The following is a 144179-nucleotide window of genomic DNA, read 5'->3' as shown; positions in this document are numbered from 1 at the left end:
AAGTGAAATGGATGGGTAAGAGTATTTCTCAGTGACCATTTTAAAGAAATGTAATCATACTCATCTTTTTTGTTATGTCATTCTAAACAAGGTGAAGAGCAACACTAAAGGAATACATTAATCCTGTGACATAGAAAAGAAACTGTGAGCCATTCTTTAAATTTTTTTTCAAAGTTATTTGAATTAAACCGATAGATACAACAGGTGAAACTGAGGAAATAAATGAATTTTAGACTGATTTCTTAATCCTAATAATAAAGATATTAGTTTCTGTAAAAAGTCCTCCTTAAAGAAAAATATGTCAAACAAATTTAAAAATGGATTTTATGTGTTTTAAGAAAAGCAGTATATTTCAAACTTGGGGTGGTAGTTTTTAAACCCCTACTATGAAGACAGGGATTATTTCTTTTCCCTGCTCTCTGTTACAGAATTAGAAAGCTACAACCAAATCTGGCCTGTTGTCTGTTTTTGTCAATAAAGTTTTATTGTAATTTGCCCAATGACAATGCTCATTTGCTTCCTGTATTGTTTATTCTTGCTTTTGAGTGACAGCAGTGAAAATGAGCAGTCTTGATGGGGACAATATGGCCCTGTTTTTGTAAGTCAAGTTTTAATATAATAGCCACACCCTTTCATTAGTGTGCGATCCATTTCTGCTTTTGAGCCACAGCGGTGAAATTAAATAGTCTCAACAAAGACCATATGGCCCATGAGGCCTAAAATTTTTACTATCCGGCCCTTTTCAGGAAGTTTGTTGACCCCTATTGTATTGTTACTTTTTATATCAATTTTTATATTATTTATAATCTGTTTCGTAACCATAATTCCTGAATTTTTTTGGTACTGTATTTAAATGGATACAATGTTCACCACTAGCCCTCTTTTACCATGACTTTGGCAATTCTGAATCCTTTATTTTGATTCTTTTCTGAATTTCATCAAGTAGTTTCTTTAGTAAAGGTTTTTTAATATTTAATTTAATATTAAGAAATGTACACCTGTTATAAATTACTTTAAAACATCTTATGGCTACTATATTCTTTTCTTAAACATTGTGTAGATCAGTGTTACCTAATAGACATGTAATGTGAACCACATATATAATTTAAAATTATCTAGTATTTTGATTAAAAATTATGTGTAGAACAGGTTAATTTAGTTTTAATAATATGTTTTATTTAACCTAATCTGTCAAAATATCTTTGAAACTTTGTCAAAACTAATTGATCATATTTGTGTAGGTCTAATTTTGGATCCTCTATCCAAATCTGTCTTTTAATATGTCTAAACTTTCACTAGTACCACATTGTCTTGATTCCTGTAACTTTTCTGGAAATCCTAAAATAAAGTAATGTTATTCCTCCAACTTTATTTTTTTTCAAAATTGTTTTGAGTATTATAGTTTCTTTGCTAGTCCATGTAAATTTTAAAATTAGTTTGCATATATTTACAAGAAATCTTGCTGGAATTTTGATTAATATTTCATTGGATTTATTGATCAATTAGGGAGACTTTACATCTTCACAGTGTTGTCTTCTGATCCATGGACATAGTATGTCTTTCCATTTACTTAGGTCTTCTTTGGTTATTTTCATCTGTGTTTTGTAGTCTTCAGCAAATAGATCCTGTACATGTTTTGTTAGATTTATACCTATTTATATTTTTGGAGCTATTGTAAATGGTGGCATGATTTTAATGCTGGTTTTCAACTGTTTATTGCTAGAAGATGGAAATACAATTGCCTTTGCATGGTGATCCTGTATCATGTGACCATGATAAACCTACTTATTACTAGGAGTTTTATTGTTGTTGTAATTGTTGTTTTTGTCGACACCTTGGGAATTTCTATGTAGACACTCATATCATCTGCAAATAAGGGCAGTTTTATTTGTTTCCAATCTGTAAGCCTTTTGTTTATTGCCTTATTGTAAAGGTTACATTTCTAGTATAATGCTGAATAAAAATAGTGGATTGAATATCCTTGGCTTGTTTCTTACCTTAAGGGAAAAGCACTCAGTTTTTCACCATCAAATATGATATTATCTGAAGGTTTTTTTGCAGATGCCCTTTATCAAGTTTAGGAAGTTTGATTCTATTCCTAGTTTGCAGAGAGGTTTTTGTTTTAAATCAGGATTTAAAACAAGAATTCATTGCATTTGTTTTAAATCAAGAATTCATTGAATTTTGTCAAATGCTTTTCTGATCAGTTGATATGATCATGTGGTTTTTCTTCTGTAGGCTCTCAATATGCTGGACTCCATTGATTGATCCAAATTTGCATTTTCAGGATAAACCCCACTTAGTCCTATAATGTAAATCTTTTTATATATGGCTGGATTTTATTTGATAATATTTTGTTATTTATTTGGTTTGCTTGCATATTTTCATTTAATTCTTATAGTAATCCTGTGAATTAAGCAGTATCTACAGTTTATAGAGAAACATAACGAGGCTTGTGAGGGTTAGCAATTTGCCCAAAGTCACACAGCTAATAAGTGCAGAGCCAGGAATTTGATATATGGCTTTCTGAATCCAAAGTTGTTCTCTTTCCACTCTATCACCAAGCTTGGGATTTAGAAAGAGAGAGTAAGAGAGCCACAAATACTTTTAAATGTGGTTATTCCTCCAGTGTAGATAAATTGCCCTTCAGAGTGTAAAGGATTTCTGGATGTGTTGTTAGAGACATTAGAGAATTGGAGAAACGAAAGAAGCCTAGCAATGTGCAAATGTTTAAAAAAATAGATTTGAGATGTTTAGAACCTTTTATTAAAAGATGATTGATGAAATCTTGGAACTGATATATGTTGACTAAAATAGGTAAAAATAAACTTCGTTTTCTTTTATGATAGATATGCTATTTTATGATCACCATAAAATAGTAGAAAAAGTATATGCTTATTGGCTCTGGGATCCCCAGTTATCAGCATTGGACCAAAATCCACATAGGAATAGACAAAGTAAGAAACAGCTTCAAGTCAAAACTAACTTTGATAACCAATAAGGACAACACTGTCTAGAAGAATTATCAGACCTCATCCAAGTCCATCCAAGTTCATTTTCCCATGACCCAGGCAGCTGTCCTCCATGTCTATAAGCATTGCATCTACCACATCTTATAAGATCTATATTGTGTGCTCCTTTCATACATCCCGAATTATTTCACAATATTCCTAAGGGTGTGAAAAAGCATATTTCCTAGAAACATGGACATTTTCTAAAGAGAGAAAAATTTCTGCATTCTCGATCATTTACACTTGATTTGATGTTGTGCCCCACTCTTTGAGCCCTGTGGTTTCTTTATGGACGCTTTCTACTGGTGTTTTTGTGATTGGTTCCTCCTTTGGCTTTCTTATCAATTAGCTATCTGTACAGTTCTTTTTCTTCTTCTCGTAGAAGTAATTACAAACAGCACAAATAAACACTTGTCAATCTTTATTATTGTATTGCATTGGGTTAAGCTTGTCTAGATAAACTTATGAACTAGATGGAGACATGTGGGATGGCTAATGCTACAAACAGATGATTCTTCAGGAAGTTGGACCATCATATGGAAGGAAATAAATCAAGGGAGTTCAACCTGGCAGGGAATTTCTCCAGACATGCCACAGTCCTTTGTTCTTGGACTTTTCCTGTAAAAAATTTTATCAGTGGCTTGGGCATAAACATAAAAGCCGTGTTTATAAAATTTACAAATCTCTAATTTGTGAAGCTGGGGGTAAAATATGAGAGGTTCGAAATGATCTCACCAGGCTGGACAACAGGCTATAAAATGACATGAAATGTGTTAGTCCCTATTGCCAGCTTCAAAAGGTTAATTTTACAATGATCCACAGAAACATTTTTGACAGAAGTTTTTGAGAAAGCAAAAAATAAAACATAGACAAATCAGTCAACTGTGAATTTTCTGTGAGACCAAAATACCACACGACTTCCAAAAACTTAACACAAGCTTATAGTGCAGATATTGCCCAGATGATCTAAACGCCATGTTTTATACTGCTTTATATTCCCACTGTCTTGCACATAATAAGTTCTTAGTTATTGTTTGTTGAATAACAACTATAATGGCCAAGACGTATCTGGAATATTGCATTAAACTTTGACTGTCACATTTTAAAGATCAGTTGCTAAGCTGGTGTGCACACAAATAATGATGGCCCAACTGGGAGGGTCTGAAAACGATGTACTAGCAGGTAGAATGGAAGAATTAGGAATGTGCAGAAGAGAAGATTAATGGGAGACAGGCTCATTATTTTGGTCCAGACTTGTTTTATCTTGTCTCAAGGAGAGAATTTGTTGATATTATAGGGAGGCAGCTTTAAACTCAATATTAAGAAGAACTTTCTATAATTAATGGAGGCAAAGATGTGGACTATTGAATGACCACTTGTGAAGGATGTTGCAGAGGGAACTGATAGATAGTGTGTGGTGATTTAGCCCAAATGGCCTTTCCAACTCAAAGAATTGACATTAAGTAATAAGATTTAGCCTAATTCTTTGAAAAATGGTCATAAATGTGCAGGATATGTGCATTTTTCTATTAACAACAATACTTCACTAAAAGACCTTTTGTTTTCACTGATTTAGGCAAGCAACAGGATCTTTACTTCTTTCTTATTAGACTACAGTTTCATTTTTTCAATTAAGGATCATTAGATATTTATGTTACTAATATCCATTTCTTGTCAAAACGTAACCATCTCTCTGCTGGTTTTTTGAGCCCTTAAATATTTTTTCTGAATTTAAAAAGTGATTTTACAGCAGTTTTTCATATTCAGATCATTGTGATTATTTGCAAGGCCAGTAATATGTTTCTGTTTCTATGTACTTTACATTTTTTTGCATATATAAGTGAATATTGACAATTAAATTTTTTAAAATGCTTGTTTTTATTACTTAATGACCCAAGCAGTTCAATGATAAAAAGTGGAGTCCAACCAATTGCCTGCCATCACAATAATTTAATGTAACACATTTCAATTTGCTAACAACACAAATCAGCAATTTGCTATTTAGTATATTTACCACCATATCTTTAACATTGTTTTACCCTTGATCCCTGGGATACTGTTTTCTGGCTTCTTCCCCAGCTATCCCTCCCTCATTCTTATCTTAATTGTGGCCCTACTTGGTCAGACCTTGTCATTCTCTTGTCTCTTCATAATTTTCTCCTTCGAGGTCTTATCTACTTCCACTCCTTATGTGGAGGAGCCCCATTATAATTTTTTTTAATTGAAATATAGTTTATTTACATATATATATGTAAAGAATATATATATATTCTTTTTTCTGGTTCTTTTCCATTATAGGTTATTGAAAGATATTGAATATTGTTCCCTGTACTATACAGTAAATCTTTGTTATTTATCTTTTTTTTAAAATATAGTGGTATGTATCTGTTAATCTCAATCTCCTAATTTGTCTCTCCCCCCTTTTCTCCTTTGATACCCATAAGTTTGTTTTCTGTGTCTGTGAGTCTGTTTCTGTTTTGTACATAGATTCATTTGTATTATTTTCTAAATTCTACACATAAGTCACATCATACAATATTTGTCTCTCTCTGTCTGGCTCACTTCACTCAGTATGATAATCTCTAGGTCCAACCATGCTGCTGCAGATGGCAATACTTTATTATTTTTTATGGTTGAGTAATATTCCATTGTGTACATATATCACATCTTCTTTATCCATTCATCTGTGAATGGACACTTAGGTTGCTTCTGTGTCTTGACTACTGTAAATAGTGCTGCTATGAATATTGGGGTGCATGTATCTTTTTGAATTAGAGTTTTCATTTTCAGATATCTGCCCAGGAGTGGAATCATATGGTAGCTCTATTTTTTATATTTTTAAGGATTCTCTCTACTGTTTTCCTTAGTGACTGCACTAAATTGCATTCCCACCAACAGTGTGGGAAGTTTCCTTTTTCTCCACATGGAGGAGCCCCATTTTCCCCCTCCCAGTTCTTTGCTTGGGAGCCCTATTGAAGTTAACAGATCTAACATCCAACTCATTTGCTTTTTCTTCAAAACTAAACTTTGGATCTTCTCTGTTTCTGCCATGATACAACCCCTCTCTCAGCAATCAAAGCTCAGAATTGATCCCAGTCTCTTTTCTCCCTGCTTGGGGAGGTAGCATCCTGCAATGGTTAGGAGAACAACTTCTGACCCTGGCTCTCTAGGTTCAAACCCCAGCCCTTCCCTTTCCAGTTGCACAGCTTGAACAAGTTGTTTAGCCTTCTAATGCTTCATTTTTCACAACTGTAAAATGGGGTTGATAGTAACCTAATCAGATCAAGTGTTAAGGACTTATAGCCTCAAATTCCAGGCAGACCGTGTCATAATTTCAGTTATTCAGACATGGTTCTGGTGAACTGTGCATTTTCGCAAAACATAAAGTGTGAGAGAAAGATTATGTTTAGTTTTTAAGTGACTCTCCAGTGGTGAGTTTTTTCTTTATGGATGTCCACATTGGGGTATGAAGGTCAACTGTGGAAGACTTGATATACTGTACCAGTTTGCGAGGGCTGCCCTAACAAAGTGCAAAGACTACGCAGCTTAAACCACAGACACTTATTTCCTCACAGTTATAGAGACTAGAAGGCTGAGATTAAGGTGTTGGCTGTATGCGTGTCTCCTAAGGCCCTTCTCCTTGGCTTGTAGACGGCCGTCTTCTTCCTGTGTCTCCACATGGTCTTTCCTCTGTGTGGTCTGCATCCTAATCGCCTCTTCTTATAAGGACATCAGTATTGAATGAGGACCTACCCTATCAATCTCATTTTACCCTAATCACCTCTTTACAGGCATTTTCTCCAAGAACAGCCACATTCTGAGGGACTAGGGGTTAGGGCTCCCGCATGAGGATTTGGGGGAGAACAAAACTCAACTCACAGCATATACCCTATCTGAGGTCTTAACTAATGTAGGACTAGTTTGGAGGTTATTTCTTAGCGCCCAGGCAATTAAGATATTTTTGATTGTCTTTTTATTATTTACTTATAATTTTATTAATTAGGATCAAATATATAATGTAGCCTATAAAAATCTATACTTCAGTGTTTGTTAAAGTTTTTTTTTTTCTGAAGCAGGACACATATATTTTGCTATTTACCATGAGGTAATCTAAAATAACCTGGGGAGTCTAGGTGGTTTTTAAGCAGTTACTTTTCTGGTTTTCATCACGACTTCTTGAATGCACGGAAATGAAACTCAAACTTGCCAGTTTGTCTTTCTGATGCCAGCTTTGCTTGCTCTTCTTGGGGAGGGTGATTTTGAAACTAGGAAAGGTTTCTGGATTATGTGGGAGCCATGCTGACTCTGGGACCCCCATCATGCCTTGTGATCAAGAGTTGGCTATAAAGTTACTACTCTGGACAAAGACTGAATTTCCATTCTAACGTCCATCCTAACACCAGTATTGCTCTGATATGTGGTGCATTATTGTGTGAAGCTTAAAATCAGTCCATTTAATATTTTCCCTTTTGTAGATGGGTTTTAGTTCTTTTAAGAAACAGGTTCATGGCGTAGGGTGGCAACCTGAGGTGAGGGGACCGGGGGAGTAGAAAGAGTCACAGGGAATTTGCTTCTAAAATGACTGTGCTCTCAAGTACCCTCCTGTGTCTGCTTTGGCTTGCTTTGCAGAGGAAAAGCCCAAGTTACATGGTGTCACAATGCCTATCTAGTTTCTCATTCTCTCTTAATTTTCACGTAGGTTTTGGTTCCTATTAAATAGCCTGGTGATAGAATCACTTTCAGAAGGATTCAGATGCTTCAGTGATTCTTTGAAACCCTTTAACTCACACCATTGTTTGAGTTCTGTCACAGCTCACTAAGCCCCGACAGCTATTCTGAGGTTATGGTTATTGTGTGGTTTATGCAAAGAGAAACTCTGGTCACGGTCAGTCCAAGGGAGCAAAATCATGCACCATGAGAGGCCATCAGAAGTGACTAAATGGACCCAACAGAATACCAGAGGAGCATTTCCTCCTGTGAACTTCATCATTTGGTGACATCTAAACGCGTGCAAGTGATAAAGGAAGGAACATCTCCCACTGGATCCTGAAACTGATTGTAGAAGGAAGTCAGGTTGCTCTTCTGAGAGCTGAAGATGTCTTTTTAGGATTGCATGTGTTACGTTTTTGCTGAATGGGTATTTAGAATCTGATTTGGGAGGAAATGAAAGAATGGCAACTGGCAAGGATGAGGGAAGTCTACAGAAATTTGCGCTTTCGTGTGTTTCTAAGATCTTTATGTCAATCCAGTGTTTTTTAAAACAGCACTCTTGTCTCCCTACAAACATTTCAAATGAGTCCTTTGCTCTGTTTCTCATATGAAAACCTAACTTAACAGCACCCACCACAGCCAAGTCCTTTGTTTTCATTATTTGTCAGTAACTGTTTTTGTAAAGCACTTCCCTCATCTTCCTTCCTCTTCTGGCCCCTTTCCACTCCGCCCACCTGCCTTCCCTATCCCCAGTCCCAAATGGACAGTGATGGATTTTACTTACACTTTACGGAATTCTCATTAGGGAAGCTCCTCACCCCTGGCAATGTAATTGACTTCCAGAATTCTTTTTTTTTTTTTTTTGGTATTTATAAATGTATTTTTATTGAAGTATAGTCAGTTTACAATGTTATGTCAATTTCTAGTGTACAGAACACTACTTCAGTCTCACATGAACATACATATATTCATTTTCATATTCTTCTTCACCGTAAGTTACTGCAAGATACTGAATATAGTTCCCTGTGCTATACAGTATGAACTTGTTTATTTTATAAATATTAATTAGTATCTGTAAATCTTGAACTTCCGGTTTATCCCTTCCCACCCCTATTCCTCCCTGGTAACCATAAGTTTATTTTCTATGTCTGTGATATCACTTATACGTAGAATCTTAAAAAAAAAAAAAAAGACAAACGGACTTGCAGAATTCTTAAATATGAAGTTTAAATAGTTTGGAGATCACACGGTTTGATTTCCCCCCCCCCCCATGCAGATAATATCTGTACAACAGAGTCTTATACCCTTCTTCTTTTAGGAAATTTAGGTCATTATCTTGGGCTGATCACTTGTCAATGGCAACAAGGTTCATAGCCTTTCCTGTTGTAGTCACACCTTCCATCTGCTGACCTGGATGGGACACAAGGGGTTCCTGCAAAGCCCTTGTATTTGTGGTAGCACAGGCCAGTGTGGGGACTAAAGGGCTCTCACCAGAAGATGGGAAGTTTGGCCGTCAGGCCTGCCTCTGTCATGCTCTCACTGGCTGTGGCCTTGGGTGGGTCATTTCTCCTCTTCCATAAAAGTAGGAGACTGGCCTGATGGAGGGAACTGGCTCTAATGTCCTGGCCAGCTCTAGCTGCTCCATGATAGGACATCCTGGAAAATCCTTGTTTTCCTTGTGATGAGCTTTGCCTTCCATGAGTTTCTTCTGCTCATCTTTTCCCAGACTTTTAAGTCCCAGAGGGTGAGTCACCCCCTTCCTGTTGATATAGCCAAAAAGTGAATTGTCTTTGCTATTAATCATCTGGAGAATAACTCACTCTGGAAACAGTAGACACCATCTCTGGTTGCACCACAGCTCATGGCTGGCTGTTCTCACAAGGCCTGGCCCTCCTTCCCACCCTTCACTGAGCTGGGCCTGCCAAGGATTGGGGCGTAGCCCCTGCAGTCTGCTGGAGGTCTGCTTCCCAGCCCTGTCTGTCCTTCCTGGATTAGGCAGCAGCATTCTAGGAACAAATCCCCTCTGCCTAGTCCTGCTTTTCTTCCATCCAACTCATTTTCTGAGCTTCACAGTTCTCCCCTCCTTGCTGATCCTGGCAAGACAGAGTTTGTCAGGTCCTGTAAGTTCCTGTGGCCTGTCCAGGTGGTTAGGACTTTGGTTGCTCTTGGCTTCTTCTCTAGGTATCTTTAAGTGCTTTTAAATGATTTGAAAAACATGCTCACATTGAGTTTTAAAGTATCTGCAGTTGCACCCAAGGCGACTGGCTTAGCACTAGAGTTGTCAAATGGCCCACAAACAAACAAATTCAAAGGAAGGGGTGGGGCCATAAAGGCAGTTGCAGAACTGGGAGCCCAAAGAAGCAGTTTCTGTTTAGGGCTCTCTCATAGCCTTGCCTGTGTTCATTCTCTGGACTTCAGGAATGGAGGACAAATTAACTGGCTGTGGAGTCCAAGAAATGGGTCCTAGTGGGGCAACTATAAACATATGATGTGTCCCTTCCTTCAAGTCTGATCTATTTCATGACCACTCCCAGAATTGTGGAATAGTTAATTATGACTTGCCAGGATAACTATGGCTTATGTCATAGCAACCCAGCTCTTCTAGGATGGTACAATTATTCTTTCATCCCTGGTATTTCTGACTGCAGATGACATAGGGCTTGAACCAATCCTATCTAATCTCCTTTGGTTTATCTTTAGAATGAAATCCGAGCCCCTTAAGGGATGGGATGCCTGCCCTTCCAGGTGGGATGCTGATCTCAGTGAAGTTGTGTTACTGCTTTGTGGTATCAGATATATTAGTCAGTTTTGCTGCAGTAACACACAGTCCTCAAATCCCAGGGGCTCATACTAACACATTTTCATTTCCGTTTGCATTACATGGTGGTGTTTGTGCATCAGTTGCTACAAATCTGTTCCAAGGATCTCCTTTTTCCAGGAACCAGCAAAAGAGCAGTGCTTCATTGGGACATGCTATTTTTGTGGCAGAAAGAAAAACAGAATTGGCTGAAAAATGTGATTCTTCAGAGTGTTTGCTTGGAACCAGCACACTGTCACCTCTGCTTACATGTCATTGGAATACAGGAAAAATGAATGTGTGACTAAAGGAGGGCCATGTCCCAGGTCTCAGTTGAGTCCCTGAGATGTGCCCCACCAAGTGTGGGTCCTTGGCTTCATGCAGGAAAGAATTCAAGAACGAGTCACATTTGAGTAAAGATCAATTTGTTTAGAGAGATACTTGCTACATACAGTGTCAGCTGTTTCAGAAGGCAAGAAAAAGTCCACAAGGTGTGGAGGTCGGATGCTTAGGTTAAAGTTGAAGTAGGTACACACTCCACAGACAGAGTGAGGGCCGTCTCTGAAGAGGAGGGAATGAGAGGCAGCAAAGTGCAGGGTTGTTAGTTTTTATGGGCTCAGTAGCTTCATATGCTGACAAGTGGGAGGATTATGCCAGCTACTTTTTGAGGAAAGGGCTGGGATTCCCAGGAATCGGGCCACCGCCCACTCTTCGACTCTTTGTGATTAGCCTCGGGACTGTCATGGCGCCTGTGGGCACGTTATTATCATGCTAGTACATTACAGTGCATATATAATGAAGCTCAAGTTCCACTAGAAATCAAATCTTCTGCCATCTTGTGCCTCAAGGCCTACCGGGGGTTGAATCTTCCACTGTTTTGGTGTTAACTGCTGTGTCTTTCCTTGAATGGCTGTGCCCTGCCCTCTTCCTTCCTGTCTCAGTTGGCTCAGACATGTCACATGGCCAAACCTGGTAACATGACAGAGAAGTTATACTCCTTCTGTAGAGAGGCACTCTGAGTCACCTGGAAATGGGCTGGGATGTGTAATCACCTTACAGGGAGGAGAGCCAAGATGGGGAACAATACCATAATTCACCACAACAGGCTGACATGTAAGTTCATGAGAAAGGCGAGGCTCTGTACAGAAGCCTCTGATCCGTAAAGTTATCTTTCCTATCCTCGAGGGCTGTCATAGAAAGGAGAGAGAAGGAGATCTCTTTGGTTTTCAAATTTGGGAAGGCCAACACCAGCATTCCTTTTAGGAGATGAAGTCTGACTCTAGCTCCCTTGCGGTTCCCTGATTCCTGCCTTAGATCGTGTCTTCTGGACTGTAGGCTGCTTCCATTTGTTGGACTTCATTTTTTGATTTCATTTGGTGACTTTGGTGTTGATAAAAGTCCACTTTGCCCTTCTTTTGGCTGACTCTGGAATAGTGCTGTCGCAGCTGCAAAATCACTGTGGTTTGGAGCCAGGCCAGAAGATGGAGGAATCAGCATAAACAGAGACCCGGGCACCAAGACAAGTTGAAGAAGTAGAAGATGGAAGAAAAGTGAGATGTAAGACTAAATGCATCTATTTGTATAATTTCAATTAATTATTTGATTGGTTGAATGATTAATTTAGTAAGAACACTTAGTGGGTCTATTTCCTTGATTTCAGAGGGATTATAGAAAGTAACATTTTCACTCACTTTCCAGAGGTGGATTTTTTTTTTTTGCTGTTTTATCAAGGCATCTCTTTTACGGAACATATAGTTTAGATGGTGAAACTATTTTTCTTGACTTTTAGACTTTCTTGAAAGTCTAGAGGAGGATGGGTATTGTTACCTGTGGCCATAAAGAATTCTTATTGAAAAACTTTAAATAGGAGAAAAATCTGATTTCAGTGTAGAATAAGCAGAGAATGTCCCTCTCTTGCAAAAATTAAAATGATTTCCAGTATACGCAAACTATCTTTGCTGATCAAGGAAAATAAACCCTCCTGTAATTGTTTCTTCTTACTGTAACATATAATGTCAGTAAAATATTTTACCGTATCTGCATGCAAATTGGCATCCAAACTAGTGGTCTTTTATTCAGAAACGGAATTGCATGGGGACATCTCCTTAAACCCTTCCCTTTCATCATCCAGGATTACATGTGTCAGTTTCTTAGTCTGATCCCCTCTTGGATCTTGGGGCTTGAAAGAGATTGCTTGGACCCCCAGCCATTGTCTATTCGCCTCCCCTCCCCGGCTCCACGTTTCGTGCAATGCCTGGCATTTGCGTTGAATGGAATGCGTAATTAAACACGTGGTTGAACAAAGCACACGATCTAGTTCCAGAAAGGAATAGAACATCTAATGCAGACCAGTTAGTAGAGGGGAATGACTGCCCAGGTCTCCCGGCTTCTTTCCTTGGTGTCTCTGCCTTTGGTGCTCAAATACCTCCTGGAGCTGCAGCTACCGTGCTAGGACTCCCTGCATTTTCCACTCTCAGATCCAAGCAATGACACCCTCACCTTTTCTTACTCCACGTTGGCACTTTTGGGTAGAACCCAATCTCTTCAAAAAGAATGTGATTAAAATACCAAGGGAAAAATATGAAAAGAAAGGAAAAACAATATTCATACCCATCCATACAAAAGATGAAAAACCGTAGCTGCCACTTAATAGATGTTTTCTTGTGTGCCGGATTCTGTGCAAAGGCTTCTCCAGACATGAAGAGAGGGACTGTTCTCTCTGCTCTGGAGATGCGGAACTCAGGGCCAGAGAGAGTTATTACTTGCCCAGCACCCCACCATTGGCCAGTGGTGAAACTCAGATGAGAACAATGATTATTTGATTCCACAGCTCATGCTTTGAAAAGAAGATACTGTTAAGAAAAAAAAAAATGACTCTAGCTTATGCACCAAAGAGATTGATTTAGCATAAAAATGCTCTTTCTTAAGATTCAGCCACTGGTTGGGTTGGCATTTTTACAGTCTAGCTGCCTGGGTTTTCTGCCCACACCTCTAGCAGCAGCCCTTGTACCACTTACACACTGATTTGTGGCAAAATGAGCACATCTCTTCTTCTTCATAGTTTTTTTTTCTGGGGCGCCCCCGCCTATATACCTCACACCCCTCCTCAACCTAGGCTTTCCCATAAAGTATGTCGGCAGGTAGAGAGTTTCAACCTCTTAACTGTAAAGCAGTGGTTATTGATACCGTAGAAATCCAAAGCTTGATTGGTCTGTCTCATTTTAATTTCCAATATTTTCCACTTTCTTAGTTTCTCTATGTATCATTAGGTCCCTTAGTGCCTTTATTTCACCAATGAAAGGAGTAGCTTCTCAGAATTTGGCTTGTATAATATAAATATATTTGACAATTACGTACTTACAATGAGGACGTTTTCCTCTAAAAAGAATTATGCTAACACACTTGATATAATTATGATGTTTGTTCTTCACTGTTTATACCCCCTTCTAAAAATATGCACTGTGCATTAGGGGATAGTACAATCTATCCAACAGCAAGAAAAACTTATTCTGAGTGCTGCAATTATGTCAGTTATGTCATGAAACCCTGAATTGTGGCTCTCTGTCAAAATGGGCTATAACTCCTTAGACACGCAGGAGATGATGAATTTCCAAGATAACTCACTGAAGTGTCTTTGTTGAGCTGACATATTTGAGATACCTTACACGGTAGACAGGTTCTCAGTATGCAACGCATCCCTGAGCAGGAGGCACTGGGGGTTTTGCTCAACTGCTTCACATTCAGATGAGTTGCTGATTATTTCGTTGGCCAGATCAAATTAATCCTTTCCCCTTGAGTGGCAGCATTCATTTAAAAATATTTGTTGAATGCTTTCTATGTACCAAGGCACATTTCCAAGTATGGGGCACTCCCAGTGAATGAAACTGACATCTACACTTCCACCCGTGGGAAGCGCAAACCCTACCATTAGGCATCAAAACAACACATCCTGAAAAATACACTTGGTAATTTTTAAGGCTAAAATAGTTCAAAAGTATCAGGATGTAGATTTATATTTTAAGCATCTTTCAAAAGGTCTTAGGCACTTGTCTGAACCAGCTTCTATTATTCATCTGCTGTATCTCTTGATGAATCATTTCTTGCTGTTTCTCTTTCAGTCCCCTTTCTACACTCTATTTGCAAAGTCAGAAAATATAGGTTAAACTTAAAAACAATATGTTAGATGCATTTTCAAATAATAGGCTCAAGAAGCTTTCAAATGAGGTAGATTTGCCCTAGATTTAAAGCAAAAGGCCTAATTGTAAAAATAGGGGAAAAAACCTCTAATATAAAACACTACTTACTGTCTGTCTAAAAATTCTGGAAGCACATGGAATATGGTATAATTACTATACTTTTTAAGGGTTCTGAAGGTTGAAGGAATACAGACTAAGCTGTTTGACATTGTAATTGACACATTGTGGAAAATTAGTTTTCTATCCTGTTTCCTGACTTTGTGGGACACCCTATATTTTACTTCTGTATCCACTGCAATGAGGAAGTAGCCATGTCTTGACAGTTCAGATATTTCTCTTGTTTTATCTCTCCTTTATTCTCCCTACATTGTGAAACAGAGGACGAGGTTGGATGCTATAAACCAAAAGGCGGAGTGGAATGCAAATTTTCTTCTAGGACACCTTCTATTGACTTAACCTTGATTTAGGCAATGGAGGTCTGGTTTAATGGAAAGAAACAGGAAGTCTTTTTTGGGTTTTACATTAGTCGCAAGGGCTTTTCTGACACAGGCCAAACTGATTCCCTCAGTGTTCTCCTCTGTGAAATGCGATTTTGGGGGTAGATATTTTCTAAGTCCCTTCTTGCCCTGACAGTATGTGCTTCCATTACACATGTGTCCTTCTGAACTTGAGAAGGTGGAAGGGGTCACATTTCTTCCTACGTTTTTGATATCTCTGCCCATATTTACCATCTCTGTAAGGGTTGGAATTCATCATTAAAGGAAATAATTCTTTCATGCTTTATTAGTAAAAAGTTAGAAAGTCAAGTGACTCCTCTCTCAATCAATTAGCAATTGTATGAAAGAGCAAGAAATTCACAAATTGTAGGGGAGGAAAAAGCCATTACTTGGTATCTAGGATTTTGTGGCTTGTAGTTATTCTTGAATATTTTAAGGACTCAAAAAATTGTAAATACTTTCAACAAGGATAGTTTCCAGAACTCACAGCCCCATGTTGAGTTCTTCTGTATTTCATGGTTAAAAAATATAAATCAATTTTGTTAATGGAGCACCACAGATTAGAAGGAGGAGGCCTAGGCTATTTCAAGTATTTTAACCCATTGTTTCTCAGGAACTTCCACATGGATGTTTTGTAAATTGAAAGAAGCTAAACGAGGAGGCACCCGCAGAAATCTGTGGCCAGTCTGCACGCAAACCAAAGCATTTGGCAAAGGGCTCTGTGCTGATGTGCACGCAATCCAGCAGAAGAGCTGAAAATGTTATTTTCATAGTTGAATGATTAAAATAGAAATGGTTTGTTTACTCTCTCCAACTGTGGTTAGGAAATACACTAGATTAAAACTCAGGCAAGTGAGTTTCTGTTTCTGATCTGCCAACTACTGGGGTAAGTTGGTCTCTCCATGTGCTCATCTTGGCAGGCATCTCCTCAGGCTCTTTACCAGAGAGACAGGAAACAATGATGACAGAGCCCGGCAAGCCCAGACCCAACATGAGCCTCCTCTGTAATTTTGGATGGTTCTGAAAACTGGACCATCAACCCTAATTACCCATGTCGGGAATCCTGTGCGCACTCAGCCACATTTCTCAACAGCTTGCCCGGGCCATGCCCCTGAAAACGGCTCAGACCTGCTCCACGGGGGCATTAATCCTGGCAGCTGCAGAGGGTGAACTCATTTTAGGCATATGTTTCTGTAAACAACCAAAATATCCACTGTTGGAAGCATGGACCTGACCCAACACTGTAGCTGCCAATGGTCTCACACTTGCAACTCACACTGTGTAACTTACAAACTTTCACCAGATAGCAGATCTTGGGCAGATAAATTTTGGTGACCTTCTAGCTCTCTGCCCACTCTCTGCAAACTGAACCACAGAAACCACAACCACCGGCACCACCTCCATTACAACAAAACTCATTGCAGTGGTTTGATGCCATTCCTCAGCTGTTTCTCAGAGCCACCAAGCTAACTGTCACAAAAGAATTGAGCTTCCTGTGCCATCAGCAAAAATATCTGAGTTAAGTGCGGATTGTATGTATTTTTTCCGCTCTCCACACACCAAAGTGTGAGAGCCATGATAAAATGATGGCCATTTTATAGTTAAGAAAGCCAACGTTAAAAATCAATTGCCCAAAGCTATTGCTTACAGTGACAGAGCTGGACTGTAAATTCTATCCTCTAATTCTAAGCAGTGTCAGTCAAATGTTAAAAAACAAGCATAGACATTTATTTCTCCAAATGTTTTCTTTTCAACCTAGAATTTTGAGCTTTTTTGTCGATATTCAGTCAAATTTTATGATAAGAATACTACTCCTATTAAAGGTCACATTATGTAACAATATTTGAGTGACTGTATGCCGTGAAGATAGAATGATGTGACTTGCAAATGATTTTGAGAAATGTTTTATGAGTATGCCTAAAATTTTAATGCTTCTCTCTAATTCAAATTGTGTATTCATGAGAAGTAGTTTAAGAAAGAGAAAATATAACCCACATTTTTATTTGATGCTTTTTAAAAATTATGAAGAGAAAACAGATGAGAATATTGTACAGCAAATTATGCATTTCAGCAAATATTTATTTAGAACTAACAGTGTGTAGGTTACTTTGTTGATTAGAATGCTAGGTTACAAGAGAAATAATTATCTTATAGATTTATCATAAGGCATTATCTTGAATAATCTAAAATGTTTAAATGATTTTGAGGGGAAAGATGTTGAGAGGAAATACAGAGCCAGGCTATAGAGCAATCTTCAGTTGAACTTGGATTTGTTAGAATAAGTATTTATGGGATGATGTCCAACAGGAATCACGGGATATGATGGCCATCTAGGGCCTGCTGATTTTAGAAATGAACCTACTGAGGCCAAGTGAAGTTGTGTCTTGCTCAAAGCTTCTAGCAGTGAGCAGGGTCTAAAATCTAAGTTTTCTGATTTCAAGCCATTTGCTGGTTCAGCAAACCCTAGATTCTTTTCTAAAGGAAAAAAAAATTCTTCACCTGAAAGCTTTGCAAAATTTTTGCAGGGCTGTTAACTTGAGGTTGACCATGCTCAAGGCTGCGCTTCTGCAGAAAAAAAACGACTTGACTACACTTCTGAGGAATATTTTTCCCATCAAGAACTAACACTGGACACCTCACCAGAGAAAGTATGTAGGTGGTAAATAAGCATTAGAAAAGATGTTCCACATTATATGTCATCAGGGAAATGAAAATAAAACAATAATGAGATACTACCATATACCTTTGAGAATGCCCAAATTCTGGAACACTGGTCTCACCAAATGTGCATAAGAATATGGAGCAAAAGGAACTTCCATTCATTGCTGGTGAGAATTCGAAATGGTAGAGCCACTTTGGAAGACGGTTGGTGATTTATTACATAACTAAACATACTCTTACCATACAATCCAACAAGTTCACTCCTTGGTATTTACCCAAAGGAACTGAAAACTTACATTCACACAAAAACCTACAAATGTTGAAAAGCAGCTTTATTCATAATTGTCAAAATTGGGAGCAACCAAGATGTCCTTCAGTAAATGAATGGATAAATAAACTGTGGTACCTCCAGACAATGGAATATTATTCAGTGTTAAAAAAGAAAATCTATCAAGCCAGGAAAACACATGAAGGAAGCTTAAATGTGTACTATCAATTGAAAGAAGCCAGCCTCAAAAGGTTATATACCATATGATTCTAACTGTATGACGTTCTGGAAAAGGCAAAACCATGGAGACCACAAAAAGATCAGTGGTTGGTGGGGGATAAGGGGAGGGAGGAATGAATAGGTGGAGCACAGGGGATTTTTAGGACAGACTACTCTGTATGATACTAAAATGGTAAATACATGCTATTATACATTTGTTCAAACCCATAGAATGTACAACACCAGGAGTGAACCCTAAAGTAACTATGGACTTTCCATGATAATGTGTTAACATAGGTTCATCAATTGCAACAAATGAATATTCCTGGTGGGGTGGTGGGGGTGGCATTGATAATGGAGAAGGCTAGAAGTTTATGCATGACTGGGGGCAGTGGGTAAAATACCTGCACCTTCTCAATTTTGCTGTGAACCTAAAACTCTAGTAATAACATTTACTAAAATAATTATTTAAAATCAGAAATTATAGTCATATTCACATTTTACATTTAAAATTCATATTTTCATTGATCAAACAAGGTGGAAAAATGGAAAACATTTTTTCATCTTTCCTAAGAGTGTCCACATGAAGCTTTCCCAAACCTCAAAATCCTTATGATAAAGAAGGTAAGGAAATGCAGGCAGTGAATTTTGTTTTGACCTCTGTTCAGAATGTGGGTTTTACCATTCCCCAGTGAGGCATATGTCCCAATTCCTTGTAACTCTACACTTCTTGAGTTAATAAAAATAAGAATTATCCAATGCTATTTCGTGCAGCACCCGATTAGCCATTTCCCCTTTACTCTGTAGTGATTCTCACTCACGTAAAGGAAATAGTCAGCAAAAAGTAGAACACATATTACTGAATGATTTTTTTTTCTCAGTAGAATTTGGTCACATGAACTTCTCATTTGGGTAGCCAGTTATTTTTATGTAACTTATCTTTCTTATATTTATAGACATTAAACTCCCTATTAAACATTTTCTATTTTCTGTTTATTCACCACTAGATAGAGTCACATTGAATCTTTATTCACAAGAAGAAGGGCTTATTTCCCCATTTTCATCATAGTTCCCAAAGTGCTTTTTTTGGATGATTTCTTTCATTCTTATTCCAAGAAGATTGTCTAACCTTCCCTTAAAAAATTATATCTTACAGCAAGTGTTCTGATGTTTCATTTAGTCACAAATGAGAAAACGAATTTTAACATGGCTGTCGTTCTTTGAGGAAAGCTATGTGGGTGGGAGTCAGCATCACTTAAGAAAAAGACAAACATTCCTTTGTCCTCCTGTTCCCGATTCCAGAAATCTGGGGTTCTGTCCAAACTCTTGAAATCATATAATTATATTCCATCTCTCCTCTCCTGATAAGAAAGCCATGGGCAGAGATTTTTTAGAACTTAACTACTTATTCAACTTGAGCTAGGACTAAACTTTCTATTCATTTTCATGTTTAAAGTCAATTTTCCAGCTTTAAAATTTTTCCTATAAACTGATTCATTGTCCAATGAAGAATAAAACTAAGAAATCAGAACTTGCTTTAAAAAAGTACTAGCAATGCTTTTTAAAAAATAAACATTTAAACATTTGAACACTTACAACATTTTAAAATGTGCAGTGCTGACTGGTAGCAATATCTACTTTTTGTATTTTTATGTAATGAGATTAAAGATGCTTTAATATCAATGTATTTGGCATTCTCAAATATTTTTGACTTTGAACATTCAAAATTCATCCATAAAATCTTTAAATGTTGTCTTTATGATTGGGGTTCTACATAAGAATTCATTTGAAAGTGATTTCCACTTCTTTAAAAGTTTATAACCATCACTTTAGAATATTTCCTTTTTCCATTGTAAAAGCACCATATTCTCATTAAAAATATTTAGGAAATACAAAGAGTTAAAACATGCCAATAGTCCTACCAATACATCTATACACAGCCACTAATAATGTCTGGTATTTACTTTTTTAAAAATTTTCTCCCCTGTATATATTTTAAAAAATATTTTTATAATCATATTGTGTAAGAAATTTTGCCATGACAATATTATATCATTTGTATTTTCACAGTATTATTATATCTCTTATAAAGAATATTAAAAATAGTTTTTACTAGGAATAGACTTACTGTATGACCCAGGAATCCCACTCCTGGGCTTGTATCCAGAAGGAACCCTACTTCAGGATGACACCTGCACCCCAATGTTCATAGCAGCAGTATTTACAATAGCCAAAACATGGAAACAGCCTAAATGTCCATCAACAGGTGACTGGATAAAGAAGATGTGGTATATTTATACAGTGGAATACTACTCAGCCACAAAAACTGACAACATAATGCCATTTGCAACAACATGGTGCTCCTGGAGAATGTCATTCTAAGTGAAGTAAGCCAGAAAGAGAAAGAAAAATACCATATGAGATCGTTCATATGTGGAATCTAAACAAACAAAAACAAAAACAAACAAACAAAAATAAAGCATAAATACAGGACAGAAATAGACTCATAGAGAATACAGACTTGTGGTTGCCAGGGGGGCAGAGGGTGGGAAGGGATAGACTGGGATTTCAAAATTGTAGAATAGATAAACAAGATTATACTGTATAGCACAGGGAAATATACACAAAATGTTATGGTAGCTCACAGAGAAAAAAATGTGACAATGAGTGTGTATATGTCCATGTATGACTGAAAAATTGTGCTGAACACTGGAATTTGACACAACATTGTAAAATGATTATAAATCAATAAAAAATGTTAAAAAAATAGTTTTTACCAAAGTAACATTTTAAGGTTTGTTTTGTTATTATAAAAGTAATATATAAAGTCTCCTATTCTCTGCTCCTCCTAGCAATCCCGACCGCCCTGCCGTCACTCCTTAGGAGAACCACTTTTAAGAGTTTCAGATATCCTTCCAGAAATTTCCAGGTGTATAAAAGTGTATTCTTATTACATTTTCTATGTTATATGTTATTACATGTGCACACTTACATTGAAAGAATCATTCATACTTTATTTAGGGCAATAAAATGTCTTAGTGGCTTCTTTTTCAGAACACAGTCCATTTAGTTTCATTTATTTTTAAAGGCCAACAGTATTCTATTGTATCATGTATATGTATTCAGTGATGAACATTTAAATTATTTCTGTGTTCTTGCAATTGTGAATGTAGACACTGAGATCACTGCCAACTCTGTGATCTTTGCATGGATTAGAAAATGACACTCTGCTATGAAGGACATTTTCCATGGGCCTCTCCTGTTCCACTCTCTGCCACTCTCCACCTTGCTTGCTCCCTGGGAGGCTGACAGGCAAATGCATCCAACCAATGTATGGGGTCAGCCAATGGGAGCAGCTGCAGCAGATTGAAAAGAGGAAGCAGGAAGAGGTTGGGGTATTTATTCCCCAGACTCTCTTCCTGTCTGCTTGCAGGAGACTGGCTTCCTCTCTCAAGCTTTCTCCCTCTCTCTCTCCCAAGCTCCTGCCTTCCTTCTTTGATATCTGCTCCCTTTCCTGCCCTTCAAGTCCTAGGACACTGCACTAGCTTTTCTACTTTCTCTGCACTGTGTGCTACCTTTGTAAATAGCCTATTTATTAAACTCTACTCAGATTACCCAGTTTGAGTGCATCATCAGTTTCTTGTTAGGACTTGAAATGAAAACACTTTTCTCTTGACAGATACAGCTTAATTCACATTCTCTCTGCACTTTTGCCAGTTGTAGGTTGTAAGAGTTTAAAATATTTGCAATTTTTATAGGTAAAAATGGTGTCTCATTTTTCTCTTTGACATTACGTTTCTTTAATTATGAGTTCAGCTGGGCGTCTTCATATACATCTTGGATGTTTACATATACTTATCAATTTTTTCTATTGGGTTATTTTTTCCCTACTTATTTAAAAGTACTATTTTAATTAATTAATTAACTAATTAATTTTTATTGAACTATAGTTGATTTACAACATTGTGTTAATTTCTGGTGTACATAAAAGTACTACTTTCATATTAAAGAAATAGGCTCTTTGTCATATTTATAGCAAATATTCTTTTCCAACTTTTCTTTCCATGTAGATGTTTAAATGTTTTCATATAATGAAATAATATCAAAATTTTTTTCATGGCTTCTGGGTTTTGGGTCAGGTTAAGAAATGCTTTCTTCACCCCAAAATAATAAATTATTAAAAATTTTGTATCTAATATTCTTTTTATATGTACAATTTTGATCTATCAGGAATTAATTTTTATATGGAAGAGGTAAGTGTCCAGATTTCATTTTCTAGATGGCTAGCTACTTATTCGGAGATAATGCTTTGGAGATGATTTGATTTGGCAATGACATGATAATCAGTAGCACTTTTGCACTTTTCATAATTAATATGGAATGCCATATTTATTATACACTAAATTCTCAAAGGAATTTGAGTCTGTTTTTATACTCTTCATCTTCTTTCATAGATTTGTTTCTACAGTTGTGGTGGGAAGATTTGTAATTTGGCCCCCACTGGTCCTGGTGTTTATACCCTTGTGTAATTCCTTTCCCTTCAGTGTGGGTGGGACTTGCTTTTGAGAAATGGAATACTTTTCTAAGGAAAGTGATGGGATGTCACTTCAGCAATTAGATTACAAAAACTATGACTTCCATCCTAGTAGTTATCTCTCTGTCTTTGTCTGTCTGTTCTTTGTCTCTGTCTCTGTCTCTTGCTTGCTTGCTTTGGTGAAGCCAGCTGCCATGTTGTGAGCTGCCCTGTGGAGAGGGCACGTGGTAGGGAAATGAGGAAGATCTTTAGCTAACAGCCTATGAGGAACTGAATCTTTCCAACAATCAAATGAGTGAGATTGGAAGCAGGTCCTTCTCTAGTTGAGCCTTGAGATGACCATAGCTGTAGCCAATACTTTAACTGTAGCCTTGTGAGACACCCAGAGTTAGAAACCCAGCTAAATCAGGCCCAGATTCCTAACTCACAAAAACGACGAGATAAACAGCTCATGTTGTATAAGCTGATATGTTCTGGGGATATTTGTTATGCAACAATAGATCACTAATACACTCGTTCTGCCACAGGATGTTTTAGTTTTTATATGTTTTATTATTTAATAAAATCAGTTCTTTCTCATTTTATTTTCTCCAAAATTTTTTCCTTGGCTATTCTAGTGTGTTTAATCTTCCAGATGAATTTAATATAGTTTAACTAAGTACCTCCCAAAGTCTTCTTCCTTTTTGATTGATTTTTTTTGAAGGTTGAATTGATAATAATAATTTAGGAACATTTACTCAACTCTCTTTTTATATTTCCTCACCATAGTTGTAATATTTTCTCATATTTGTTCTGCATATTCATTGTTATGATGATTCCTAATTATTTGTGTTTGTTTTGTTATTTTGAGACATTGTTTTTGTTTTCTCTCATTATCATTTGTATGTAGGTAGACTATTCATTTTTATCAATGACATTTTTAACCAGCCACTTTATTTAATCCTTTTATGCGATCACATAATCTCTAATAATGACAATCATGTATCTTCCTTTTCAATATGTAGACTCATTACTTATGTTTCTTATTTGATTACACTGAATTTTACTTCCAGAACAATGAATTATGGCAGTGGTGATAGCACCTTTATTTTGTTTGTGAAATTTGAATGGAGAATTGAGTCTTACCATTAAATTTGATGCTGGCTTTTGATGTGATTAAATAGAAGAATTGACCTACTTTGCTTTATATAAGGCATGGATGTTGGATGTTATGTCATTTATTTTCTGAGTTTATTGAGACATTGACCTGATTTTTCTCATGTGAAATATTAACACTACAAATTACACTAAGAGATTCTCTAACATTCAACAGTGCAGTTCATGACCCCATAGGATCCCATCTGGTGAAAGCATCACTGCTTCCACTTCTCTGCAAACCAGTTTTTGCTTTTTTAAACTCCTCTTTAACCAACATCCTTACATATAACTTTGTTCTCTGTTACTGACAAAAATGGCTAACACATCTAGACACTTCTATCTCTCAGGCACTCTAACATCTTCATATTTATTAACCCATTTCTTAACAATTACAACAACCTTACGAACCAAGTATTATTATTATTGTGCCCATTTTACAGGTGAAGTACCTGAGGCACAGAAAGGTTAAATAACCTACCTAAGTAAGAGACAGAAGTAAGGTTTACACCAGGTAGACTGGGGCTAGTCACAAATTAGATGGGTGGCCACCAGCACAGTCAAGATCTAGAACATGTCCATCACACCAAGCGTGTCTTCCAGCCTCTATGCAATTAATCCCACATCCGACGTGAGCCCAGTCAACTACTGATATTCTCTTATCACTATAGATTCATCTTCCTGTCCCAGAATTTCATATAAATAGAATCACACAGTACGTATTTTTTTATGTCCAGCTTTTCTTTCTCAACATCATGTTGTTAGATTCAGTCATGTTGTCACATATATCACTAGTTTTGTTCCTTTTCATTGTTGAGTATATCCCATTGAATGGATTTCCCACAATTTATTTATCCATTTATCTCAAATGGTGAATTATTAAGTGATTTATTAATTTCTAAAGTCATCAAAACAGTATTCTATTAAATTTCTCTGGTAAAAAAAGATATAGTGTATTATTGAAAATTTTTAAGTAACTCCTTCAGACTCCATCAGGTCAGTGTTTCCATCTATTGATTGCCATTTTTATTCAGCTGGAGATCTTTTTGGTTCTTGGTATGACCAGTAATTTTTGATGAACACTTAAAACACTTTTGTCATTATAAAGTTCACAGCTGCCTGTAGTCATTGTCCGCTGCTCATCCTGGCCCGAAGCAACCACTGGTCTGCTTTCTGTCTCCAAATACTGCCTTCACCGGAAATTTCACATAAACTGAATCATATAATATGAGTCATTGGTGTCTAACTTCTACTTAGTATAATATTTTTGAGGTTCCTTTATGTTTGTTCATGCATCGGTCGTTTATCTCTTTTATTGATGAGCAGTAGTTCATCATATGAATGTACCAAATTTTGTTTATCCATTTACCACTTGGACAACATTTAGGTTATTTCCAGGTTTTGGCTCTTAGGAGCAATTCTGCTATGAACATTCACATAGAAGTATTCTTTTCTTTTGGGTAAATACTTTGAGTGGAATTGCTGGCCTATGGTAAGTGTTTGTTTAACTTTTTGAGAAATTGCAAGGCTGTTTTTCCAAAGTGGCTAAACCATTTCACATTCCCAGCAGCATGTGTGAGGGTTCCACTTTCCCCACATCCTTCAGAAGCCTTTTAAGTCAAGGATGATGTGTCCTACAAACAATGACTCCTCTACCTACTCATCTCTCCCACCCTTGACTCCATCCCACTGTGTACACAGGGTGTTATTTCAGCCATCTGCTCGATCCCTCATGGGGGTTTTGATGTTTATGGGAAATTCATTGCATGTGGGTCAGAGTTCTTCACACATACTTGGCTGAAGAATCTCTTTGACTCTGCTTTCTCACATTCCTGATTCCCTCCTTGGTTGTGGCATGGCGTTTTCTCATACCACCACCGTACCTGAATATCTTATAATCTCATTGGCAACGTTTGCCTCTCTGAAAGGACGTCTCACTATTTGCTTTGTAAGTAACATAGAATTATGAAAACTGGCATGATTTTTGATACAGGGATTCGCTACCTTTTTCTAATATGTGTGAACTCCTTTAAGTAAATTCCAAAGATTCAGTTTTCTTTCAACATATATAGCATGCTACTGTGAGTTGGCGTTCATGTTTGTAATTGGCTGGATCTTGAATTAGCAGTTGTGGCTTATTTAAGTGGTTGACTTCTCCTCACCTGTGGTGGACAACAAAGAGGGGTTTGCTGCCCAGAAGTGCATCTGCTCACAGTGTCTGTGGACTGTTTCCAAAGCAGGAGCTGATATGATTCACAGTCATTATCTCTCTAGGAAAAGGAATGCAGCAGATTGGAGTGACCAGCTGTAGGCGAAGGCAGACAATCACCTACTTTCCCTGTCTATTCTAGTTGTACAGGACTGTTGAAAATGTTTCTTTAAAAAAAAAAACAACAACAAGGTGTTATTTCAGGAAATAGCCATTGCTTTTGGAGTAGCACCTGCCTGGGGTCATACGCTAAAATATGAAGCTTGCATAAGTTCATTTTATGATCTTGAGGGAGACGTTTATTTTCCTAAACTTTGAGAAATGGGCTAAATCATGCTGCTGCTTTATGGGATATTTGGCAGAGCTGTGTACCAACAAGAATTATAAAGAGATTTATAAATGGAAATTCTTATTAGGTAGAAATTTCTTCTATTTTAACTTTGCAAAAAATACCCAATATTCTTACTTAGTCAGTGTTTTAGAGGAAACTGACTCCAAAGCAAAGAGGCAAGCATGTGGTGACAGGTCATATTTAAATGATAGATTTCCTAGTTTTGGTTTTCATGTAAGCGTATAGACTCTGGGTTCTTCTTGCATATGGTAAGTTGTTGTAAGTGGTTTCTTGAGGATTCTCAATGTGATATGGCATAAACATAAAACTTTTGTTTCAATAAAGTCTTCCTCTCCAACTGCACTGTATCACCATCTTCTTTCCTGCTGGATATGTTTTCTCTTACCAACATCTTGGCCAGAGTCTTTAACTTCCTGTTACTCTAGGCATGAGGTCAGACCCATTTAGGTATTGTGAAAATTCTCTGAGGCTCTCCTACCGTTGAGAGGTGTGGTTTCTGTTCCCGCTCCTTGAATCTGGGCAATCTTGGCACTGCTTTGACCATCAGAGAATTGCAGAATTAACTGCCGTGTGATTTCTGAGGTGAGGTCATAAAATACCAGGTGATATTTTTTCTTGGAGTCCTGGACTACATAATAAGTTTTACTAGCTGGAAGCTACCGTGCTGTGAGGAAGCTCAAGTAACAGGAAGAAGCCATGTTTAACTCTGGTCAAAAGTTGGGCTGTTAAATTAGCCCAGGCTAGGGATCAGTCATGTTAGTGAAAATGACCAGTTGAGACCTTCCAGCTGAGGACCCAGACACTGTGGAGCAGAGAAGAATCCCCACTCTGCTTTTCTGAATTTGATCCATGGACGCAAGCATAATAAAACAGTTGTGATTTTTTCCCACTACATTTTAGCATGATCTGTTATCCAGCAGGAGATAGTCAGAATCAAATCTAAAAGTCAGTCTTAGTCATTTTAAAATGTCAACTTTGGGGCCAAGCTTATCTCATCTCTTCTCCCTGGCCATGGATGAACCTGTTTCTCTATGGCTTAAAGGAAAGAAGGGCCACACACTCTTCTCTCCACGTATTTCTTTATTCCTGCTACCTTATTCTTCTCTTGGTATGAATAAGCAAGAAGAGAGACTGGAGGCTGGTCTCCTTCCACGGGATGCGAGCAGGCTGCAGACCTCTTTTTGGTTGATTGCCACAGCACCTCTGGCTAACTGACCAATGAGCAGTGCCCGCTGTGTAACAGGTATCCACACGCTACTTTCCCCATGATGAACCAAAGCTAACAGGAGGTCAGGGCAGAGTCTTCACGCCTCTCCCTATTGCCAGCACCATTTGCCACCACTAGTGTTCAAGCCCAGAGAGCCTGAAGTTTTCAGGACATTAGACTCATGTCGGGGAGGTGTTCAAGCTTTCAGTGCTCACGTCTCACCTAAGACCAATTAAGTCAAAATTTCTTGGGTGGGGGGTGCACAAAGTCATTGGCATTTTTTTTAAACCATTGAGCCAGGCTGCCACTCTTTAAACGTGGCTGGCCATATGAATCACAGTTTAAAAAATAATGATTTTCAATGCATGCCTATACTTTCTGAGCACCTATAATATGCTGGGACTACTTCCCTAGGCTCTTCACTTCTATTATTTGCTCTTCACAACAAACACACAAAGAAAGTCTGTCACTTGTGTCTTTCCGAGCTGCACACTGATGGTCTGGGGGGTTGACTAACTGGCCCCAAACTAACTAATTCATAAGTTGCAAAATCAGGCTCACAGGATTTCTGTCTGGCCATGGAACCCACTGTCATTTTTCCACACCACTTCCTCTGTTCAAGAATACCAGTATTCTTGCATATGGGTTATAGTTTTTAAAAATGCTTTAATGAATTCTTAATGAAAGGTTTAAAAATACCTTTTTACTTAAATTGCTACCTGAACAAAATACAAAGTTCTTGGGCTTTTTCAAAGGAAGTGATCTTCATCAAATATTTCCTATCTTGCCATTTTTCTTGGGGTCAGTTTCTTTAAAATTTTTCTTTAATCCTAACAATGCCCTTACAAAGTACAAAGGGAGAAAACATCATTCTTTTTATTTTTTCTCCTGAGGACTTTAGACTAAAGGACTTTAGAAAGTGATGCAGTGGGAAAAATAAAGCACAGACTTTGGAATCAGACTGAGGCTCCAGGCCTGACTTTGGTAATTAAAGATCTGAGTACTTTGGGGAAAGATTCCAAACAGTACCCTTAACTGTAAAATGGAGATTATTTCACCTCCTTCACGGGACATGATAGTTAAAACAGTAAGATACCATATGAAGAGCACCTCTCTCGGAGCCTAGTGCATAGGAGATAGTCCGTAAATGTTAGTCCTCCCATTGCCCTTCCTTTTGTAGCCATGTTTATTTCACCAACATGGAGGCATTCAAATGACACTGAGTTTGGACCACATAGGAAAGATGCTAAGGGCTAGTCCTGTGTTGAGGTAACCTGACTGTATGTACATACAGTGATGTTGTGTGGTGATATTGATTTGGGACACCCCAAATCAATATGATTTAGTAAGCATTTAAAATGCAATTCCACAAGTTTGGGAGGGAAGAAGCATGAAGAGACATGGGTGGTAGAGGATGGGGCAAATCTAGGACTCGTGGCTGCTTACACGAATCCCGTTTTTTGCTGGAATGAACCAAGGGAAGGTGAAAGAAACTTTATGTAATAGGAGGAGCTGGAATTTGGGTGCAGCCTTCTGGCACGTGTTCATCCCACACTTCAGTCTCTGGAGGCTAAGTCTACGTGATTCTGCCTGCTGCATACCTTGAATCAATCATCTCTCTTTTTTCAATTGTAGCAAATTGTGCAATCCTGTCCTGTTTGTTTTTGGTAGGATTTCCTTTACTTCATCACCGGCAGGAAAAACTTATCCCGTGAGATTTCCTCTGGGACACGATTATTTGCAGTAACTACCGTTTAATGAATTCTTGATAGTTTCTTCCTAATTTATCCTCTATTTTTAAATTCTTAAACATAATCCCTGTGTTCTTGGCTGTTTTTCTTCTGGATGCCTTCGAGTAATTAAAACACATCTGGGGGGGGTGTGTGTATGGTAAGTATTGTTCATCATACGTGTAGTATTTGTGCTTCATTGTTTTTGTGCATCCTGGCTTTACACCACAAGACAATACTCTGCCACTTCTTGCTACCTGCATCACTGTCAGCTCAGTTCAGGCCATTAAAACCTCTTGCTCCAGTGACCAGGTCAGCCTCCTGTCTAGTCTCCTTGGCCCTCACTTTCCAGTCTTTTAACACAGTTAAGCCAGAACAATCTTTTTCCTGGAAAGAGGATGGATCCTATCTGCTTAGTACCTTTCAAGGGCCTCCTCAGACTCAGCATGATCTGGCCTCTGCCTGTCTCTTTCATACACTCTATTTTTTTTTTAACTTTTTTTTAATTGAGTGATAGTCATTTGATAATGTTGTGTCAAATTCTAGTGTAAAGCAAAATTTTTCAGTTATACATGAACATAATATATATTCATTGTCACATTTTTATTTTTTTTAATTGAAGTGAAGTCAGTTTACAGTGTTGTGTCAATTTCTGGTGTACAGCATAATTTTCAGTCATACATATACCTCCTCTCATACACCCTTACCTCTATTCTGTCCTGGCCATACCACTGACTTGGAAGTTACCCAGAGACCTTTTTTTCTCTCCTCCTGCTCTGTGCACCTGTCATTCTCTCTGCCTTGGGAAGCTCATCTTCACCCTACAGCTTCTTTTTGCCTGCTTGCTTAAGACCCAGCTTAGCATCACTTCTTGCTGGGGTCCTTCTCTGAGGCCCACCAGACCGGGCTGTGTGCTTTTTCATCACTCTGTTGTCTGTACCTATCATGACACCATAATCTTTTAAAATTATTTGACTGCCCCATCAGGGTGAGGGTCCTGCCTTATGAAGTAGGCACTAAAGAAATACTTGTTAAAGGAGTGAGTGAAGGAATGGAGGCACTTCCTTGAGGTAGTGTGGTCCAGGTGGTGAAGAAGCTGGAGTCAGATGGCTGGAGTCTGGCCCCTGGTTCCACTCCTAACTAGGTGTGTGATCTCTGGCAAGTGACGTTGCCTCCGTTTCTTAATGGGTGAAATGGGGATAATAACACTAAACATCTGATCAGATTACTGCCACCATTAAGCGTTAACAGATGTAGACAGACCGGTAACTGCATGCCATTCAATTTCGTTTCATGCTAGCTTTATTTATTTCCTAACCTTGTTCTGGCAACTTAGTAGCCGAAGTAGAAGGCAGAGCATCTGGCATGGTCATTTAGGAATTGTAAACTTAGCTCTGGAAGAGAATTCACAAGAATTGATTTATAAATGTTGGATTTCTACAACAATGATGATCAAAATGATTTTCGCTATAACATATGATACAGATATTCTATGTTATAATTACGGAGAAAGTATATCATATCTTTGCTTAAGTTTTAATATGTATTGGTTAAATATGTTTTAAGGAATTGAGATCTATTATAAGCTAAACAGTCTTAATGGCAAAAAGAAGTATGTATTGGGATTTTTCACTAAAAACTCTATTTGAGATACTCATTAACACTTGGCTAGGGGAATGGACCTATTCTCTGAAGTTAAATTTTTCAGATAGAAAACATTGATGGAGACTTAAAAGGAAGCTGTCAAGGAGCTCATAAATTGGAGAAAGATCATGTTTCATTGAAGTCAACAGTGATAGTATGACTAATATGTCTCAATTTATTGGATCCAGAAAGGAGAGACAAATAGAGAGAGGGGGAGAAAGAAATGTGGTAGGAATATTTTCCATCATAAACTGTAGGATCTAGCCATAAATTACACTTTTTAAGGAGACAAAGTTTGGTTGGAAGTGCTTGCCGGGTCTTTGGACACAAAGATGCTGAGAAGCCAGATAATCTCTGGGAATTTCATCCTCCAAATTAAGAAATTCAGCATGGATCAGAATTACTCAAGCCAGAGGAGAAAACAGGATTAGATTCAGCAGTGATTCAGAAGAGTTAGGGGTTAGTAACTAAGCTGACTACACCCAGGTGGTAATGTAAGTGATATGGGATGTTTGAGTGTGACGTTCTTTAAAATGTATGTTTTTGTTATTTGGGGGAAAACATCAACTAAATGAAAATAAGACACTATTCTGTTTTCTTGGGCTTAATGACTTCTGTCTATAGGAAAGAGCTTTTTGGATGGGAAGGCGATGTTCAGCGGAACACCAGTTCTGTGAGTGAAGAAGCAAGAGACCCTGAGCTAGCCTGGAGGCAGTGTTGGGCAGTAGTTAAAGGCACTCGAGTCAGATGGCCTGGGTCTGCATCCCGTTCCAAGCCAATGACTTCAAGGATACTTCTCACTACCCTAATGCTGTATTTATCAAGCTAAACCTAAAATACACTCAATTTTATTCATGTCATAATTGTGACAGATCTCTCCGAAGTTAATAGAAGTTTAAAGCACACGTGGCTATTCAGCTATGGGGCTTACTTTAAAATCATGTGATGTGTTACAAGTATTGTGTAGTTGCACACCAGGCAGCAAGGTGACCCCAGACGTTGCTGTGCCAAGAAGTCTGAAATAAGTTTTTCTTCACTTTATACTCCCATTCTTTTTCCATCTCTTACTAAGAGACTACGTCTCTCTTTATAAGCAGGACCAAGTTGAATTCCAATTAACCGGGGTGCTATATAAGGGACACATAGCCCAGAGCTTGGCACATAGAAATGGCCAGTGGGCTTTTTTTTTATGTTATTGTTATTATTAGCAGTAGAGTTTATCTTTCCAATATGTTGGATGCTTTGCTGGGTCATTTATAATTATTAGCACATCTACACTTCAAAAGAACCATGAGAAATAGGTGATATCATCCTCATTTTTAGACAAAGAAAGTGGGACTCAGGAAAGTTCAGGAATTTGTTCTTGAGCATGGGGAGTAGGGCCAGCATATAAGCCAGGTTGGTCCAACACTAGAGCCCTTTCCTCCACATCTTATCACTACTCTCCTGTTGGACCACAGAAAAATATTCCATTCATCCTCCAGTTTCCAGGATTTGTATTTGAATAACTTAATTAATAGGCTGAAATTTACATTACATATCTATATTTTTTTCCCCAAAGGCAAGTATATACTATCATTAATGTAAATCTCATCTATCAATTATATATTTCCTGGCATTTCATTATAAAATTGGTAATATCATCATTAAATATTCTGACTATACAATTTAATAGACCTCACATTCAAACAGCAACAAAACTATAAACATCTCTTTAAGAGGTAAATTTAATGCATTTAGATTAATAAATTGAAAGTTTATTGATGTAAATCTTAGACATTCTGATTTGAAACAAAGCTTACAAGTCTAAAACAGCTTTTAAACAAAGTCTAAAACAATTCAAACGTTAAAATTGCCTTGGGGAGCCTTGAGACAACAACAACAATGGTGACAACAGCAAAACCACCCCCACCCCCATCCCCACACCGCCCAGTCTAGTGCCTGAGACTCTCCCCCAGGTTGTGTTTTAACTGTCGAACAATAGGTATTGTTTGGAAGCTCCCTGGGAATTCTATTGGGCAGTAAAAGCTGAGACTCTGGTCTAAAGGAAAAGCTGGAGCACATAACTGAACAGGACAATAAATATTTGCTGAAATGAATTAAGCATATGGGGCTAAAAAAATTTCAGTGCCCACATCTGTCTAGCATCCATTAAAGAATCTTCCTTTGAAGTCCAGAAATAAACCCATGAACTTATGGTCAATTAATTTATGACAAAAGAGGCAAGGATATACAGTGGAGAAAAGACAGTCTCTTCAGTAAGTGGTGTGGGGAAAACTGGACAGTTATATGTAAAAGGCTGAAGTTAGAACATTCTCTAACACCATATGCAAAAATAAACTCAAAATGGATTAAAGATCTAAATGTAAGACTGGATGCTATAAAATTCCCAGAGGAAAACATAGGCAGAACATATTTGACATAAATTACAGCAATAATTTTTTTGTATCCACCTTCTAGAGTAATGGAAATAAAAGCAAAAGTAAGCAAGTGGGATCTAATTAAACTTAAAAGCTTTTGCACAGCAAAGGAAACCATAAACAAAATGAAAAGACAACCTATGGAATGGGAGAAAATATTTCAAATGACGAGACCTACAAGGGACTAATTTCCAAAATATACAAACAGCTCATACAGCTTAATATCAAAAACCAAATAATCCAATCAAAAATGGGCAGAAGATCTAAACAGACATTTCTCTAAAGAAGGCATTTAGATGGCTAACAGGCACACAAAATGATGCTCAATATCACTAATTATTAGAGAAATGCAGATCAAAACTACGAGGTATCATCTCACACCAGTCAGAATGGCCATCATTAAAATGTCTACAAATAATAAATGCTGGAGAGAGTGTGGAGAAAGAGAACCCTCCTACACTGTTGATGGGAATGTAATTTGGTGCAGCCACTATGGAGGACAGTATGGAAATTCCTTAAAAAACTAAAAATAGAGTTACCATATGATCCAGCAATTCCACTCTTAGGCATATATCCAGAGAAAACTGCAATTTGAAAAGACACATGCACCCCAATGTTCATAGGAGCCCTATTTACAATAGTCGAGACATGGGAACAACCAAAATGTCCACTGACAGATGACTGAACAAAGAAGTTCTCAGCCATAGAAAAGAATAAATTAATGCCATTTGCAGCAACATGGGTAGACCTAGAGATTGCCATACTAAGCGAAGTAAGTCAGAAAGAGAAAGACAAATATCATATGATATCACTTATGCGTGGAATCTGAAAAAAGATACAAATTTTACTTATAAACCAAAAATAGACTCACAGACATAGAAAACAAACTATAGTTACCAAAGGGGAAAGGGCAGGGGATAGATAAATTAGGAGTTTGGCATTAACAGATACACACTACTGTATATAAAATAGATAAACAACAAGGACTTACTGTATAGCACAGGGAACTATATTCAATATCTTTTAAGAGGCTATAATGGAAAAGAATCTGAAAAAAACATATATATGTATGTATGTGTATAACTGAATCACTTTGCTGTACACCTGAAACTAACACTGTAAATCAACTACACTTCAATAAAAAATAAAAAAAGAATTATATGAAAAAGGAATCTTCCTTTGATCTTGAACCCTCTTCAGACACTAGCTCCTTCTCTCAGAGCTACTTGTCTCTAAAGAGTGGAGGCTGCTCATGTTCCATTTCCTCACTTCTCAACCCATCCCAGGTCAGCAGCCATGGTCTCCACCCTCCTGAACCTGACCTTACTGAGCCTCCATCATGAATTCATTTAATATCTATTAGTATATAATATATAGTCAACATATTACAGGTAATAATGGAATAGTAACATAATCAATATATAGTATGTAACAATATCAAGCCCTACCTGAAAATTGCTGTGGGTCAGAAGCAGGGCTATGTAATGCTTTGCTGTTTAGGAATTGATAAGATTATAGAGCTGAATAAAGCTTTGGACATGATCTTATACTATGGTTCTCAAGTTAGTTTTTTTTTTTTTTTTTTTTTTTTAAGGCAACACATCCCTGTATTCGGGAAGCTTATTTGAAAAGTCAGTCATGAAAGAGAGGGTAGCTACTTTGAGTGGTGGTGATGAATCCAATTGCTGGGCTCTGTCCACCTTTCTGGCTACCTTCTCCTCCAAGACAGTCCTTAGAGATTTACGCAGATCCTCTGCCTCTCTGAAAAGCACAGTTTAAAAATCACCCATCTAGTGTTGATGCCTTTCAGGCAGAACACAGGATATGCCTGCTGCCTTCAGGAAACTTCTAGATTTTGTAAATAAAAACACATATCGGTGGTGAAAACCTTACAGCTCATGAACTCACATTTACATTCTGTTTATTATGTTCCAGGCACCTTCCTAAGTATGTCATGTGTAGCAATGCATTTAGTCCTCACGGCAGTACTGTGAGGGTGGTTATTACTACTCTCATCTTATGTATGAGGACATAGAAGCAGGAGACATTACGTCACTTGCCAGTGTCACACGGCTAGCGGGTACATATATGAGCCTTGCTCTTAATCACCAGTACCCTGCCTGACAGATAACCTGGTGTGTATCCGGTAACCTACATAGCACATTTACCATGTCTTTGTGCAAATACATTATTTAACCAAGAGATCCGTAGAAGTAATGGCTTATCATGTTGTAGATGCTGGAGATACAAGAATGAATAAGACAGAAGAGGTCCCTTCCCTCATGGATCATGGTAGAGACAGAAAATACACCTGTAAACAAATAAGGAAATAAGAGAATGAAATGATGCTATTAAGAATGTAATAAAAGATAAACAACAAGGTTCTACTTATAGCACAGGGAATTGTACTCAATATCTTGTAATAACCTATAATGAAAAAGAATATGAAAAAGAGTTTGAATACATATATATGTATAACTGAATCACATGCTATACACCAGAAACTAACACAACATTGTAAATCAGCTATACTTCAACTAAAAAAAAAAAAGAAGGTAAGGCAGAGCAAAGCCATAGGAGTGACTGAGGGGAGGGTACGTTCTATCTCATTTCCCACCCGCTCATTCACACACACACAAACACACACACAAGTTGAGTATATGTATGTAAGTGGAAAATAAAGGCTTTGCATTTAGAAATATCATATTATAATATAAAACATTCCTACTTTATTTGCAATGTATTCTCAGAAACTTCATCATTTAAAAACAGTATTTTGTCATAGGACTAATGATATAATTGGGGGTTATATTACTGATTCTACATGAAATGACTCATAGCTCAGACTAAAAACATCATAAAAGAAAAGCTGCAAGGAAAATTTCTATATTCCCCTTTAAAATGTGCTATTTAATGCTTCAGCTCCAATTAAATAAATAAACATATACTATAACATTAATTATATAAAGAACTTCAATTTCCTGCAAAAGTATACAGTATATAAAAATATGACTCTAATATAAATTTGCTCTAAACGAGTATGCCAACTATAAACATTATTTAAACATGTAATTAAATGACTGTGTTTGTATTTTGAAGGGAAGTTTCATAATTTTCCAGATCACTTTAAAAAAATCCAATTTTATTTATGCTTATACAACTTTTTTCCTGAGGAAAATACCCTATAACAAGTAACATTCACACTCATACCAATTACCTTTGAGTTTTAAGACATTACTACTCACAATATGGAGGTAAAGGTAAAGGTTTGTGGCGTGTTTCTTACTAAAATCATTTAGGAAACTGAAAACTACCCAATGTTCCTGTATGTTGCACTGCTCAGCCCTCTGTTTCCTCAGAGATTTTGTATAGAAAAAGACAAAAACCACTAGGTAAAAAGAAGCACCAGGGTACTTACATCCTTTGAAAGCCAGCTGGACAGACATAGTGAGGTGGTCCCTCCCCATCAACCCAGTTTTAGCAGGATTTCCTCTGGTTTAGCACTGACAATCCCAAATGCCCAAATGCCTCTCAGTCCCTGGAAAACCAGGATAAGTGGTCACTCTAGGTCTAAAACAAACAAACAAACAAACAAACAAACAAACAAACCCACTCCCAAAACTTAAAATGAATTTCAACAGTATCACAGAATTGCAAGCACAATATTGTACTTTATCTTGCTACTTCCAGTGAAAATTCTGAACGATACTTATACAACATCAAATAGTAGCAAATGTTATTTTCATAATATCAACTGAATAGAACATATTTGGGGAAAAAAATAGAAATTGCCATACCATTCTTCCCTTTCTCAATATTGTGCTGTAGCCTGTTTGAGAGAAAGAGAAGAAAAGAAAGTGGAAAAATAGACATTACTTTCATTACCCACCAGAGCATCAAGCTCCAAAATGGGGGTAAATTAAGAAAATATTAGCAATACCATGTTTATTTATTTAATTTTTCAAAACTGAAAAACATAAACTAAACTTTACTGATATGTAATCTACAGATTAATAACAGAAGTTTCTGGCTTAATTTCTGCCAAAGATATTAAAAGATGTATTAAAAGATGGCACACATAATACAAACAATACAGATTTGGTGATTTTTCCTGTAAAGATAAATGGCGGTTAGAATCATACTATGCAGCAGATTTTTTGACAAATAAACACACTTAATCTGTCCCTTCAAAGTATGACATTTCAATATTAAGAAAGTAGCTGTTTTTTTCTCAAGAAACCTGTGATATAAAAAAAAGTCTTTTGAAACAGTTTGAAAATATTTTGGGTTATCAATTGTACTCAAAGATCAGTGATAAAAATATTTTATATGGAAACAACATGGTTATATTTCAGAGTTTTGGCAAAAAATTTCAATGAAATATTAAACCTCAAATGAATTTTGAAGTTTGTACCATGTCCCCAGCCTTGATGAGGAGGGTTGGGAGGGAGGTGTGAGGGGGACCAACTGTATGTTCATTCTTGTAGTGTTGGGGTACATTCACAAAAAAGTTTGTTTGATGTTTACTATCATCCTATAAGGGGCTATCATGATATTTATATAATGTCTTAGAATTGCTGTCTAATTGATTTAGATATGACTTTTCTTCTCATTTAGATTATGTTCTTCTCCAGGACAGGTCTATATTTCTCATTTACTTTTAAAGATGGTTAAGATCATAGTAGTTTTTAATTAAAAAATAAAGGAAAAGTCACTGAAATGGAAATACATCTCAATATTTAAAAGATCGACAATATCAAGTGTTGGAGGGGATGTGTGGCAAATGGAATGCTCACCCATTGCTGATGGAAACATAAAATGTTACAAAACTTTGAAAAACTGCTTATCAATTTTTTATAAAATTACACATACACCTATCCTATCCTCAGCAATTTTATTCCACTTGTAGGAAAGTAAGGGAGCTAAAAATATATATATCTACAAAAAATGTGTACAAGAATATTTATAGTAGCTTTGTTTAAAATAGTCCATAAGGTGAAAAAAATCCAAATACCTTTCAACAGGTGAATGGATAAACAAATCACGTTTCAGTCATACAAATGAATACTCAGCAATGAAGTGAAGGAACTACCCACACATGCAATAACATGGTTGAACCCACTTTCTGATTTCTTTACATAAGGCTTAAGATAAGGCAAATCAAACAAATCGGGAAAGGAAAGGAATTTTTCAATAAATATTGAAACAATATTTTATTATAACAATAAAATATTTAATAGTTGTACCAGAATGGGTAAAACTTTAAAAATGGATAATGCCAAGTGTTTTGACGGACGTGAAACAATTGAAATTCTCACACATCATTAGTAGGAATGTAACATATTAAACAACCGTTTTGGAAAATTGTTAGGCAGTGTCTACTTATGCTGAACATCTGCATATCCTTTGACTTAACAATTCTACTCCTGGCTTTGTATCCAATACAAATGTGTGTATTCATTCGCCAGGAAACATTTATAAGCATATTCATGGTAACTTTATGAATAAATAGCCCCAGAGTAGAAACAATGCATATGCCTGCCAACCGTAAAATGGATACATACATTGTGGTATATTTATACACAGCCATGAAATATGCAAATTATGGCTACTCCCAGTAACAAGGATGAACTTTGCAACAATAATGTAGAGCTAAAGAAGCCAGATATGAGACTGTACATCGTATAGTTTTACTTGTACGAAGTTCAAAAGACAGGCAAAATTTGCAGCGTTAGCTTTCAGAATAGTGGATATCTTTTGGGGACACAGGTAATTATTGTGAGGTGACACCAAGGAGTCATCCTACGGTAATGGAAAAATTCAATATATTAATCTGGATGGTGGTGAAATAGACGTATTCACTTTGCTAAAATTTTTAAGTTGTACACACGATTTGTTCATTTCATTTTCTGTGTGTATGCTTTACTTAGTAAAAGATTCATATTAAATAAAAATAAAAGAAATGATGAAGGCTTGAAGTAGTGAGAATAGAGGGAATGGGAGAAAGGTACCTGATACGAAGGATATTTCAGTGGTAAAATCCACAGGATTTGGTGATTGGTTTTGAGGAAGCCTGAGGAATCATAGGTGAGAACAAGGTGGACTAGTGGAAGGCAGTCGGTACATTAATGGAGATTGACATATACACAATGAAGGGGTTAGAGTTCAGGAGTGAGATGGGGTGATGTGTGGGTAGTGAGGTAATCAGGTGAAAGTACTGAGTTAAGAAATTTTGGGACCAGGAATATGCCCAGGGGCAACTGAAAATAAGATCTAAATCTGAGAAACAGGTTAGGGAATAGAGACATTGTTCTATTATCATTAATATATGAGATAGTTTTGTCATCAATATTATATGTTGCATTTAAGTCCTCCTTTTTTTGTGGATTTCATCTTGACTTTATTCTACATTATGGTCTGGTATGTAGATTTATCTCTGACTCTTCCGGTTGCTTCTTCCTTATATATAAAGCCTCATCTATTTTTTAATTGATTGGATGGAGTTTTCTCACTTTGCTTGACCTCCAACATAAGAGATCTTAACTGTCTATTTTCAATAGGATTTTGGGCGTTATCTCCTTATCTTGGCAACTTTAATGGTTGTACAATCTACTCTAAATTTGTTTGCATTGTGTGGTAAAATGCTTTTTTTGTGTGCTTGAGGTTTGTTAAGTTTCTTGGAAATATATATGTCTATGGTTTTCATCAAATTTGGAACTATTTTATCCATTATATCTTTAAATAATTTGCTGTCTCCTCCCTTCCTTTGGGGACTCCAATAACATGCACGTTAGGCTGCTGTGGTTGTCCCACAGTTAACTGATGCTCTTTTCTTTTTCTTTTTCCTTTTTGTTCCAAATATATTTATTAAGGATCTAATATGTACCAGGTTATGTGCCAGTTTCTGTGACTCAAAGTCAAATAACACATGGTCCCCACCCTCAGGGACTGATAGTCTGGGAGAATCAAGCAACCATTTATCAGTAACAACCAACGTGGCAAGTTCCATGTTTCTGCAGAAGCACAGGAAAGAGGCATTAGATTACAAGGGCCAGAAGAAATGGTCCTTGAACTTACTTTTGTTTTGAAATAGATTCATTTTTAACTCTATAATGTAGATTTTCAAACATACATGAAAGTAGAGAAAATAGTAAAATAGTATGATGAACCACCAGGCACGCATCTTCCAGTCAAAATTTTCATAATATGGCCGATCTTATTTCACTCACACCCACACCCAATAACCCCTATTCCTCGGATTATTCTGAGGCAAATCCAGACATCTGTAAATATTTCAGAATGTCTCTCTAAAAGCTAAGAACTCTTCTTAAAATATAACCACAAAGTATTACCATGCTTTTAAAAATGAACGATTCTTTAATGTCATCAAATATCTTTGCCACTGCACCCATTTCTGATTTTATTTACATTTTTTTTTGAGTAGGGATCCAAAGAAGATATTTTGATAGTAAATATGTCTCTTAAGTCTTTTAAACGATTGGTTCTTCCTTTCATCTCTTTTTTTCCCCTTTGCATTTTGTTGTTATTGTTGCTGTTTTTGTGGAAGAAACTGGGTCATTAGTTCTCTAGATCAGAGATCGGCAATTGTTTTTTACTGTAAGGGGCCAGTGAGTAATTATTTTAGGTTTTTCAGACTCTGTAGTATCTTATGACTATTCAACTCTGACCTTGTAGTATGAAAGCAGCCATAAACCAATGAGCATGACTGTGTTCCAAAAAAGCTTTGTGAACACTGAAATTTGAATTTCATATAATTTTCACATCTCGCACAATGTTATTCTTTTGGGTTTTTTTCCAACCATTTAAAAATGTAAAAACTATTCTTAGTTTCCAAGCCACACAAAAACAGGCAATGGGTCAGATCTGTCCCATGGGCTGTAGTTTGCTGACCCCTACTCTAGAATTATCCTTGCTAAATTTTGTTATTTTATCTTCATTGTCTTTTTAAAATTTTTTTTATATAATTTTTAAAGGTTACACTCCATTTTCAGTTATTACAAAATATTGCTTATATTCCCTGTGTTGTACAGCACATTCCTTTTAAAAATATATTTAAAAGAATTTTTATTGTTTAATTAACTAGTTTATTGGAAGAGAGGTAACTGGGCTTGTTCCTTTTTTTTTTTAATGGGGGTACTGGGGATTGAACCCAGGACCTCATGCATGCTGGGCATGCACTCTACCACTGAGCTACACCCTCCTCCTATAAGCCATTCTCGTAGCTTATCTTACACCCAACAGTTTGTACCTTCCACTCCCCTACCTCCTCCTCGCCTCCCCTGTCCTAGACATGGATAATTATTAGTTTGCACTCTGTATCTGTGAGTCTGCTTCTTTTTTTGATATATTCACTAGTTTGTTGTATTTTTCAGATTCTACGTATAAGTGATATACAGTATTTGTCTTTCTTTATCTGACTTATTTCACTTAGCATAATACCCTCCAAGTCCATCCATGTCACTACAAATGACAAAATTTTGTTCTTTTTTGTGGCTAAGTAGTATTCCATTGTATATATGCCATATCTTTTTAATCCATTCATCTGTTGATGGACACTTAGGTTGCTTCCATATCTTGACAATTGTAAATAATGCTGCTATGAACATTGGGGTGCATGTACCTTTTTTGAATTTGTGTTCTTGTTTTTTTCAGATATATACCTAGGAGTGGAATCTATCTTTCTTTCCTTCTTTCTTTCCTTCTTTCTTTCCTTCTTTTTCTTTCTTTTTCTTTCTTTTCTTCCTTCCTTTCTTCCTTTCTTTCTTTCTTTCTTCCTTCCTTTCTTCCTTCCTTTCTTTCTTTCTTTCTTTCTCTCTTTCTTTCTTTCTTTCTTTCTTTCTTTCTTTCTTTCTTTCTTTCTTTCTTTCTTTCTTTCTTTCTTTCTTTCTTGTTCAGCTGTTTATTCTATTTCATTTTAGATAGTTGATATTGTCATGCCTTTAAATTAACTGATCCCTTCCTCTACAGCATCTAATCTACTGTTAATCCCATCCAATTGATGGAATTTTCATTTCAAACACTTTTTTGAATTGAAATATAGTTGATCTACAATATTGTGTTGGTTTCTGGTGTACAGCTTAAAGATTCAGTTATACATTTATATATATATATGTATATTCCTTTTCATATTCTTTTTTATTATAGGCTATTATAAGGTATTGGATATTTCCTGAGCTATACAGTGGGACACTGGTGTTTATCTATTTTATATATAGTAGTTAATATCTGCATATCCCAGACTCCCAATTTATCCCTCCACCTTCTCCTTGCCCTCTGGTAACCACAAGTTTGTTTTCTATGTCTGTAAGTCTGTTTCTGTTTTGCAAAAAGTTCATTTGTCTCATTTTTTAGATTCCATATATAAGTAATATCATATTGTATTTTTCTTTTTCTTTCTGGCTTACTTTACTTAGTATGACAATCTCCAGTTCCACTCACATTGCTGCCAATGTCATTTGTTTATTCTTTTTAATGGCTGAGTAATATTCTATTGTGTATATTTTCTTGGCTATTGTAAATAGTGCTGCTATGAACATTAGGGTGCACGTATCTTTTCAAGTTATAGTTTTTTTCTGGGTATGTGCCCAGGAGTGGGACTGCTGGATCATATGGTAACTCTATTTCTAGTTTTTTAAGGAATCTCCATACTGTTTTCTGTAGTGTCTGCACCAAATTACATTTTCAAGAATAATGCAGGAGGTTCCCACCTACAGTGTTGAGGGCTCTTTTTTCTAGAAGTTGGATTCAGGTCTTTTAAATATATTCCACAACTCTACTTAAAATGCTTAATCTTTCCTCTGCCTTCTTGGACATATGGAATATAGTTATAATAATAATTTTCATGTCCTTATCTACTAATTCCATCATTCATATGCCTATTATTTCTTGATCAGTTTCTATTGATTGGTTTTTCTTTTTATGACGGATAGTCATATTTTCCTGCTTCTTTGTATACCTGGTAATATTTGATTGGATGCTAATTATTGCAAATTTTATTATGTTAGGGTCCTGGATTTTTTTTTATTCTTGTAAATATTCTTGAGTTTTATTGGGATGAAATTATGAAGACAGTCTGATTCTTTCAGTTTTCTTTCAAGCTTTGTTAAGTGAGACCAGAGCAGCTTTTAGTTTACGACTAATTTTGCCCCACTATTTTGCCCCACCTCTGAAGTACTCTACCCAAGATTCCATAAAATATGAGATTTTCTACTCTGGCTTGCAGAAAACTGAACCCTGCATGAGCTCCAGTATTTGCTCCTTTTGTTCCTTTTAGGTGGCTCCTCTCCACCCTGCCCTCCTCATCCTCCAGCATTTTCTTCATAGGCATGTGCTGACCATTACTAAACTGAGGACTTGAGGAGGACTGTATGTGGATTGCTGGAGTTCTCTCCCTGTGTAGCTCCCTTTCTTTAGCATTCTGCTCTATGAAATTTCCAGCTGCCTTGGCTTCTCCAGCCTACCTGCCTGCAGCTCCACCTCCTCAACTCAGGCTGACCATGAACTCCACTTGGGTTCACTCCTCTCTAGGTAGTCTGGGGCACTCACAGGGCTCATCTTGTGTGTTTCTCCTCTCTCAGGGAGCACTGTCCTTTGTTGTCAGAATACAATGTCTCAAAACTATTGTTTTATACTGTTTTCCATTTTTTTTTTTTTTTGGTTGTTACTGGTTGGAGGGCAAATCTTGTCCTTGTTTTTCCATCTTGGTCACAAGCAGAAGTCCAGATGCCTTCCTCTGCAAAAAAAATTTTTTTTTCTTTCCTCTCTGCTTTCTTTTCAAAGAATGTCGAGAGTAACTTGTTTCATCCTTTTCCCACAGGCAGTGTCATAAATCTTACATATTTCTATTTATGAATAAGTGGTAAAGAGGCCACACCTGTGTGACTTTCTTCCCTGGGGAGCCAAAGGAAACATACCTTTCATTTCTAGTATCTTCTATCATTGAATTCTATCTGGGTGACTGATACTATTTATTGAAAGAAGGTTTAGTTCTTGCCCTCCTTTTCCTTTTTTAATGCCTTTTCAGGTGCTTCCAATACTATCTGATTGAAACGCTGAATTTACGCTGATCGCTGTTCTGCATCAGTGGCCAAGAGTATAAGCCCTGACATCAGTCAGAGCTGGATCTGAGTCCCGGCTCAACCACCAAATAATAGTGACGTTCCTTGAGCTCTTCCCACCTGGCCAGGCACTGTGTTGAGGGCTTTTTCATGAATTATTTCGCTTAATTCTCGTGACAGTGCTACCCCATACCAAAGTTGGTATGATTAACCTAAGTTCCAAAATGGCGATCAGCATTAGGAGTCAAAATACCTGAGTTGAATCCTGGCATTACCCCTTACTAAATCTGTGTTATTGGGGAAGTCCTTTAACCCAATAGGGCTGCTGTGAGGACTATAAGAGAAAAAAAATATGTATATATATGAGGCATTTAGCACATAAGTCCTCAATAAAAGATGACTAGTTGCATTATTTTTCTGTGAAGCACCAAGAATAAAAGGGATGTTACTTTATAATATTCAGAGACTTTTTTGGAACTCAATGAAGTGGGCATGAGAATGTACCTTCCAGGCCCTCAACTGCAGGGTGTAATTGTAATGGACCAAGGGCCGCACTTGCTAAGCTTTGCAATGCAAAGTTAACTTCTTTCGAGGCCATTCCTCCCATGGGCTGCTCCTTGATAGTGATGGAGTTTCGTGGGGAATACTAAAGCATGCCTGTTCAGGGAGGTATGGGACTCCAACCAGTATCAGTTTAGGTCCAAGGATATCCCGATGGCTTTGCTGAACCAAACTTAGGCTGTACCCCATTTCTAGGACACTTCCACGCAACCTTCTCGCCCTCTCTTTTTGGCTCAGGGTCAGAGTTTGCATTGAAGTGCGATGACTCTGCCAGTCTTTTTTAGCTCCCTCCTTACTTCCTTTTATGTTAAGTATTCCTCCTAATCAAATACTTGCACGTTTAATCCCATTTGGAGTCTGCTTTTTTGGAGGGCCCCTACAATCACACTTGAGTTCTTGTTTGGTTTACCCTGGTAATTATGCTAATCACAACTTGCAGAGACTGTTTCCTGGCCCCAATCTCAGGGAAATGATCACTATTGTTCTCCTTAGAAGTCTTTCTCCTTTCCTCCAGTGGTTCCTTTGGCTTCATTCCTTTAAGTTCCCACCACATCTTAGCACTGAGAGCCCCCCACCCTATCCCAACACACACTCTTCCCTGATTTTCCTTCTGGCCAGTTACTGAGTAGACCATTCTTCATCTGCTCCCTTTCTCTCTCCTTCTGGAAAGCTTGGATTGCCATCCTTCAGCAGAATGTTCAGTGGGGTCTACTTCCTGAATCTTTGTACTTTCTCAGTTTCAACTGCAGTATACTTTTGAGAATTTCCATGCAAATATCCTTTACACAACAAAGTTATGCATAATGAAATTTTACCTTTTTATGGTTCCTTCTTATAAGTCTACATTCTATACAAGCTTCCTTAAGTTTAAATACTCATTCAGGGTAATACTGGACCAATAAATTACTTTTCTGATCCTCAGATTCCTCACCAGGAAACATGGATGGGCATACTTACCCTTTTGGTTGTTGTGAAGATTAAATGCAGTAACATATCAATGCACTCTAGCCCTGTGCCCAGCATTTAGCAACTGTTGGTGTGTTCCTCTGTTTAGGCAATTCAAAATCTAAGATAGTTCTGGTTGTGTTAAGAAGGCCCAATGTTCATAGCAGCACTATTTACAATAGCCAAGGCATGGAATCAACCTAAATGTCCATCGACAGATGACTGGATAAAGAAGTTGTGGTATAGTTATACAAGGGAATACTACTCAGCCATAAAAATAATAAAATAATGCCATTTGCAGCAACATGAGTGGATCTGGAGATTGTCATACTAAGTGAAGTAAGCCAGAAATAAAGAAAAATGCCATATGATATTACTTACATACGGAATCTAAAAAAAGAGGCAAATGAACTTATTTACAAAACAGAAACAGACTCATAGACATAGAAAACAAACTTGTGGCTACCACAGGGGAAAGCCAGGGCAGGGGGAGTGGAGGGATAAACTGGGAGTTCAGGATTTGCAGATACTCACTACTATATATAAAATAGATAAACAATAAGATCTTACTGTATAGCACAGGAAACTATATTTAATACCTTGTAAAAGCCTATAATGAAAAAGAATATGAAAGGGAATACATACATATGTATAACTGAATCACCATGCTGTACACCAGAAATTAACACAATGTAAACTGGCTATACTTCAATAAAAAAATGGATTAGAAAAAACTCCTAAAATCACTTTATAATAGAATTGATAGACAATTTTTACAGAAATGACCACAAATCATGCTTAATAAATAAAGGTTATAACTACCCTTTGATCAATATAAAACTTTAAAACATGCATGTAAATCAATGTAAGAGGACAATACTGGAATCCATGAATCCAAATCTATTTACTTGCATTTATTCATGGGGTTTTCAGGGAAAATATTTTAGGTGAGGGAAAGGGCTCTTGGTCAAGCGGCCCAAAGAGCTGCATGGCGTCGTTTGCTAGCCTTTGGCCTGAAAACTCAGCTTCCTCATTTTTTAAAATGAGGGCCATTTCTGTTTTATCTACTTTAGAGGGTGGTGTATTAAATGCAACAAAATCTATAAAAATGCTTTGTAAATGATCAAGAATTCAGTACATACATACAGCATATTGGCTGGTGGACAGACATATCTGAGTCTTTCCTGCTATTTGTACTTTTATGACATGAGTTATCCTTTATTTTTCTACTAATCATGATGAATTTATAACTTCTTAGGATATTATTTTCAAAATCATATTCAAAGATGGATTTTTAATAACATTCTTACTGAATAGGTAACACTTGTTCCCAAAAGCTGTGCCAGCTTTTGGCAATAATTCTGCATTAGCCAGTCAGTATCCTACTGTTCAGCATTCAGTCCCCTTCCGCTGCCCTTCCTGGCCCCATCATACTTCTTTAAGTGGTATGGCTCGCAGGTATAGATTCCTGCTTTCTTATACTTACTTCTACTTTCCTGTCAAAATGCATTTGAACCCCATTTGCCATGAGTATTTTTACAGGCTTACTCTTACTAGAGTGATTGTAATTGTCCTTGGAGATGGCTTAATGTATTTGCCCTTTGAAAAAATTTTTAACAGAGAACTTTTGAACATGCAAAACCTTTATCCCCTCAAATTAATCTCCAAGGGATTTCAGGCATCAAGTAGAGAAGTAAGAGAGGCAGAGCTTGACCCCTCTGGCTCTGGTAACAGAAATATGGATTTTTGTCTATTAAAAATGATAAAAGTGTCTGTGATTATCTTTTATTCCTTTCTACAGCACATCATGTGGTGCTTGCAAGTGGTTTTATGCTTGACTTCTCATTGCTAAGGATAAAGCATCAAATTATGTTAGAGCTTGTTTTTGGAAACCCAAGGGGCACATGTAGTTAATTAGAGATATGCCCTAGGTTTCCTTTCTTTGTTTATCCTAAGGGATATAAAATACATTCCCAATAGAGTTTCTTCTGGAAATCTTATTTAGCCAGGAGGCAATTTTCTAGTGTCCTAATAAATTTAAGTTGATGCTTTTAGAAGTCTAAGCTTAATATTAATTCTAAAGCCTCTTTTGACTTAGGAAAAATTCTCAAATTATTAGTATAGAAAGATATTTCCATTTGCTAAGTGGAATTCAATGTCTCCTAATTCCTACAGCTTCATGCATAGATGTGGATTTTTAAATTTTTTGACTGCTATAAGTGGGTATGTCTCTTTCAATTCATGTAAACTACTGACTATGATGCAGCTTTTGATTATTCAGTTATAAAATGCATCATAAAAGAGAAAGAGTTTAAATAATCAGAATAATTCCATGCAATTTCTTATGTTTTCCCAATGTTTTTGCATTGCTAAAATCTATGAAATTGTTTTGGAAAGATTTTAACTTCCTTTTTCCCCCCTTTGGCAGCTGTCCCATGTTTCAAAAGAGCCATTTCCTGGAATTTCATCAGCATATTTTTTTTACTGACTTAACTGCATCTCTGTTTTCTTATTTGTGATCCATTTACATCTAAAAGGATATGGCAATCCAGAAGTCAATAATAATGTTCTTCATAATTTCGTAATAAGGTGTAATTTTTGCCCTTCTCTTATTCTCAACTCTACTAGACTGCTGCTCACTGCCATTTGTTTGTCAGCTTCAGGGGTCTTATGCATAGATTGTATATGTTCACAACAACCATTTATTCCTACGTAACCTAGGATGCACGACTTCTGTGTTCTCAGCGCATGTATTTAAATAGAATGATGTGGGAGGCCTGGTAAAGCCTTGAGATTAAGAAAAGGTATCACTTAAGGTTGGCTTCATGTAATAAAAACAACTCTGGAAGCCTAACTGAATAGAGTTTTTCTTCTCTGGTATAAAAAGAGTGAACCCCACAACCAGAGCAGGTCAGCAGCTCAAGGAAGTGGTCAAGGACCCGAGCTTTTTTCTAGCTTCCTGCTCTGCTATCCTTAGAGTGTGATTCTCATCCTCATGGATGAAAGAAAACAGCCCCACCTCCTGTCATGCAACACAGGGAGGGCAGAGGGCAAAATTGTATACCTGTTGACTTGGTCTTTTGTTATCAGGAAAGTAAGAGCTTTCCTGGAAGTTCCACTGAGTGCCTATGTGCTTACATCTGTTGACCAGAACTAGGTCATCTGGCTAAGGGAGCCTGGGGAGGTGTTTTTAAGTGTTTTTAAGCACATACTCAGTCAGAATGGAAAGGAAGAAGAGGGAATGGATATTGGGTAGACAACTAGCAGTGTTTGTCCAAAAGGAATTTAGGAAAAGGGAAGTGAATGGGGGATAAAGTGCCCCCAGTCAAAGGTCACTAGTAATAAGTACAGGGTGTTCCTGTGAAGGAGGTACGACCTGGACCAGGTCATCTCGGGCTTTACCGTCTCACACTCAGCATGATTCTGTACTTGCAGGACAGAACTCCAAACTGTGGACGTACCAGTGGTGATCAGTCTTTTGGATGCACACTTACTCAAAGCTGCAGAGGCAGGAAGAAAATCGGAAAGATGATTTATTTGTTTACAATGAGAACATTGCCAGCAAATGTACCAAATGTTGATGCTCACTAGCCAGACAACCTCTCCCTGTAGGCAGAGGTATATGCAAAGCAAATCATTAGAAAGAAATCTAACAGCGATGTAAGTGGCGTGACCTGGACAGCTAATCTAGTGGAACCAAGACACGATAGCTCTCAGCTCTCATCCTCCCCATGCCCTGTAGGTAACAGTACTGAGCAATAAAATACAGGTTTCCTCACTTTCTGAGAAAGTAGAATGATGCTGTGAAACCTTTTGCAAGCTGAAATGGCAGAAAGTGAAGAAGCAACTACCTTAGGACACATCTTGCTAATGAACACACAAGATAAATTGAGGAAACACAGATGCTCAGACACGGCTCAAAGCTATGCTGAGACCCTGAGTGTAGTTCCCAGGGAAGGAGCTTGGTGGTGCCACTCTTGATGCTCAGGGTGCACACTCCCTCTATAATGCATGGCTCACTGGAAAACAAAAACTGAATGCAATTTTCACTTTCCCTCTTTTTTTCATAAAAAAAATTCTCTCCATATTTCTTTTGGTTAGCAAAAATAAGTACTAATGTAGGTATTTTGTAAAATTGAAATGGTGTAAAAATAACTTTTGAAAAGTAGGGGATACCTGTACCATGTCCTTGTCTGACACACGTCACTCCTCACACCCCAGGGCCAGGGATGTGTTGCCCGTGTTTGTGCCTCTGGCTCTTCTCTTCTTGGCTTCAGATTTTGATAAACTCCTCTTTTTGACAGTCACTGTCTTTCCTATGTGTTGATATAGTCACTCTGGTTATCCCCAAGTCTTGATCTGGTGAAACAAGTCAGGGAACTGGCAGGAAACATATAGGACCACTCACAAGGGTGAGGGCAGCTAACCTGCCAAGAGACAGTGGTGCACCCGGGAGCAACCAAGGTGAGGAGTTATCACCACCCCTAGAATGATATTCTTTCGCTGTAACTCTAGGGGAAGGCTGCCCTAGAGCTGCTGAAACTTGGTTAGAAGAACAGAGCTGTAGCCAATCTGCTGCTGGGCAGGGACACAGCTGTGTCCCTGCCAACACCTCCCATTATCCAAGTACAACCAGAAGCGAGGGACCAGGGGACCCCCCTGGATGCTGTGCCCAGAGAGCAGCCTTCAGGGGCACAGAGCAGGGCAGGAAAGACTGGACAGGAAATCTGGAATGGTCAGTGGTGAAAATCCAGCTCCCCCAAGTGACCATTCTATCTCTTTATGATAGTATGAGTATCTCTCCTCTGATCCCATAGGTCTCATTTGATAACTTTTAAATCTCAGAGGTTATTCATTGTACTTCATTTCTGAAGTACTTCCTACATATGGCACCCCAGTCTAAGAAATGTGCTGTTGTAATGGGGGTCACAGTCTGCGCCCATTTTTTCTTCTTCTAAGAGCTCAGTACTTCTTCCTCCCATGGTGGTCACTCTTGCCCAATTCCTAGTCAGTTCATTATAAACAGTTTCCCTTTCTACCCGGCTGCTAGGAAGCTATAGAGAATTCTATAGCTCACCTTTGTCAAGGATATGTTTTGTGATATGTTCTTTTAGCTTCTTTTGGGCTCCATTGTACTTTTTTCCACTTATTTTTTCTCCCTTTATTCCTTGTTTTAATTTACATACACATGTCTCATACTGGAGCATGAGTACATACAGGTTAGGGTTATTCAACCTTGGCACTATTGATGCTTTGGGCCAGAGAATTCTTCATTGCGAATGGGGAATAAGGAGTCTTTATTCACAAAGTATTTTATCCATGGGAACTCTCCTCTACATTGTAGGATTTCTAGCAGCATCTCTGGCCCCTGCCTACTAGGTACCAGTAGCATCCCCTGACACTTCTCGCCCCATATCAATACCAGTATCTCCTGGGAGGCAAAACCATCCTCTGTTGAAACCCACTGCCCTAGGTGAATGAAGTGTACATGCCAGAGATGAAGTAAAACTATGAGTTAAAATACGGCACCTCTACTAGTTATGTCAGTTTTACTTAAAAATATATATATTTTGAGAACACTTTTATTAAAACAAATATATTACAGAGTAGAATCTAACTCCTGCACACATTTTAAAGATGAAAGATCAAGTGCCTGCCGCAGGCTATAATTCTTGGCGCAAACATCAACAAATACACGTAACAAAGCTATGGGGCCGGATTCTTCTGCCCTTCCCAGACACGTTACTGTGGTTGAAGGCTCTTGCTTGCTGTTTCCGACAGCACCAAGCACTAACTTCACTGCTGCCCCAGGAAGGCCCTTGCACCGAACACTTAGTACCTTTACCGCAGGCTTGGGGGGCTGGTTACATCATGCTTTCCGCAGACTTCTGTCATCTCTCTGCCTCCAGCCATACTCTTTTCTCCTCTTTTATCACCTGCCCCTCACCACCCACCCCACCCCTTCCCTGCTATTGGGTGCAGAACAGTCAGGCTACACTCAGAATCCTGAGGGTCCCATTTTGTACCCACAAGCACTTATATGTATGTGTGTGTATGTGTATATGTATACACATATGTATGATTATATGTATGATTTTCTAACAGTTTCAGAGAGAATGACAATTTCTCTATTTTTTTATATAAATATATTCAGCAGAGTGAGGGGATTTTGGGGCACAATTAATTTGTAATTGAAGAAAATCTCAAGTGTCATTTCAGACCAAGAAGCTTGACATAGGCTTAAAATTAAACAGTCTTTTCTACATATTTTCTGTTTTATTAATCTGAGCTTTCCTCCAAGCCTTAATCATTGGGCTTGCGGGTCTTCTCAGAAATTTAATTACATTTGTATGCTCTAGTCCAGCATCAGGTATTCTCTTTAACCAAGCCACCCCAAAACTGAGTGCCTTAAACTAGCAATCATTTTATTATCTTATAGTTCTATGAGTTCACTGGGCTCCACTGGGAGTTTTGTTTGTTTTGGTTTTGGTGTTTTTGGGCGGGGGCTGGAGTCATTCATAACCTTGACCAGAACAGAACATCCAAGTTGGTTTGCTCACATGACACATTTGATGCTGACTATTGGCTGGTTGCTCTGTTGGGGCTGTTGACCGGAGAGGCTACATATATGTCCCTTGCTGGGTTTTTCACAACATGGTGGCTTGTTTCTGAGACAGTGTCCCAAGAAAGAGGAAGTGGGAGATGCCAATCCGAAGACTAGACCCAGAACTAACAGCATCACTTCTGCAGTGTTCTCTTGGCCATGCAGTTACAGGGCCAGTCCAGATTCAAGGAGATAGAAAATAAATTCCCCTTCTTGATGGGGAGATTGACAAAAAATTTGTGGCCATTTTTAATCCCCAGTTGGTTTTTAGAGGCACAAGAATCTTTCCTCATTTGGACCCTACGTTGAGCCACTTTGGTTGTCATTAAATCTGGTATCTCAGCAGCACCTCTCTCACCAATTTGACCCCTGTCACATTGAGTTCTGCTCCAGTACTGTCTTCTTTCTTTCCCTTTTACTGACTTTTTAGAAAACTGAAGCATAGCTGATTTACAATATTATGTAAGTTACAAATGAACAATATAGTGAGCCACAATTTTTAAAAGCTATACTCCATTTATAGTAACTATAAAATATTGACTATATTCTCAGTGTTGTACCGTATCTTTTGGTAGCTTGACAATTTCTGCATTTTTTTTTTTTAATCTTAGAAGTTGTGAACATCTCAAGTCAGAGGCTATATTTCTTTTACTTCACCTTTCATTTCAGATATCAGGTAGACATTAAGGTGTGTTTTCCCATCTTGCTCCAGGAAGCCTCATTGTCTTCTAATGAAATATGTTCATTTTCCACAAAAATCTTTCAACCTGGGTGGGTATGGGTGGCCGGGCTTTAATTCATAATCATTTTTTGAGGGAAGAAGTGTCGACTGGCAGTTTTTCAAGCTGTGGAGACCTATTCTTGTTTTATCTTGGTAGTCAAATCTCTCACAGTTTAAAACTCAGTTTTTTCAACCCTCAAATTCTGTTGATTAAATTAGTTAATGAATATTTACAGACAAAAGGAGCTAAGGCAATGCAAATGGAGTGAGGTTCTCTAGAATCAGCTCTAAAAGCAATTACATGACTTAAAGACCTCTACACACTCTCTTCAGCCCATGGGATAAAGTCCAGACTCTAGGCCCAGTGCATGAGGCTCTTCCCATTCTGACTTGGTTTTATTTCATTCTCTAGTTTTATTTATTTATTTATTTTTGCCCTGTACCTACTGTACATCATAAACTCTAACTCAGTACCTTCTCAAGTGTGGTTTGAAGACCGTCTGCCTCACTATTAAAAATACAGACCCTTGGGGCATTTGCAGACTTATGAAATTAGAATCCTTGGGGGCAGAGCCCAGGAATCTGCATTTTTAACAAGTACCCTAGAGATTCTTCAACATACTAATGTTTGAGAGTCACTCCTAACCTCCTTGATATTCTCAACACCTTGATATATCTTTGTAAGACTTTTCAAATAATGTAACAGATCAGAGCATATGCTAGAAACTATCTCAGCCATTTATCCACAGTGAAAAAGGAGAAGGGTTCCTCCCAAGGAAACTGAAAAGGTGTGGGAGGAAGGAAGAACAGAATTCCATTGGTTTAGGATGGAAGAAGAGTTAAGCCTCAAAAATGCCCTGGGAAGGGTGTAAGTACCCCAATTCTATGTCTATTCCTAGATGTTTTTCTTCTTTTCTCACTAAATATTTGTACCCCATGATGAATTCAAGCAGCCTGGAATGCCATCTACCTCCTGCCTCTGGGCTATTGCATAAACTCACGCCTCCCTGGACTGCAGGGCTCCATTCTTCCCAGTGAAGACCCGGTGCAAATGGTACCTCTTGCCCCAATTCTGGGTCATGGTGAATCACTTCAACCTTTGGACTCCCGTGTAATTTCACTCATGTCATTTTCTCGTGTATTTTGGATGTAACTCAAATATTCCCTGAGTACAAATGCAGTCATGTTAGTGATAATATCTGACTTTATTTACTTGGTAGCCTTTTTTGCCCCGGGAGATCCAGGGCTGTCTTCCTGTGTGCGGGAATGAGCCCACACATCCCGGTGCTGTTCCTGTCCAGCCACCAATTTCCCTGTATTTCTCGCCCTAAACTCAAAAGCCAATGGCAAAATCGCTTCCCACAATCCGAAGGCCAATGAGGTTGGCTGGCACAGTGCCACCGTGCTGGGGGCTCCTAGATTGGCAGTCGTAGGCTTTGCCAGGTGCGCATCTTTTCGCAGAGTAATTCCAGACATGCTAAATGGCTTGGGAGCATAATTTTAAAACCGACAATGAAAGCCTGACCCGAGCTTGAGATGAGCTGGCTGACACCACTGGGCTCTGAACCTGTCTCCCAAGTTTCCTGGCAACCGCTGCGTGAAGGGAACACCTGTTAGCCGACGCCGTTGTTTTCATTGTCAATCAGAAGCAGGGCTGCCAGATGCTTTCCACAAAATCCTAGATGCACTTGATGTATCCCTATCAACTAGCTCAAATACTGCGAACCTGGGCGCCCGGCCATCCCCGAGGGAAGGCAGAGGAGGGGCTCTGCCGCTGCGGCTTCCAGAAGCCACCCCTGAGGGCCGGCGTTCGCCCTCCCCTCTGTTGTCTGCTGGCACTCGATCCCGGGTGGCCTGGCACCACTTAGAGCGAGCAGGCCGTCAGGCTTCTCCTTTCTGCCCTCAGCAGGAGAGAAGGAGGTGGTCCTCAGGTGGCTTTACGGTTCAGATAGCGGACTGTGCTCGCAAAGGGGCGCCGCGCGCGGAGACGGCGGGATCCCGCCATTGCAGCCTCCCGGAGGCCTGCCCACCCCGCCCCCGGCTCTCGCGATCCCTCCCCTCAACTCCTCGCGTGGGCTTCAGGCAGCGAGGATTGAGCCACAGGGATCCGCGGACTCAGGATTCGCGGCAGACGGGGCGGGGCCTCTAGGGAGGGCGGGGCTTTGGAGCTACGGAGCGGGAAGGGCCGGACCTCGCGAAGCAGGCCTACGGGGCGGGGCCTCGAGAGGCGGAGGGCGGGGCTTTGGTCCGGGAGGGGGCGGTGGCCGCGGCGGCGGAGGGGAGGGGAGGGAAGAGAAGGGGAGGAGAGGGAAGAGAAGGGGAGGGGAGGGAAGAGAAGGGGAGGGGGCGGCCGGCCGCGGGGAGGGAGTGAGTCACCTGATCTCTGCCCGCGCCACCCGCCCCGTTCGCTGGCTGCCGTCAGTCGGGCCGCGCCGCGTCTCGGCTCTGGTGAGTGGCTCCCAGTCCCGCGCGCCCTTCCCCGGGAGGGTCCGCTCGGCGGCGGCGGCGCGCGGTCAGGGCCGCGGGCCTGTGAGGGGCGGCTCGCGGGCAGGTCCGGGGCAGGCGGCGAGGGGGGCCCCGGGCGGCTGCTTTCTAGGCGGGGATCCCTCAGCGGGCGGCTGCGGCTCCGGTTCCTGGAAGGGGCCGCGTCCGCCGAAAGGGGCGACCGGTCGGCGCCCCTTGGCCGGGTGCGCGGCCAGCGCCGTTGTTTACGGGCCCGCTGTACTTTACCCCCGGGCGGGCGGGCTGGCGGGGGGCGGGGATGTACCGGGCCGCGGGTCCGGGCGCCCGCGCCCCCACCCCCGCCCCTCGGCCCCGCCAGTCCGCGGCCCGCCCGGGCTGTGACACATCAGCACCGCCCGTGCGGCCGGGCCCGGGCTCCGTATTGTCCTCCCGCCCCCTCCCACCCCCTCCCACCACCCTCGGCAGCCGCCGCGTCCAGCGAGCTGTTTGCATCCCGTCTGCCCAGCCCGGGTGTGTGTCGTGCGTGTAATCACGTAAGAAAGGCCGAGTTCGTGGCTGGAGCAAAAATACCACCTTGCGGGGCTGGGTTTGGCGAGGACTGATTTGGGGGCCCGGGGATCCCAGCGCTCCCTTTGTTGGAGTTTTGCCCGCTCGTTGTAATTCGGCCTACCACAGTCGGGCGAGAGTGGGTGTTGATCGTAGAGACTGCAGCTTTGTGCTCGCTCGTCTAACGTAACACGGGTGCCGAGGCTTTCTCGTTCTTGCACGGCAGTTTTATGTCATTGAGTAGAACTGTGCAGAAGGCTTTTGTTCAGTGAGCCTACTGCGTTAAATTTGGGCTGATTCAAGGTATAGTGTAGTAGTAATTGTGAAAGAACGTGTGTGGGAAAAACAAGCTACAATGTCATGCTTGAAGGAACAAAGGCTGGTTTGTAGGGATGCCTATCTTTTTGGAGAATTCTATTAGTATTGGGACTGTTGCCACGGAGGGTGCACTATTAGATCTTTGTTCGTATATTTGGACACTCAGTATATCCAGGAGGGTTTGATTTTAAAGCAGTTCGGAAGGAGAAAGGGTGGAAGCACCGGCCGTGGTAGTTGACAGAGCGCTTCCACATGGTCTAGCAGAGAAATGGGAAGAGGCCGGCTTGCTCCTTCCTGGTCTTGGTTAGTGGTGCAAGGACTGGGCTGGGCTTGGTTTGAAGGCGTTTGCCGCTTCAGCCTTTGTATTAAAGAAGCCTGGGGAAAAGGGACACTTGGTGAGTCAGCTTGGAGAAGGATGGCCTTGCTTAAGTGATTGCATCGCGGCGTGCATTCTTGTTGTTTAACCTATGTCTGGGTCAGGTGGCTTACCGTTGTTCAGTATGTTGGTCGGATAGCAAGGTAGATGACTCCTTAAAAAAAGTTGGGTTGCTGAGTCATTCACCCCAGCCTGAGAGGTAATTAGGAACAGCTGGTGCAGATAGTCTCATCACATGCCTGCCCTGTGAAAGGCCAAGGAGCGCTCAGGAGAGGTTGCTTCAGAGGCTTGGAGCTGGGGTTGTCTGTGTTGATACAGGTAATCAGTGGGTGAGGTGCAAGTACTCTTAGGTAGTGGCCAAGGAGTGCTGAGGTGGTGTTTAAACACAGAGCAGCCTCGTGACCTACTACCTGAGAAGTTTGTGCTGGGGAGAGTTAAAACCAAGGAAGAAGTTTGCAGCCAGGAGTAACCTTATAACAGTATTGTAACAAAAATATTTACTATTCTTACTGTATTTAGTTTTTTGTTTTCTTTTTGTGGTTTGGTTGTTGTGGGGTTTATACATTTCAGAAAGTGAACTTAATTTGTTCTTGGTGAAGATTTCTTTAGGAGAGCACAAAAGGAGACTTCCTTTGGGTTTTCATGGCCCCTGGCTTTTCATGCCTTCACTGGTAGTTTCTGGTGGCAGAGATGAAGGTAGGGAGAATGGGAGTGGAATTAACAGGTGTCTTTGGGTCAAGTCTAGAAAGAGCTGTCTAATCAAAGGCAAACCATATGTATGTCTGTCTCATTGTCTTAGTTGTGGCGCTGGTGTCTTTATATCTTGGGTCATTACTTGTTGCTTTAAAAATGAGCACAGAACCCAAGCACACAGCCCACATTGCTGACAAAGTTTAGGAATGGGAAATGTGGAGTGGGGGGATCCGACCTATCTGTGGTCTAAAGAATGACTGATTCTTATTGATGGCAGTTTATTGAAAACATTTTGTACTGGGGAAAAAATGCTTTACATTTGGGATTAGAAAGGAGTAGAAATCATACATTTTTTAGGGATTAGGGTTTCTAAGGTGGATGCAGGATTATTCATTTGTAAGAAAATACTAAACCTTTGGTTTTTAAAACTTTACTTTTGTATAAAATGTAGACATTGATCTTCAAGATACAGGTTAACAGTAATACATGCACATTATGTAACATGGGTTTACACCCCCCTTTTTTCTGCTGGGAGCATAAAGACTTTGTTAACCACTGCCAATAACACTTTCAACAGCTGGAGTACTTTTTTTTTTTTTTTAAACTTCTGATTTCCTCTAGAAAGCTATCATTCTTTCAAAGTGTTCTTAATATTCATTTAATTTTTATTTCATATGTAGTTCTGTTCTTTTATGGTGTATTTTAAAGATTAGACACATGAGTGTAAATTTCTTATTGTGTTGTTGATGTAAAGAATGGAAATAACAAAAAAATACAGAGTTGCCCATTACTTATGATACTGTGTAGTTTGAATTTGAAGGCAAGCCGGGTGGTTGATTAATTTCATGGAAACGCCCTTAAGTGTAGTAATATGTAAAAAGGGGTAGCGGGACCACCGGAAGACAGTCTACACGTTGGAGCACAATTTGTATATAACACATTCTTCAAAAAATTACTCTGTCCTGTTATTCCTTGAAGTCTGCATTTTTGGGGGACCAAGTTTACAAGGGCTCCTTTAACAAAGATTAATAAAACTACACAGTCATCAGATCACTCGGGAAGTGGCATCCCCCAACCCCTCAAAAGAATGTTATTTATGCAGGAAATTAACCTTCTAGGCATGCTGGGCGATGGTTAGTATTTACCATTCTGTTAAATCTCGTAGACCATATGCCTTCTGCACTCCTGTACTGTGAGAAATGTTGCTGAGAATAATGATTGCAAAGCCCTTTAAAATGACTCTTGTCAGAGATTCTTTTCTCAATGCTGATCTCTCCAAGACTTGTGTTTTAGGAACCATCTCTTCCTCCCAATTTTCTGATTAATGTTCTGTTAATGAGACAACTGCTTTAACCCTAAACTCACATTTCTTGAGGATTCTGCTAAATAGAGGGTGTATTTAATGTAGTGGAATGGATGACTTACAAAAGTATTTTGATTAAAAAAAATATGCTGACTAAGGTAATCTACTGAAGCCCAAGGTATGGATAATTTGAACATGGCTTGCCAGAATCCAGGCCCCTTGGAGAGGGTAAACATTTCATGATGGCAGATAAAATATAGACTTACGCCATCATGAAACTTGGCTTCTGGCTTAGGGCATGGCATTAATGGAACTGAAGTTGTGGGGTTGACAGAGAAGCAGTAAGTGAAGTCGTTTAAAGTGGGAGATCTGGATCTGGACTGCCGAAGTTCAAGTTCTCACTGTGTTACTTACCTGCTGTGAAGCCTTGAGCAGATTTCTTCACTTAGTTGTGCCTCCTTTCCTCATCTGTAAAATAGGGATGATAGTAATAGAATCTGTGTCATGGAAATTGTTTACAAATTAAGTGCATTAGTACTTGTTAAGTGGTTAGCACAGTGCTGGCTCCATATGAAACATCAAGACGTAGGAAAGGTTATTGTCTGTTCTTCAAAATCAGGGAAGTGCTTGGTTATACAGCGACCTTTTGCAGCCTCCTTGAGCTGCATTTCACCCAATGATCACAAGAAACACTGAGAAGAAGCATGGGGGTGTGCCACACGTGGCTGCTACTGGCAGAACAACTCAAGTGGTAAGTTAACTGATCAGTTAACAGAAGCATCTCAAACCCCCAACTTCTTAGGGCAAGGAACACAGGACATAGCCTTTTATTGAAGAAATCTAACAGTCTAAGCAAAATGCTCTAGTGACAGTTATTATCAGTTAATTGGAATTGGTTTTTGAAGAAATAAAATCACTTGTCACTCTGCATCTAATCTGTTCTTCACATGATAGTTGAGGACACTGTCTGACAAGGTTAGGAGCCTGTCCTCTCCCTTCCTACTTATTAACATCATGACAGAACTCATTTCTTGATTCTCAGTCCTGGCTTGTATGTTGTGACCATTTGGAATGTAAATTTACTTGTCAGTTACTTCTAAGGACTGTTTTTTTTTTTTTTTTAATGACATGCTTATGCTAATATAGAAAAATTATCCACAATAAACAGTGTATGTGTTTACCATATGGCTTCTTGCACCTGTTAGTAATTCACAAAGGTTGTGGCAAACATTTTGACCATCCTTTTGACTAGAGTGTAAGTTTCTTGATGAGATAAATGTCTCCTCTTTTATCTCTGTGAAACATTGAGTGTGCTATGGCCATGTTTGTTCAGTAAACTGTCAGGTGCTGCACTGGTGGTATACTATAAGTTAATTTTAGTTCTATGGTTTTGAAACTTGGGAATATTTGAGACTGAAGGAGAGAACAGTCTGTGTTGTACCTCTAAAGTTATTTTAAATGTGTGCTGAGTTGAAACTTGTGGTAGTTTAGAATTCTGCTTTCTGTTTCCATCATTGGTGTGAGGATTAAGGAAGCAGCTAGATTTAAATCATTCATTTAGTTCGTCTCCTGAGACAGAAAGAAAATTTGTCTTGTGGCTTCTTTTTACTTGTAATTGACTTAGAATTGGATTGAGCAAAATGTAATTTGGGTCCTTTAGATGTTAAACCTCTTGTACGACTGCTGAAACTTTCCTTTAATATGATCACTCCTCTAAAACAGATCCTTTGTTTTGTTTAGGATCAGGGACAGTTTAGAGAATATTAATAGGATTATAAAAATTGCCCCCAAGCAAACATAAGGAACAAAGAAATAGTGGTTGCCAGAATCTTGGTTGTTAATGAGTGTCATCGGAGCACAGCGGGCATGCGGTGAAGTTGGTGTGCACTGGTTCCTTTCTCAGCACTGGCACAATTTAGGAAATGTTACCTCAATGCAGCTGAAACTGTGTGCAAATCATGTCCTTTTAAAAATAAATTTAAGTTATTTTTCTAATGCCTTGAGAAACTTAATATTTAAAGGATATTTTTCTAAGAAAATAATTATTCCCAGCTTCTATCTGGTAAAGTAATTTTCACTCTTTGTATTTGTCATTTCTTAGGTTGGCTCAGAGTCATGGTGGACAGTTGCACTCCACTCCCCACTGGCTCCCCCCCGCCCCCATGTGGAATTACTCCAAAAAGTGTTTTGTATAGTGGGGCCATTTTTTTCAGTTCCTTTGTAGCATGGGTATTGGCAATATTCCACCTCCAAGGTTATAGACTAACTTGGTGTGGGTATGGGGAATGTCTTGTCTCCCTCTTCTGCTCTTTTTTTCCCCCCATTGATTTCTTCTCTTTACTGACTTGTCAGCCTCTAAGATTCCCAGGGGAGATGTTTTTGGCCTGAAGAGGTGAACTCTTAGGGCCTTGTTGAAGAAATGGGGAGACCCGTTCAATCAACTTCCTGTTTGCTAATATCTTCATATCTTTAATGCCTTATTCCTCCAAAATGTGCCAGTGCCTTTTGGAGGTCGGTTAAATAAGTGAGGAGAGTTACTTATCCATTAGAAAGTTTTCTCTAAAATATGTGGCTGTAAAAGATTTATTAGTCTTTCAGTAACTTTATTAGGTTATCTTTTTAGAATAAGTAGTTTTTGGTAAGGTCAGTACTTTCATTTGTGTGTATTTTGCACTGAAATATTATTTTATAAAATGTAAAGTGGTTGTAAATCTAGGCCCAAGGTGCTTCATTTTCAAAGTACCCAGTGTCTTTTGTGTCTCTTTTTCTGTGGACTATTCCTAGCATGGCTCAGGGCTCTCTCTCGATAGAATTTATTACTAAAATTAGAAGGAGAAGTAAGAGAAAAAAAAGCTATTGCCCTTTTAATCAGTTTTTCCACATTAGTAAGATATGTTTGAAATCGAAAAACATTTTGCCCAGCTGAACAAGGTTCTTTGCTTACATACCTTCATTCCCAGCTGTCATCCAGAGAAATCAAGGGAAATTCAGGTTAGGGATGAGTCTGTAGCTACTCTCAACTTTGCCTTCCTGTCTCTTTGTGGTAAAGGACTGTTGCAAGTATTATTCAAGCTCTAGATACATTTCTTTTTCTTCTTCTTCTTCTTCTTTTTTTTTTTTTTATTTTTTTATTTTTTAAGTGCTTTGCCTTTGAGGGCATGCCTGTGTCACTGGCCTAGTTTGCTGTCTGTTGCAGACTCCAACAAGAAGGCTGGGACACCTTTCCCTCCCCGGAGCAGGTGGGCAGCAGTGCTCCCATTGGCAGAGTCGCTGGGATACACGCACACCTCCCTGCCATTGGTTCTCAGGTACAGTGTGGAACCATCCTCCCTTCTTCTATTGAGTTAACTTTGACCAGCTCTCTGATCCCTGGAGAGTAAAGAATAATGTGTGTTTTCAAGTTTCAAGGCACTTTGGTCTCTTACCTTCCTGTGCATGCTGTACTTCTCCCCCAACTTACACACAAACCCACATTCAACGTTTGGTGTGTGTAGATAGTAGGGCTGTTAAACTCATTTCAGCATTTGTGGTCTGCCTACATGTTAGGCATTGGGTTTACAATTTGATTTATTAAGCAAGTATTTATGCCTTTGTATGCTAGGAACTTTTCTAGATGTTGGCCGTACAGAATTTCTCAGAAGTGACAATCTGACAGGCAAACCTAAATTACCATACCATGTGTTAGTGCTAAAATAGCAGCGGGTAGAATATGCCTTGAAGCCATAGGATATGAGAAGCTTAAGTCTTGGGAAATTAGGAAAGCCTTGGAAATGTCAGTGATGAATACATAGTTTAGTGGAGGAAGCAGCTTGTTTTGACAACACTTTTGAGCAGCCTAACGATGAAGAATAGAGAAGAGAGAGAGATTTTAGTAGGGAGAGGTTGGATCAGGAAGGTTGTGTGTCTGTATGTATTTAAGATTAAGTCAGTGGGAAAAGGTTGAAAATGCAGGCTATGTCTTTATTTTGTCCATGGCTAATTCCTCTTATGGTTGTAAGATGACTGCCACAAGTTCAAGTGTCACAAGTAAATATGACTCAGTTTCTTGGAAGAACACTTTTTTTGTGATTATACATTGAAAAGTAGCTATCTGAGGAGGGTTCAGTATGAAGTCTACAGCTTAGAGATGTTAATTTTGACTCCCAAGTTAACATAAGTAACAATAAATAGATTTAAAAATTGTAGTTTTAGCTAGTGTACTGAGATACCTAGCACTATAGTGGCTATCGGGTTAGTGGATAAGGTTATTTTTAAATAAAGCATTTCAATTTAATATCTCTACTAAAATTTAAAAGTTTCAAATTTGTGATTAGTGCAGTATTCTAGTTGTTCTACTGTAACTGCTGCCTTATTTAAAATTGTTACTTAACATTTTTTCCTCTTTGTCTTTTTTTTTTTTTTGACTCAAATTTATTATGAGTTGGAGCAAGAAGGTGTTTAAAGAATAGTTGGGAATTTGAAGGGCACCGTTTTGGTGGTTTGTTTGCTTTTTCAGTTACTTTGCATATTACATTTGTCAGCTCTTAGACCTGCAGGGGGTCATTCTCACCTAGATTCAGTTTTAGGGCTTTCACTTCCTCTGGGCAGTCAGAAATAAATAATGTGGATCACGGTTATGCTTTTTACGGTTTGAAAACAAAATGGACATATGAAGAACGTTTAATATTTCATTATGGATGTAGGACATGAACACTTAATATTATGTATTGAAAGTAGCATTTAGTGAACTATCTCCAGTCTATCAGTCTTTTAATTTTCCATATGTAGTTGGGTATAACTACAGACTTTGATTTGAGTTCAGCGTAGTTTAGTGTCAGATTCTGTTTATTGATCTATGAGATTGTTTATATAATCCAAGAAGTGTTCATCAGAAATTAACTAAATATAAGGCAAAAAATTTCTCTTAAATGCCCCTTCAGTCTGTCTGACGTTCTCATCACACACAGAGGATGCTTGAGGCATTTCCCTCTATCCTTCGTTTTTACATCCTCCTCACCTTTACCCTCGCCCCCAACACAACCTGCAATTTAGGTCCTGTAACATGAATTGAAATGTAGTATCTGGACCTAGGGCACAAGACTTTTTAACCTCTAAAGTTAACTGACCCTCTCAGGGCTTCAGTTTCCTCATCTGTAGCAGAAGTGGGGGAGTGGGTTGTATTGAACAAATGTGCTCTTTTAGTTAGAAAAATCTTTAGGCCTGTGAAATTACCAATTATCCTGAACAGACTTGGATAATTTTAATATTTTCCTTTTATCTCATTGAGATCTTTATTAGGCTAGGTTCAGGAATCTCTGTATTTTGTAGCTTAACTCTGAGTTTGTGGACCCTTTTAAAATGCAGTTTTCTTTTGGTCACTTGCATAAAGATGGCAGTAGTAGCGCTAAAATATTAATGATGTTATGCCAGGCACTGTGCTGTTAAACGCACCAAACCATTTAATCCTTAGAGTAAGTGTTGATGGTGTTATCCTTACGGGGAACCTGCGAGGTCAGATATCTTACAGAAGACCGCACAGTTGGTAATATCTGCAAAGCCTTCTGTTCTTTCCAGTATCATGCTGCTGGTGTTAAAATAACCTGAAATTGACTTTTTTGGCATTTCCTAATTCTGTGTATTTGTTTAGCATTTCATCCTTTTTAAAGGGCTTTGTAACACAAGTAGGGCCAGGACTCCCTCCTTAAGTCTCAAGGATGCACATTGCCCTTGTTCATAGAGCTGGACCTGACTCGATGGGTCTTTTCTCCTTATTTTCCTGTAATAGGGTTTTCTTTTTCTGCATCAAAGCATTTTTTTTAACATTTTTTATTGATTTATAATCATTTTACAATGTTGTGTCAAATTCCAGTGTAGAGCACAATTTTTCAGTTACACATGAACACATATATATTCATTGTCACATTTTTTTCTCTGTGGGCTGCCATAAGATCTTGTGTATATTTTCCTGTGCTATACAGTATACTCTTGTTTATCTATTCTACAATTTTAAAATCCCGCCTATCCCTTCCCACCCTCCAACCCCTTGGCAGCCACAAATTTGTATTCTATGTCTGTGAGTCTATTTCTGTTTTGTATTTATGCTTTGTTTTTTTGTTTTTGTTTTTGTTTTTTAGATTCCACATATGAGCGATCTCATATGGTATTTTTCTTTCTCTTTCTGGCTTATTTTACTTAGAATGACATTCTGCAGGACCATCCATGTAGCTGCAAATGGCATTATGTTGTTGGTATTTATGGCTGAATAGTATTTAAAGCATATTTTTATTTTAAATTTCTGTAAAGTTTAATTTATTCTTTTGTGACCACTGTGAAGATACCAGTGGAAGCTACTGTGTTTTAGAGTTGCCCATGAATTTTCCAGGTAGTGAAACCAATATCCACTGATGACTGGAGAAAATACCTATTATAAAGGAGGAAAAAAGTAGTTGATATTCCTTGGAAACCTTCAAGACAACCCAAATAAATGTGAACTATATATATATATTTGATTTATGGTTTGTTGTGTGAGCATTCTTCTGATTATAAAGTGACATGGGTTTATGGTTAAGAATTTGAATGCAGAAACAAATCAAAATTACTTAGATGTAACCATTGTTAGTATTTTGATATATATCCTAACTGGAGGTGGGGGAACCAAGGTTTCTGGACATGTTAAATGTGAGATACCTGTTAGACGTACAGGTAGTAATTTGAGTATGCGGTTGGACACAGGAGTACGAAGTTCAGAAGAGTGGTCGAGATTACACAGATATAAATAAGACAGTGTACAGCAAGTCCACGAGTGATTGTGTCCTCCTCGTGGGTGTGGATGAGTTCACGTTGGGAGTGTGTGCAAAGAGGAGGGAAGATCTGAACACCAGGCCCTGGCTCTCCAGCATTTAGACGTTTGGAGGAGACGGAAGATCCACCTCATCGACACATGGCTGCTGAGGACCTGGTAAATCAGAAGACTGTGGTATCCAGGAAAGCTAGTGAAGAAAGGATTTCAGAGAGGGTGTGATCACCTGTTGAGTGTTACTGAAGCTTTGCCACTTGGCAGTGTGGAGGCCACTGACCTCACTAAGTGACTCCCATGGATGGAGGGGAAAGGGCCTGCGTTTAGTGGGCTTAGATGAAATTAGGAAGAGAGGAAAGTGGAGAGCTGTGAATATAAATGGCTCTTTTGGGGAGTTCTCATACAAAGTGGAGCAGGAAATTCTACTGTAGATTGAAGGGTATGGGGAAGGGTAAGGAAATTTTATTTTAAGAGAAGAGCCATTACAGTATTTTTGTACAATAATGGGAATGTTGCCTGTTCTTCTTTTTTTTTTTTTTTTTTTCATATTTTCCTTGGTGAGATTTTGCAGAAGTTTGTCAGTTTTATTGGCCTTCTCAAAGAATCAGCTCATGGTTTAATTCATCAGTTCTATCAGAAGCTAATGCAAAATTTTATTATGTGAGTGGTTTTCTTGATGGAAGTACAGTAGATTTCATCAGATTCTGGAAGTTGGAGAGCCAGTGCCCTAGTTTGGCAGTTCAATTTGTTTCTTTAGAAGATACACTTAAGACGTTTTTAAAGAATCTGTTTGAGTTGATTCCTCTGTCAGTATAGGAGGGAGGGTATAACTCAGTGGTAGAGAGTATACTTAGCATGCATAAGCTCCTGGGTTCAATCCCCAGTGCTTCCATTAAAAAAGTAATAATAATAATCAATAAATAAACCTAATTACCACGCCAAATGAAACAAACAAAAATGAAATAAAAAGTAAATACATAAAAATTAAAAATTGATATCTTTGTCAATATAAACTGTTAAATAGTATGAATAACGTTGTTCCCAAACAAGAATAAATCTTACTATATTTTTCTATCCTTTCTATCTCCTAGTTTTGTCAAAATAATCTAAGAGTTTAAAGACTGATTTTTCTATCAATTTTTTTCCATTTGAAGAATCTTTTAAAAGTTTCATTAAGACTCATAGCCAAGTTATCAACAGTTTAGACTTAACCGAGTTTTACTATTTTTTTGTTTAGTACCTATTTAAACATCTTTAAAGTTTGTTTTGACAAAGTATTGCATGTTCTTGGTTTAAAAAATAGATTTATCATAACACAACCTCATCTGTTGCACCCCACCCAACCCCTAATACTACTTCAGATATATTTATCTTTACCCATTTCTGTTATTTAATTTTTCTAGTGGTTTCTTCTGTGTCTCTAAGATGTTTATCCCTCGGTTTATTTATGAACCTAAGGTGTTATCTGTTTCCATAGCTATTGATTTTGTTTACTTCTACCATCTCCTTACCTGTATTTACAATCATTCCATTTCTGTTCCTGGTCACTGCTACAACTCCCATTTTTTTTTTTTTAATTTGGTCTCATTAATATAATTAGTATTTTTGACTCTGTACATTATAAGTCATATAAAAATATTACCTTTCATTTCTCTCTGATTCCTTCTCTCAGCTTGTCATTTTTATTTTGTCAAGGTTCATAATTATACTTTATTTTATAACTGTAATTAAGTCTTCCATTATTTGTCCTGAAAGTTGAAAACCAGGTAAGAGTGTTCATGTTATTATACCTGTGTCAATATTGGGCACTGGAGAGCTAAGTAACATGCTGTTACACTTCTTACCTTACAGTTCCGTGTCACCCAAAAACATTTCTAACATCAAATTCAAATAATAGCAATTACTGAGACTCATTACTGTCCTGAGCATTATGTGTATTATTTCATTTGATCCTCCCAGTAAAAAGTAGGAGTCTTTCCCCTTAATCATTTAAAAAAAAAAAAAAAGAAAAAGAGGAGGTAATTCACTAATTCACTCTTTATGGGAATTTTGGAGAATTTTCTTTTTTTTTTTTTCACTTTGAGTTTCTTGTAGGAGACCTAAGTTAACTGGGTAGTAACTACTGTACCTCCCTTTCTGCCCATCAGTTGCTCAACTTAGAAAGCCTACAGTTAACATCATATTTCATGGAATAGAGAATTTGAGATTTGCAGATACTAACTACTATATGTAAATAGATAAACAACAAGTTTATACTCTATAGCACAGGGAACTGTATTCAATAACCTGGTAGTAACTTATGATGAAAAAGAATATGAAAACGAATATATGTATGTTCCTATATGACTGAAGTATTGTGCTGTATACCAGAAATTGGCACAACATTGTAAACTGACTATACTTCAATAAAAATATGTTTAAAAAAAGCAAAACAATAAAAAAGAAAAATCATTTCATGGTGAAATATTGAACACTTTCCTTACAAGGGAATAAAGCAAGGATGCCCTCTCTCACCACTCTCACAATTCAATCAGCAGTAAGGTGGAAAAAGAAATAAGAGTAAAGATGGGTAAGAAGTAAAACTGTTTTTGCAGATGACATGATTGTGTACATAGAAAAATCCTAAGGAATCTACAGAGCAACTATCAGAACTAATAAGTGCATTAAGTAAGGTTACAGAGAATTCCAGGTAAATATGAAAAAAAATCAATTTTGTGTTTACATAGTAGCAGCAGAAAAACCAGAAAATGAAGTTTAACAAACAAGTTCATTTATAGTAACTACCAAAAAACCCACACAATACTTAGGAATAAATTTAACGAAAGATATGCAAGACCTCTTTACTAAAAACATCTGAATAATGCTAAGAGGAACTAAGACCTAAATAAATGGGGAGATAGTGCTGAGTTCATGCATCAGAAGACATAGTTTGTTAAGATATTAAGATATCGGTTCTCCTAGAATTGCTATATAGATTTATTGTTATCCTAATCAAGATTCTACTGGCTCTTACAACTTAATAATAAGAAAACAACCCACTTAAAAATAAACAGAAGAATTGAACAGGAGTTTCACAAAATAAGATATACAAATGGCCAATTAGCATATACAGAGATGCTCAACATCATTAGCCATCAAGAATGCAAACTAAAACCACAGTGAAGTACCACTGTTTGTTTATTTATTCGGGTTAGCGAAGATGAAAAAGACTGACAATATCAAGGTTGGTGAGAAATGTGGAGCAAATGGAGTTGTCATATATTGCTGGTAGCAGTGAAGGTGATACAGTTACTTTGGACAAGTGTTTAGCAATTTCTAAGAAGATAAACATGAACCTACTGTATCACTTAGGTTTTCTACTCCTGGGTATTTCATTACCCAGGAGAAATGAAGTTTATGTCTATGCAGATGTTCATTGAAGCTTTATTACAATAGTCCCAAATGGAAAATAATGCAGTTGTCCATCTTTATTACAATAAATAGTTCATCAACAGACAAATGGATAAACAAATAGTGGTACATCCACACAATGGCATAGTTTTAAGCAATAAAACCCCAGACATCTGATGTATGCAACCTGATTGTCATTAAGTTGCGTGACAAATGTGAAACCAAAGTACATGATGTGTGATTCCATTTATGTGAAAGTTGTAGAAAATGCATGCTGATTGAGAGTGACCTAAAGCAAATCATTGGTTACCTGGAGCCAGGGGAACAGGGCAAGAGAGACCTCAAAGGGGCATTGGAATTTTGAGGAGTGATGGAAATTTATCTTGATTGTGGTAATGGTTTCATTCACATATTCAGGTGTCAAAACTCATTGAATTTTATACTTTAAATAATGTAATTCATTCTATTTAAATCATACCTCAAAATTAATAAATAAGATAATGACTGACAAGTCCATAATATTCAGTAAACTATTGGTATGAGCCAATTGTGGTTGCTAGCTCGTATTTTCATAACATAGTCATATTCCATTGAGATGTAACAGCCCTTTAAGAGCCAGGTAGCTGCCAAATATGTTAAATAAATAAAATACTTCATTGTTTCTTAAATTCTTTGTAGTAAGAAAGTGTAACAGTGGAATCTGTTATTCTTGTTTTGGTTCTGGAGCTTGGATCTCCTGTGTTTCTTCTTTCTTTCCTTTATTCCCTTCCAAGCTATTTTAAACTTATTACCCAGAATGAACAAATTTGGATTTGTTAATTTGGGAAGTTAAAAAAAACAAAACAAAACTTTGTTTTGGATCTCTTGGTGAATCTGTAAACAATTTCTTCAAACTTCCCTAAACATTAAAACTTCTCTCTTCCAAGTACAACTTTAGCTTCATAATTTCAGATATGGAATTAGATCAAGTAAATATAACGAAAGATCCATGATTACATATATAACTTTTAATAATAGGTAAAGTAAATGGGAAAAAGAAATCCAGTTTTCCCTGTGTGGAGACTCACATATGTTGTAATAATCATGAGTTGCAAAAATTGTAGTGCTTCCCCCAGCCCTCCACCTCCATTGTTAAAAAGCTGTAACATCTTTAGTTACATAAACATAGATTTGCCAGGTCGTTTTTCCATATATCACCGTAAAAGTCCTTAAACACAATGTTTTTGGTGCTGCTTGCTGTAGCACCAGTGCTGCTTATGTTAATTCAAACTTTTGTTGTTTTCTGTTTTCATTCAGCTTTTTTTTTTTGGTCTGTGCATCCATGTTCCTTATTCAGTCATACTCAAAAATTTTTTTTCATAAGACTGAGAGAAGCTTGTTTAGAAAATGTGATTATCAGATACAGTGTTTAAACAACTGTGATATTTAAGGTCTGTAAATGGTTAAAGAAAATAGCAAGTCTTGGTCGCTGAGTTATTCTTACTGGCTTTTCCTGGCAGGTGAGTCAGTTCTTAGAACATTGGAAGAATGCTGACTTAAGTTATTGCCTCTGTTTTCAATTCCCACAGATTTTTTTTTTTTTGGATGTTTAGATTCTTTCAGAATTGGGAATGGTAACAAGAAAAACCCTATCTGTAAAAAGATTCTGCCCTGTGGGCATCTCTACCTTAAATTAAAAACAAAAACAAAAACAAAAAACAATTTTTTTAAAAGGCCCTTAAAACACAAAAGACTAAAGATATAAACACATGCTACTGTTGGGTCTTTGCCATCCACTTGAAAAGTAGAAGATAATGCTCACCTAATTTCAGGACACTTAAACTCTGGGTTATCTTAGGTATATTGTAACAGGATCTGGCTTATAAGATTTTGAAGCTAAGGAGGGAGCCAAGAAGGGTGACATGATATGAGGAATTTTCCTGTCTTCTGAGCCACTGAAAACCCTGCCCTGAAATGGGATGGGGCAAAAGTAATTGACAGGGTGATGGAGGTGTTGGCAGTCAGAAGCAGTAAGGAGAAAAAGGCAGAAATTCCAAAAGGCCACTAGAAAGAAGGGGAAGACAAGTTCTGAGGAACTCAACCAGACTGCAGGTGGAGGGCACGCTTTAATATAAAGGCCATGACTTTTGTGCCATTTCTGATGTCCAGGGTCACAGATCGCTCACACCCAACCATACACACACACACACACACACACACACACACCCTTGGCTAACAGAACTGTTTTGAAAATAGTTGTTCTCATTAATAGACAACTATGGTTAAATGAGAATTGACCAGAAAGTAGTTTTTCATTTGAAGTCTTACTGCAAATACCTTCAGGAATGTCCACATTTCTGTGTACATTGGTAATAATGATCATTGTCATCTCTTTCACCCCAAAGTGTCATTTTCATTTTGAACATCTCTAGGTTACGTTCTTCTTGAATATAGGGACTGTCTTTTGTTTGTGTCTTTGTGGCACCTAGGCTTTTGTGTGGTGCGGGTAGGCAGTTGTAGAAAGAGCGCTTGTTGTTGTTCAGTGAAGATAAAGAATGTTTGGATGATACTCTTTTCCTTTTAAACTAGTCCTTGGTGTTAGATTACTCTGTGTGTCTTTTTTACATTGAGAGTTAAAAAGCAACAAAGTCCTGTGAGACTTAGGTGAGTATAATTCCAGCTCTTTGGTACCCATGGAACTCCATCCTCATTCTGAATTTCTGTTACGAAGAATTGTAGGTCTGGCTCGAATATTCACCTCATGATTTTAAGTTTTTTTTTTTTTTTTATAAATTATCCTTAAAATTATTAAAATATGATAAAGCCACCATATCTTGTTTCATTTTTTAAAAAATGATTTTGAAACCAAAAACATCAAGTTTTTTAGACATCAAGTGTATTAAAACTTAAGTTGTGTATATTGGACAGAGAGCAGAAGTTATTTCCAAACTGAGGTGCAGGAAGCTTTAAAATGCCTGTTCATCCTTTATCAGCATTACTGAATGAATCAGCAATTTGCTTAGGTCAGTGAACCTTTGTTTTGAATTATGACAATAGTTTCTGTTTCCAAGAATATAGAAAAAATTCAGGTGTAACACGGGAATCTAAATTTGGTGTTAATAAATTAACAGAATTTTAGGTATGGAAGGCTCCGTGGGAGTGTCATATGTTACTTTTTAGGTTTGAGAAATGTTAGAAGGTGACTGAGATACTAGAAGGTTGTGTCCCATTCTTACTGACTTAGTCATCACTTAATGTGATTTGATCAAAATGGACTACTGACCATTTAGACGGTTTTCAGAATTAGGAAAACTGAATTTCAGAATTACCTTCTGTAGTGCTCTGTGCTAATGAGGTCAGGGTTGAGTGGTTGTATTGGCTGTGTTGATAGTTGTCAACCTTTGCTCTTCTCTGGCCACTTGCCCTGCAGGTGTTTCTAGGTCCCAGAGCTGGGCTCCCTTTTGCTCCTGCTGACTCTGGAAAAGCTAACCAAGAACTGTTCTCTGAGTACTTGGCTCAGTGGCATTGTTTCCTTGTATATTGAAATAGCTGACTGTGCTGTGTTTGGAAGAAGATGTAGATGATCTGGGTTTTAGATTTATACTAAAAATCCCAAGTCATTCATTCAGAAGCAAGTACCTCCATTAGGGCAGGTCCTCTGTTATACGCTTGAGCTGTGGCAGAGAACAAGCCAGGAAAGGTTTTGACATTTAAGCGAAACCTAAAAGGTGAGGAGTTAGCTAGCTGAAGAGTAGAAGTCCAGAGACTGGGTGCAGCATGTGCAATGGTCCTGAGGTCAGAAGGACCTTAATGCCTGTGGGGCAGGAAGGAAGGATGGCCAGGCTGGAGAACAAGAGAGGGAGACAGAGGCTTTAGAGGAGGCTGGGTTAAAAGATAGAAAACATGCCCATTACAGGTCTGGAGGACATGCTAAGGATTTAGAATTAATCATAAGAAATTCAGAATTTATTGTGGGGTTTTTAGCAAGAGACATAACTTTGATATAGGGGAATGAATTGGAAGGGACCAAAAGGGGCTTGAAGGGAATCAGGCTTTTGTTATTTTTATCGTCGTCATCATTAATAGCAGCTAATATTTATTACTTCTTTGTTATGGGGCAGAGACTTTGCTCAACCATTTACCCTTACTGTCTCATGTCGACCTCAACAACCCCAGCGAGGTGCTCTTATTATCCTTGTTTTACAGATGAGAAAACCAAGACCCAACCCAGTGAGGTTAAACAGGTTGCCAGGATCATATAGCTAGTAGGTGGCAAAGGTGGGATTTGAATCTGGGCACTGTATGATTCTGGACCCTGTTCTGTTAGCCAGTGGGCTTGTGTTTTCAGTATATGAGGTGATGGGCCACTATTGATTCTTGAAATTGAGTGGATCGCAACTGGAATTTTTTTTTTTTAAATGGAACAGAGTAGAAATTAGAGTACTTTGCACTAGTAAGGTAAAATGTTGACAGGTGAAACTTTGTTTCTCTCTTTGTTTTATGTAGCTGTATTTGTACACATGTGAGCTTGTAAGCCATTGCAAGAGGCTAAGTAGCATTTGTCCAGGCTAGAGCCAGTGGTGGCTTAGACTAGAAGTGTAGCCGTGCAGATGGAGAGAAGTGGGTCTTAGTTGTAAGAGGCAGAGGCACCAGGTCTCGATAAGAAATTGGATCTGGGGCCAAGTGTGGGAGATGTCAGGGGTGAGTCCCGGGTTTCTGGTGGGAGCAAGATCAGTCCACTCTAAGGGAGACTGACCCTTCCTAGAGCGGTCCTCCCAGGTGGCTGTTCTACCACCGAATTATCTAGCATCTCTCGGCTGCAGCTGATGGGACTTGGGGTTGGCATGCATATGACTCAAATCTGTAAGCTGGCCATGAATTTAGGAGACAACTTGTCATCCAAACTGCCTAAACAGAGGGGTTGAGCCAAGAATAAATTCTCTCTTAAATTTGAGGTGAGCAGTGAGCAAACTGGTGGCAGCAGATCGCACGAACCTATGTGGGCGAACAGCAGCTCTGGAGTGATGGTATGGCAACTGGTCTTTTTTTGTATTATGTAAACATATCGCTCCATTTATTTAGGTGTTCTTCAGTGTCTTTCAATACAGTTTTTTTAAATTGAGGTAAAATTGGTACATTAACATCATATAACTTTCAGGTGTACACCAGTATAATTCTACATCTGTGTGCATTACAAAGTGATTACCACCTGTCACTATCCATGCATTTGACCCCTTTCACTCATTTTGCCCACTCCTGACCCCATTCGCTTCTGGTAACCACCAGTCTGTTCTCTGTATGTATGAATTTTGTTCTGTTTGTTTTGTTTCCTTTTAGACTCCACGTATGAATGAGAGCGTACGGAATCTGTCTTTCTCCACCTGACTTATTTCACTTAACATTATGCCCTCAAGGTCCATCCGTGTTGTCGTAAATGGCAAGATTTCTTTCTTTCTTTTTTTTTTTTTTTAATGGCTGAGTAGGATTCTGTTGTGTATACATATCACATCTTCTTTCATTCATTCATCCACTGCAGGACATTTGTGTTGTTTCCATATCTTGGCTGTTGTAAATAATGCTACAATGAACATAGGGTGTGTATATCTTTTCAAATTAGTGTTTTTGTATTCTTTGGATAAACACCCAGAAGTGTTAATGATTTGATCATATGGTAGTTCTGTTCTTAGTTTTTTGAGGATTCTTCCCATTGTTTTCCATAGTGGCTTCACCAATTTACATTCCCACCAACAGTGGACGAGGGTAAGATTGGTATGGTTTTAAGGGTGGGCAAGGCAGATGCCAGGAGAGAATAGAAGGCCAGGGACTTGGATGCAGGGACAGAGCAAGGCAGGTGGTCAGCTGTTGAGTCTGGCGTGGCTGGAGGGTGTCTGGTCTTAGGGAAGGTGGAGGACAGTGGTCTGTGTGGCACCCCCCACACAAGGCACGTATTTCTTTGAATGGTGGTTCCTCCCCACTATTCCTAACACCAGTTCCTTGTGTTGATAACTGAAATATTAAGACTGACTGCCAAAGGGAATTTGCTGCTCTTTCATATGGGTGCAAACCCAAAGTTGAGTTAGTCCTAGTGCATGATTTTGGAGTGGCCATGATTTCAGGTGGTATGCTGAATCAGGAAATGATAGGTTGTGATTCTTAACCCTGGGTAGAGTTTAACCACAGAGTGAGAGATTTTATTTTCGTTGACTGTTTCTGAGGAACTCAGCTATAATGAGCACCTTAAAAATAAACACATAAGTAGAATAGAATTCATAGATGCATACCACGTGTCTGTGACTATAACACCCTGTCTCTGAGGTGGAATTCACCCGTGATCTGGGCCTGGTCTGTCTGAATGTTAGTAGTTCCTGTTTCTCCTTTCATTTTTGTTTGGAGTGTAGTGAATCTGAAAACAGTAACATTTATTCAGTCACCGAACATTTGAGGACCTTCACATTTCAGGCAGTGAGTAAGGTGTCAGAAGAACAGAAGTGACACAGGGATGACCTCTGAAGCTGTGAGGAGCTTCTCAGCCTCCCTCATCGTGATTGCCATGCCCTGGTGGGTCTGCATGTACCCGGGGGTGCTCACTGCTGGCCATTGTGGTTTGGGAGAAAATACTAGAACTTCTCTTTTTAGCCTCTGACTTTCAGCCTCTGTGTTTTGTAATGTATGTAATATGTAAGACTAGTACATGTCTGAAATATGTAGACAAACATGCAGACGTTGGGGCTGCCTTTTTTTGTCAGTAGTGTGTATCTGATCAAAAAATGTTTGGAGGCTACTATATGTTTGTATGCATTTTTAAAAATAGACATTTTGGATAACTTTCTCTTAGGTTTTAACATTTTGAGAAAACCAAGAGTTTCTACCTGTGACAAACCTTGTTCTTAATGATGGAGTAGTCATACTTGTAGCCTACGTTTTGTAGTGTAAAGTAAGACTTGTGATGTAAAACGAGACTTATCACTAAGATCTGGCCTGGCACATTTGAGTCTGTCAAGGAAGTCATTTTCTTCTTGTTGGAGGAACTTTACCGTTTGTAGAATGTGTCCCTTGTTCTGAAGCAGCAAGGCCTCCGACCAGCTGCCAGAAGTTGGGGAATAGGGCATGGAGAATGGTGGGGTGCCGTATGCCAGTTGCCCTGCTCAACCCCATCCCGAAGTGTGACCTCTGGTGACCTATACACATGCCCATTAACATCTTATAGTGCCCAGGATGGGGATGCCACCCAGAAATTTCTCAGCCCCCATCTCTTTGCTCATTAGAGGTGAATTTCTCAGTATGGTGTGTCTCATTTTCAGAGAGCCATGAAGTCCTTGCTTCAACAAGGTCTTCCCTCCTTCACCCTCCCTCTTTACCAAGAACCTTTTTTCCCTAAAATTAGAAAAACTGCTCTGAAGAATCCATTTTAAATCAGGTAAACTGAATAAATACTTCCAGGTGCTCTATTTTTTAAAATTTATTTTTATTAATTTTTTTTTCCTCTTCCCTTTTTTTTAATTGAAGTGTAGTCAGTTTACAATGTTGTATTCATTTCTGGTGTACAACGTAGTGACATAGTCATACATACATACATACATATATGTTCCTTTTCATATTATTTTTCATTATAGGCCATTACAAGTTATTGAATATGTTCCCTGTGCTATAAAGTAAGACCTTGTTTATCTATTTTATATGCAGTAGGACCTTGTCGTTTATCTATTTTATATACAGTAGTTAGTATCTACAAATCTATTTTCTATACGGTAGTTAGTATCTACAAATGTTTCTGGGCTCTCTAGAGGCCTGTTTTCAGTTCTGTCTTAGTGGTGAGTATTTTAATTTATATTTGCCAGTGTCACGTTTTATAAGCCTATTCCCCAAAGTTTTCTGTGAGTGAACCCTGGCCTGTGTCTTCGCAGGGTTGATGACACGCAGAAGCATGCTCTCTCGGACCTCCCCGGCGCCACCTGCCACGCAGAATGTCGCTGAGTGAGACCGCGGTGTTCGCGTACGAGTCCTCGGTGCACAGCGCCCACTTGCTGCTCAGCCTGGACGAGCAGCGCCGCAAGGACGTGCTGTGCGACGTCACGGTAGTGGTGGAGGGCCGGCCCTTCCGCGCCCACCGCGCCGTGCTGGCCGCCTGCAGCGGCTACTTCCACTCCAGGCTCGCGGGCCAGGGCCAGGGCCAGGAGGACGCCGGGCTGCGCATCACTCTGCCCGAAGAGGTGGGAGAGGGTGCCGCGATTCCAGTTCAATCTGAGTTACATCTCTTGCGGTTAATCAGTATTCTAAAGATAAAACGCGGTCTCCTTGTCATCAGGCTGAAAAGTTCCCGGGTTCTGCATCAGCACATTTCTTTAACTTTCTTCATAGGCATGATGGGTATGATGGATTACGGGTAAAATGATTCACTTTGGATGTTAGTTAACAGTATTGATGAGCAATTGAATATCTTGACCCCTTGTTAGACTGTTTTTGATGAAATGACCCAGCCAGTGGATTACAGACATTGAAGTGGTCACACTCGGAGGGGCCACACTCTGTGCCAGCCCCTCCCTTTGGACACTTTTCCTGTGTTGGGAAACTGACTGGGGTTAGGGTTCTCCAAAGCATCCAATTCTCTAAGAGGTGCCCTCATGGAAAGTAGGTGGTCCACAAGTGTTTCCTTTCTCCCCCCTTTCTTCTTTCTGTGCAGCTCTGCATTGGTAGAAAAAAGGTGATTTTGTGTCATATTTTAGAGCCTTGTTCTTTTAAAAAAAAATTTTATTTCTATAGAGCCTTGTTCTTACACACCTTTTGAAGGCCCACCAGCCTGTTGTGGAGCGTTAGGTCCAGAACTTTAGGTCCTTATTATGGTCCTGCCTCCAACAAACCTCTCTCTGGGCAAGACTACTGGGTACACTGACTCAACTCTTTTTTGTTTGTTTGTTTGTTTAATCTCTTAGAAAAAAAATTTTTTTTGGAGGGGGAGGTAACTAGGTTTATTTTATAATTTTTTTTAATGGAGGTATTGGGGATTGAACCCAGGACTTCATGCATGCTAAGCACGTGCTCTACCACTGAGCTATACCCTCCCCCTGACTCACTCTTATATCATAATAGTTTGCTTGATTTCAGTACTAACTGCAGCTAGAAGAAAGCTGAGCCTTGTGGCATCGGGACACACATAAGAAATTGTTTAGAGGAATTTAGACATAGTATGTAAAACTTCTCTGTGTATGGACAGGTCTGTGTGAGCTGCTCTGTGATGACACTAAGTCTCCAGTTTGGCTTAACGCTGGCATGCATACATCCATGAAATTGGCGCTGCAGTTTGGAGAATCAGCAGGTTGTCACTTCTGTGGCAGGAGTAAGAGCAAATAATACAATAACAAGACAATGACAAGAAAGGCCAACTATAGGTTAGCCATTGTTTTTTAGAAAGTTGCAACATATATTATAACAGAGATATCCTTGTTATGGTCCGTAATTTCAAATTACTTAATAAGACTTTTCAAGTATAGAAAATTTTGATTCACGTAAACTGAATGAAATGTGTATGTGTCCATGCACTTGTGAATACAAGTGTATTCATTCTAATTTGAGTGTAAATTGTAAGTTTTCAGATATTTGAAGTATTTCATCATAGTGACAGATTGAAAAGATTACTGTATAACTCACTGTCTTAAAAGCCTTTTTGATTATTTTAAATTAGTAAATTTTTTTTAATTTAGAATTTTTATTGAGATAACTGTAAATGCACGTCCAGTTATAAGACATAATGCAGAGGGATCCCTTGTACACTTGTCCAGTTTCCGTCAATGGTAACATTTTTCAAAATTATAGTATAATAACACAGCCAGGATTCTGATATAAATACGGTTCACTCATCTTATTCAGACTTCCCCAGTTTTACATGTACTAAATTGTATGTGTGTATGAAGTTCTATACAGTTCCATTCCCTGGGTGGGTCCCAGTATCTACCACCCCATTCAAGATACTGAGCAGTTCCAAGAGCCGCCCAGCGATTCCTCGTATTGCCCTTTTATCATCACCCCCACTTCTTTCCTGCCCTCTGCTCTCACTCCCTTACCCTCTCCCTCCGTTCCTAATACCCGGCAACCACTAATCTGTCCTTTCCTAAAGTGTCATCATTTCAAAAGTGTTATATAAATGGAATCATGTAATATGTGACCTTTTGGGATTGACCTTTTCCCACTTACCACAATTCCCTTGAGATTTATCGAAGTTGTGTGCATCAGTAGTGTGTTCTTTTTACTGCTGAGTATTCCATAGTGTGTGTGTACTAGTTTGTATTTAACTGCACACCTACTGAAGGGAATCAGGCTAATTCCAATTTTTGGCTGTTAGAGACCAAATTGCTGTGAACATTTGTGCATAGATTTTTGTACAAACTGGAGTTTTCATTTCTCTGGCATAAAAGAACAGGAGTCCACTTGCTGGAACACATGGGTAGTTAATGTATAGTTTTGTAAGAAACTACCAAACTGGTTTTCAAAGTGGCTGTACCATTTTACATTCCCACCAGCAATGAATGACTAGTCTAATTTCTCCACATCCTCACCAGTGTTTGGTGTTATGGCTATTTTTTTATTTTAATTATTTAAAAGTTAATTAAGTGCTCACAGTTTAGTAAGTTTTTAAGAAGATCAAAAAAAATTATACTATATTGATCACTCTTAGAGGAATTCAGTGTTTTAAAATTAATTTTGTATTTTGAGCCCAGAGTGAGGCTTTCCCTGCACTTCAGAAGGTTTCCTTTGCCCCCTACTTTGCAGAGGCAGGTTCAGTGTAAATGTGCAAGTTTCTCCTGAAAGGTTTTATTACCTAGAGTCTATGAGTCTTTGCTGACACAGTACTGGGCACGATTTTTAGACCTTCACTTAGATCACTTTTTAACTCTGAATCTTTAAAAATTTTATTAGAAATTTTTGGCATGGAATAAAGATGATAGTTAACCATTTACCGTGCGTTCACCTTGGATCAGGACTACTTTAAGTGCTTTAGATATATTGTTTTCCATCCTTGAAAACTTCACTTTTGTAGTTTCTAGCAGTTGGGGAGTTGTTTGGAAGATAGTGACCACGTGGACCTGGGCTGGCAACAGACTCCTGGCATTTGACTATGTTGCAAGTTGTGTCTGTGCTGCTTTCTTCCATAGATGACTTCTTTCAGCTAATGTGGAAAATTGTGATAATGTTTATATCTCTTCCTCATCTGAGCAAACCGTAATCCATGGGTCATTAAGAGTGGAATCTATAAAGTGGAGGGTGTGGTCCTAGTGAACACAGTGTGATAAGCGTGCTTTTCCAGACTCCCTTAGCTTTGCATTTCCTAGAAGAATATTTTTTCTTTCCAAATTAATTAAAATACCCTTTTTATAATTATCACGAAACTGCTACTCATCTCACTCTTCTCTCCTTCTTCTCTTGTACTTATCTACTAGACAGCCTCCAGGTAACAGATTCTGTTTTTATTTTGTCTGTTAACAGGTGACAGTTAAAGGCTTTGAACCTTTGATTCAGTTTGCCTACACTGCGAAACTGATTTTAAGTAAGGACAATGTGGATGAAGTGTACAAGTGTGTGGAATTTTTAGGTGTACCCGATATTGAGGAATCCTGCTTTCAGTTTCTCAAATATAAGTTTTTGGACTCCACTGCAGACCAGCCAGGATGCCCAAGAAAAAAATGCTTCTCGTCATCCTGTGAGAAAACAGATTTTAAATGTTCCCTTTTTGACCAGAGGGATTTAGAAATTGATGAGGTGGAGGAATTCTTGGGAAATAAAAATGTTCAGACCCCTCACTGTAAACTCCGTGGGCATCAAGGCAGTGCAAAAGTGTCACCTCCTCTGCAGGACAGTGCCAGTCAAACATGTGAATCCATGTGCTTAGAAAAGGATGCTGCTCTGGCTTTGCCGTCTTTATGCCCCAAATACCGAAAATTCCAAAAAGCTTTCGGAACTGACAGAGTCCGTGCTGTGGAGTCCAGTGTCAAAGACGTTCAGGCTTCTTCTGTTCAGCCAAATGAGACATCTGAAAGTGATTGTCTGGGAGCAATCCAGGACTGTGCAGATCTGCAGGTGATTTTAAAATGTGAAGACAGAAAATTAGCAATGGAACATGAAGAAACCAAGAAAAAAGATCCTGCTTCTCAGTGCCCATCAGACAAAACAGAAGCGACTCCTTTCCCCCCGGCTTCTGCAGACCCTCATGGGCTCTATACTCTGTCTCTCTTACACACGTATGACCAGTATGGTGACTTGAATTTTGCTGGGGTGCAAAACAAGACAGTGTTAACAGAAAAGCCTTTGTCAGGTTCAGATGTTCGAGAGGAGAAAACTTTTGGTGAGAGTCAAGATTTACATCTGAAATCTGACTCTGGCCCCAGGGAAGATAGTAGTAGCCTTGCCTCGAGTGATCTGAGCAGTGTGGAGCGAGAAGTGGCAGAACACCTAGCAAAAGGCTTCTGGAGTGACATTTGCAGCACGGACTCTCCCTGCCAAATGCAGTTATCACCTGCCGTGGCCAAAGATGGCTCAGAACAGATCTACTCCCAGAAACGGTCTGAGTGTCCCTGGTTAGGTATCAGGATCAGTGAGAGCCCAGAACCTGGTCAAAGGACTTTTACAACCTTAAGTTCTGTCAATTGCCCGTTTATAAGTACACTTAGTGCCGAAGGCTGTTCAAGCAATTTGGAAATTGGAAATGATGATTATGTTTCAGAACCTCAGCAGGAACCTTGTCCCTATGCTTGTGTGATTAGCCTGGGAGATGACTCTGAGACGGATACCGAAGGAGACAGTGAACCCTGTTCAGCCAGAGAACAAGAATGTGAGGTGAGCGGAAAAATGAGTGTGTCGTAAAGTCATCGTTTTACCACCATTAATTGGGGTGAATGCGTCAGCTCCTGCTGCACCACTAGGGATATGAGCTGGTTCAGGGAGGGAGGACGAAGCCCACACACAGTTAGTTATAAAACCATGTGATAAATACCAAGAGTGTGTGATGAAGGTTGAAGGACTTCTGTGTTCATATATTTCCAGCAGGTGTATGTATTATGATAACCAGAGAGTAGATTCACGCATTGGCCATTTAACTGTTTAAATCCAATGCCATGTCCCAAGAGGAAAAAGAATAGATTCTGTAATCACCATGTGACAACTCCTGGTTAAATACAGCACGTATTCAGTCTTACTCATTGCCACAAGCATGTCTAGACATGGGACTAGCCACTTAGCAATGACTTAGCAGTGACTAGTTGTAGGAAAGTGGCTTCTGATCCAGAGTTTTCTTTACACTAGTTTCTCATGGCTATTAATGTTTTTCTTATTTTCCCTTCACCATTTCAGCTGTGAATTTAAAGGATGTCTTAATAATTTAGCATGAATTTAAAGAATGTCTTAATAATTTAGCATGAATTACGTGTAGCTGGTACGGTATTAATCATACCAAGCTTGATCTGTATGTTTTGTATATAAATGTTTGTGTTTGATAGATTTTTTTTTTGGTAAAACATTACTATATTTCCAGTAATAATAAGGGCTTGTTAGTTCTTTATCATGTTCTTTGGTTTTATAGCTGTTGGATTTTGAAAGAATGAAAGAGGTTTTTTTCCCCCTTGGCTTTGGAAAGAGATGATTGGTGATTTAATTTAAGAAGTAATAATGAATGCTTGGGTTGAATCTATAGATTTTTATATGACATTTATAAATCCAGTGTTTAGAGCTATGAAAACAATGTTAAAAATAAAACATTTAAGAAATTTTAGAATATTTTGTGTAACTAATTTCTGTAAGCTTGAAAACTAAGTTGCCAGGGAAACTCACCAGTGTTCATTTGTGTTTTTGATGATAATATAATTAAATTGTTCCACAATTTTATTGTTTTTTAAAAATTATCTTTTTTTTTTCAAATTTAAGTATGAGGAAATGACTTGAAAATATTCATAAGATTTTTCTAACGATTTCTACATTGGCAAGTAGAATAAGTTATGTGAAACTGCCATTTTCCTGACAGAAAAGTAAATTTTCTGAAATGCTTTAGAAGTTACTAGTGTTATAGACCAGTATTGAATCAGTGCTACACAGTAATATAAATCAAAGAATAAAATATATTTTGGTTTAGGTAAAAACATAATTTAAAACACTTTAAAAAGAACCTTAATGATATTTATGGGATATTAATATGCCCTAGTAAAGTAATTTAAATTCTGTTTAAGTATAAATGAAATTCCCTGGAAAATATAGATGCATATCTTCCTCTTTCTGGGTTTAAGCAGAACTACAAAATACAGCACCAATTACTAATGTTAATCTCACCTTCTAGGTAAAACTGCCATTTAATGCGCAACGAATAATTTCACTCTCTCGAAATGATTTTCAATCCTTGTTGAAAATGCACAAGCTAACTCCAGAACAGCTGGATTGCATCCACGATATTCGGAGAAGAAGTAAGAACAGAATTGCTGCGCAGCGCTGTCGCAAGAGAAAACTTGACTGCATACAGAATCTGGAATCAGAAATCGAGAAGCTGGTAAGTATACAAGTTTCTTGTTATTGTAACTCCAACAATTCATTCTTACTTTCTTTTTTGTACAGGAAACAGCTATTTCAATTCCTAAGTCAGATATAATGCTCAATTATACATTAATTTTAAAATTTGCCAATTACTATTTTAAGAAAATAAAGCTTAGGAAATCAAAAACAGTGAGAGTTTTTAATATACTGTTTTACTTAAGAAGTTTTCTCCATGTTTAGCATGATATACTATTATATGTAAGATGAGAACTATTTCTGTGTGCTTTTTTATAAAATGATTTATAAATGAAGGATAATTTTACTATCTACCTAATCCTTCATGGTAAGGATTAAAGAAATTATAAAGCACTTTAATCTCTTTGTGCTGTGTTTGGCATCTATAAAAGCTAATATTCCAGCTGTTAGTTTAAATGAACTGGTAACTTGTTTTGGTTGATACCAGAACAAACCAGCCAACTTTCTTATTATTCAGCTTTGACTAAATACTTCCCTGCCTTAGAGTATAGCATTTTAGCTCTAGTTATTATTCTGTACTGTAATACAGAGATGCTCTTGAGATTGTTGGGTTGAATAGAACTATGGGAAATCTGCATAAACTTGTACTACTGGAGTTCTTACACCTGCTCCTTGTAGTTCTGTCTTCCTCCTCAGCTAGTGATAATTTATAGCTGCCAGTAGAATTTATCTAGTTTCCGTCCTTCTAAAAACAAACAAAAATGAAAACAAAACAAAAAAGCCCTTCAGATTGATCAGGTTTGTTTCATCAGTAGCTTTATTTTATGCATGTACTATGCAAATATAATGGAGAATAACTATTACCCTTTAAAACCATTCTGTTTCCTGACTCACTAGTCTTATATATATTTTTTTGATTGAAGTCAGACATTGGATTGCTGGACAATTGATATTTTTACTGAATTTCAGATATCTAAGACGAAGAGGTCTTGCTACTTCCTTTGAACTTTGCTCCCTCTGCCTTTGCCTCAACAGAGAGCAGTGGGAGATGCAGTGGTTCAAAGGATGGGATTCCGAACCACACTCCCATCTGTGGCACTTTGCAACTCTGGGCAGGCTATTTAATTTCTCTGCCCCTCAGGTTTCTCCCCTGTAAAATGGGATAAAACTAGCTCTTACTTTATAGAGTGGGTGTTCATTTATGAAGATTAAATGAGTTAGTACATCTAAGAGCTTAGAAAAGTGCCTGACACATAGTAAGCACTCAATAAATGCTGCCTTTTTCTTCTTATTATTGCTGTACTATTATTTATCAAATTCCTGTTTTCTCTCCTTTAATTGCTTCTTTCCTAGTGTCTCTGCCTATAACTGTAAGCTCTGGGTTTGGACCTCACCCTTATATTGCCCCTCTCATTACAGTAAGTTTCCTTTCATATGGTCAATGCAGTAACTCCTGGTTAATTTCTAATACAAAGGAATGTTTGGTTTCCCAGCAGTTTTTATGAAATAGAAACCAGGGTGATCAGTGCCCTATTTACCTGCGGTATTAACTTGGACTCTCTGCAAGAACAGAAACCATCTGAAACATGAATTATTGAATGAACGAATGAATGAATGAATGAATTTGTTGTAAGGATTTACATGTGTCTCAATTAGAAGCCAAAGAATGGAGGCAGGCCTTGTAAATAGCATAGTGTAAGAGGTGGAAAACTGCCAGGAACCCAGAGAATCTTCTCTCTCAGCTCACCTGAGAGAGCACCTGCTCACCCTCCACACCGCAGGATGGCTCTGTGTGCTGCCAAGCGTGTATGGAAGAGTGGCTACAGCACAGCTCTGGGACAGGTCCATTCTCCTCCAGGACCAGTCCAGGTGGAGATCACTGTTTTAATCAGTTCTAAATTCCCAAGGAGGAGAGCATCTCTTTGGCCTGTTTTGGCTCAGGTGTCCTCCTCTGGGACTAGAGCGCAGGAATGAACAGCAGAAACGTGGCTGCCAAGATCCCACCTCTCTGGGCAGGTAAAGCAGACGAGTCTGCTCACCCAGATGTGTGCCAGTCTGAAGTCAGCCTCTTTCCTCTTCCAAGATATCCCTAGAGGAGACACGTTAGAATTTTTAAAAAATCTGAGTGACTTGCTTTCTGTTTCAGCTTCCTTGAATTCATCCTGTTCTCAGTTCTAGTGATTTATACAGGCACACTCCACTTGCAGAGTATAAGGGGCACGTTATAAATTTCAGTCCTGCCACAGACATCGCTTTCAGATGAATAAGCAGAAAATGTGGTACTTTTTAGCTAATAAGAATAAGAGTAAGCTGGCCCTTTTCCTGAAGTAAGAGAATTTGATGCTTAAGATAGTAATTACATTAAGATGCCTGCTTAGAACTTAGACCCTGGTTATTGGGTGATGTTATGGACCTTGTTGTCTTTTGGTAAAGAGGAAATTTACCCCCACACTTCTGTCACAGACACCTGTTTAGTTGTATGGAGAGTTCGGAATATGGAGGAGTGTGATAGATTTTTTTTTTTGATCAAGGTGTCACTTTTGGAAGCATGGCCAGTAGACAAGCAGTGTTTCCCAGTCTCTATGGTCTGTGTGGGATTTTAGCAGACCTACTTAATGGAAATTATGTTGTTTCATAATTAGGATTCATTTTAATACAACTGGTGATTGATTGGATTAACATTAATAAATTCACAGTGTGCCCTGTCTGGTAATATTTGGGCAGAGGGCCCCATATTTTTGTAAGCTTTGGTCTTTGGCTATTGACTCTGAACTTTTTGTAGCTAGTCCTTAGAGTAATAGCCTAATAGATTGTGGATGGATCAACACATGAAAAAAACGTTTTGATTATAGTAAGAATAATGACTTGAAAATGTCTTAAAGGTGGGTCAATAGGATAATTATCATGTATAAAGGGTGCTTTTATGGTGCTCCCTTAAGTCAAAGGGAGCTGTTAGTTCAAAATACGGAGTTTTATTTCTCAACAAGAAGTTCTATCAGCCTAACAGAACCTTTGAAGAAAAGGAAAGGCATGTATTTGGTTGATAAATTGATGGTATTGACTTTTAACATTTATTTTGAATTTGATAGTATTTTAGAGGTTAGACATTAATTCAGCATTGCTTTTACTGTAAGGATTGAATATATGTAATCTATAGCCCAAAAACATGACTTTTTTTTTTTAACCAATAAATGTAAGATCTTGAACAAAGTTCAAGATTCATTCAACTGCTCTTATGTGTTTGGCATATAAAGCCTTTGTCTTTATAGGATTCTTTATAAGGTCCATGTTTATTCTTTTATGTAAGATTAATTCAGAAGTTAGAAAATATGTGTCTTTGATACCATTTTGTCCTCAAAGGTAACCTTGAAATGAACCTTGCTTTTTAAAGAAAAAAAAAATTACCAAAATGTATTTCTCTTAGAAGAAGATATTGCTTGATATCAGCTTGTAAGTGATCAGAAGTTACAGTATTCACAAGCTCTTGAACTCAGGGTTGAGGTGTTCACACACCATTTTGTTTCATTCTATTATGATGGTATAGGAGGAAAACGACCTCATCTGTCTTTTAGTGTTTTGCATTTTTGTGAAGATTGTATTATTATCTCATTAAAAATACACCTTTTCTGGTCACATTCTACTGGCTGCTCTAGCTACATGTGCACTGCCATCTCCAAACACTCCAGTGGGCCCTCCTGGAACCTGCTGTCCCCCACTCTGTGAGGCCCTTGAAATGTGGTCTGTGTACCACTGGCATCAGTTATCCAGGGGGCCCCCCTTCAAAATACACTCTCCCCAGTCCCATCCCGACCTATGGGAGGGGCCCAGGAACATGCATTTTAAAAAAGTTTCCAGGGTAAATCTTTATTATGCACATTAAATTTTGAGAACTTACTTCAGTAGAACTCAGAAGTCACATGGAGGCTTTGGAGTCGAAGGGCTGGAAATTCTGCCTGGCCACTTGGTAGCTTCATGGTCTGGAGGAATAATTTCACCTCCAATACCCAGTTTCCTCATTGGTAATACGGAGATAAGAATCCGTCTATCAGGTCTGGTGCAAGGCTCAGATGCCACTAGGGATGGGAAGCCTTTTGTGTTCCCAGCACATATTCAGGGCACAGGAAGCGCTAGTAGTTGTGTTTTCTGTAAGCATCTGCTGGTCGCTGCATATTAAATGTACAGGGTACTAGGAAATCAAAGATCAATGATACATGGTACTTGCCAGTAAAATGCTTTTAGTCTCATAGGAAGCCAGGTTTATGTGTGTTCATTGTTTCTTGAGACTCATCTTCCTCTTCCCCATTCTAAAAATTTCACGCTTTCAGCAGAGCTAAATGAACAGTGCAGTAAAGGACCATATACTCCCCAGGTAGATTCACCAGTTACTGACATTCTCCCACATTTGTTTTCTCTCTCTTTCTGTGGGTCTTGGTCTCTGTCTCTCTGCTCGGGTGTGTGTCCCCCTGCTCCGGTTGATTGGTCTTTGTCCCTGTTCCTGTCGGTCAGTCTTGGTCTCTTTTTAACCACAGTGGAGTGAGCTTGGTCTCACTGTCTTTCTTCTCTGACTCTGTCGCTCTCCTGTAATTTTCTGAATCATTTGAAACCTGCCACATTATAATATTTCACCCCTAATTGCTTAAATATGCATCTCCTAGAAATAGACATTCTTATATATCTTTATCACATTTATTTACAAGTATCTTTATCACATCTGAGAAAATTAATACATTTTTGATATCATATGTAGTCCCTATTCAAATTACCCTAATTGTTCCTAAAATATATTACATCTATGTGATTTTTCTTTTTTCTTTTCAGACTAGGATCCGGTCCTCACATGACACATTTGGTTCTGCCTTTTTGGTTTCCTAAATAGAATAAATCTGCCTCCCCTCTCATTTTTTTTTTTTTTAAATGACAGTAACTTTTTGAAGAGTCCAGGCCAGATTTCTCTTAAAAGTCCTGCTTTTTATGTTTGTCTGATTGTTTCCCCTTGGTTTTATTGAACTCCTTCCTCCACTCCCTGTGTTTCGTGTAAACTGCAAAAAGGAGAGTTCTGCGGCTGAGATTAAACTTTTATCGGTGTGTCCTTGGTACTGCATCACTTGGGGAGGCGCAGTGTCAGGGTGTCCCACCTGAGCACCCTCGAGTTGCCAGATCATTTTCAAAAAAATTTCTTTTGCTTTTGTAATTGTTTAGTAATCTCTGTGTGTTCATTAGGGCCTTTGCGAATATCCAGTTCCCCAGTACCTTTGGTTTTAAGCACACGTTGATGGCCTTTACAAGTCGGGGCTGCAGAATTGTGGTTTTTCAAATGCTGTCTTTCCACTTACATTTATTGGTATTCGTCTTTAAAAAGAATTTTCCTTCCCTCCTCTTCTCCCTCCCTCCCAACACACCTCTTCTGTGTCACTGTGTTCCAGTGGATTAATTTTTTTCTAATTTAATTTTTTAAACTTATAATGGTTATTGGTCTTCCTGATGTTGACATTTTTTTTCAAACATGGCCAGGGAGAGCCAGCCCCCCTCAGCCAGCTGCTGTGTGCTTTTGACATGACCCTATTAGTGTTTCGGTGCCGCCTAGAACGGCATGTCATAGGCTCACCTTGTACCTCTCTTGTCCTAAGATTGGGAATCATGCTTTCTCTAAAAGTCCCGGGTTTCTTATAACATGTATTAGACACTAGGAAGCATGCTTGCTCCTGGAAATGTTGGGAAATTGTGCGTGTGTGTGTGTGTGTGTGTGTGTATAAAATCTTGAGTGCAGTCAGTATGTATATCATTCTTCAATAAATAAAAGTGTTAGAAATCATGAGTTCATGCAGATATTTCCAATCAAAATTTAATTGTACAGAGCTTTTGTCTTTTTACTTCTTTTATATATTTATGTTTTATCTCTTTTCATTATAGGGAAAATCTTGGCTTCCAATTATATTAATGTATTTATTATTTGATAAATACATATATATATCCTATATATGTTGTAAAGTTATAATGTCAATATTCTATTAATAATAAATTGAGTAAAATGTAAGATTTCTTTGCTTTTTTCTTTGTCCCTGAATGTATATACCATAGTACTGAAGTTTAAAGTTTAGAAGTTATTCAAAGTAATTCTTTGTTTATGTTAGCAATTTGATATACTGTGAACTTGTTTCTATTTCTATTACTGGGATTTACTCTTCACATTTTTAAGTTTAATTTTTGAATATGTAAAATGTCTACATGGTTTAAAAGTTAAAACTGTGTTTAAAAAAAGTTATTCCAAAGTCTTGGATCTCATCTTCTCCCTGTCCCCTATTCATAGCTATAACACTTCTCATTAATTCCTGGATTTTTTTTTCTTGTATTTCTTTTCTAAAAGCAAATTAATATTTTATGTGTATTTTCATTACCCTTTCTGCTACAGAGAAGTATTCTATATATATACCATTGTGTATTTTACCGTTTTCACTTAAGTGATTTCCAGGAAGTGCTTTTCTTAGTTCGAAGTGGTTGTCGTTCTTGCTAAAGCTCCCTAGTGCTCAGTTGTGGCTGCAGCACAGTTAATCCAAACCAGTCTCTTATTGGACATTTGGGATACTGTAGTTAATAACTTTGTACCTTGTTTATTTTAGCGTTTAATAAGATGTGTCTTTAAGACAGATTCCTAGAAGCAGGATTGTTGGATCAAGAACAAATATATATGCAATTTTGTTAGGTATTATTGAATTCCTTTCAGTAGGGGTTATGGCATTTTGCTTTCCCACCAGCAAAAATAATGCGTGTCTGCCCACAACCAAGGCAGAGAGTTTGTTGTCTGCTTTTGTTTTTTCCGTAGTCTGACTGAGAGGATTGGTATCTTATGGTAGCTTTTATTTTATCTCTCTATGAATGAAATTGAGCACTTTTATTCATATTTTTAAGACTCATTTGTGTATTTCTATGAACTGTCTGTGCAGAGGTTTTGCGTCATAAGGGACTATTAGTCATCACTTTCTAGCTGTGAGTCTCTAACCTAAAATAAATTGTCACTGTCATCTGGCTTTCTTGGTGCCAAATTCTTCCACTCCTAATCTTTATTGGGTGAGTTATATTTGGAATCTTTTTTTAAAAAAAACTCTTATATTTGAATGAATATTGTACACTAGCTGTTGAAAATATGGATTTGGGTGTACATTTATTTTCTTGCCATAAAATACAGAATAGTACCAGGATTCATTTTTAAAAAATAGATCTGTGATTAAAGCCACAGGACTTCGTACTTGAGATTCATAGGGTTGCATTTTAAGAAAATTCAAGTATATTGTAGAAATAGGGAGCAGGACACTGGTAGTATGTTTGGGAGGTGTCTTTAATAATGATATCATGAAGTGATTAAGTTGAATTACTTTTATTAAACTGAGTGCTATTGAAGTAAATCTGTGTTTTAAAATTAGAGTAAAATGGAAAAATCAGCTAACTGCCTGGAAACTTAACCCTTGTAGGAGTTAGCTTAAAGTACAGAGGAACAGAAGGGAGCATTTAATTTATAGAAATAATCATGGTAGACTTTCAGGGTTGGACCTGTTGGTTTTAATTGTTATGAAGAAGCAAGCCATCTTGTATGGGACATACTTAGAGTACAGTGGTGTCATCTTTTATTTAGGAGAGTGGTAGTGAGAATATTTTAAGATTGTATTAATATTATCAAAAGATACAGAAGTTATAAAGTCATCTTCATAGTATCTGTAGGTTAAGTAGTAGTTCTGATTTCTGGGAGGAAGTTCAAATATTCATTATTTTGCTTAACCATATTTAATTTAAAAGACCAGCCAACAGTTGAAAGTTTGTCTATTGCTACTTAGGGCCGAGATTCATCCCAACTTTGATAAGAGGAGTCTCTGGCTGAATATTGATGTGACTGAGGAAAACGTTTCTTATTTTCTTCTGGAAGCTTTGTTTCCATGCTCATTTGGAATGGCTGCTGAAGGGCCATACAGAGAAGTGGGTGCTGATTGCATTAAATATATTTATTCTCTGACCAGGTGGTGGGCACTGTTTGCCCTACAAGCCCAGCAGACTCATTTTATTTGAAGGCTACAGCTGACAAACTTTCTGTACAGAAAAATGTACTTGCTGAACATTGATCCTGCTTTTATTTATTTTGTGTATATGTATATTTTTTATTGGCCTCTACCTATTTTTTCAAACTAGAACAACTTGGAGAATACCTTGCAGTATAAAATTTAGTGCTTTATATTCATTGACATTTTCTCAAAATATTAGATGACCTTAAATTATTTAAAAACTACCAATAATTGGATTTACACAGAATTTTATAGAAAAACCTTTATATAAAACTGTAGTAGTACTTTTGTGCAAAGCAAATTTCTTTTTACCCTTTTAGCCATTTCTGTCCCAGAAAAGAATCTATTTAGAGGTTGGCCATTGTAGATGGTTACTATGAAATAACCTGTGTAAATGTTAACTGGCAACATTCAACAGCTCAGCTCTCCAGAAACCTGCCAACAAGCAGAAAGCTAAGAGAGTTGTCACACATTGCACAAGAGAAATCTTTGACCCTCTATCAACATTTATTTACTCTTACCTTATAAACAGCTGGATCATTTGGTTTTCTAGCTTGTACTAGCTTAGGAGCGCAGCCGTTGTGGAATGGGAAGGATGAGGTGGGGCATTGGTAGAAAACGATGTGCTGTCAGGGTGACCGTGGTGGACAGAAAGGCAGGAACCAGGAAAATTTGAAAAAAATTCTGTGGGCAGACTTTCCTGCAGGGATAAATTTTAAAGTGAAAATAATAACAGCACGAATAACAATAATAATTAACAAATACAAATCACCCCCCCCCAATTCTTCACACTTCACCCACTAGGTCACCCACTAGCTTTCTGACTCTGGGATTTTAAACTCTGAATCCCATCTATAAAATGGGTTTGATATTCCTGAAATCAAAGCCATTATGAGGACTGTAGCTAAGATTGTGTATTTGAAAACATTTAACACAGTATCTGGCACAGAGTAAATGCCCAGCAAATGTCAGTCATTATTACAGTCTTGCAGGAGTAATGATCTCTGCGGTTGTGCCTTTTGAGGCCATATTTTCCATCCGAAAAGTCCACCCTTGTTTATCTGCAGTCCACAAATCCAGAAAGCTCTAAGATTGTGCATGTTTGTCACAAACAGTTTTGACCAAAAACCTGACAGACTGACATCAGGTTGTGGAGAGTCTTTATTTACCCTACTTTGTGCATTGCTATTTTAATGTGTTTTATTTAGAAACAGAAAGGTGTTTGATAGTGGGGTACTGCCTGGAGACCCTGCTAGAGACATTATGTGTGCATCCATATTTTCTTTCTAAAATCTGAAAAACTCTGAATCCCAAGGTACATGTATCTGAATTTGGGGTGAGGGGGTGATGGACATGACGTATTTAATACATTTTTGAGTTGAGTTGACAGGAGAAAGTCCATGTGCTCTTATTTAACGAGAAGACGCCGTGGAGGTGAGTGTGTGAGCACCTGAGGGATGCTGACAGAGCTCAGAATCACAACTCACTGTGTCTCTTTCTCGCCCTGGCAGCAAAACGAAAAGGAGAGCTTGCTGAAGGAAAGGGATCACATTTTGTCAACTCTGGGCGAGACGAAGCAGAACCTGACCGGACTTTGCCAGCAAGTCTGCAAGGAAGCAGCTCTGAGTCCAGAGCAGATACAGATACTCGCCAAGTACTCGGCCTCCGACTGCCCACTTTCCTTTTTAATTTCCGAGAAAGGAAAGAGCCCTCCTGATGGGGAGCTCGCGTTGCCGTCGATTCTGAGTTTACCTGAAGGGCCTGTGGCCGCCGGGGAACCAGGCCCTCGCCTCCCCAGCGCCAAGGCCAAGGCCGACGAGGCCCCCCCGGAGCAGGCCACGCCCAGGGAGCCCTGTCGCCAGGGCGGTGGCATCTCGGATTTCTGTCAGCAGATGACCGACAAATGTACTACTGATGAGTAACCCTATGTCCGCGTCCTTCACACCAGCTCAGTTTCTACTGAAATTCGGACATTGTCTTGAAAGCCTAGGACAGCCCTTGGCTCTTAGCAGTGTTGTTTCCTCCCCTCTCCTTGCTGTTAAGGGCACCTCTCTGCAGTCCACCCTTGACTTTTCCTCGGTTCCCGCAGGAGATGCAGAAATGACTTGCCTCCTGGATGCCAAAAAAATCACACGTGAAAATGTAGAAAAGTTTCGAAAACTCATGTTTTTAAAGAATAATAGCTATAAATAATAACTCTAGCCAGTGTTCAGAATAAATGAAAACTGCAGCGTATCCAACCACAGTTAAACAGTGTGAAGTGTCTGCAGATAGTTTCTGTGAAGGAAGCAACCCGCAAAAGTTTAATAATGCGACGCTCTCACAGTGCACTGGTTTAAAAGGAAATTTCTCCCCAGGTAACGCTGAAAGAGCTCAGGCCTGCTGAGAAGTCGGGTGTCAGCATTGGGCTTGTTTGCGTAGAACTGCGGTGTGGAAAAGATAAAGGAAACGCCTTGCCTGAGTCCTGGCGCTTTGCTCTTCAGCTCCTGCTGAAACCAGGAATGGGTCGGCCCGTGTTGTGCTCCTGGGTCCCGGAATAGTTAGGGAACAGGCAGGCGGGTGGCCTCCAGCAGGGACTTCTGTTCCTCCTCAACATTGTAAAAGAGTTCTGGCTGCGTCAGCAGTAGATAAGTGTCATTTCCCTCTTTTCTTTTTTTCTCTTCAGTCTCTTCCACATCTGGGTCCATCATGATCTTTCTGTTTCCTGGCATTCTTGTCCCTTTGGAAGAAGAAATAGGACTCAGGGTACGGTGGCTTGAGCGCACACATTGGCAATACCGTCTTATCCCCTCCTAGAATCCTGGAGAGCTCACCAAAATACAGGACTGTTTGCCTGCCCAGCAGAGGTCACCCACATGAGAAAACCAGATATCACAGGAGAAAAAAATTGTCTACATTTATCAGGAGTGGCAGTTCATTTTTCATCCGTTTTTGAAGCCCTATGGTTTATTTGTAAAAATGCATTATTACTGTGCAGGTTTGTGAAATAGGATGAAGTTTGATCTTGTTCCATTGTGGGTTTAAATTTGGAAGCCAGATTTAATCTTGCTCGCTTCCCCAAATCTCGTGTATAAGGGCACACAAATCATTTTGGACTTGGGCATTTTAAAATCAGTCTTTGTGTTTATTCAGTCCTGCTTTAAAATAGTTTTTTTTATAATCTGAGCACCTACCCTGTAACATTTTGCAGTGGTTCTTAGCCATTCCGCTGTTACCGACTTGTTTGGGAGTCAAATGAAAGCTATGGACCTCTGAACAATGCAAAAAAATTGCATATTCACAGAAACATTTGCAGAACCTAGTTTGAAAGGATACAAGGGAGTAATTTATAGTGTTTGGGTAGAAAGTACTTCATTTCACCAAGATCAAACAACCTGAGAGAGAGACTTTTCTAAATGGCGTCCTGAGTCTAGTGAAGGGCTTGTGTAGTTAATGGGGGAGCCAGCCGTCTGCCCTGCAGGAATGGGTCTAAGCAAGTCGGCCTTTCCTGGCAGAGTGTATGGGGACCAGACTCCATATTTCAGAGTAATTTGTCAAATGTTACCCTTTTTCTTGGTCAGGTGGTGTTAGGGAAGGTTGCTACTGTATTTTCAGTGGTCTGTATGTTATCTGTTATCGACTTAGTTGTTGTAAGAGAAAACTAGTTGGGCTTGTTTATTTTCTAGAAGCTTTTATAAGTACACTCAAGAATTTGTCAGGGAGAATGATAATCCTATGATAATGTATCCCATACTACAGAAGATTTGTGTGTGTGTGTGTGTGTGTGTCTGTGTGTGTAACCCCATGTAGCTATTTCTCTGATACTTGTAATTTTAAATTTTAACTTCAAAGTATAAAATAATATAAAACCTTTTCTGGTTTACAAATTGTAAAATCTTATACAAGCCAATGGACTCCTTGATTTCCTACCTCAGTGTACACTTGGCTGTTTGTCATATCCGTTCGTGTATGTGCAAATGTCAAGTAATCTTTTGCTTTAATTGCTACTGTAAATAATTGCTTTGAAAGATTACTTCCTATTTTATGATAAAACCTAGCTGTCTCCAGAATTTAAATATGACTTCTAGAGCACTTGGTTTAAATTTCTCTCTACATATAAACAGTTTAGCATTAAGGGTTTATTTTAATGGTATTCTGATTATTGGCCAAGTGAAATATTTCATAAAATATTGCATTACTTTTCATAGCCAGCATGTAATACAAGGAACTACACTACCTCATACCTACATGATTTTCAAGTTGTAATCCAGAGGGACAGAGAGAGAAAAAAAATTTTTTTATCTTTGTCTTTTGGCCATAAAGTGGGGAAAGTTTTTATATATCGCATAGCATTATACACTTACGCCTATTTTACCATTAACTTCTAAAGAAGGTTTTTTTTATAAGGAAATTTAAGTTGATTTTTTTTTTTTTTGAGGCTGCCGAGACAAATGACAGGATTATGTGTATACAGTGTATATCTTTTCCTTCATGCAGAATTTTGGCAAGGTGGTTTTCAGTTTGTAGATTGCATATTCACATGATCGTTGTTCTTTATTTTATGAGTTAGTCTTCTCACTGCTTGATGATTTCTAAAAAGCTGTTAGGTCTAACTCAGTAAAATAACCTTACCTTAAGATTTTATTTTTTTGTTATTTGAATCCTGCAGCTATGGCAAATAATTTGCTGTTAAATTGTTACATTCAAAACAAATATGATATAAATCTTAGTTCTCCATCTGTACCTTTTATCACGTAATTTACTATAGCTTAATGCTTAACTAATTTAAAATGAGGAATCAGACATATTTGATGCAGTAGACGATACAGGTTGCATGTGGACACTCAGCCGCATTAACAACTTGGGAAAATAATTTTAAAATGGGCAATGTTATAATGAATTCTCAGGTGAACTTTTTTCAGTTATGAAACATCTATTTTGAATTTGTAAATATTTTAAGTGTTTTATTAAGGCATGTAATAAACTATTCTTTGAAACCTGTTGGGCAGAATGAAAATGTAAAGCCATAATGGTAAAAGATGGCATACTGATTGTAAAATAAACAAATAATAACAGCTATTGATTTTTTTTGTATCTTTCATAATATAATTTTCTAACAATGCAATAAAACCACTAAATTTGTATATCCATATCCGATTAAGATCATGTTTCATTAAAAGTGAACTTTCATAGTATTTAATTTACACTTTCTTCTTAATGTGCTTATCCAAATGTAGCAAAACTAGAAATGTTAGATGCTCAATAAAACTCTCTGAAATTGCTTCTGATTGAATAGAGTTGTGCATTCCACTTCCAGTTTTTCACCACTCATATGACTTTGCTAACTTGAGCCTTTTGATAAGTAGGCAAGTATGACTGTGGCGTTTGTATGAGGAAATCTTTGATGAGTTCATTATCACGCCTGAAAAAAGAAGTTCCCAGCAGTCAGGTATTGAAGGAAGCACAGATTTTAGCCTTGCTTCGGATTTAATTTTAGTCTTTAGGTAGTGCTGTAGGGTTTTTAAAGGAATATTGTCTCTTTCAGTCCCTAATTTTTAAAAATTTACCTGAGTCAGTTCTGTCATTCAGCTTCTAAGCAGGCTCTTGTAATCAGGCTTCCAGCAGCGGCTCAGGCTAGTGGCAGTCCAGATCAGGGTCTTCTGGCCTCGTGTTGTCTCAGTTGGGGGCGATCTTGCCTTTTGTGTGGAGGCTTATTTTGGCCTTCTGCGTTGCTCCTTTCTGGGGGAGAGGCCCGTATTTACATCTCCCCTTCCCACAGGGTATTCCTTGCCTCCAGGCCAAATTGAGCAAGGGCTCCCTCTAGGGGCTTCGAGGCTACACTCCTGTGTGAACAGGCGTTTTCAGGCATGAGCCTCACTGAAGGGTAGGCTGCCCCTTGCAAAGCAATGGTGAGGCCTAAGAAGACTGTCCCCTGGGGATATTTTTCCCTTTACGTGGACTTAAGCAATCCAGAGGCAATGAAAGACAGGCATGGATCCAAGGCTAGCCCCTCGCCATTCCCTCCCTGGGCCTGCGTGCCAGAGAATTTCAGGCAGTGAGAGTAGGTTGGTGACACTGGCCTGGCACCATCCGTTAAAAGCCAGAGCCTTACTGGCACTCTAGTGTGTGGGACCCAGCTGCTCTGAAGGAAGCAGCACGTAGTCGTCCCAACTCTGCCTAAAAGCCCTGTGAAGTCGTTTTCCTTGGAAACTGCAGCGGCGGTGCCGTGAGGCTGCCTGCCCGGGTTCAAGGCCAGCTCCTGGGGGCCTTGGCTTGTAAGGCTGCAGAGCTGTTAGTGTTTCAGACACCCGCAGGCCTGCTGCCTGCAAGTTAGTTTATGCCACGTGGTACCCAACTTCTAAGGCTCTTGCAGTCCATCATGGTGTGTGTAGGGGGTGAGCTGTGCGGGCAGTATTTCTGCCGATTGAGTTTAAGTTCCTAGTCAGTCGGTTCTAGCAAGCGGGCATTGACTGGCATCAGGGGAAACTGATGTGAGGAATCCCTCCATGCCCCTGAGTGTCCACCACAGCCTTTGGGGACACGAGGTACTGTCTTCTGCGATGACTGCTCTGACGGCTCGCTTTAAGACCAGGTGGCACGAATGCTGTGACAGTCCTGCTTGCGTTTCTGTTAACTCGGAGTCATTAGATTCTTGGTGTGGGGCCAGTACAACTTCTGAGTCTCGGAAGGAATGATGTTACTCCAGTGAAAGGCAACCCACACGTCTGCTGAGGTCCTAGCGCCCGATGCTTCCGTATGTCCGCTCAGCCTATTCAAGGCCCCGAAGAGGGCATTTGGGACTTCACAGAAAGTCTCATTTTGTGAGAAGAATACCATATGCTACAGTGACCTTCCAGATTCAGAATGCTCACAGGCTGGTCTAAAACCTCTCACCCAGGCCACCTGCACGTCAGTGCTGTGAAAACCCACTGGGCCGAGCACAAGCCTCCGCACACCACAAGGTGAAATCCGCCACCTCCGCTATGGGCCACGCCTCCGCTATGGGCCACGCCTCCGCCATGGGCCATGCCTCCGCTATGGGCCGCGCCTCCACAAGGTTCCAGATCACACGTGTGTTTTACTACCCAAATTCTGTTCTTCTGATTTTGATTTCTCAGTATCTCCAAACACTGCCCTGCCCCACTACAATCTTGGGTTTCTAGAGGAGCATGTCATAGTCCCTTCCTGAGTTGTGAACAATTAGAGAAAGGAAAAGGAACGGTCAATGGAAAACCAAAATAAAACCTCAATAAAGAGTAGTTGAAGGAGTAACTTGGAGAGAGAGCCTGGTGTGAACTCCAGAGTGAGGCAAGTTTACATGATCAGTTTGTTTCCTGTGAAAGGGAGATACCTTCCCCCCACTCCTGGTTTCTGTGAAGAGAGATTTTCCTCGAAGCAGCACAGCACCACCTGTACTGACTCCTCTCTGATGAGCAAGGGGGTTAGGAGGGGTGAGGCACAATGGTGCTATTTGGAGACAGGTGTGTCCCAAGGGGAAGAAGGACCATGCAGAGTGGAGGACAGCCAGTTATTTCCCCCAACTTTATCAATCAGCTAGGTCATTCCACCTCTCTAGGGACAGAGTGAGTAAAGAGGTTAAGGGAAGATCTTCTCCCAGCAGCTGGAGTGTAGGAGGTTAAGGGAAAAATATGGAGAGGAATCATGGGGAGGCAGTGGGCCTAAGGGCTTTTGGAAAGTTTACAAGAAGGGAAACAGCCAGGGATTTAAAAGAGGGGCAGGCCACGCTGAGAGTCATGAACTCGTCCCCCAGACTCCAGCCTCCCTTTTGCCCCTAGTGGGAACATAGGTTCAGGTTTGAAAACAAAGTATTACCTTGGGCTTAAGTCCAAACACTTTTTTTTCTTCTCCCTCACTTCTGTTATCTACACTGTTCAGAAGTTTAAACAAGATAATGGGAAAGATTTTAAAAATCGATTACAGCATATTCCTTTTCCATTTAAAAATAACTGTCTTTTCAGCAGACAGTTTTCCTTCTCCCCATCTTAGCTGACATTTTGTCACTGTTCAGAAAGCCAGCTGTTTCCTAAACAGTAAATTTCCTTCTTGCAGGAGACTGGACCTAAATAATTTCCTAGATACCATCTTGATAGGTAGGTTTCTGGTGTGATATTAATCTCTGGCAAGGAAATCCTGTGAATAATACCCAGATTACTATTAAATATGGAAATATCCACTATAATTTAATCTTTCTAAAGTTATACCTCTTTGATCCACCTCAGAAACTTTGAATCTTTTTGCTTTGGATTGTTGATTTCAAATAATTTTCCTTTGCTTTGGATTGTTCATTTCAAATAATTTTCCTTTGTGAAATGAGTAAATTTCTGTTTTACTTGCTTTGATTTAAATGATAACCTTCAGTGAACAGGATCACTACTAGTTCCTTTCAAATGAATTTTTCTTAAAAAAAATTTTTTTTAAACATCATATTTTGGTCTTGTCTGAGACTTTTATCCAATTTTTTTTTAGAAGACCTCAATTCCCGTGCTTGGCTTCTGATATCTGAAGTGTCTGTTGTTGGAAATGGTGGAAAAAAATTAATCTGCCAAGAAGTCTTCCATACCATTCCTAGAATCTTGGGTATCTGCTCAAACAGCTCTGTTTCGGCTAAACAGATAAATAAGCGGCATCTGGGAGGGGAGCTGGTTGTGGAATCAAGGATGGGGTTTGAAACTTACCAGGATGAGGAAGGGAGCACATATACATTAAGGAGATCAAGCTGCTAAGATAAGACAGGAGAATTTGGCTAGTCCAAGCACTTCATAGACTAGCCTTATGTTCAATAGGGTCTAGGAGAGCAGACAGCAGCAAACGTACTTTAAATGGGGTAAAGACAAAGTATGCACTTAAGGGCTAAAGGAACTGCACAAATTTAGCAACGACTCAGGCACAAATCCAGGCCTTTTCAGAAGAAGACCTTAGGGACGAACAGAAAGCATATGGACCTGGAGTTAAGATACCTAGTCTTGAAGCCTGCTTTTGATAATGACTGACGAGCCATAGGAAATTATACTTAATTTCTCCCATAGTTTTTTTTATCTGTACGCCTTCCATATTGGGTCTTCTGGCCCTTGAGATCAAAGTCAGATTGACTCAAACTTTCATTCACATCCTATGAAAGTTCTTATCAACTATTCAACACATACTTATCGAATGCGCTCCTTAAACTGGTGGGTTTCTGGAGTGTGAGTGTGGGTGTTTGTGGTGGGACTGCTTGGTCACCCTGTCTTAGGTACCTGCTTCCATCAAAATAGTTCAGCTTATCATTGTCTTGTGCTGTTTTACACCTTGTGGATGGATCCACTCAACTCCATAACTTCCTTTAGTTCCACTCAAATGAATAAGTAGGTAAGCAAAGTAAGTAAGTAAATAAACAAACAAATAAAATACCCCTGGGGTGGGGGATTAAGTGGTACAAACTATTATGTATAAAATGAGCTACAAGGATATATTGTGCAGCACGAAGAATAGAGCCAATGTTTTATAACTATAAATGGAGTATAACCTTTAAAATCTGTGAATCACTATATTGTACACCTGTAACATGTAATATCATTCATCAACTATCCTTCAGTAAAAAAGATACCTCTGGCTCTAGGCTTTTATGAGTAGAATAGGCTTTGAAAATTTGGGAAATGATGTATTTATTTCCCAGCAATACAGGTAGCTTCAAGGTGAATCCTGTTAGAGCTCTGTCTGGAGGACTTGCCCTCCACTGGGGAATTTTTCACAGGCTGCCCCACCTCGTGTTGGGTCTCAGCCTCATGCCAGCTCGCTGGCAGCTCTCTCTTCCCTTCTCCCCCCGATTTCCTGGGAGTCCCCATTCCAGAGCGCACTCGGGAATCTGTGGAGCCGTTCAGCTCTCCCCACTCTCAGACCCTGAGGGTGGCTTTGGACCATCGGCACTGATAAAACCACACAAGAGCTCAGCAGAACAGAGGGCATTTTGTGAAGCAGGATCTGTCCCATCTAGAAGGCAGCTCATTCATTCATTCATTCATTCAACAGAAATCTAGTAAGCCCCAGAAGGAACCGCTGAACACTGTTCTGGGCTCCATGGATCCTACAGAGAAAGAGAAAGAGACAAAAATCTCTGTCTTCCTAAATTTATGTTCTAGTCAGGATAAATGGACCATAAGCTGATTATAAAGCATAGAGTCTATTAGATGATGAAAAGAAACATGAAAAACTAAGCACAGGAGGGTGAGTGGGGTGGCAGTTTTGCACAGGGTGGCAATGGAGAGTCACCTGAGAAGTGACATTTGAATAAAGAACTGAAGGTTAAGTGAGTAAATTGGTTACACATTGAAAGTTATTTTGGCTTAAATTATGCAGTGAAAATGGAGAAGATACCAAACTTGTAAGGCTGTAGTAAGGATCAGAGGAACCAAGGTATGGAAAAATTGCCATCAGAAGGTCAGTTAGCACATACCTAACATGTGATAAGTTACAGTGTTCTTTTTTTTTTTAAACAAACAGCTTTTCTTTGAATTATAGTTGATTTACAATGTTGTGTTAATTTCAAGTGTACAGCAAAGTGATTCAGTCATACATATACATGTAGTTTTTTTCAGATTCTTTTCCATTATGGGTTATTACAAGATATTATCATGCCATACAATAGGTTTGTCTTCTTATTCCATAGAATAGTACCATCCAATACAGTACCTACTAGCCCCCAAAGGCTATTTTTAAGTTACATTAATTAAAATTAAGTAATAGTAAAAAATTCAGTTTCTCAGTCTCACTAGCCACATTTCAAATTCTCAATAGCCACATGTGTATGAAGACTGCCATTTTGCACAAAGCAGACATGGAACATTTCTCTCATTGTAGAAAATTCTGTGGCATAGTGTGAAACAGACTAACATGGATAAATCAAGGAAATATAGTTTTATATATAGCGGGAGTGTACTGGGACTTTGCTGCCTTAGAATTTCAGCTCAAGCGTCCTAGCTGAGGACAGTGGGAGACAAGTGCTCCCACATATTAGAGAGAGAGGTCAGCATAGACACATCTGTGCAGGGCTTACTAATGGCCAAATTCGTCCTTTGGCCAGACAGCTCCTGGTCTCCAGTCTAGATAAGAGAAGCCTCAGGATTCAATGAGAGACTGGGTTCTTTCAAGTGAATTCATGAGACAGTGTAGTGGAGAGTGGAGGGGGAGCTTCTGATCCTACACATCAAGTCAAGGGGGCAGCCAGGAGACCCTTGCATGGAGATGGGGCTGTCTGGTAGAAGGGGAGGCTGACATCTCACTCCTGGCTGGAGGCGCCTGAGCCGCAGACACTTGTCTGTTCCGCTTGGCTGATCTCAGAGGAAGGTAGGAAAGGGTTCATGAGTGAGCCTGATGTGTGTTCTTATGAATTTGGGAGGGGGTCTGTGTGAAGGGAGGGGTACCTGCTCCTCCGTGGGGAGGTCCAAGGATGGGGAGGCTGGCTGAACTGTCCATGACAATGGCCGAGGAGAGACAGCAGAACCGCCCGTCCTGCTGCCTGTGGCCACCACAGAGGGGCTTGCATCTCTGCTGAGTGTCTACCATAGTGGGTAGGTAGGCTAAAGCCGTCTAAGGGCCTGCCTGTATAACAAGGGACAAAGTCTATGTATGTCCAGCGAAGACAACGGTGCAGGTGGAGCAGGAGTTGTCAGATGTCAGCTGGAAGTTGCCTCACCCACGTCTGACGTCCCTGTGGAAGGTCTCTGAGGGTCCTGCAGGTACGCCTTTCGAGGGACAGCTGATGTCTTGTTGCCTGCCTCGACAAGAGGGATCAATGGCCAAGAGAGAACTAAAAACGGGGGCCAATGAGGAGGGAGCAGAGCCAGGGAGTGAAAGCAGAGGCCACATGCCCATGCCCTGTGGCTGGTCCCAGAGTCCTGAGACCAAGCAGGTGAAGTTAACGTAACTCACAAAACAGGAAGGACAGGCCTGTGGGCCGGAGGCCCGCACCCGGTCCAAAAGGGGCAGGTGCTGCCGACTCTTGTCATTTGTTGCAATGCAGGTCTGGGGTTACCAGACCTCGGAGTTTTCAAAAGAAGCCAGACTGCTGGATTTTTTGTACAAAACTATGTAATTAAAAAAATATATATATTTTTTATTGAAGTGTAGTTGATTTTCAATGTTAGTTTCAAGTGTACAGCAAAGTGGTTCAGTTATACATATACATACATATTTTTTCTTTTCAGATTCTTTTCCATTATATGTTATTACAAGAAATTGAATATAGTTCCCTGTGCTATATGGCAGGTCCTTGTGGTTTGTCTGTTTTATATATAGTAGTGTGTGTCTGTTAATCCCCAACCCCCAATTTATCCCTCCCTAGTTTTCCCTTTTGGTAACCATAGTTTGTTTTCTATGTCTATGAGTCTGTTTTTGGTTTGTAAATAGAATTTGTATTCTTTTTTTTTTTTTAGATTCCACATACAAGTGATATCATATTATATTTGTCTTTCTCTATCTGACTTACTTCACTCAACATGGTAATCTCTAGGTCCATCCATGTTGCTGCATATGGCATTATTTCATTCATTTTTATGGCTAAGTAATATTCTTATATATATATATAGTGTCACATCTTCTTTATCCAGTCACTATGTGATTTTCAAAATATATTATATATTTCAAACAGATTCTGTCCTGGGTTTTTGAACACCTGAAAATAAAACTATTCTTTTTGTCAAAAACAATGGTCACGTTTTGAAATTTGCCCAATTTACCACCAGGTGGGTAAGGGAGAGACACTGACAGAATATCAGAAGGGGTGGAAGACAAACCAAACCATTACTGGACTGTCTCTTCTGAATTTGACCCATTTAATACACTAGGTAGGTATATAACTAAAAAGTTTAGTTTTTATTTCACACTCCAGTCGCACTGAGGCATTTGCTAGTAAAATGTGCACATTTTCTTCTCTATTCCCCAGTTACAGTCTTGTGGTCTGACTTTTCTCTCCATCTCTCTCATGAAACTGGTTTCTCAGATTCACTCTACAGTGATCTGTTCTTCCACGCTCTGCTAGGTCTCCACCATCGGGCAGGGACTCCGGGGGTAGCCTAGGGGTGGCCCCAGGTTCTTTGACACTCCTTCTTTGGAAAGTGGGGTCCATTCTTTGCCCCTCTCCCTGGATCTCAGCAGGCTTGTGACAGCATCCCAGTGGAATATAACTTTATGGAGCTCATTCCATGGGACTGCTGAGCCTGGCTCTCAAAAGGCCAAGAGGCAGCTGCCACATTTTTTTTTCTTCCGACTAGAACACTTGTTTTGGAACCCTGAGTCACCATGAACAAGCCCGACTACTCTGAGGCCCTCAGGCTGTGAGAAAGGCCATGAGTAGGCCCTCCCACTGACCATACCAGCTGAGCCCAGCCCTCAAGTCATCCCAGGCTCCGAGCCAGATATGTGAGTAAAGAAGCCTCCAGATGATCCTAGCCCCCAGTTATTCAAGCCACGCCCAGCTGCTTGAGTCTCCCCAGCTGAGGTCTCAGATGACATGGACAGAGACAAACCAGCTTGTCTCTGACTCACAGATTCCATGAACATAAAGAAGAATTACAGTTATGCCACGAAGTTTTGGGGGTGGTTACATAGCAATAGATGACTGGAAGGCTAGGACATCTGGACCCTAGACCTCAGCTGCCCTCTTGATCTCTCCATCTGGAGGTCTAACAATCATCTCAAACTTAATATAACTGAGACAGACTTTTGAATACTCTTTTCTGACCGGAATTCTGCTCCCCTTCCAGTAATTTCCATCTCAGTGAATTATCCCATTGCTCGAGGCACAGTCCTTAGACCCATCCCTCATTTCTCCCTTTCCTTCATCTCTCCCATCCAGTCCACCAGCAATGCCTGTTGGTTCTACCCCAAAATACAGCTTTCATCTGATTGAGTGGTCTTCTCACCTGGAGTCAACAATCTCGTCTGAGCCATTCCCATCTCTGCACTGAGCCACTGAGATGCCGTCTAACTGGTCTGCTGGTTTCCCTCTTGTCCCTTTACATTCCATGCTACACAAAGGAGAGTGGCTTTTATGACACGTGAGCAGGTCATGTTTCTCCTCTGCTCAAAACACTTGAGTGGTTTCCTTTTTAAAAAAAAATAAATAAACTCTTTGCCACAGTCTTCCACCCTTTCTAGCATGCTGATTGCATTTCACGTTGCTCCCCTCTCCTGTTATTATCTTTCAGTGAGAGGGCCTCTTAGTTTCTTCACCTTGCCAAAGTTTTCCTCCATCTCCTATGCAGCATTTGAAAGGAACTTGCCAAGAACTGGTTTAGGAATCCTTAGCTGGCCACCCACTTCCTACAAAGGTAATTGAGAAGTTGAAGAGGAGTTTTTTTGAGAAGATAGAGAATTTCTTTAAAAAAGGTTATCATTGTGTTGGGAACCTAACCATCTCAAGCTTAGTGAGAGAGGCTATGAGGGACCCACTAGGTAAGCCTTGATGTCAGTCACCTGGAGATTGGGGGATGCAAAGGACTGGTACCTGACTCATGAAAATAAAAAGCAAAAACAACCCTGGGGTGAAAGATGGTTGGAACACCTGGGGCAGCAGAATAGAGAGCTGCATTTGGGAAGAAGTGGGATTTGCTCTGATGTGGGTCAGAGCTGCAGGATTCCAGCCACTAGATGGGGAATCCAAGGGAGGGCTGTTTGTCTGGGTTCATTTCCAAAGGGATCCTATACAAGAGGGCTGCTGCCATGCAGTGAGGCAACTTCAGGTACAGAAGCTGAGGAGGGATTGCAAGTAGCCAACCAGTGGAGGTCTGAAAGATGAGCAAGACGCTGGGTAGAAAGGGTTGGGGAGGAGTGTTCTGAGCCTAGGTGATTGCATGTGAAAAAGCTGTGGGATAAGCATGGGTCTGATTTATGTGTAGCGCTGAAATGTGTTTAGCATTATTGAATGCTGTGTGTGTGTGTCTGTGTGTGTGGTCAGGGTGATGATGACTCCAGGTTGGAGATATGGCATGTGATAAGCCAGTCATGTGAGAAGAGTCCGGCCCTTCTTAGGTATATTATAGAGTTTGGAATTTATCTTAAAGACAGTGGGAAACTTTGGAAAGATGTGATATGAACAGTCTTGTGTTTTAGGATGTTAGCTTTGGCTGTAGTGAGGAGAGTAGATTGTGGAGTGAAAGAATGGAATTGGAGAGATTAGTAAGAGACCATGGCCGCAGTCAGACAAGGGATCGGGGTGGGCTGGACGAAGGAAGTGCTAAGTGGGAAAGCAAAACTGTGGCCAGATTCTTGAGACAGGTAGGAAAGAGGGGATGGATTTGAATTGGGGAAGATTGGTAAAAAAGACAGAGGAATCATGGACCCTTCCCAGATTTGTTTCTTGAATAACAGACTAGTTGGTGGTGTGAGTCAGTGAGGTGGTGAACACAAGATCAAGGCAGATTTGAGGAACAGATGCTGAATTCAGTAATGAATGGACAGCCCATGAGGCACCATGTGTGCTTCTCTGTGGAGACGTCTAACTGGTGGTTGATATATCAGACTTGTGCTCAGGAGGAAGATTTGCACCGAAGCTTTACATTTGTGCCATTAACATATAATCCACTTTTGAAGCCTTGAGTGGAGTGTGTACACTGAGCAGAGAAGATGGTCCAGAACAGACCCCAAAGGAATAATGATGTTTAGGAAAAAAGAATCTACAAGGGAGAAAAGATGGAGCACCAGAGGAGAAGGAAAACCAGAAAGCAAGAATAACATGGAAGAGCAGTGTTAGGAAGGAGACAAACTCCTTCCATAAGATAAAGATCGAACATCTCCACTGGTGATGAGGTGCTCAGGGTGAGCTTGGTCAGGACCAAGTCTAGCGGGACAGGTGACTTGGTAAGTAACAGGTGGAAAAACAGCGTGGGTAGAGAATGCTTGTTCTGCCGTGGCCAACAAACATGTGAAAAGATCTTCAAACTCAACGAACGACAAGGGAAGCTGAAATACAACCATAGTTTTACAGGCAAAGATTTTAAAGATTGTCAATCAAAACTTAATGTCAACAAGTAAGTGAAGAAATGACACTATCAGTTGAGAAGTAAATTGGTACAAACTTCCTAGTGGTGTTTTGACGACATCTACAGATTTATTCACAAAACTACTCAAGATCTTATGGTCTAGTCAGAGACAATATGGCTAGAACTGTACCTGATGGTGGTGTTGCGCTGGATGCCAAAGAGCTTAGCACAGGGGGCTCCTTGCATATCACAATGGGTTTGCTTTTTCTAACTTTTTTTTATTGTGGTAAAATATACATAACATTTAGCATTTTAACCATTTTCAGGTGTACAATTCAGTGGCATTAAGTACATTTACAATGGTGTGTAACCATTACCACTATCCATTTCCAGATTTTTTTCATCATCCAAACTGAAACTCTCCACTCACTAAACAGTATTTGATCCCCATTCTCCTCTCCTCCTTGGTCCTGGTAACCACCATTTGACTCTCTGTCTCTATGAATCTGACTACTCTAGATACCACGTAAATGGGATCATATAATCGTCCTTTTGTATCTGGCTTATTTCACTTAGCATACTGCTCCCAAATTTTATCCATGTAGTAGCATGTCTCAGAACTTCATTCCTTTTTAAGACAATAATATTCCATTGTATATATATACACAATACATTTGTTTATCTATTCAATAGGGTTTTTCCTTTTTTCTTTCTTTCTTTTTTTCTTCCAATTTTATTGAGATATAATTGACATACAGCACAGTATGAGAATAGGGTGCACAGCATAATGACTTGACCCACATACACCATGGAATGATTACCATAGTAAGTCCAGTGAGCATCCATCATGTCGTAAAGAGACAAAATTAAAGAAATAGAAAAAAAATTTCCCTTGTGACGAGAACTCTTAGGGTTTACTCTCTTAACTTCATATATAACGTACAGCCATGTTAATTATATTTATCATATTGTACATTAGATCCCGAGTACTTATTTATCTTATAACTAAAAGTTGGTACCTTTTGACCACCTTCATCCAATCCCGCTTCCTCTTAATCCCTGCCTTGGGTGACCACGGGTCTATGAGTTTGTTTGCTTTTGCAGTACACAGAACGATCACTATCGTAAGGCTAGTTACCACCTGTCAACATACAAAGATACCACATTATTATTATTACATTCCCCACACCATACATTTCATAGTTGTGGCTCATTTACTTTGTAACTGGAAGTTTGTACCTCTTAATTTCCCTCATCTGTTTCTCACTTATTTCAATGGGGTTTTAAAATAATGGTGGTTCTAGTATTAATTACTTAAAATATTATAAGATATATTTACTCTTACAAGTATAGACAACCAAGAAAAACATCAGTATGTCTTTAATAGGGGATTATAAAATCCAAATTAATTTGGTTTTTTGGGGAGGGATTTAGCTGCAGATGAGTAAGTTTATTGAATATACAAGGTGAGTTATTGAAACTAAAATAAGGAGAAAAAAAATTATGTGTGTTTCTTCGCTGACTTCCATATTGCCATGTATTCTTACCCACTAACTCCTGCATTCTTTCAGGAGAGGGATTTACATCCACTTTTAGGCACCATCACTGCTGCAAACCCAGACAAGCCTCTCTAGGAAGAGTGCTGCTCCAGTGTGCTTCCCCATCTTCATGGACTCATGCCATCTGAGGGAGGAAGACAGCTGAAAGATTCCAGGAAACCACCGTGGTTTTTGTAAGACTGGGCTTTCCATTTCAGGGGAAGGAGGGAGTGTGGGTGTGGTTTTGGGGAGTTGATGGGATGACTACCAACTGCATCATCACAGGAGAAAGCAGCGGATATGTGAACTCGTTGGTCTGGTACAGTAATGAGCTGAAATTTCTAGATGCTTCTTTATGTAGAAGCTGAGTTTGTTAAATATTTGTGAGCCCAAGTTACAGAAAAACCTGTTATTACAGAACAATTGGGTGGCGTATATGTATACCATGACTGTGTTTTGAATTAAGATTCTGAATCTCGCTTTTTGCCTGAAATGTCAAGATAACTAGAAATTTCAAGAAGAAATACTGTAGTCTTTTGGTTTGAAGGGGTTAAGGCATGGCCTCTTGAAAAAAACAGTGTTTTATCTTATAAGGAAGCTGCATCCTTTTATTGAGGTTCTATTAGAGAAATTGCTTTTCAGTAGGAGGGGAGACTTTAGAAGTAGGAGGAGTTTATTACTGGTTATACTATCTTAGAACTGGTTATGTTTCCTCCTTTGATCTTGCTTTGCTTGGATGACAGAGAAAATCTGAGGCCCACTTCTGACTACATAGAACGTTATAGAGAAATTTGTTTTTAACGTAATTTCTGTTAAATTATTTATTCTCCAATTCTTTGTTAGCTTTTACAGGAATTTATTACATATAATAGTTCAATAAAGTGGCTATATATAAGATACATAAGATGAGAAGATGTTCTCTTTATCAGCAATAATTGGCTAGAAAATATCCTGAAAAATATCCTGAAAAAAGAGGTTTCTCACACATAATGGTAAAAACAAAAAAGCCATTTCTAAAAATGAATTCTGGTGAGAAATGGCTGAAACTTATCTAAAAATAAATGGAAAAACTATTTTTTGAGAGATATAAAGGGAAATTTAAGAAAATGGAGCGCAGTACCCTATTCCTAAGTGGGAGGGAAGAGTCTATTAGTCAGTGTGGCTCCTGTAACAAAAGACCCCAGACGGGATGGCTTTCACAACAGAGATGTATTTTCTCAGAATTCTGAAGCTGGAAGACCAGAGTGCCAGCAGGGCTGGTTTCTGGGGAGGCTTCTCTCGTTGGCTTCTAGGCAGCCAGCCTCTAACTGTGTCCTCACGTGGCCTTTGCTCCATGTGCTCCCAGAGACATTGGGTGAAGGATAATTGGGTGAAGGCCTTGCAGCTGTGACAGTATATGGCTTGCTTTACCCAGGATTTATTTTTGCTTGTAAATAAGTCAATGTCTTACAGTGATTTTAACATGGGGAAAGGGCCACACTACTACACTTTCAAATGCATTTTGCTCTAGCCTTCTTTGTCTCGCTCTATTTTCAGCAGTTTGTCAGCACTCACTGCATGGTATCTTTTTTCCTTTCCAGCCATAGGTGGCAGCACATCACTGCCTACGATCAGATAAACCGGCCGAGTTTTTGTAAGTCAGAGATTTCTGGTTAGGAGAGAGCAGCTAATGAGTCATCAGTCTGAGCTGAATGACAAATTAATGTCTTCATTAAGTGAACTCACTGGCTTCCTTTACAAACAAGGTCAGAGTATTTATAACCTGGCGCATTTCATAAAGCCAAATCCATCTACACGGGTAGGAACCCATGATTTATCCGCATGAAGCATATGCAAAATCTCACTTGGGAAACCATCTTTAATAAGGATGGGAACCATTCTGATGCAATCATTAATAAAAGGCACCCTTGCGACATAGCCTCATTTTTATCAGACAAGGTAAATGAAAAAGTGATTATCTCAAACAGGTGCCACCATTACAAGATGGTATTGGGTGGCCTGTTCCAAACTGAGTCCTTAGTCATAAAAATAAAGCACGGTCCTTACTGATCAAATATACCTGCTGCCATTTAGGCTGGAAGGAAACTTACTTCACGTTTAGAGTATATTGCACAGATTCAGTTTCATTACCGTCTACTGTATGTCACATTTTAAGTGAATCAAGTGCTTAATTTTGCCATCATTGTCAGAGAACTATGTGGGAAGTTCAGAAACTCTTCTCAAAAAGTGACCAGGTGTCAGGGACCTGGTGAATTTCTGGTTCTAGAACAGTGCCACACAAGAGAAATATAAAGCACGCCGCAAATACGAGTACATGTGCAATTTAAAATTTTCTAGAAGCCACGTTGAGAAATGTAAAAAGGAAGAGATGAAATTAATTCTAATTCTGAATTATATTTTATTTAACCCAATATATCAAAAATATGCAGCAGGTAATCAATAGAAAGGTTGTGGAGGTATTGGGCATTCTTTTTTCACTCTATGTGTTTGAACTCTGGTGTCTATTTTACACTCACAGCTCATCTCCGTTCAGATGAGCCACGTTTCAAGTGCTCAATATGCGTGTGTGGCCCATGGGCCCCGTAATGTCCAGCTCAGCTCTAAAGACTTAGTATCCGTTGTGGGCTGAAATATGTCACCTTAAAATTCAGCTGTTGAAGATCTAACCTCCAGGACCTCAGGATGTGACCTTATTTGGAGATGAGGATTTCACAGAGGTGATCAAGTTAAAATAAGGCCATTAAGATGCACCTTAATCTGAAACGACTGGGGTCCTTATGAAATAAGGGAATTCGGAGACAGACTCACACAAGGGGAGGGCATCACGTGATGATGAAGACCGAGTCAGGGTGATCGCCAGGAGCACCAAAGGTTGCCAACAACCACCAGAAGCCGGTGGAGAGGCCTAGAACACATTCTCCCTCACAGCCCTCAGAAGGAACGGATCCTGCTGTCACCTCGGTCTTGGACTTCTAGCCTCCAGAACTGTGAGACAATAAGTTTCTGTTGTTTAAGCCACATAGTTTTCAGGGAAACGAATCCACTTCCTGCTGTGGGTAGAGGTCCCTTTGATCTGTAACTCTGCAGCCTGCCTTTTCTTGCCTTGAATCTTTTCTTCCCTCTTCCTGTGCTGTCTCCTCTGCTCCCAGCTCCCTCTCATGGAATCTCCTAGACTCTCCCTCCCACTGTATACATGGAGGCTGGGGGTTTCCCAGCCTCCATGTATACATGTAAGGATGAAAGGGGTGCATCCTGAGCAGTGAGGGAAGAAGCCTGAATTGCTTCAGGTCTCTAATGGGGGGCAGGGGAGGGGGGATGTTCCCCTCCTAGACCTGCTCGCATGCAGGTCGAGAGCTGATGGAGAAAGTGTTTTGAAAACCATAAATAACTGCATAGATGAGAATGGGTATTTTGAGGATGGGATGCAGTATTTCTCAAATTATTTTGATTTCTCCTCCCTGTAATTATCTGGGCTCCCCACTTCGCAGAAGGAAATGAATGAAAGGGGGAAAAGGCTCTGATCCTTTCCTGCCATCTGGTAGTCGTGGGCTCCTATTGGTTGTCTCTCCAGCCAGTGCAGAAGCACCCTCTCCCCCACTCACAAACCACGTCCCACCCCATCTCTGGAAGGCCCCAATGCGTGTGTATATACGTATATGTGTGTGTACGCACACACACAGATTCTAATAGTTGTTTCTCTTTCTCTGGAGAACCTTGACTAATACATCCATGTCCATGTTCATTCATGGCAAGGGGTCATAAATGCTTAAAAAAAAAGGGAAAGGAGGAGACCTCTAGCACTTAACCTGATTTCGTTCTGCAAATATCAAAAGTGGCATCAACATATGCCCACAGTTATCATAGCAACATGACCTTTAAATTCTTTAGCAGTAGGATCCTAAGGGACCCCCCAATTTCAGCCTTTGCTTTGTTCTAGCCCCATCCCAGCTGTTTCTACTAAGTACTCAATTTTCTGCAGGTGGTTCTCAACTCATAATGGGTCTAAGAAGAGGCCATGGGGGGATTATGTCAGTAGAACTTTTCCCGGAAATAATAAAATTTGGAAATGATTTTTGTCTGCTTCATAACTGACAGCCTTGACCTTCGGAATGGCCTTCCCAGGGAGACCAGTGTGTCCACCTCAGTTCTTTCCACCTGGTTCCCTTAGGTGCTTGGGTTTCAAATGCTGTTGTGTTTTTTCCTAGACAGGAGCTGGCATTGCCTTCCCTGCTGCAAATGTCATTCCCGGGGGTCCCGTTCTTGGTGTTCCTCCTGCGATTGTGGATGGGTTTCTTTAGAAGCAGCCATCTGATGTTCCAGGGTCCTGGACTCTGTTATGCTGAGTCTTGCTCACCAGAGATCACCCCTGTGGTTTTTCCTCCACCCTTGGAACCAGAAGGCATGTGACACCCTCCTCTTTGGGCTCTCCCTGACTGTGGGTCTTAATCCTCGTTCTGTTTAATCTTTGTACTGTTTCTTTCTCCTTTGCCTCACTTTTCTAGCTAGTTTCCTTCTATATCTTCTTCCACCAGTTCAGTTCATGTTAGCCCTCTGCATTTGAGACCAAATAGTAGTTTATTCTAATCCCTTTCTGGGGCTGATGCTGGTGTCCAGATGGCAACAAGAAGATATTAAACCTTTTAACCTGTGACTTGAAAGACAATGCTCTCTATTTCCCTGGGAAAACAATTCTTGTTTTTCTCAGTTGGGTAAAATCATACTTTAAAAAATTATATTTCTTTCCTACTTAGATTTAAAAATCTGCTTATTAGCCAATACACTTAATTTTTTTTTTATCTGAAGAAATATTACTGTTTGTTAGAGTTTGGGTAAATGTTGTTTTTGTTTCTTCTTCTTTTCCTTTTTCTTTCTCTCTACTCCCTGGCAATAATGGAGATTTAAATAATATATAGTTTTATTATTTACTATATTAACTAAGCTCACTTTTTATGTTCATTTTAAAACATGGGTGACTGAAATATTTTAAATTTGACTCTTAAAAAAATAAAGGCATATTAGTGAGTAGAAGGTTATCATTTTTGTCTGACAACCAGTACCAGAACCCAGTTCTCAAAATACCTAAATACATGGTGACAGATGTGAGACTCCGAAACAAGCTGAGTGAGAACATTCTTCCCTGGGACTTTTCAAACTATAGTTGGGAGAGAGAAGGTGCCTGTATTAGTTACCTGTTGCTGCATAACAAATACCCATAAAATTGAAGTGGCTTAAAACTGTGAGCATTTATTTAGCTCACACATTTGCTGGTCTGCTGGGCAGGCTCTGCAGCTCTCATCTGGGCTCACTCAGGTACCATTAGGCTGGAACTGAATGGACTGATTTAGGCTGTGGTAGCTGGGGTGTCTCTGGTCCAGACAGCAGGTTTGCATATCTGTTGCATGTGTCTCTTACCTTCCAGCAGACTAGCTGGGGAATGTTCCACAAGACAGCAAGTGAGGACATGCAAAGTCTCAGAGACCTAGTCTCAGAAGTGGCACATTGTCATTTCTTCCCAAATATTATTGGCCAAAGCAAGTCACATGGACCAGCCAAAAGCCTGGGCAGAAGTATACACCACCCATGAGCAGGCCATGGCTAGTGTGTGGATACATGGAGGGGTGAAGAATTGGGACCAGTCCCAATCCTTCTACCACAGCTCTTGTCCTCTTTAGGTGTGGAGCTGTTGGGAATGAACTCTGTATGTCTATAGCAGGAGAAGATGAAACCAAAGTCTAGACAGAAGGAGATGGGAAAGAGTTCTAATAATAGTCCTGTTCTTGATAGGTCTCTGGTGATGCTCAGATATTATACTTCCGAGCTTTTCTTATTATGATGTGGGCTACCCAGAGCTCTTCAAACTCCTTCTTGCATAAATTCGTATATGTTTGGTTTCTGTTACTTGTTACCTTATCAACCACATATACTATTTGTCTATATCAGAGGGCCTTTATATAAAAAGAAGCTTTCTTTATCCTAGCGCAAATTTTTTTAGGTTTACTTTTGGGGAGTTAAAATCTCTTCACATTAGAAGTAAACCTTAATACCTGTATTTCACAGGAGTTCATAAGTTTATCAAGTTAAACTGGACTACAAAAGTTTCAAATAAAATGTTACCTAATATCTAATAAAACTATTTATAATCAGTATAAATTGAGAAAGACATAAAAACAATTCACATGAGATAACACTATTGATAGTTTTAACCCAGGAATTTTATCCCTGGAAATTTACCTCAGTAAAATAATCTAATGGAAGCAAAGATCCGTATGCATGAACCAGTTTATGACAACCTCGTTCATAATAATAAATAAAGCAAACTATCTAAATTAAGAGAATGCTGTAATGAATTATGTCAGTTTATCAAGATACAGTTTTTAACTACATTAATCAAGACAATTAGATAAAATATTGAAATATATTAATGATGCAAGTGAAAAGGCAGAACATAAAATAACATGTACACAATATTCAAATTATGTATATATGATCACCCCAGAACTACCCACTTCACGCATATACACCCACATCCACAATGAGCACAGCACACACAGAGTCATTTTCTTGTTGTGTGCAATGGAAACAAATTGTATTTTGAATCTACCTGGAATTTTGTCTGGCTCAGATAAAAGATACTCAACATCTTTGAGTAAACTTACTCTTCAATGAGCTCATTGTTTATGCCAAGTCAAAATTCTGTCTTAGAATCAAGAGACTGGAACTACACATGCTAATCAACTCAAAATAAAATTGTCAGAGCTGAATTCATTGTGGGCAGAGTTGAATCTCTGTGGGATTAGGATGGTGGTATTGTGCACAAGGATGTGGTGGGTTTTATCCTGTCAGTGAGGAAAAGGAGGGCTGGGAAGTGTACTCTGAGTCCTGGAGGCTCACGGTGGTAGGTGGGCAGAAAGAAAGCCAGTGGAGGGGCGTGACTGACAGACTCAATTCAAGGAGCAGTGATATTTCCTATCGAGTACTATTGCTTTCTTCTTCTCCATTAAAATTTCCTTATTATTCTCAAGGCTTCAATAAATCATCTTAAATACTCATCCAGGTATTTGCTTAACTTTTAGGAATTAAGGGAAGGGCTTGCAATGCTCCTTGAATACAGCAAGAGCCTGGCTTGCATAGAAGAATGATAAAAGGTGTAGTGGAGATCTGAGGGGAAGTCCCTGGAGCATGGGCTATTCTAGAATGGGAGTTAGGTTGTGGACCCCATAAGAATTCCATTGGTAAGGTAGACCATGTTTTGGTTTTCCAAAGATCTTATTTTTCCTCTATCTTTTGCTGTGAGAGGATTTTACTTTCCTACTATGCTGAGTTCAGGAGAGGCCATTTGACTTGCTGTAGCCAATGAAATGCGGGTAGAAGGGACATGTATCATTTCTGGGCAGAAACACTCGAATTAGTGCCTATTTCCCCCGTGTATCCCCTCCCTCAGCCCTGGATCTGATGACATTCCAGTTGGTGCTGCTCCATTACCCTGGGTCCTGGGGTGCAGGTGAAGGGGTCCAAGCCACAGCTGACTTTCCTTTGACTTGTATTGGTATGATGGTTAATTTTATGTGTCAACTTGAGTAGATCACAGGGTGCCCACATATTTGACTAAACATCATTTCTGGGTTTGTCTGTGAGAGTGTTTCCAGATGAGATTAGCATTTGAATCATGGGACCCAGTGAAGTAGATGGCTTTCCTCACTGTGGGTGGATATCATCCAACCTGAATAGAGCCTGAATAGCAAGAGGAGAAAGGAGGCATTCTCCCATTTTCTCTGTCTGTTCTTGAGCTGGGGTATCTCATCTCATCTCTTCTCCTGTCCTTGGACTGGGATTTATACCATGAGCCCTCTTGGTTTTCAGGCTTTCATCCTCAAACTGAACTATACAATCAGTTTTCCTGGGTCTCCAGCTTTCAGATTTGAGGATATCTCAGATTCCATAATCATGTGAGCCAGTTTTTCATCTATCTATCTATCTATCCATCCGTCCATCTAGGATTTGTTCTGTTTCTCTGGAAAACCATGACTGATACAGTAAACATTTGTAGCTACAAGCCACTGAGACTTCAGGGTTGTGTGTTACTGCAGCACAACCTGGCCTATCCTGACTCATACCATGGGATTCTTCACAAACACAAAGGAAGAATATGGAAGACTGAACCTCCTGTGCCATCCACTAGGGGAAGTTGATCTGTATTATTTGGTACCTGTAGACTGCAGACCTATGAACCTTTGGATTTTGCTTTGACTTGTACTTGCACCTGAATTATCATGTTCAGGAGAAGGAGTATATTTTTACTCTTTTGAAATGTCTTTTTCTCCCTTTTTCTCCACATAAGTGGTGCATTTGTCAACTCACCAGCTTCAATCTCACCTTCTGTCTCTGATTTTTTTCCCCTTAAGTAATATTCAGGGACTCTAGTGATAGCTGTGTAGTGAGCAGCATACTCAAACTAATTCAGAGACAGTGTTCGATAAACTTTGGTTTGATTTTTATAGAATTGTCAAAAACTTAATTTGAGAAAACGCACTTTCGACAAAACCTGAGAGTTTCTGTCTCACCAATTTTCCAAAGTTGTATATTCAAGTATCATGTTTTAAGTGAAATAATTTGGATTTTAGGCTGATACCTTCAAATACATGAAGAACAATCCACACAGTTCCACAAGAGCAGGGGCCCAGATTAATTAGAAAGGCCTCATTAGTTCCAGTGGAGGTGGGGTTGATGGGAACATCCCACTGACAACGGAGGAGTCACTGCACCGGGATGGGTAGCCTGAAGCTTCACTCAGCAGGCAGTCCCATAAATACTTTAATTGCTCACTCTTCTGCCCAGGTGTCTCTTGGTAAAGGCAAGCAGAGGAACCAAAGCAATTACCCAGATAATTAAGGAAAAACAAACCTGTGTGTGGCAAGTAACTTGGAGAGCTTCCACTAAATTTTCCAGGCAACCATTTAAATTCTCTGCCTCCCTGTTGTCAGCAGGAATGTGATCTGGCTCACAAGAGCTACTCTGACAATTAGAATGCTCTCAGTTGGTAAATATTGCTTCCTGGGAACTCCTGTACTCATCAGTCTAGAGTTTGAAATGGCTCCGCGAGATTTCAGGGCTGTGTTGTTCCCACTGATTCATGGCAAGACCCCCAGTCACTGCTCTGAAAATGTTAGGCTGTTTGTGAAACTTTGGTGGGCAGCTTCTGGCAAATCCTGTTTTGTGATTCTAGGTAAGATGAGACCTGTACCCTCCCAGGCTGGGCAAATGAGATTCCAGTTGTGATGGAGGCCAAGGAAGAAGATTTACTGTCAGTCTCTGTACGAGGCATTTGCTGTATCTTATCTCCAACACCTTCCAGTGAGGCCGGTCCTGCTACCCTCGCTTTAGAGACAAGAAAATGGAGCCTCCACCAGGCACACAGCTGGTGAGTGACAAAACTAGAATTTCCACCAGATCTTTTTGATCACAAAGTTTTCTCCCCTCCCCCAGTGGCTCTGGGAGAATCTAGGGCACACATGTTTTTAAAAAGCTCATGGTTGTTTCTCATGTCAGTGGGATTGGAAACTGTATATTAAGACAATAGTTCTTAATGCTTAGCATGCGTTAGAATCACCTATAAGACATGTAAATACACAGATGTCTGGCACCACACCTGGGGAATCTGTCTGATTCAGGTTGGGTTGGGGCCTGAATATTTGCACTTCTAACAAGTTCCCAAGTGATGGTGCTGTTGGACCCAGGGACGGCACTGTGAGACCCACCACTACATTCAGGAATTCAGAGAGATGTGAAAATCAACATAACGGGAGCGAAATCAGATGTCTGTAAAGTCACCGTAGAGGGAATGGTTGAGAATAAGTCCTGACTAATTATAAAACTAACATGTTCTAGAGACAATATGCCTATCATAGTCGGAAGAGAGGCATTAAATAATGGGGCAGAAAACGTATCTGACAGCTTCCATCTGAAAGGAGGGAGTGATGAAATGGTCAATTTCTACCTTTCTTTCTGATTCTCTGATCCAAGCAAACTTAAGCATATGAATTCAGTTAACTTAATTTATTTGATTAATTTTTTCCTGGTGTCTGATATCTGAAGGATGGTTTCAGGCAGGGTTATTTTTCAGGACTACCACTTTGCGTAATCCCTGTGGGTGCCATTCATAATGAATTGTGTGTAAATGGTGCCCCCTGGAGGAGTGGAAAATAATATCACCCTTTCTAAGCGAAGGCTCTAGCATTGCTACTTAAGCATGATTTGTGTGCCCCCAGAGTCTCCTCTCACATTAAACCAGCAAAACTGAGGACCAGTCCCAGGAACCTATGAGAAGGCTCTCTCCAAGAGTCCTGCTCTTGAGAAAGGTTTTCCTCAGCAATATTGCAAGTGACCCAGGACCTAAAATTCTTGAAACAAGTGAAGATGGTAGGAGAAGGTGGTTCACAAATCCAAATGCTATCACGATGTGTATTTTCCGTCTCTGTTTTGTGGAGATACAATTATTTCAGGATTTGACTTACAAAGTGGGAATCGTGACTGAAACTTTTGGATGGGTATTAGACACTTCTTTTTGTCCCCTTGTGTCTAGAAAATGGGACATCCAGGAGGGCCAGGCATTTTCCCATCTCTCCTCTGCTCCCATATCTAGAAACAAGATTCTCCCAAAAGTCCCTCATTCCTCAAGATCTATGGGGAGCCCAGTGACTCAGTGGAGGAGCTCAAAGAACAAATGTGTCTTCATGAGAGAGCAAGAAGTCTTTGATTCAAACCCTTTGATATAAAAGCGTTATTCTGCCATGAGCATGAATCCCTAAAGAGGCTTTCCATAGCATCCATGATGCTCCTTGTCTCATGACCCTCTTCCCGCCATTGGAAGGTCAAACTTCTTCTTTGTGTCAATGCTTTTTTATGACATGCAAGTTTTCCAAGAATACCTGTATTCAAAGCATAGGTCTACCGCTTAACAGCTATGCATTCTTACTTAACCTTCCTGGGCGTCTCTTTCCTTATTTGTGGGACGATTGTAAGGATTATGGATAGAGAAATATAGGTTGATAAAGCAGAGAGCAGTGACTGACACATCCTTGCATCTATAAATGTTACTTGTTACTCTTATTATTCAGACACACTTATTAAGAACTTCTGGATGATTGGTACAAGTTGGGTGTTTAAGGGACTGGAACATATTTAAGTAGTGGAGGCAGTATTGAGGTGTCCAGCCCACGTTCTATGGGTAGAGCTACAAAGCCATCGAGGGTGTTTAGGTAAGAGAACAAGTGGAGAGGTGTGAGCTCCAGAGGAGAGAACTCATCTGGAAGGTAGGTAATCAGGAATTTATGATTCCAGTCCAGCGATAAAGAAGGAACTGTGAGGGAGGCGTGTTTTGGAGAGAAGAGAACAAATGTGGTCCATGCTCCTGGGCTCCAGATTCTCCTCTCCCTCTTAAGGGTCACCTCCCTCTAAGGAGAGTTGTTTGCACTGCTGGTTGTAGACCACGAGGGTCCAGAAATCTATTTATATGAGCTGTGACCAACATTAAAAAAAAACGGACAGAATATAAAATACCAGTGTCCAATTCATTACACATGGTGAGTAGATACTGCTTTACTCAACTTTAATCAGGTATGCAGGTATGCGTGTATAGGGTCATGATGTAAAATGTGTTTTTTACTGTGGGTCAAGGAACAAGGAATTTGAAACTCACCACTCTGGTGTATTTCCTGGGCTGGGGAGTGGTGGGGAGAGTTTTCTCATGTCTATACTTGCAGGGTTCTCTTTATCTATTCTCCAGGCTGTTTTTTTCTCCCCAGCCTTTTTTGAGCCAAAGCAGATACCTAGTTACTGCCCTTCTAAGTGGGGGCCTGGGGCTCAGGACACCTTCTTGTGGGATCTTACTACCTCTGCAAAATCACAGAGGGGATCGTGAAGGGGATCTGTTCCCCTCTGTTATCATCTTTATGGTCCAGTCCCTCACTTATTTCAAGCTTTTTATTAAAGTGTTAGGGAAACTATGAGAGAAATAATTTAAACTGTGCCACTTAACTTTACTTTTCCTGAAGTCCAAGGAGAGAGCATCCTGGAATTTAAATCTTGTGCAGGGGTCACTTCCTAGATGCTCCTGGTTTATCATTGTGATTCCCTGACCTCAGGGCCACATCCCTCGCTGCTGAGGGCTCTTATTGCAATTCAAAATCTGCAAGTATTTATTCTTTTTTGGGGGAAAATTCTGCCTTGTACTCACGGAGTTCCACATCTCCCCCCACCTAAATTTACTTCTAAATATTAAAAAAAAAAAAAGGCAAGTCAAGTTTAAACTATCTTTCAGAGCCAGTACAATGCTGCCTGTCTCCTTCCCTCCTCCCAGCACTGGCCTTGCTTTTCCAAGGGGACTTACAGGAAGGAGAAAGCTTTGTCTGCTTTTTTGCTCCTTACTCCTGATTTCTCAGGGCACCTTTCTCCTCGATTGCAGAGGGGGGATAGAAAGGGATCAATCTAACATTCCTGATGTGCACTGGCCATATCTTGGCTATTGCTTCTCAGGTCGAGATGGCCCAAGTATAGATGCCCACCTAAGGGCGAGCATCCCAGCTTGCTTCCTTGTTGGGGTACATGTGTGAGTTCTTTAAGGAACCTTCAGGATGAGAGCAGGGCTCCACCCCTTGTTTCCATCTAGTTCCCTAATGTGAGAGATTAACTCTAGCTCAGCCTCTTTCGAATCCCACCCCAGCTTTCATTGCCGGGAATACACCCTGCCGCTTCCCACCACTGGGGACCCTGACCCTATAGGTAGCCTTCTAGTTTGGGGTACGACAAGATGGCTCAAGACCAGCTGCCTTCTGCAGCGTCCGTCTGAGTCACAGGAAATCAGGTTTCACTGAAACACCACATGGCAGGAAGGAGGGCTGTTTCCCCCGCTGCTGGCCTTTCTCTCTGCTGTCTCAGTTGCCCGCTCTCCTGCTCAGAGAGGCTTGGAGAATGGACAGATCAGCAGGTCAGCTCCATAAGCCAATGTCCCCCTGTGGATCAAGATGCTCATCTCCTCTTGTTTCTGACACCCCAGTGTCTGTGAGTGCTCCCCTTTCTTCCTCCATGGAAAACACTGAAGCTTTTTACTCTCTGCTGGTGACTCGCAACAAGCAATCTCTCCTTTCTCCCCTCTTCCTGGTCTTCTCCTTGTCTGGGATGGGAGGAGTGGTTGGGAGCAGCACAGGAGTTAAATCTGGTCTATTGAAACATCGTGGAGGGGTTCATGCCTCCAGCTGTTGGCAGCTGTCTTCAGAAAGGGAGGTTCTTGATGTATCTTTGCCTTCTGCTCCAGGTCTTGGTCACCAATTTTGAGAGAAGAAAGTTAGTATCCTTGACAACTCACTGCCTGTGGGACGAGGGATCCACATCATTTACCCTATCCCTAATTTAAAGAGTCAAGTTGAAAGGCTCTGAAACTCAAATTTTGAACTGTGCGTAAGCAAGCCTGAACACACTGCCAAGAGATGATGTCTTTTCTTTAGAGAAAAGCTGGTCCGGTGGGACAGAGGTCTGTGGACTTGAGGGTGGACATGGTTCATACGGCAGCTGCAACACTGTTCCCTTGCAGATAGATTTCAGAATCAAAAGGGGAAACTGAAAATGCACAAAAGGAGAGGAGGGATTCCCCTTTTCCAGAATAGGCAAATCTATCTTGATTTCTTATAGATTTTCATTAAATAGAAGTAAATAGGAAAAAATTCATGCCACAATTACTCTTGGTACAGTTTTATTTTTAGAAATTGCAGAATTTATGGGATTTCAAACATTCACCAGTAATAAAAGGTATTTTTAAAGTGCCTCTATATTATTTGGCCATTTTAGTAAATAATTTATCATACTTGTGGGATATTAAATGTGAATTTGGAATATTTTTTCTCCAAATAACATCTGTTAATTTACCACCATAGAAATAGACTTAGGTATTATGAAAAATTCAAACAGTAAACAAGCAACATTAAATGCTACCCGCCTCCTTTTTTTTTTTTTTTTTTTTTTAACTGAAGTAGATATTGCCTTGGAAGGATGCTGGAGTGGAAAGTAACATATGAAGTGGTAAGGACAGTGTCTCTGCTCTGAGCACACACCAAGGAATACTCCTGTAATGTCTATCACCAGGACCTCTTGGCCAAGTCAGGGGGTAACTCTCACGTTATCAATGAGATAATGAGATATTCATTCTGGTAGCTTAAGTTCTCTCACTGAAGCTACCAGAATGAATGTCCTTCTTTATCCTCTTTATTCTCTTCTCTGTCCTGGGCTCCCATTTCTGAAGCTCCTGCAGGGGCTTCAACTGCAGGGTTGACATAATCCCTTCCATGGCTATAGACCCCCAATGATTTGCCCTCCAGTCTTCTCAGGTGACATTAATGTGTGATTTCAAAATTCATGGCTTCCTTGTGGCCCTCACTCATCAAGGGAAGAATACCGCTTCTCACCAGGGCTACTTTGATTCCTTCTTTCAGGTTCTCATGCCTTCCCCGCTCAGACAAACCTGGATACAAGTTACCCAGCACCTAGACTGAAAGGGACCAGCATACCCGCAAAACTACATCCCAAATCATTTATTCTTGGTAACCACCAGTTGGGGACACAACTCGACTTTCTCACTTTGAAATAGGAGTAATATTCAAAATGCATATTTAATGACCAGTTGTCTTGGGCACCATGATGGAATTGGGAACTGACCAACTGATATGGTCAAACCAGTGTGTAGAGGCTTAATATCAGATTGGAATATCAAACAGGGAGGCCTCTGGGCCATATTGCCAGTAGATCAGTTTTGTTGGGTATGCAGAGGGATTTTGAAATCTGTTTCTGAGACTTTAGGCTAGATGTGCCTCTCCCATTCCCAATGTGCCATCTTGTTTCATGTCTTAGCTCCTGTTGGCTTTGTTGGTTTATCTTACCCTGGCTTCCCGGACAGAATTTGCCTGTGCCAGACTCTTCTCAATCCATTCTTTGTGGTCTTGTCTCTGTGTACGGGCTATTAGCTTCAAGATATCTCTTAAAATGTCCTCCCAGATTGTCACCACTCGGATGTACCCTCATACATGTGAAATTGTACAATGCCTCCTCTGGTTGCTGGACCTAAATTTCCACAGAGGTGGGCACCCCATTTTGGTTCTGAATTACACCAATATTTCAACTGTTCCTTAAATTATAATTGACTTGGAAATGAGAAATGAAACATATAAACAGACAATGACCAGGCCCTATATAAAAACAGAACTGACCCACAACCTACAGCAACCTGTCCAGGACACCTTTGTCAACAATAAACAGTCCAGGAAGCCAGCCTGCTGTAAGTCAGGCTTGTTGGAAGTCAGACTACTATCTCTAATAATCATCTAGGAAGCTAACCAGTAACTTCTGTAAAAGTTGGCTCCAAATGACCAGGCAGGATTTGATTAATAATTGACAGCTTCTCAAATCTTTGTCCCCACTTCCAACTTAGGACCAACTAGAGAAAGCCAAATATGGACCCCGAACCAATCGCATAATGTATCTTCCTACAAGTTAGCCCTCCTCCAGCTTCCCTGTGGCCACAGCCTCCAATCAGGGCACACCCGAAGTCTTCCCTTTTCACACACTCAAGCATCCCTACTCCTCTGCTTGCCTTTCAGTCTTTGCCAAGATGCAAGTGACAGTGGCTGACTCACTTCTTATCCAAGTTCTGAAGAAATAGCCTTTGCTTGTTCTCATTTGGTTGTTCTTTGTTTGTTTCCACAGAAACAAATTCAGTTCTAACTATGTTAGATCATCATCATCATAGTAAAGGCCTTCAGTAAAATGGCAAAATATAGCAGAGAGGGAAAATAATATTTATTTTTCATTCCATAAAATTTTAAGGTGGGTGTGATGGAGAGGGGAGAATGTCCCCTTTAGCACTTTTTTAATCTCCTGGTTCAATTTTCTGATTTTTGCCTGCCACCACCAAAATTTGTAATAAAGCAGCCCTCTTAAAAATGTTGAACTTTGTTACTTTTAAGCTGAAAACTTTTTTGAGGCTTAAGGCAGTTATTTCTGCAAAAGATGGCTTTTGGGTTTATTAATTAAAAAGAAGGCAGGGAGTATTTGAAATACTATCATCTGAGTGACTTTATTCTACCCTTATAAATACAGTCTCATCACAATTAAGAGAAATTGAAAAGAGTTTGAAATACGGCAATAGCTTAAAACTGAAAATGATTCTTTTTAACATGAATAATTATCCCACCAGTTTTATAACCTAATAAAAATCAAAGTAGAAGAAAAACCTTGGGTGCTTTAATTATGAGAAATCATATGTATTCTGGGAAATTAGAAACATCGCCCACATATTTGTAATTCAAAACCCTCATTCTAGAAATTCTTTCCCTGGAGAATTTCCAAAGAAGTAGATTCCATGGGCTGGCTTCTCTGCAAGACCCAGAAAACACAGATCTCAACAAGAGGCATACCTGGTTTTGAATCCAAATTTAGCAACAACAATTTACTTTACTTTTGAGCTGAGATGCAGAGTAGGGATTCAGTCTTTAGACATTGTTTCCCTTATGCTTGTTCCTTTAAAAATGTAGGTTTTTATTCTGTACTCTAGACAGAGGCAGAGGAAAGAATACCCTTGTATTATCTCACTTTCTAAGAATCCCTTCCAAGTTTACTATAATATCACTCATACACATGCACATTACTTATATTGTGATTTGAATCCTAAATCTTTCAGAGAATTCCCCAAATACTCTCTTGAGGGGTCTCCACTGGTTGGTGTATTTTGAAGAAAAGGACATCAAAGGTCCTCAATTAGCACTTGTTGGCAAATTGATTCAGTGCAAACCAATGTTAAATTAACCTCAATTTGGAAGATGTGCTGAAACAATAACAATATTTTAAAACATTTTTTATTGATTTATAATCATTTCACAATGTTGTGTCAAATTCCAGTGTAGAGCACAATTTTTCAATTATACATGAGCATATATATATTCATTGTCACATTCCTTTCTCTGTGAGCTACCATAAGATCTTGTATATATTTCCCTGTGCTATATATTATAATCTTGTTTATCTATTCTACAATTTTGAAATCCCAGTCTATCTCTTTTTAACACTAATTTTGTTAACACTTGTTTTGTATTATCTGGCCCATTTCACCCCACCACCATGTTTTCTATAATTAATTCACATAGACTATGTGTCTTTTGATTTCTTAATTATTCTTGTTCCCTCTTGTGTGAAATGAGAATGTCTTGTATTCACTGAGTCCTAGGTTTTTAAGGATTAGAAGGACCTACAGTGTTCCCCCAAGTTTACCCTTCATTTCTGAGCAGGACTCTCCTCTACTTTGCCCAAACTTTGGTGTACATGGGAATTATCTGAAGGACTTAATTAAAACTTCAAGTGCCAGCTCCCACTCCAGAGTTTCTGGTCCCACAGGTCTGGAGTTGGGGCCCAAGAATTTTCATGTTTAGCAAGTTCCCAGGTGATGCTGCTGCTGCTGGTCTCAGGACCACACGTTGAGAGCCACTGCCATTGTACCATGTGTAGGTAATAGGAATTCCACTGTGTGTATGTGTGTGTGTGTGTGTGTGTGTGTGTGTGTATTGGCAATGGTGGCGATGGTGGTGGTGGTAGTAGGGGTAGGGTTTGATCAGGGCAGGGCTGGACACAGAAGAGCTTGCAGGTGTAGATCATTGTGAGAGGGCTGCCGGGGTTCTGGAATGAGCCCAGGTGCCAAAGGTGTACGTGAGAGAGGAAGAGAGAAAGAGAAAGCCTGTTGTGTTCCTGACAGCTGGATGTTTCTCCCATTTGGACTTCATTGGAGTGAAGCTTCTAAATGGTTTAAACACCCCAGAAGGGCTGCTAAATTGTCATGTCTCAGGCACATGTACAGTATTGGCACCTGCAGTTTATGCTCTCAGACTACATATTAAAACTCTGTGCAGTGGTGGAGTAAGCTAGATAAATATTTGTACATTTGACTGCACACAGCCACTGCTTGTGTTTCCTTATTCTTCTGTTTTGTCTCAAGAAATCTGAGTCAGATGGTGTAATTGGTTGTGAATTTTAATACCACCATCACAGTCATTCACCTGCTTAAAGATGGGGGTGGGTGGATGTTTTTGCGAGTCTAGTAATCTGTTTCTTTCCTTGCCAAGTGGTAAAGACAAGAAGCTCTTCACAGATTGCTGGATGTCTTCGGTTATTATGAACTCATATAAAGACACTGCAAACAGGCAAATGTCAGTTTAACAGAATAACAATACACGTTGATATTTGGATCATTCTTGCGTAGTATAAAGTTGCAGGTGACTTCAGGTTCTGAAAGGGCTTTATAAGCCTCAGGTCTCAAGACTCTCAGATTTTAATGACATATTGTCTCTTTCTTTTCAACTTTGTTTAAAATATTTTATTATGAAAAATCTCAAACATACCCAGAAGTAGGGAGAATAGTGTAATGAACCTTGATGGTACTATACTAGCTCCAATAATTATCAGTATTTGACAATTGTACTTAACCAGTCTGTACTCCTGAACCACTGTAATTCCACTTGTAACAATTTTTTGTAATTTTACTTGTAAATACTTAATTTCTAACAGATAAAGGCTTTAAAATAATGTAACCACAACAGTATTATCTAACAAAATTATTGTTTGAAATAATATTCCAACCTATGTTTAAATTTCTTCAACCATCTCAAAATTTGTCAATAGTCTTACTTGTTCAGTCAGGATCCAAACAAGGGTCTTTATAGAATTTGGTTGATTTATCTCTTATGCCTCTCTTATTCTTTAACAATTTCTGCTTCCTCTTTTTTTTTCCAAGGTACTTATTTGTTGAAGAGATGAGTCATTTTTCCTGTTGAATTTCCTGCATCCTGGACTTGTTTGGTTGTCTCTTTGTGGTAACGTTTATCTTGTTTCTATAGCCCCATTTTTCTTGTTAACTGGTAGCTAAGTCTAAAACATGATTAAATTTAGGTTTAATTATGTTGAGAGAGGCAAGAATATTTCACAGGCAGTGCTGGGTGCTTGCTGTTGGATCACATCAAGGGGAATACAATGCCTGTTTGCCCCACTTTTAGTGATGCTCAGATTGATCAGTGGGCGTTAGGTGTCAGCCTTTTACCTATGGTTTTAGCAGCTGTTGATGATTATTGCATAGATCCATTATTTCACTGGGGTGCAAAATGACATTTTTTCTAAGTCAATCATTCTTTCTGAATTAATCAAACTTCTGTCTGATTAAAGTGAAAAACAGTTTATAAGATAAATGCTTGATTCTGTAGATTCTGTACCTTATTTAATTTCAGAATAATAAGCCCAGTAGTATCTATTTATTTACCTATCTATTTATTTTTATTGAAGAATAGTTGATGTGCATTATTATATAAGTTACAGGTGTATGATATGATTCACAATTTTAAAGGTTATACTCCATTTATGGTTATTATAAAGTACTGGCTATGTTCCCTGTATTGTACAATATATTCTTGCAGCTTTTCCTGTAATAGTTTGTACCTCTTAATCCCCTACCCTCATGTTACCCCTCCTCCTTCCTCCTCCTCACTAGTAACCACTAGTTTGTTCTCTGTGTCTGTGAGTCTGCTTCTTTTTTGTTATATTCACTAGCTTTACTTTTTAGATTCCACTTATAAGTGATATCATACAGTACTTGTCTTTCTCTGCCTGATTTATTTCAGTTACCATAATACCCTTCATGTCCATCCATGTTGTTATAAATTGCAAAATTTCATTTTTTTCCACAGTTGAGAAGTATTCCACCACATATATAATATATATAATATATAATATATAGATATACACCACACTTCTTAATCCATTCATCTGTTGAAGGACACAGGTTGCTTCCATATTTTGGCAATTATAAATAAAGCTGCTATGAATATTGGAGTGTGTGTATCTTTTCATATTAGTTTTTTTTTTTTTTTTGGATATATACCTTTGTGGAATTGCTGGGTCATATGGTAGTTCTACTTTTAGTTTTTTTTTTAAACATTTTTTTATTGACTTATAGTCATTTTAGAACATTGTGTCAAATTCCAGTGTAGAGCACAATTTTTCAGTTATACATGAACATAGATATATTTTTTTTTCACTGTGAGCTACCACAAGATCTTGTATATATTTCCCTGTGCTATGCAGTATAATCTTGTTTATCTGTTCTACATTTTGAAATCCTAGTCTCTCCCTTCCCACCCCCCGCCCCCTTGGCAACCACAAGTTTGTATTCTGTGTCTATGAGTCTGTTTCTATTTTGTGTTTATGTTTTGTGTTTTTAGATTCCACATATGAGCGATCTCATATGGTATTTTTCTTCCTCTTTCTGGCTTACTTCACTAGAATGACATTCTCCAGGAACATCCATGCTGCTGCAAATGGCGTTATGTTGCTGGTTTTTATGGCTGAATAGTATTCCGCTGTATAAATATACCACATCTTTTTTATCCAGTCATCTGTTGATGGACATTTAGGCTGTTTCCATGTCTTGGCTATTGTAAATAGTGCTGCTGTGAACTTTGGGGTATAGTTGTCATTTTGAAGTAGGGTTCCTTCTGGACATATGCCCAGGAGCAGGATTCCTGGGTCATATGGTAAGTGTATTCCTAGTCTTTTGAGGAATCTCCATCCTGTTTTCCACAGTGGCTGCACCAAACTGCATTCCAATCAGCATTGTAGGAGGGTTCCCTTTTCTCCACAGCCTCTCCAGCGTTTGTCATTTGTGGACTTTTGAATGATGGCCATTCTGACAGGTGTAACTTGATAGCTCATTGTAGTTTTGATTTGCATTTCTCTGATAATTAGTGATATTGAGCATTTTTTCATTTGCCTACTAATCATTTGTATTTCTTCCTTGGAGAATTGCTTGTTTAGGTCTTCTGCCCATTTTTGGATTGGGTTGTTTGTTTTTTTCTTATTAAGTTGTTTGAGCTGCTTACATATTCTGGAGATCACTCCTTTGTCAGTTTCATTTGCAAAAATTTTCTCCCATTCCGTAGGCTGTCATTTTGTTTTACTTATGGTTTCCTTTGCTGTGCAGAAGTACTCTTAGTTTTTTGAGAATCATCCATGCCATTTTCCACAGTGGCTGCATCAATTTACATTCCCACCAACATCCCCTTTTCTCTAAATCCTTGCCAACATTTATTATTTGTGTTCTTTTTGATGACAGACATTCTGACAGGTGTGAGGTGATATCTCATTGTAGTTTTGATTTGCATTGCCATGATGACTAGCAGTATCGAGCATCTTTTCATGTGCCTGTGGGCCAGCAACATTTAAACATGACCAATGAGGTTATTTGTTTTTCAAAATACCATTTTGAACTTAAGGATTTCATATATGTATATTTTTCTCAGTTTATATATTAAAGATTTTATATATTTATATTTTATACATTTTAAATATTTAATATATTTTATTTAAACTCATTGCAATGGGTTGCAATGAATTCTCAACATGTTTCCATGTCAATTTTTAAAAATTGAAATATATTGATTTACAATATTAGTTACAGGTGTACAACATAGTGATTCAATATTTTTTATAGATTATGCTCCACTTAAAATTATTACAAAATGATGGCCATATTTCCTATATTGTATAATATATCTTTGCTGCTTATTTATTTTATATATAATAGTTTTATCTCTTAACTCCCTACCCTTATCATGACCCTCCCCCCTGCCCTCTCCCCACTGGTAACCTCCCCTTAATGGGAAGCCAGAGGGAAGAGTCAGAGATCAGAAGGGACCCCCTCCCCAACCCAGACCAAGAGCCCAGCCAGCAATGTCCCCACCACTGAGGGAGTGAGGACACAGCAGCGTGGGGAGTGGCTAAGTGGGAAGTCAGCTTTGTCTGGGGGCAGGTGTGGCTCTTGAACGAGATGGGTTGCTGGTTACTGAAATCAAAGGAAAACTCCCCACTCAGGCCCCCAGGGCCCTGCAGCGGCTGGTGTATGCTGTAGTGTGGTGGTGAGGGCGTAGGTGGGGGGGGTTGACACGTGGGCCTGGGCAAGGGGTGGGGTCAGTGGGAGGGGAGCAGAGCTGTCCAGTCCCAGAAGAAAACTGTTCCTGATGAGGACTCCTGTGAGATGCCTTCTTCTTCCTCCTTCTCCAGTTTTGTGTCTGCCCCGTGGTTTCCTCCCTGGAGTTGTGGTTTTCTGGGTCTTGGCAGCACCCTTGTTCCTGCTCCCCTTTGGTTGCCCAGAAATCTCTTAGGTGTTGGCACTTAGCTGGACTCCTTCTAACTAGCTACCAGCCCCAACCGGGGAATCACCATATTCTGCTTGTGTGGCCTGTCCCACCCTCACTTCTCAGGGCTGTGCTTTTCCTGCTTGGAGGCCAAGGGCTGGCTGGACTTAGAGCTCCACTTGCTCATCTTCCATTGTCTGCAGAGCAGATGGAGGAGCAATGGCTGGGATGCACGAGCTTGGCTGCCAGCCTGCTGTATGTGATCCAGGTTGCTGGGAGCCATGGTGCTGGGTGCTGAGGACTGGCCTGGCTCTACCACCTCTGCTACCACTGTTGGTAGCAAATGTGAATGCCTTCCTGGAGTCACAGCAGGGCCAGAAATATACAGAGCTCAGAGTCCCAATTAGAGGCTCTTGTTTTTTGAATTAGGGCTGTATCTCTGTAAGTCACCCCCTTAGAACTGCTTTTGCTGTGTCCGATAGGTTTTGGAAAATTGTGTTTCCATTTTCATATGACTCAAGGAATTTTCTGTTTTCCTCTTTGATTTCTTCATTGACCCATTGGTTTTTAGTAGCATGTTGTTTAGTCTCTACATTTGTGTTTTTCCCAATATTCTTCCTGTAATTGATTTCTAGTTTCATACTGTTGTGATTGGAAAAATATGCTTGACCCTCTTAAATTTGTTGAGACTCGTTTTGTGGCCCAGCATGTGATCTATCCTAGAAAACATGCCATATGCCCTTGAAAAGAATGTCTATTCTGCTGTTTTTGCATGGAATGTCCCATAGATGTATATAAAGTCCAACTGGTCTAATGTGTTGTTTAAGACGACTGTCTTTCCTTGTTGACTTTCTGTCTGCTAATTTGTCCATTGATGTAAGTGGGGTGTTAAAGTTCCCTACTAATGTTGTAATATTGTCAATTGCTCCCTTTATGTTTGTTAATATTTGCTTTATATATTTATATGCTTCTGTATTAGGTGCATATGTGTTAACAAGCACTATATCCTCTTCTTGTATTGATCCCTTTATCATTGTATAATGCCCTTCTTTGTCTTTTGATATAGACTTCATTTTTAAAGTCTATTTTGTCTCATATGAGTATAGTTATCCCTGCTTTCTTATCATTTCTATTTAAAATTTTTTTTGGGGGGTGGGGAGATAATTGGGTTTATTTATTTATTTTAATGGAAGTTCAAGGGATTGAACCCAGGACCTTGTGCATGTTAATCATGTTCTCTACCATGGAGCTATACCCACCCCTGTCATTTCTATTTGCATGAAATATCTTTTTTTAGCCTCACTTTCAGTCTCTGTGTGTTTTTAGCTCTGAAATGAATCTTTTGTAAATAGCATATAGGTGAGTTTTTTTTTTTAAATCCAATCAGCCACTCTGTGTCTTTTAATTGATGCATTTAGTCCACTAACATTTGAAGCAATTATTGATAGGGATGTGCTTATTGCCATTTTGTTACTTGTTTTCTGATTCCCACCACAATTTTAAGAAGATTGCTCTTAAACTCAGGATATAACTGCTTTTGCAACATTTTGGTTATTTTAAAAATAACTATACTTAGAACTAAAATATGCTTCTTATAGAAAATTTAGAGAATAAAGACTCACATAAAGATGAAAATGAAAATCACCTATATTCTCCTCACTTAGAAATATCCTCTTTAAACATTTTGTTGAATTTTCTTCTTCTTTTTTTTTTGCTTTTCTGTACATCATTAAACATTCTGTGGTCCATCATTATAATCACTCCCTCACAAGTACTCTCAACCCCTCTACTCTTACCTTCATCACATGTGTCTGGCAAAGCCTCAACCCTCCATCTTCTCTGCACCTGTGTCTGAACAGCTGAATGTTACCAGAGAATATCTAACTGAACCAATGTTTCCTTAATTTATTATCTAAAATCTCAACTTGTACCCACTATGACCCAGAAACCCACTTATATTTCCCAGAATGATTTTGTATGTTCTCTTCACCTACAACTGCTCCCTCTTTTACCCTTACTCAGCTGCTCATCTTGCTTATAATTAAATGAAATAAAAGATTCCTAATGCAAACTTAATAAAGACTACCCTCATTTTGCAGCTATCTTCATCTTTCATCTTCTGTCATGATGGAGGACACTTTCTTCATCTTAGCGAATTCCAACTCCTCCCCTTATCCTCTGGACCCCATGCCCTTTGACCTTTAAAAACACTTCACTTTGGTTAGCCCTTCTTCTTTTATCAACTTTTCCCATTCTTTAGTGGATCATTTTTATAACTATATTCTGATTTTCCAATTTTATTTTTAAAACAACTCCAACAATAGTCAAAACTTAGTTTCATAGCTCCCTGACAATTGTTTTCACCCATTTGTTCATTATTGTATGTAACCAACTCTCAAAAATTTTTAACTGTATTGGTTTCACCTCCTTAATTTTTCTTTGATTTAATACATTCCAATATGGCTTCTACTCTTCCCCACCACTTTACTGAAATTTCTTGTTTCAGGATCACTAGCAATCCTCACACAGCCGTATGCAATGTACACTTCTCTGTCCTCTTCCTATCCACCCTTTGAACATTTGGTGGGGTTGGCCATTAACTTCTTGAAATATTCTCTTCTCTCGGCTATCATTGCACTATTGTTTACTAGTTTTCCAAATGCACTAGCTTCTCCCAATAGTTTCCTTTTCCAGCTGGCTCCTGTTCCTCCTCTGAAGTGTTGGCAGTACTCTGGTTAGTCCTGGACCTTCTTCTCTTCTCATTTTACTCTTTCTCCCTGGGTGATCCCATTAATTCTCAGTATTTTAAAAATCATTATAACTTTAAAAAAACATTATAACTTAAGACTCCACAGTTTATATCTCCAACCCAGATAATTTTTTTCTGAGTATCATATACAGCTTAACTTACCTGACAGCTCAACCTGGATGTATTACAGACACTTCAAATCGTATATATCCAAGATAGAACTCCTCATTTCCCTTCTGTAAATGAACCTTTCCCTTATCTGTCCTACCCCAATAAATGGCACCATTATCCTTTAGTTGCTCAACTCAGAAATCTTAGAGTCAGTCCTGATTTTCTTTTCCCATAACCACTATATCCAAAGCGTTGGTAACTTCACTTGAGTCTACTCCTAAAAATATCTTGACCCTGTCTTTTCTTCTTCTCCTCGGCTAACACCCCATTCATAGCCAATTGTTTCCACATTACAAGAACAGTGATCATCTTCTAGAACATAAACTAAACCTTTCTTAAAAACCTTCAGTGGTTTTTCATTATTCTTGTAAAACTCCAATCTCCTTACAAGGGCTGGATGGCTCTACAGACCCACCTGATCTGTCTCTGCTGGTCTCTCCATCCTCACGCCACACTACTCCATGATTACACTAAAATGACTCCTTTTCAAATATGCCCAAATCTTTCCCACCTCAAGATGTTCATACATGCTGTCCCCTCTGCTCTTTTATCTCCACTATTGTCTTGTGTGACTGATTATCTGTTAGAAATCATTCTTTCATATTGATCTCTTTTCTGACCAGTCTAAGTAGGTAGCGTTTCTATTCCATCCGTGAGTGAAATGATCTGACTATCTCTCAAATGACAATTGTTTATTTTTAATTTTTTCTCAGAAAGCAGTTTCCTCCCTCATTACTAATACAAATCTCAGTGATCTCTTCTTGGAATAGCCAATTTAAATATGAAATACTGACCTGATATGAAAACAGTTTCATGACAGTAGACTTGGGTTCAAATTTGAATTTTGACATGTTACTTTTAAAATCAGCTCTCTCCTCCTCTCTGTTTCTTAATTAGCAGTTAGATGATAAATCAAAAAGAATGAAATAAAGGGGAGATATAGTACAGTTGCTGAATAATAAGATAATCTCATGGATTTCTTGCATTTAGAGGCAGAGGAAACATGAAGGAGAGGGGCAAACATCCTTAAATGCCTGCCCTGTATTAGGCACTATGCTCGACACTTCAGTAGCTGTTCTGACTTTAGAGCACTGCTAGGACAAAACCAGGGGCTACTAACTCATAATATTTTAGAGCTGGAAAGAATCTCAAAAATCACTAAGTTCATTATGTAATGAACTTGCCCATTATGTGATTCCTCTAGTAATACATTATCTAATGATTACCCAGCCTCCCCTTAAATTCTCTTCCTCCCACTGCAGCTCATTCCATGGTTAATAATTCTAATTGTCAGAAAGCTTTAGCTTAATGGCATATAAATCTGTCTCCATGTAACTTCTACTCACTATTTCTGTCTCTATCCTCTGCAGCCAAACAGATGAGATGTAGCTGTTCCCCCCACAAGAATCTTCCAAGTATTGGAAGTTGGCTATCAAGTGGCCCTTAGGGCTCCTCCAGGCCAAATGTTATCAAGATGACTTTGGATTTAAGGTTAGTGTGACTTGAGGCTGACTAGGCACAACCAAGATTCCTGCAGACTTCCTCTCTTCATTTCTCCCTATGGCTCTGGGCCACGTGTATATATTTGAGGTCATTTCTCAGTCCCTTCTCTCTGCACAAAGACTTCTTTAGGCATAAAGATGCCCTTATTATTATTGTCCACAGAGTAGCTACTATTTAAATGGCATAATACTTGTGCCAAAGGCATATTAACTTTAACCCACAAAATATCCTTGGATGGTTGTATTAATTTGAACCATATTAAATTGTGATTTTTTATAGGCTAAAAGTGGTTGAGTATCAGTAACTTCAAATGGTTCAATTATTATTAATCTGTTTTTATAGTTGAGAAAAATAGAGACTTGGACACGTTGTATATACCATGGCTTGTTCAAGGCCACAAAGCTAAGAGCAGGGTGAGGCCTACCCCTACATCTGTCTGGTTCTAAAAGTGGCTCATTTGCTGCATACTCTGCTTCCTTATGCATCACCTTGCTGTTGCAGACATGAGGACCAAGGTAAAGATAAAGAGGCCTCAGTCTTTCGTAATGCAACATGGCAGAGTGGAAAGGAAATGGGAATTTGAGATAGTTGTATATTGCTAAACAGGTCATTATTTCACCGCTTACTATTTATGTGACCTTCAGAAAGTCACTGAACCTCCCTGAAACCCAATTTAACATATCTCTAAAATTGGATTTAACTTGTAGTACTTGTTTGAGGATTCAGTGGATTGACATTCTGTCAGTCTCTTACCCAGTGCCTTCTTGTTTCCTGGCATATCTTAGTCCTTTCACTCTCTTATTCTCCTACATCAAGGGACAGCCAACTCTTCCCTAAAAGGACAATAGGAAATATTTCAGGCTTCGTAAGCCAAGAGGAAATATCCTCAGTTCTTCAAGCACCTGTTCTGACTGAAGGGCTACATTTACTTTGAAGAATGTAAAACTCATTCTTAGCTCACAGGCCATCAAAACAGGTCAGAAGGCTGGAGTTTGCCAGCCCCTATGCTAGATGACTCTTATGTAGTTTCTTCTCTCTTCTCAAGTCTCCAACAGCTTTTTGCTTCTACTCACTCTCAATGAAAATGTTGCTTCTTCTTTCACTGAGAAAACAGAAGCCATCAGAAAAGTCTTGGCAGCAGCTCCCCTTGCCTCACTTCCCTTCGTTGTGCCTACATTCTCCTCCTTGTCTCTGCAGCTAAGGAGCTCTCTGGGCTCCTGACACAAGCCAGCCCCTCTGCTTCTGCACTCGATTCCATTGCCTCCTACTTTCTCAGGAGCGTTGCTCTTACAATTCTCCCCTAGCTCCTTTAAAGCACGAACATTTCTTCCTTTATTGGATCATTCCCATCAGTGAGAAAACATGCTGTTGATTTCTCCCATCTCAGAAAACTCCCCCTTGACTCTGCTTCCTCCTCCACTTACCACTCACTCCCCATTTCTTGCAGCAAAACTCTGAATGAATTAACTCTATAGGCTAACTCGAATTTCTCTTTTCTTATTCTTTCTTCACCATCACCCCATCAAGGTCAGGTTGCTTATGCTAGTGAGTAATTCTCAGTCCTCATCTATTTGGATTTATCAGCAACGTTTGTTCAGGATTTTTCCCTTTCTCCCTCCTTTGCTTGCCTTCTGGGTACCGGGCTCTACTCCTTTTCCTCCTTAACCCCTGCTGCTTCCTCTCAGATTCTTGACCGTCCCTCCTCTTCTTCACTACATTTATTGCTGGAGAGTCCCAGGGGTTGGTCTTTGGATCGCTTCTATTTTCTTTCTGTGTTCAGTCTTGTAATCATCTTATACAGCTTCATGGTTTTATCTATGTGTTATGACTTTCAAATGTGTATCTCTAGCCTGACCCACTTCCTGAATTCCAGATTTTTATATTTGACTGTCCACTTAACATCTCTACTTTTATATCTAATAGGTGTCTCAAACTCAGCATGAGTCAGCTCCTGATATTTCACCATCAACAAAACTGGCTTCTCCCTAGACTACCTCATTTGTGTAAATTGCAACTCCATTCTTCCAGTCACTCAGGCTAAAAACCCTAGCTTTATCCTGTTTAAAAATATTTTAAATCAACCTTTTGAGATATAATTTATGTCCAATAAACTATCCATTTAAAGTGTATCATTCAATGAGTTTTGACTGATGTATATACCCATGAAACCACTGCCATAATCAATATACAGAACATTTCTATGTCCCTTTGTCACCCATTCTTCTCTTTAGCCTTGTCCTCTAGAGACCACTGATCTGCTTTCTGTCACTGTAGGATTAGTTTACATTTTCTAGAATTTTATGTGAATGGAATTATCCAATATGTATTCTTGTGTCTTCATCTTTTACTGAGAATAAACATTTTGAGATTCGTTCTTGGTGTGTGTGATGATAGCTCACTTCTTTTTGTAGCAATTACTATTCCATTATGTGGATATACCACACTTTGTTTATGTCTTCACCAAGTGATGGACATTTGGGTTTTGTCCAGTTTTTGGCTGTTCTGAGTAAAGCTGCTATGTACCTTCAGTAGAGATCTTTGTGCAGAAATCTGATTTCAGTTTTCTTGAGTAAATCACTTAGGAGTGGAATGTCCTGGTGGTATGATAGGTGTATTGGGTAAGTTTTTAAGAAACTGCCCATTTTCCAAGATAGTATGTCATTTTATATTCCAAACAGCAGTATACTATAGTTTTAGTTCCTCTGCATCCTCACCTGGCTATATCTTCAACTGCTCTCTTTTTCTCACACCCAAAATCCCATCCATCAGCAAATCCTTTGCCCAAACCTTCAAAATATACCTAGAATCCTATTCCTTCTTATTCTGCTGCTATGGCTACCATTTTCATTCAAGGCTTCCTGCTTATGCCCTTCAGTGTGTTCAAAACACAGCAGTTGAAATGCACTTGTTAAATACAAGCAGTTTCTATCACTCCACGTTTAAAACCCTCAGTGGCTTCCCTTCTCAGGGCAAATGCCAAGGTGATTATAGTGGCACATCTGGCCCTCCCTGATCTGCCCATCTGCAATGCCCTTATCTTTCCACACTTCTACGTCTCTTTCCCTTCTTTCCTTCTCTCCATGCTATTCCTTGAACACACCAAGCTTGCTTCCATCTCAGGGGTTTGCACAGGCTATTTTCTGGCCCCCTTCTTTCTTGGATACATCCGTGACTCACGTCCTCACTTCCTTCAGATCTTTACTCCAAAGACCCTTTCTTGATGAGGCTTTCCTTGATCCTCCCATTTAAAATTGTACCCCCTCCCACTCCTCAGATCATTTTCCTGCCACATTTTTGCAATCACACTTATCACCATGTGGTAGTCAGTATATATTTGTTGACCCTCAACTATATGCCAATGACCATCCTAGGTACTTGGGATGCAGTGTTAAATGACACAGTCTAAAACTTCCATCACCCTGGAGTTTACACATATTTTACCACTTTATCGTGCTTCTCAACCATCTCCCATCCCCTAGAACAAAATCTCTGTGATAACAGCGATTTTGTCTGTTTTGTTCAATGCTGTATCACTAGTGCCCAGAAGAATATTGGCAAATAGTAGGATTTCAGCAAATACCAGCTGTTGTCTTTTTATTTTTCCAAATGAAAAAGCAACCTGTGGTCCAAGCTTTATTAATGTAGAATAGATTACTGCAGTGTCCTACTTTGGGCCTTGAGGGAATCTGCAGCCTGTGAAAACTGAAGACACAATTGAATTGCTAATTAAAAAATGGAAACAGTTCAATTCTATGATCCTCTAAGAATGGGATTTAAACTCTGAAGTAGTATTAATCTAACTTTCCAGCGTACTTATCAAGAAAACTCCAGTTCTCTGCAGACAGCCTCTTCTAAGACCTTTGGGTTCATGAGCAGCTGCCAGAGCGTTGAGTGATGAGGTGGGCTGTTCCACAGATTGCCCCTTCCTTCAAAACGTGCCTTTTAACACTACTGTCTGGATTAGCGTTTCCCAAAGTGTGGTCCCTTGACCACCTGCATTAGCATTGATCAACTTGAGCCAATGAATGAGGACCTCTGGGTTTAGAATTCTGAAATCTTCATTCTTTACAAACTCCTGATGTGGTTGGTTATTTGAAGTTTGCAATTATTTGTTTTAAAATTTGTCTGAGTTAGGACAGCTGGGTGTGGGAAGATTGAATCACTGTAATTGAAGTCAGTATAGCAGAAATCCTCAGCAGTGGCTTATGTTCAGATTGAAGCCAAAGATTAGTATGCTTTGGCTATGAACTTGTGAGTGGGTTGATGGCAACCCCATACAAAACAAAGACCCAGCTCCCAGTACCTCAGAATATGACCTGGTTTGTTGCAAATGTAATTAGTTAAGATGAGGTCCTACTGGGGTAGGCTGAGTAATCCAATATGATTGATATACTTATAAAAAGAACTCCATGGGAAGACAGGGACATAGGAAAAATGCCCCATGAAGATGGAGGGTTACATGATGCATCTACCAGCCAAGGCATACAAAAGACTGTCAACAAAACACTAGAAGCAAGGGAAAGGCAAGGAAGAATTCCTCTACAAGTTTCAGAGGGACTGTGACTCTGCTAACACCTTGGTTTTGGACTTCCAGCCTCCAGAAATGAGAGGAAATAAGTTTCTTTTGCTTTAAGTCCCCCAGTTTGTTTTGCAGCTGTAGAGACCAACAGAGCCCTTCTCCTTCTGTTGTTTATCAAACACTAAAAATATATTGTGGAGGTGGGACTATAAGTAGAATAAGAAGAGGCAAGAGTGATAACATCAGGGCTTCTAGAACTCAAGGAATTTTAAATGCAGGCTTGAAATTTTTCCAGAGGATAGGCAAGTAGACCAATGGAAGAATAAGGAAGCTAGGAAAATGTTCACATCTATATGAAAGTTGATGTATGACAGACATGGCATTGTTAGAAAGTGAGAAAGAAGTCGGCTAATTATATAGGAGTAGGAAACTTGGATATCCATATGCAAAAATAAAATTAGGTCCCTACTTTATGCAATAATGATAATAGTAGTAGTAGTAGCAGCAGCAGTATAATTACTGCTATTGCACTTAGTAGATACTGTTCTAAGACGTTTTTACATATCCTAGTTTCAACTTCACCCTTATATAACTATTGTTTTTTATACCCATTTTGCAGATTAAGAAACTGGGGCATTTAGAGGTTAGGTGACCGACTAAAAAGTAGTGGAGCTGAGATGTGAACTCAGGCAGTCTGACTCCAAACTCCATGCTCTTAATCACTATGCAATACTACTTCACATTTCATAAAGAAATCAAATCAAGACATATTAAGCATTTAATTGTGAAAATAAAAACTTAAAAAAGTTAGAAGAAAACAAAGAAAAATATCTTTAAGACTTCAGGGTATGGAATAAATATAACTGGAAAACTGCAAATTATAAAAAATGGCAGATAACGTATATTACAATAAAAAATTGGTTCATCAAAAGACATCAGACTCATGATGACCAGAGGGTAAAGGAAGTGGAAAGGGATAAATTGGGAGTTCAAAATTTGTACCTCTGGGGGAGTGATGGAAATGTTAGTTATCTTGATTGTGGTGGTGGTTTCATAGGTGCACACATCAATCAAAATTAATCAAATTGTACATCTGAAATATGTGTAGTTTACTGTACAGAAATTACACCACAATAAAGTTGTTCTTTTAAAAAAAAGACATCATAATAAGAGTGAAAAAGAGCTATTTGTCCCATATATAATCAACAGAGGATTAATATGCAGTATATATAAGAAATTCTGCACATTAGTAAGAAAAGGACAAACAGCACAACAAAAAAGTGGTCCATAAAAACACACATGACAATATGGAACTTCAGAGGTGAGGAAACATAAGTGACTAATAATCACTTGAAAAGATGATTAAATTTCATGCCCATGAGACTGACAAAAATTTAAAACCTCACGACACTACATCATGACAAGGTTATAAAGCAATAGCCATTCCATTCCTATACACAGCAGAAGAAATGTAAATTGGTGGAGCACTTTGGAGATTAGTTTTACAATATTTAGTAAAGTTGAAGATTCACTTGTGTTATAACTCAACAATCCACAGGAATATGTCCCAGGGCAACTTGCCCATAGAGTCAAGGAGACAAAGACATGTTCATAGCAACATGGTTTGTAAATAGCATGCACTTAGAAACAGCCTAAGTGCTCATCAGCAGGAAAGTGGATTAACTCATGGCGGTGTGTTCATATAATGCAGCACTGACAATTAACCGACTAGAGCCAGATATATTCATAAAAGAACCTTGTAAGCACAATGTTGCTTGAGAAAAGCAAATTTCAGAAGAATATACAAAAATTAAAAAAATATAAACAAGACTATACAGATGTTAAAAAAAATTTTTAAATGAATATATAAAGGTTGAAAATACAACACAACACAACAATTGCTAAGGGCTACATATAAGCAGAATAAAAATATAAAGAAATGATCAGAAAAGCCAAACCTAAATTCAGGACAATGGTTACCTTTAGAGTGAAGGAGCGGATATAATTTGTTATGAGTAAACAGAGGGCATCAAATATACTGGATTAGTACTATTTTATTTCTTAAATTAGGGGGGTACTTATATTGCTATTTCCTTTTCTATGTCTTAAATAGTGTAAAAAAACTTTTTTTTTTTTTTTTAAAGAAGAGAGATTGCTTGGCAGCTATTGAGAGCTGCAGAAGCAAGCAAGTCATCTGAATGTCAAGTGTTGTCAGGGCTACAATTCAGAAAAGGCAGGAAGTGGCCACAGTCTTTGCTTCCTCTGGTTTCTTTTCACTCTCCTCCTCTTATTCCAGAATGATGATGAGAAAAGAGAAGTTCTCTAAGGATCTTTTTCCTTCCTTTTTCTGAGATCCAGGACATGTTTCTAGGATGCCTGTCCACTTGGTTTCGACAGGGCTCTCTTTGGGTAAGGCAAGTTCTTTTCGAAGTGAGTACTTCTTTTTGCAGTCGCTGTGGCTTCTAATCTTTTGTGTGTGACAAGCTCTTCTTGATTTAATGTTTTCTCCTGTGCCTTTTATGAACCTGCTCTAACTGAGCAAATTCTCTCGCAAATAAAGCGTGACTGACATACAGCTAATATTCCTCCTCTGCACAACCAAAGGGTCTTCTAGACAAGCAATAAATAAGAATCCAAGAGTTTAGTGTCTGGTGCCTCTGGAGGGGCTTATAGTCTATCTCTGTGAATCTGTTTGGTCTCAACCAAAAAAGAAAAGTTGAAAAGAGGGAGATGTTTTTCATCCAAGTTAATAAACAATCTTGCTATTGCTCATGCTCTTCCACACACCAGTGTCTACAGAACATATCATTTTGGTTGTGGAGTTTGTCACCAATACTTTGCCGCAGTGAGTTTTGCCCAAGTATTTTAGTACAGTGGGTAGAATAAATCTGAGTGCAGAATATTACTCTTTTTGTGTTATTTCAAAGATGTTGTCCCCTTACCAGCATCCTGGGTATCAGCTTTATCATTTGTGAAAAAGGACCAAGGGAGAGGAATAAAAATCAGCCAACTACCCATTTGTTTATGTGAATTCAGAAGGCTTCAACCTAGAAAACTCTTTCAAAAGCTGAAAACATGCTTCCTCTCCCCTGAAAATCTATATTTTATAATAATCATTATTTTGGTCACAGTGGCAAGGAAATGTCTTCCAGAGAATTTAATGTATTTTTTTTATTATTGTGGGGATTTTTTTTTTTGTTTGGCTCTGTCAATTGCTGGTCAGTTCAATTTGGTTCTACTACTGAAATTGAATTTGGAGATGAAGAATTGAAAGATTTTAATAACATTCTTAAAATGCATGGGTTTCTAAAGTAGTAATAGGAGGGAGGTATTGTCTGGATATGGTAGGATTTGGGTCAAGGGACAGGTGTGATCTGAGCACTCTCCTTGTCTGCAGGGACATTTCTCTACAAAATTTTGTGATTAGGATGGGGCATGGGTTGGGGGACTTGTCCCTGGAGTCCTGTTTATTGTGCATAAAAATGCCTCAAATATCATTTAAAGCCTTTGTCTGGTTGTTAAAATCCTGTGATGCTCGAATGGTAAATTTTATCACCTGGTTATCGGTCTTCCTACAGCATCCAAAAACATTTTACCAGACATACGACTGGATTTCTTCGGTAAACAACTTGCATGTTGCAGTCATCTGAATGAGAAGAATTTTCCTG

The 144179-nt window shown here is 39.1% G+C and overlaps 1 protein-coding gene, 1 long non-coding RNA gene and 1 pseudogene across 7 annotated transcripts; 1 reads left to right on the top strand and 2 right to left on the bottom strand.

Moving 5' to 3' along the window:
* Nucleotides 1-33102: 33102 nt before the first annotated feature.
* Nucleotides 33103-56001, bottom strand: LOC141577096 (uncharacterized). Its single transcript, XR_012505665.1, has 4 exons — nt 55875-56001; nt 37387-37418; nt 37008-37127; nt 33103-35900 (listed from the first exon to the last, which is right to left on the bottom strand). It is a non-coding gene; the product is annotated as an uncharacterized LOC141577096 (long non-coding RNA).
* Nucleotides 55808-109522, top strand: BACH1 (BTB domain and CNC homolog 1). 6 transcript variants are annotated; one of them, XM_074360798.1, is made up of 6 exons: nt 55847-55946; nt 62394-62505; nt 77246-77551; nt 80820-82166; nt 83656-83862; nt 93382-97130. In XM_074360798.1, exons 3-6 carry the CDS (start codon nt 77306-77308, stop codon nt 93790-93792), a joined length of 2211 nt encoding a protein of 736 aa, XP_074216899.1. In that variant the 5' UTR covers nt 55847-55946; nt 62394-62505; nt 77246-77305; the 3' UTR covers nt 93793-97130. The 6 variants fall into 6 exon arrangements, with proteins under 6 accessions (XP_074216915.1, XP_074216892.1, XP_074216899.1 ...); XM_074360801.1 differs by lacking the exon at nt 55847-55946 and adding an exon at nt 56554-59948; XM_074360814.1 differs by lacking the exons at nt 62394-62505; nt 93382-97130 and adding an exon at nt 109395-109522 and having other exon boundaries at nt 55808-55946.
* Nucleotides 109523-131143: 21621 nt separating this feature from the next.
* Nucleotides 131144-134830, bottom strand: LOC141577413 (high mobility group protein HMG-I/HMG-Y-like; annotated as a pseudogene).
* Nucleotides 134831-144179: the final 9349 nt, after the last annotated feature.

The sequence above is a fragment of the Camelus bactrianus genome, chromosome 1 (assembly GCF_048773025.1).
Source record: "Camelus bactrianus isolate YW-2024 breed Bactrian camel chromosome 1, ASM4877302v1, whole genome shotgun sequence".
Taxonomy (NCBI): domain Eukaryota; kingdom Metazoa; phylum Chordata; class Mammalia; order Artiodactyla; family Camelidae; genus Camelus; species Camelus bactrianus.
This window is presented reverse-complemented; position numbering and strand designations above follow the sequence as displayed.

Bases quoted from the DNA above. Each gene is read 5' to 3' on its own strand.
- BACH1 (XM_074360791.1), top strand. From the start codon at position 77,306: ATGTCGCTGAGTGAGACCGCGGTGTTCGCGTACGAGTCCTCGGTGCAC. The intron at 77,552-80,819 runs GTGGGAGAGGGT...GTCTGTTAACAG, and splicing joins GCATCACTCTGCCCGAAGAG to GTGACAGTTAAAGGCTTTGA. The intron at 83,863-93,381 runs GTAAGTATACAA...TCGCCCTGGCAG, and splicing joins AATCAGAAATCGAGAAGCTG to CAAAACGAAAAGGAGAGCTT.